Source organism: Phodopus roborovskii, unplaced genomic scaffold (assembly GCF_943737965.1).
Source record: "Phodopus roborovskii unplaced genomic scaffold, PHOROB, whole genome shotgun sequence".
In the NCBI taxonomy this organism is placed as follows: Eukaryota; Metazoa; Chordata; class Mammalia; order Rodentia; family Cricetidae; genus Phodopus; species Phodopus roborovskii.
In genome coordinates this window covers 50,714,174-50,836,793 of record NW_026126480.1, presented here as the reverse complement: position 1 = coordinate 50,836,793, position 122,620 = coordinate 50,714,174, and the positions used below count along the sequence as shown (strand labels likewise).

The 122,620-nt window shown below is 45.2% G+C and overlaps 2 protein-coding genes and 1 non-coding gene across 7 annotated transcripts; all 3 read left to right on the top strand.

The window, feature by feature from the left end:
- Positions 1 to 30,190: 30,190 nt before the first annotated feature.
- On the top strand, positions 30,191 to 76,459 carry Cars1 (cysteinyl-tRNA synthetase 1). 3 transcript variants are annotated; one of them, XM_051193466.1, is made up of 23 exons: positions 30,193 to 30,296; positions 42,234 to 42,482; positions 46,159 to 46,250; positions 47,451 to 47,539; positions 48,182 to 48,278; positions 48,851 to 48,949; positions 50,629 to 50,778; positions 59,787 to 59,927; positions 60,771 to 60,859; positions 62,128 to 62,249; positions 65,125 to 65,237; positions 65,794 to 65,922; positions 66,300 to 66,429; positions 66,512 to 66,615; positions 66,946 to 67,043; positions 67,347 to 67,536; positions 68,121 to 68,189; positions 71,006 to 71,087; positions 72,713 to 72,793; positions 73,784 to 73,851; positions 74,698 to 74,757; positions 75,133 to 75,216; positions 76,110 to 76,459. In XM_051193466.1, the coding sequence occupies exons 1-23, from the start codon at positions 30,272 to 30,274 to the stop codon at positions 76,242 to 76,244; spliced, it is 2,496 nt and encodes an 831-aa protein (XP_051049423.1). In that variant the 5' UTR covers positions 30,193 to 30,271; the 3' UTR covers positions 76,245 to 76,459. The 3 variants fall into 3 exon arrangements, with proteins under 3 accessions (XP_051049424.1, XP_051049423.1, XP_051049425.1); XM_051193467.1 differs by lacking the exon at positions 42,234 to 42,482 and having other exon boundaries at positions 30,191 to 30,296; XM_051193468.1 differs by lacking the exons at positions 42,234 to 42,482; positions 47,451 to 47,539 and having other exon boundaries at positions 30,259 to 30,296.
- A 7,544-nt stretch (positions 76,460 to 84,003) lies between these two features.
- On the top strand, positions 84,004 to 118,835 carry Nap1l4 (nucleosome assembly protein 1 like 4). 3 transcript variants are annotated; one of them, XM_051193474.1, is made up of 16 exons: positions 84,004 to 84,144; positions 93,185 to 93,215; positions 94,854 to 94,912; positions 96,548 to 96,647; positions 99,170 to 99,311; positions 99,477 to 99,563; positions 101,159 to 101,290; positions 102,561 to 102,632; positions 105,224 to 105,363; positions 107,322 to 107,467; positions 109,741 to 109,763; positions 110,205 to 110,324; positions 111,039 to 111,068; positions 111,925 to 111,981; positions 113,768 to 113,803; positions 117,769 to 118,835. In XM_051193474.1, exons 2-15 carry the CDS (start codon positions 93,202 to 93,204, stop codon positions 113,771 to 113,773), a joined length of 1,128 nt encoding a protein of 375 aa, XP_051049431.1. In that variant the 5' UTR covers positions 84,004 to 84,144; positions 93,185 to 93,201; the 3' UTR covers positions 113,774 to 113,803; positions 117,769 to 118,835. The 3 variants fall into 3 exon arrangements, with proteins under 3 accessions (XP_051049431.1, XP_051049428.1, XP_051049429.1); XM_051193471.1 differs by lacking the exon at positions 113,768 to 113,803; XM_051193472.1 differs by lacking the exons at positions 84,004 to 84,144; positions 113,768 to 113,803 and adding an exon at positions 84,364 to 84,430.
- On the top strand, positions 103,219 to 103,345 carry LOC127228970 (small nucleolar RNA SNORA54). The gene has a single exon (XR_007835068.1). It is a non-coding gene; the product is annotated as a small nucleolar RNA SNORA54 (small nucleolar RNA).
- Positions 118,836 to 122,620: the final 3,785 nt, after the last annotated feature.

Here is a 122,620-nt window from a genome sequence, read left to right as displayed (position 1 = left end):
AAAAGTTATGTTTAGACATTGAGGTCCATTTCCCATACAAATAGGAATTCCTCGTACTCCCACAGTGTAATTACTCTATCCTCCTCCATTGGCTGAGCAGGATCTTGGTTGTCCTAAGGACCAAGTAGCCAAAAAAGATTCATTAAGCACAACAGGAACATCTTTATCTCCCCAACTTACTGCTAGGTTAATTGGAGGGTTGAAAGCTTGTGTATAATAGTATTTATGATCAATACTGCAGTATTTTACCTGCAGTGCTACCATGGATTGTAGCACATACTCCCACCGCCTTGCCTGTGGGCCTCCTCCACCAGAATGTGTGATCCTGGTGGGTTAGCTCCAAGATTTTGTCAGCTAAGCTCTCGCTACATAATTCCGTAGCATTTGCCAATCATCATTAATCACCCACAATTGCATAATTTCAGTATTAGATAGGGTACCACAATATCAGCTAGATCCATACCTGAAAATTGACAAAGTCTTTATTCTTCCTTTTAAAATTAGTTCAGGAGCTGGAGAGACGGCTCAGAGGTTAAGAGCACTGTCTGCTCATCCAGAGGTCCTGAGTTCCATTCCCAGCAACCACATGGTGGCTCACAACCATCTGTCATTACATCTGGTGCCCTCTTCTGATGTGCAGGCAGAACAATGTATATACAATAAATAAAATTAGTTCAGAAGCTTTTTCTATATGTATCTTTAATTTTTTTACTCTGTTCATGAACTAGGAAAATCTATTCCAAAATATTATACTCCTTTTGTATAATGAGTCCAGTAGGAGAATGATTGGAAGGTAAATTACTAAAATACTTTCAGTTGTGAGATCCCATTGATACAAATAGAAACTGGGTATTTATTTTTTAATCTGGGCTGATTCCCCTTCATCCTCTGCTGTTAACTGTCTTGGACTGTTTAAATCTGAGTCACACTGTAAAATTTGAAACAAATTACTCAATTCTTAGGTAGACAATCCAATGGTAGGCAGCAACCAGCTAACATCATCCAGTAATTTTTGAAAATCATTGAATGTGCAACTGATCTCTTTTAATCTGTACCTTTTGTGACTGAATTTTCTGTTTATTCAATTTAAATCCTAGTTAAATAAGAGAATCCCCTCTTTTTTTTTTTTTTTTTTTTTTTTTTTAAGAAAAATTTGTAATACCCAACAGGGTAAAATTTCTGTACTACATTAAATATTTTTCCTAAGGTATCTGTATCAGAAGCACCCAAAAAAATGTCACCCATATAATGAGTTGAGGAAACTTTTATGTGCCACTTCCAATGGTTGATTTACAACATATTAACACAAAGTTGTGCTATTTAATATTCCCTGTGGGAGGACATTCCAATGGTATCCCTTTACTAGGTGAGCATTGTTATAAGTTTGATGGAAAAATTAATAACTAAAAGATATAAAATTAGGGCTTATGTCAAGAAGGGATAACTAGAGAGAACAATAATTTCTGCCAGCAGATGACTCCCTGACTACAGAGTACAGAGCCCACATGCCCAGGGTTGGATCAACCTCCATCTGAGTTAGAGTAGCTACTTGGGACCCAGGTCCCCATCTGGGTAGGAATCCTGCTGAATACTGGGTTAGCCTGCCATCTGAATTCTAAGGGGGAGTTTTGTTCCCATCTGTGAACCTGGTACTTGAAAGCCTCTGAGATGGGCCCTATCTTTGTCTACTGTGTTTCTTTGTCTGGTTGTCTTGTCTCCATGGATGCTGACTCAGGACAGAATCAAATGGGACAGACTCCTTCCTTCCCTGTGTAAAACCATAAAGTTTCCTGCCACAGAGGCTCCCAGGCCTGGAGGTTACAGCCTCCCGGAACATAACACCAAGGTGAACAGCACCCCAGCTCCTTGTGGTGCAGTGGTCCAGAGTTGTGCTGGCCCGAGACCCACCTCTGCTACCGACCTCCTAAGAGAGCTGGCCTAGTGGCCAAAAGCCGAGGCACACTGGGCCAGGCAAAAGCGCCTGCAAGCAGCTGGTGGGCACTCGGAGCAGAGAGGAATTCCGAATCCCAAGCAGCTGGTGGCCAAAGCTGCCTTTGGTGGCCAAAACTGCTCCTGTCCTTGCCCCTCCGTCCCTTGTGTCACTTGAAGGGTCCACAGCACAGGCAGCCAGGCAGCGCAGGTACAGGGGAAGGGGTTGGGGGGAGGGGGGGCTTTGGTAAAGATTTTTATGTCAACTAAAAAATAAAGCTAACAAAATAGATGGTGTGTAGATGTAATGGTTATGTGCAGACTTGGCACAGTCTGATACAAAAAAAGACCAAATATGATAAAACAATGGGTGGAGGAGACAGCCAAATGGGGGTACAAATACAACAAAGCAGCAGAGAGAACATCGGAAGGAGCTTCTCTGGACAATAAAAGATAGAACAGGAAAAAGGATTGGCCAGACCTAAAAAAAAAATTTAAACATTATAATAATAATAATACAAAAAATAAAAAAATAAAATAAACCCCACATAAACAGTAAAAGAGAGAGGAGGGTGCAGAGAGGCTCAGGGGAAAACACCATATTAAAAAGGTACACTAAGGATTTAAATAAATGATGTTCACTTCAGCCATGCACTCCTGCGTAAAATTCACTGATAAGAGAAATAAAAAAGAGAGAGAGAGAGACAAAGAAAAAAAGGAGAGATTTGTTTAGGATAGGGATGTCTGAGGAAATCAGAGAGAGATTAAAGGTAATATAAAAAGTTATAGAGGATCAAAGAAAAGTCATAAAAGGGTTTGCTGTGACCTCTCATATCTGTAATTACTAAATTTAAAATTAGTAATATGGGTTAAAATTTTTTGGCCAAACCAGGTTAATTTGGTTTAAAGGTTCTGTTTATTTCTCAAAAGAAAATTATGTGTACTTGTTAAAAAGTTATATGTGTGTTTTCTGGTATAAACATAAGTTTTGTTACAAAGCATAGAGCTAAAGCAAAAATGGTTTAAATATTTTTGCTGTCTAATACTAACAGCAGTCAGTCATTTATGGACACAGCTCAAAATTTATCTCTGAGCTGTAGTGAGATAGTCCTTCTCTGGCACTGACCACACCCATTGGGGGGTGGAGCCATGGGCGGAAGTGACCTCTGGAAGAAGGTCGGAGGGGGCCAGGAAAGGCGCTCTCTTTCTGGCGTGACTGGGACAGGAGAGGAACTGGTTGAATTTCCTGGTGTTCATCTGTCTAGGTTGTAAGTTATTTCTCCCTGAATAAACATCTATTCGGCCTATTTGTTTATCCTGATCCTTATTTACCTCGATACTGAGCTCTTGTCATTAAATTCGGGTTATCAAAAATTCAGATGACCTTTTGATGTAGATAACATTAAAACTTTTGATGGTTAAATCTGTTAAAAATTAAAACTAGTTAAAAGGTTAAAACTAGTAATATTATATTGTTAATGTTTGTACTTAAATCAAAGGGCTAAAATTTAAGATCACAGCTCCATATGCTAACCAAAAGTTGAAATGTTCATTTTTTATGATACAGTAAGGGAATGTATCCTTGTTTTTGCTAAATTTAGTAAGCTTGGATAAACTGAGTCACATAGATATTTCATGTTTCCCTAAAAGGAGCTTCAATTTAAAATCATTATTTTTAAAGCTAAACCTGACAAATGTAAAGTTTTATAAAAGCTGTTAACCTATTGTAAGATGTTAAGAAATACAAGTTACTAGCCATCCTTATAAATAAACTGTTGGTTATAGTCAAGCTCAGTACTAATGATTAACAATGGGAATAAACCTTACTCAGTCCCCTGTTTATGTTTTCAAAGGTTAAGCTTAAAACAAGTAACTGAAAACAAAGTTATCTATTCAGATCTACCTAGGCAGACTTCTAATACTACAGAGATCTGTAGAATATGACATTTTAAATGTTAACTAAGAAGCTTTTAATACCAGACAGAGAATCCCAGATCCTGACAGTGACCCAAGGTCTCTAAAGAAGATTATGGGGCACCACGGATTGTGACTACGCTGACCAGTGAGCAAGATGCTCTAATGCGATGCCTGCTGCCAGGCAGGACCCAGCTCAGACTGTGGACAGGCTGCAGGATACTGGAAAATTGATTGCACCACCTTTGCCTAGACAAAACAAGGTCAGTCTTTTCCATGTCCCTCTTCCACAGAGAGAAAGAAAACTCTCACTTTATAGACCTGGCAAAGATTTACTTCTGCCCCCAAATGCTATAGAGACTTGGGTATGGCTAACTGTATATGGACTAGTCCCTGTCATTTTTTAATAGATTGAAAAGTTACATAAAATTTATCCTTCTCAGATCTCTGATAGTACTGATGGCTGGATTAGCCATAACTTTGTCAGCTTGGCAGTGTTAGGCAGCCTTGATACAGCTCCTAAATAAGGATCTAAGGATATAAAGACATAAAAGTCTTAAAGATATAAAAACAATTTAAGATATAAAAATTCAGAGCTTAACATTTAATAAAGTTCTGATAAGCTAATAGAGCAGTAACTACCTGCTTTTCAGTCACAGTCTAAAGGTGTCATCTAACTATAAATGTAAAGGGCTTTTCAGGCCTAAGGCACCTCTGTCCAATCTATACCTGGATCTCTCTGGACAGAAGAAAAATGTACAAGCTTCTAACCCAAATCTGTAGTTTTTTGACAGGACTCGAAGGTATAAGTATATTCCTGCTGTTTTACAGATACCCAATATCTGCTTTTCCTGCAATGTGGATTTCAGTACAGATTGGTAATGATAATATATCTAAAACTTTTATGTCCTTTTATATAATAAAGTTCATATAAACTTCAGAGGATCAAAAGTCATGAAGCTTGGGTCCTCTTCTCACAGGTCAAAAGGACTCCAGATAAGAACAGCTTTTGTTATCCCACTGTCTGTTCCTGAGGATGGGATTTTCTCCCTGGTCTTGCTTGGGATTCCTGTCCTTCCTGATCACTGAAGCTATGGACCTAAGAGTTCCAATTAAGTACATACATTTTAACTTCTGTTCCCAGTTTAAATATGTCTCAACAGATTTCCACTTCTGACAGAGGAGCATCAGTTGCTGACTACAGCCTCCTAAAGACTGCTAGCCCTGGACTTGCTGTGGATGTGAACCAGCCCAGCTGATGTAAACACTTCCCATATCATCAACATAGTCTGGGAACTAGATGTCAATAATAAATGTTCCATTTCCTGAATTCCCCCTCCACCTTTTTTTTTTTTTTTTTTTTTTTTTTTTTTTTTGCTTTTGACTAGCATTTCAGCCTTCTCAAGCCCCAGACAACAGCCCAAAAGTCAGCAGGAAGTACAACAGCCCAAAAGTCAGCAGGAAGTAGCACAGGAAAGAATACACCACCACCACTGTCCCTTTTCCCTGGTTGAGGAGCTAAATCAAAACAAAACTCTCATACAATACATAGGGGACAAGATAACTAACCTGTACCCTCAAACCCACCAGAAGTCTTTTAACTACCAGAGACCCAATATTGGGCCTCTAAGGTCCATAGCAAAGCAGGTGGGGGGGATGTGATGGAAAATTAATAACTAAAAGATATAAAATTAGGGCTTATGGCAAGAAGGGAAAACTAGAGAGAACAAGAATTTCTGCCAGTAGATGACTTCTTGACTAGAGTACAGAACCCACATGCTGTTCTCAGCAGATAAAGAAAGCCAGAGCCCACCACTGGCATCCTCCCTGCCCCATTATCTTCAGAACAAGGCCAGTGAGCCTGCCCACCATGGAAAGAAACTTTGTGCTCTGTGAAATGTCTGTAACCTTGAAAACCTTGTGAACTGAGACTAGTGGTCTCAAGCCTTGCTTTCCCTTTTCCTTTTTAAAAACACTTCACACTTGTAAGCAGGCCCCCTACTCTTCCTATAGAGTGAGGTCACAGCCAATTTGGTTCTTAGCAATAAAAACCTTTTGCTTTTGCAATCAGGAGTCACTTCCTTGGAGGCTGAGGATACCCAGTAGGCACAACAATAAGTAAGAAGTGTAAAAGCAAATTTTTCTCTATCTTGTACTTGAAAAGGAATAGTAAAGAAGCAATCCTACAAATCAATAACAGGCCAATCTTTAGGTAGTAAAGAAGGTAACTGAATCCCAAGCAGTAAAGATCCCATAGGTTGAATTATCTTAATTAATAGCTCTTAGGTCAGTTAATATTCTCCATGTTCCATATTTATTTTTTTATTAAAAACACAAGAGAATTCCAAGGACTAATAGTTTCCTCAATGATCTTAGCATCTACTGTTCTTTCATTAGTTGTTTAAGTGCCTGCAATTTTTCTTTACTATCCTTGTCTGTCCTTCAGATCCTATACATTTAATCCAGTTCACACTTTGTTTTTATATCAGATAATATTCCAATTCCTGACAATTGAATAGAAACTTCTTATAAAGGCCACCTGGGATTCTATGGTTTTTGAGAGATTATAGATACATACTATAGTAAGCCTGAAATCTCAATGCCATTTATTTGCAGTTCTAGACTTGTCCTCTCAAATAACAGTTTGCCAAAATACCTTCTTTTAGTACTTCCAAAACCTCCTGTCCAACCCTACATATTGGAGCTGCTTTCTTTACCTTTAAAACATGGTAGTAATAGCCAGGCATTGGTGTCTCCCACCTTTAATCCCGCTTGGAAGGCAGAGGCAGGCACATCTCTAAGAGTTCAAGGCCAACCTGGTTTACAGAGCTAGTTCCAGGACAGCCTCCAAAGCTACAGAGAAACCCTGTCTCAAAACAAACAAACAAAAAAACCACAGTAGTAATAACAATTGAGCAACTCTATCACCATCTGTATAGTCCTTTTTATAGCAGTAAAAATAATCTATATAGGATTTTAGAGCTAACTTTATTTACTACTCATGTAATATTTTTATAAAATCTTAAAAAGAGGATTTTTTTTTATAAATCCCAAGTAATATGTTAATGCTATTACATGAAAGCTTCACCACAGACCCTGGTATCCATATACCTAAAGAGTCTGAAAGGTTATGGCAGAAGTTCCACCCAAGCCCCCTCCCCTCTCTCTCCAAACTGTACTGCATCTCAGAAAGCCCGCCAAATAATGACTCCTCCTCCAGAGATGCTCAAGACCACTCCCACAGGGAATTTAAACTGCCTCCCAGAAAATAGACTCATGGTTTTTCCGGTCTCCCTTTCCTGCCTCCTCTCTAGGGTACTGGGAAGGCCATCTGGGAGTGTTGTATCCATTAAACATGGGCTTTTTCTGATTTGGTTTGATTTGGTCTGATTTGGATTGCTGCATCGACGGAGAGACTTATTATCAGGGAGCAGGAATTTCAAATGCACCTTGCCAATTATTAACAGTGTGGAACAAAAAATTCACCTGTATTTCATTTAGTGGAAAAATAAGTTGGTATGGTCTTTAACAGTAAGAAATTATCTTTTTTTATGGGCTTTTACCTTAGTAACCATATTATCTAATAAGCTAACAACATGATTTGTTGCAGGAGTTACATTTTTATAGTATTTAACCAAGAATTTCCAGAAAGCTTAAAGAGCAGGGTTAAATTTTCAGAAAAAATAAACAGACAAGAACACACCAAATACATAGCCTAAAACTATGAGTTTTGTTTTCAATTCATTTACTATGAAGCTTAAGCATCTGTTAAGCATTAATTAGACAGTCGAGAGAAGAGAACATCCTCCATACAATGAATGACTCATATCTCTGGGAATTCAAACAGCATTGACTTAGCACTCAACTCCCCAACCACAACTGCTTTTTCACCAGAAGTTGTGACCATTCCATGAAGGGGCTACTAATAATGAGTTATTCCCACCACTAGGGGAAAAGAAAAAAAAAAACATTTAAACCAAAATTAAACAAACTAATAACAAAATTCTAAGCTCAGGGCTTGGTGTTTTGCTCAGGCTGCAGCAGGGAGGCCCCACATATTTGTTTGTCTGTCTGTTTGTTTTTGTTGTTATGTGGCTTCAGATGTTCCATGCTGGCAGATTGATCCCTGCAAAAGCTGATAGACAGAAAGAGCTCTGAGTTTTAGCTATCATAAATTTCTTATATCAGAAGAGCCTTTTTTCCCCCCCTCTATTTCTACTGGGAAGAAGCTTTCTTTTTTTCCCCTTTATTTTTCTTTTTCAGGGCCTTTTAATTTTTAGGACTTGATTCAATATTTTTCCCCTTTTTACCAGGAAAATCCTTATTCCATAGAGAAATTCCCTTTTATTTCCTTTCTTCGCCTCTTTTCCATTGGGAAGATTTCCTTTCCTTTTTTAGTCTTTGTCTCAGGAGCCATTCTGTCTTTAAAATTTGTACAGTTACCACTTTTGCTCTTGACAAGCATTTTAACAACTATACATTTTGTTGCTCCTGAGATGAGGAGTTTAAATTCCCCATGAGCCTGTCAATCCTGGAGTCCTTTTACCCTGAGAGTGAACTTCCTCCAGTCATTAAAAATGTCCAGAATCCACTGTTCTTCTTCAAGCCAGGGACCCAGAGTCCAGAGACAGGACTCCCTTGGCAATGCCCTTTCTTTCATGGAGGTAAAGAAAGGGGCTTGGAGATATCAGGGAGAGAAAAAAGTGGGAGCCTGTACCACGGCCTCTTTTAAGTTCTTAACGGCCTGTTCATATTCCTCAGTCCATTCCAAAGGAGTGTTGCCCCCAGCTGTGGCAGAGTACAAGGATTTGGCAATTTCAGCAAATCCAGGGATGCAAAGATGGCAATATCCAACAACTCCCAGAAATTCCCTAACTTGTTTCTTGATGGTTGGAATTGGGATTTGCATTATGGCTACTATGTGGGCTTGGGACAACTGTCTTTTTCTCTTCTCTCAGCTCATATCTCAAGTAGGCAATCGGGAGCTAGAAAATTTGGGCTTTCTTTTTAGAAACTCTATAGCCTAACTAACTGGGATAGAGTTTCCAAAAGGCCTCTGGTGGCTCTCAAACAGTCCTCATCTTTAGCAGCCAATAACAAATCATCTACATAGCCACATGTGAAGACAGTGTAAACTCTGTGCTCTGATGGTAATAAACTGAGCTAAGTGTAGGGATTTGCAACAGTTGGGTAAATGGATTCTATCCTCTTGTTCGCTTCCCTCAAGTCTTGTTCTGGTCTATAGTCTATAGTTCCAGGGTTTTGAACAGGCAACAAGGGGCTAGTCCAGACTGACTGACTAGGAATAAGTATGCCTGCTTCAAGGAGGCACCTGATGTGACTCTTAATCACTTCTCTAGCTTCTGAACTGATGGGTACTGATGACCGGAATGAGTGTTGCCCCAGATGTTAGGTGCACTATGATGGTGGCACATGTTTTGCCAAGCCAAGAGGATTGTCGTCTGTCCAAATTGTAGGAATTTCCTGGACCAACAACTTTTTCCAGGGAAGGGGTTAATTTTGGAGGAGCATGTATTCCTCACTTCTTGGGCAGATAATAGTTAAAGCCTTGCAGCCTAAAAGAGTCCCCTAAGAATGATATTGTTGCCTGGAGCTTCCTCAGGATGTCTTGTCCCAGTAGAGGATAGGGACATTCAAAAACAACAGTAAAAGAATGAGTCACAGTTCCTTGCAGTAAGTTAACATTCCAGTCAATGGTCGTTTTTGCATTCTTTGTTAACCCCTGTTGACCCTGTACTTCATTGTTTGGTTGTAAGGGGTCATAGGATCTCCTGTAATACTGAATGAGTAGTCTCTGTGTCCATCAGAAAATTTACAGGTTGGTCCGTGTCCTAATTAGGGTTTCTATTGCTATGAAGAGACACCATGACCACAGCGTCTCTTATAAAGGAAAACATTCAATTGAGGTGGCAGCTTACAGTTTCAGAGGTTTAGTTCATTTTCGTCATGGTGGGGAGCATGGCGGCATGCAGGCAGACAAGGGGCTGGAAAAGGAGCTGCTATGTGTTGGTATGCAGGCAACAGGAGTTGTCTCGCTCTCTGGACATGACTTAAGCATATATGAGATCTCAAAGCCTGCCTCCATAGGGGGGCAATAAGGAAATGCAGAAAAATCTCAAAAAACATTATGTAGCCACTGTGTGACTGAGGAGGGTAAAAATATTCTCAAAAACATGTCAAAGTCATGGGTTTGGACCACGTTAATCCCCAGGAAACAGACTTAAAAACAGCCACCCAGCATTTACAGTAAATGGGAACTTATTTGTAACAATACAGTGTAATGGGTCCTATCTTCAAAGTGGAGTTAGGCAAGTTCCTCATTATCTGTCCTCGGGCAAGTGGGGTTTACAGGCTAGAAAGATTATTGTTTTGTAGATCTCTTAAGCACAATAATTTAAAATTAAAACATAACTTTAGTCCCCACATTTGAACCCCTGATAAGATTGGTCTTTTTCTTTTCTTTTAACTTATTTGGTTTTTTTTTTGTTTGTTTGTTTGTTTGTTTTTGTTTTTTGAGACAGTGTTTCTCTGTAGCTTTGGAGCCTGTCCTTGAACTCGCTCTGTAGATCAGGCCGGCCTCGAACTCACAGAGATTTACCTGTCTCTGCCTTCTGAGTGCTGGGATTAAAGGTGTGCACTACCACAGCCTGGTCCTGATAGGACTGCATTTTGACCAAAACCACCTATGTCTGGGACAGATTTGATGGAGCTGAAGAGATGTCCCTGAGCTCTGTCCCTAGCTCTTTGGCCAATCATCAGGTTGAAAAGCAACTTATCTGGGATGGCTGAGGACTAGCCATTGTCACCACACATGGGATGCTCCTGTGAGGCTTTCTGGAAGTTGCTGATAATGCTGGCTGAGTTCAATTCCAGTAACTTCTTGTGACTCTGGACCATATGACTCCCTGGCAGCCGCTCTACCTAGCACTTGTGATTGTAGTCTCATGGGGTCTGCTTAATCATCCTACTGAGTTTCTGATTTACTGATTTCCTCCCCCCTCCACCCCTCATCTCACCCCCCACCCCCACCCCTCATTCCCCCACCCCACCCCCTCCACCCCTCATCTCACCCCACCCCCACCCTCCACCCCCATCCCACCCCCCACCCCATCCCCCACCCCTGCTCTCAAGTCAGGATCTATGTAGACTTTGCTGGCCTTGACTTCATGGGCATCATCCTGCCTCTGAGTGCTGGGATTAAAGGTGTGTGCCACCAGACTCAGCTTCTCTTTCATATTCTCTCTCTCTCTCTCCACACACACACACACACACACACTATGGATCTTATATTCTTACACTCTTTCCGCCATCTCTTCCACAATGATTTCTCAGCCCTGGGGGTGGGAGTATGGAATAACCTTATTTAAGACAGAATATTCTGAAGCCTCTATCAGCTGCAGGTTTCTATATTAATCACCACCTATTCTTAGGGTTTCTACTGCTGTGGTGAAACACCATGACCAAAAAGCAAGTTGTAAAGGAAAGGGTTTATTTGACTTACGCTTAGCATTGCTGTTCATCATTGAAGGAAGTCAGGACAAGAACTCAAACAGGGCAGGAACCTGGAGGCAAGAGCTGATGCAGACAGAGGCCATGGAGGAGAGCAGCTTACTGGCTTGCTTCCCATAGCTTGCTCAACCCACATTTTTTGTTTGTTTGTTTTTTTGAGACAGGGTTTCTCTGTGTAACAGCCATGGTTATCTTGGAACTCACTCTGTAGGCCAGGCTGGTTTTGAACTCACAGAGATCCACCAACTGCCTCTGCCTCCCAAGTGCCAGGATTAAAGGCGTGAACCACTATTGCCCTGCTCAACCCACCTTCTTATAGAACCCAGGTGCCTAGGGATGGGACCACCTGCCATGGCCTGGGTCCTCCCCCATTGACTCCATCAACTCCCCCATCAACCAAGGGTCCTTCCTCTCTGATGACTCACTTTAGCTTGTGTCACACAATAATCTACTTCATAAAGAAGCTTCTTTTTTGTTGTTGTTGGCTTTTGGTTTGGGTTTTGTTTTGAGACAGGCATTCTCTGAGTAGCTCTGGATGCCTTGGAACTTGCTCTCTAGGCCAGGCTGGCCTCAAACTCACAGAGATCCACCTGCCTCTACTTCCCAAGAGCTGGGATTAAAAGTGTGAGGCACCAATTTTTTAAGTTTTTGTTTCTTTTGTTTTGTTTTTGTTTGTTTGTTTTATCATGCTGACCATGTCTGAATGCCCAGCTCCAAAGCACCAATCCTATACGTAATGTTCTGCAATCCAGCCAACCCCATCCCCACCCACCTTCAGAAAGTTCCAGCTTCCTAAACTGAAGTTTTATCTCTATGAGCAGTGCACTTATTCTCAGTTCCTTCCCAGTCTTGACACTCCTTCCTGCTTTCTGCCTCGTAGACCTGAGACTCAGGCAGTGTTTGTCTGTTTAAAACAAGCCAGCTCCTTGCAACTCAGGCCTCTGAGGAGCATCCAACAAGATGTAAGGCTGACCTCCTGTCCAGTGTCTGGGTAGACTCACTGTCAGTCAATGTATGCTTCCCTTAGGCTGGCTCTGCTTTCAAACACCTTGGCTCTGCGTTGCCTTTTGCTGGCTATTGGTACTGTGGAGTGGTGAGCAGGGGTTTTTTAGGAACTTTTCTGTGAATTTCAAAAACAGTGCAAGCTCAAGTGAGCAAGGAAGTTGAGGGGCCTGGGTGTGGACCTTATGGGAAAAACTCAGTCAGGGGGTGGTTTTAAATTTGTCCTAGGCTAGGGCTGCATTTGGGCTGAAACTGGCTAGCCTGGTCCTGCTTCTGTCTCGGATGGCCAGGCAGGGACATCTGCTGCTGCTGCTGATTCTATGGGTGAGTGAAGGCACAGCAAGTGGGTGGGGACCCCAGATAGGTTCTGGCAGGCTATCGTGCCCAGAGCAGTATAAGTGATTGTGCCCAGAGACAGTAATGGGTTTCCTTTTCCAGCTCCTGGCCTGCATGATGGAGGTAGAGGATCAGACACCTAATGAGACAGTTACTTTATGTCATATCTTTTCTTGCTACAAGGAGTGGGATTTTCTTCCCCCTGCTATCTAGCCTTTCTTCTCCTCCTCCTTCTCTTGTTTTTATTTATTTCTTGAGAAGCCTCACTATGCATCTTTGGCTATACTGGAGCTCCATATGTAGACCAGCCTGGCCTCGAGTTCACAGATATCCATACACCTCTGTCTCCCGAGTGCTGAGATTGAAAGCATGAGCCAACATACCTTGCCGGAGTCCTGCTCCAGCGGGGTTCTTGTGCTGCAGGAAGGATGTGTGAAGTCGGCAGAAAAGGAGGAATCATCAGTTGTCTTTCAAACTGATGCCCCTCCCACTAGCTAAAGTGTCTCTATTTATAAAGGTTCTAAGGCATTCAAACATGAGCAGTTTCAAAGCATTTCTCTTTAATCGTTTTCTGAGAATCATTAAAATTTAGGTTTTCTTCTTTCCCACTCCCTTGATATTATTGATCTTTACTCCAAATGTTTTATATCTAGCTAGGTACATCTTATTCATACTGTGCCCCAGGCGGCAGCAAACATTCAGTTACAAAGAGGTTTGAGCCCAGTGATTAATTCTTAACAATATGAGATCAGCTGAATATATTGTGATGCCTAGAGTATCATTTTCAAGTGTGTACCAGTTTCTGAGTAACCTGTATGTCAACTTTATTCCACGAATTACAGTTATAATCCTATTCTTTATAAATTCTCAAAATAATGATCAATATCTAACTCTTTATCTATGGAGACTATGTTTCTTTATTCTTCTGGGAATTTCTAAGTGTCCTTCTTTAAGGGGAGATAGAAGTTTTAGATTTCTTTATTGATGCTTTGATATTAGAAGAGTATCTGAGTGTTCATACCCTGATGCCAGAAAAAACGTCTGACCTTTCATGTCCTACCTCTTTTTTCCTTCTGTGTTCCTATAAGTTTTCTTGGTTTTTATGTTCTTTGTAATACGTTTATCCCTTTTTAGTATTGAATAAGCAATAATCATTAACCTTAGTGAGCTCTTCCTGCTTATTCAGAAGGCTGAGGAACAACCGGAGGAACTGGTCTCTGTAACAGATCAGAGAAGTTTGGTTTTTCTGTAAAGACTTTTGTTTCCTGTAAACTCAGGCATACTCACGACACAACGCAGTGGGTGTGGCTTCCGTGAGATAAACAACCAGGTTATGTGAATCCTTCCCATGATAGCATTATCCTTTTATATTTTTTTTTTTTCTAGGATAAGCAAATGCATAGTTTCTTCTATGGAGGATAGAGAGCTTTTTGAAGTAATAATGAAAACCTCAAAGATTATGTTGATTCTTCATTTTTGCCTTTGACATAAGTGTCTCTATAACATGTATTTTTAAAATAGTTAAGTCTTTGGTAATATGTAACTAGAACTGTTAGTATTGAAAGACCTAAAAAGTAATGTTAATGATGGACTAACCTAGAAACCAATATCTGTTCCTTGGAATTTGCTAGCTTCCTCTCACAAGGCCCTAAGATAAGAAGAATTCACACTACCCCTCCTTTCCTGTGAGTCAACAGGTGGTAAATAGTGTCAAGAGATAGCTGTAACTCTGGTTTGCCCAGACAAGATTAATTAGCACACCTGAGGCCCTAAGGTCTGCTGACCCTAATAGCAAGACCATCCGGCCTCCAAGGGTCACGTACTCAATGGACAGAGGGTCCCACCCCCTCCCTAAGCTAGTGGGTTTGCCTTTAAAAACACCTGTGCCCGGGGGAGGGGGCTTCTCCCTAGCCTGAGTGCTGGAGGAGCCCGTTTGCGCAAATGTTTCCTGTTCATTAAAGCCTCTTGCATTTTGCAGCAACTGGACTGGACATTGAGTTCTTGGGGTATCGACCGAACCTGGAAGACTACTCATTCTGAGGGTCTTACAGTATTGCTTGTGATGCTTTAGTTAGGGTTAGTATATACACATACACACCTAAATATAAGCCAGGCAGACGGGGCTTAAGTGAGCTATTTTATTAGAATGGGGTGGGGAGAGGGGATAGAAGAGAAGAGGGAGACAGGAAAAGTCCTGTCTGCTCCCAAGGGAACAGTGGGAAACAGAGTGAAAGTGGGTGGGGGTCCTTTGTACCTTTGTGTAGACTACTTAGCCATGGAACCCTGGGCTGACCAGGGGCCTGAGTGCATTTTGCCAGGTGACAGGGGCAGCCCAGCATAATGCCTGAATCCTTACACAAAGTCATGTTTAGCTACATGGGGAAGTCAGTCCAGACTATAAAACACACTGTTTAAAAAAAACAACAAAAAAAATTATTATTTTGTATTGCTACAGTAGCTGGTTTGTGTGAGAAGCTGACAGAAACAGGCTATTTGGGTTAACCACCCATCAAACAAGAGTGAAAGCAGTCAACCCTCAAAAATGACACTCTCCTCCCAACAGTCTGATTCTGTCTCCTAGAAAGCAGTACTTCCCAAGTTGCTGGCCTTCAGTCAGTAGATCTTAGCAACCTCTGGGGTTCTGTGAACCCCCAGAGCATCAAGTGTCCTCAGGCCAAGTGCCTTGGGGACATGTGTGGTTCTGGGCACTTTCTCAGTGTTATAAAGTTCTTGAATCCTGGAAAAAGACCAAGGACTCAATCCAATTATAATGAAAAGATGTCTTGATTACTGATAGTACTACAGCAATCTCTAAGCCAAACTGGAGGTTGCTGTGCAAAATGGGGGTGAAAAGGGTTTTTTGGGTTCTTTCTTTTTGGTTTTTCCAGACAAGGTTTCTATGTATTGTTTTGGAGCCTGTCTTGGAACTAGATCTGTAGACCAGGCTGGCCTCTAACTCACAAAGATCCACCTGCCTCTGCCTCCCAAGTGCTGGGACTAAAAGGCATGTGACACCACCGCCCAGCTAAAGAAGGTCTTTTTTTTTTTTTTTTTTTTTTTTTTTTTTGGTTTTGTTTTGTTTTTGTTTTTTTAAGGCAAAACCCATAAGAAGCCAGCCAGGAGCTGTTTTGATCTGCTTAGCTTAGGTAGTCAAGGCAACCTGAGATTCTTCATAAGCAGGTTACAGAAGCCAAACAAAACAAGAATTAGTCAATGAGAGGGCCAGGCAAATATCATGACCCACCCTCACAACTCTGTTCACAAACAAAGGCAGTCAGCCAGTCAGTGATGGCCCAGGCCTTTAATCTCCTGCCCCGCCCCCAACCAGGAGATAACCAAATAAGGACAAAGCCTGGGACTTGTCCAGACTTGCCCAAGAATGGAAAAGCTATAGCCTTAGACCACAGTTAGCCCTAACCAATTAGAAATATACCAATATGATTGCCACTTGTGTAAGCCAATCTTAAGTAGAATGATCACACTGCTTTTAAAATTCCTGTAGCTGTGCTTAAAAGGAACTTACCCATCCCTCTCTGAGTCATTGCCATGTTGTGTAAGTGCGCAACCCCACATGCATGGCATAAGCCATCTTGCTGAGTCCATCGTGACTGGTGGTCTTTCGGGAACTTCTCTCGGACCGTAACAGTCATAACATAACAAGTAGATGGTCACTGCACATTTCCAGGAGGGGAATCAGTGGGTCAGGTGTGTGGGAATACAGTCCAAGAATGGAGTCCTGTGAGGAGAATTCTGAGTGCTTGTGAGAAAACTCCAAGAAAATAAAAGTCTTGTGACCTCAATTTCTTCAAAATCCCAAAATTGTTCTTGGAATGTGTTTTCATTGCCCTCGCAGGTGTGTCCCATAGGGGTAAGGTTACCTCAGGTTATCCATTACAACTGGCTATTGTTATCTGATAATATGCATCCATGGAAAAACTTGTTTTTGTCACTTGCATCTTCTCTTTGAGACCGGACACTTTACTCGTGTGATTTCTTCTTAACCTTCAGAGTATAAGTTATCTGATACTCTGAATAAAGTTGGCTGTTGCAAGACCCTTTAGTCTACCTCATTTTTCAGCTCCATTATCCCAGGTCCCACCAACTCTAGAGCACAGGGTTACCAAGAACTTATAACTGGAGTCAGACAAATGACTCCTAGGTGTCAAGATGGATGAAGTACAAAATAAAGGTGGCTTTTCTTGTTTTTCCTCCATCACATGAGAATGTGAAGGCTAACACTGTCACTTCCTTTGCTGGCATCTTCCTTGCAGCAAGGACGGCAGCAGCAGTGAGTCATTGTAGCAAAAGCAGCTTGAACTGTATTGTTTATGAAACCTAGCAGAAAGAAGGGGCTGTTCTTTCTAAAGTTTTGAGTTTCCAGTTGTCAGGCTGCCCAGTGAGCCACCATTGTTGGGTTTACAAGAAAGTGCCAGCATGTTCAGATTTTTACCTGGGGTCTGAGGATCCAAACTCAAGTCCATATGCTTGTGAGACAAGTGTTTTACCAACTGAGCCATCTCCCCGTATTTTGGGAATTGCAACATAATCTTCAACTAGCTGGCTTAAGAATAGCCCCAGAAAAGGTACAACAAGAATTACCCTATCAATACCTGGGTCATCAATTGTTATATTCTGATATCTGTCCTCAAAAGATTACTTTAAGGCTGGATAGACTGACCATCCTTAATGATTTTCAAAAATTATTGGGAGATATAAATTGGGTTCGATCTAGTATGCCCCTGCTTATACTAGTCAGGGTTTCAACTTCTTTTGCAAAATTTTTTTATCTCACATAAGTCGGGCATCCCTTATAATCCTCAAGGTCAGGCCATGGTGGAGCTCACACATCGCACAATTAAAGCCTATCTTCATAAAACAAAAAAGGGGGAATTTACAGGGTCTCCTCATAATCCCCTTTCTCTTGTCCTTTATATTAAAATTTTTTAACTATTGATGGTGCTGCTTGATCTGTGGCCGACAGGCATTGGCGCCCCTGGTCATCTGACTATGGCTCTGTTATGTGGAAGAATGTCACTACTAGACAATGGTGTGGCCCCAACCCAGTTCTAGTGTGGACCTGAGGGTTGTATTTTGTCTTTCCACACAATGCAGATAACCTTGTTTGGGTGCCTGAGTGTCTGGTTGGCCATATGGGAAGGGACTGTGATTGAAGCAGCCAGTGAGAAGGTCCGATGGGCCTTCATCAAGAATCCACCCATTCTGATGCCTGTGGGTCTGAATAGCCCTATGTGGCCCTTTTTCCTGAGCACTAATTATAGTTTGAGTAAAGCAGCTATAAAATTACACTTTGGTCCAAAGGATAAGAATTTCACCTTCATCTCAGGCACTTGTGTTCTGGCACCCATCTTTTTTGTTGTAACTAACGCTACTAATTTTGGAGGAAGTCTCAATTGTTCTCAGCAGGTCTGCTGACTGGTTAGCTGCTGGATGTATGAAGTAACAGCTGTTGTGGGTCACGTACCCCAGGTGGTACCTATGCTGGAAGCCTCCTCTACAGATGACCAACTTGTGCAGCAGAGAGGAAAGGAGATTTCGGGATCACGGCTTCTAGTGCAGTCTCTGCCACTCCAACAACAGTTTCTATGATAGCCTTCTCCCAATCTGTAAATACTGCAAGCACAATGGATAAACTATCAGGTGAACTGGCTGAAGCCTTAGCCACCCAAAACATATTCGATTATCTAGTACAAATTGGCATTTTAAAACCAAGTCTATAAACTAGCCTCCTATAGGAACAATTGGATTTATTGTGAGAGGCTCATATGGCTTCTTGGTCTCTATCTTTCACACATATCTGTGTTACACCCATTAAAATTAAGAATACATCAGTTGTAGTTACTTTTCTCCAGGGGTCTTTGAGTGATCAGTTTTTAAATTACATACATGATTTAGCCATGCAGATCATTAACATCAATGAAACCCGAGTACCACCTGCCAGTGAAGAAGACCCTCTACAAGGACTTCATCTTGCAGGCAGATTAATTAGAGAATGGCAAGCTCTCTCTCACTGGGGCTTATAGCCCTTGTCCTTGGAGCTATCTTCCTGATCTGCCTATGCCGCCACAGCATTAGACAGGCCCTGGCCAACTTTCAAACAAGACAGATTCTACTGTCTTTGGCTCAAGAGAAAATGCCTCTGCCCACGTATGGCTGAACTTACAGACAAACTAATCACCAGAGACGGGTAAGGCAGAAGGAGGCAAATATCCAACCTCAGACAGGAAGGTTACGGGCCTGGGTGACCTCTCCAATGATGGTTAAGGACTTGTGCTGACATCCTCTGCCACCTAAGACAGGTGTTAGTTTATATTAAAAGAAAGGAGGACCTGTAGGGCCCTGCATGGACCCCTAAGGCACCTTGAGCAAGCCTGAAGCTGTTGGCTGGAACTTCTTGCCCCAGAGCTGCTATTAGTACTCTTTCTGCCCCCTGAAGTTGTCATTGGTATTCTTCCTGTCCCCTGGAGTTGTCATTGGTATTCTTCCTGTTTTGCTAACACATACTGGAGGGGAAGAGCTAAGCCTGAAAATCCTGTTATTTTCCACTGTGCTGTAAGTCAGTATATAAGCCCACTCTATCCCCTCAATAAACGGCATTCAGCATTCCAACATTGACACTGAATGAATGACCCACTGTCTTGTCTCTTATTTCAATCTCTATGCCTTCACCCGATTTGTGGAACAGATAATACCGAGGGAGCTACATATGTCTACATAGGTTAATTAATTGATTAAAAATTTAGCCAGGCCTTTAATCCCAGCATTCATGGTGCAGAGGCAGGCAGACCCCTGTAAGTTTGAGGACAGCCTGGTCTAGGACAGCCGGGGCTGTTATGCAGAAAAGCCCTGTCTTAACCCCTACCATGACCCCCCCCCAAATATTTTTTAATGTGGACCTAACATCTTGTAGAGGGCATAAGGTCCTTGTGCTTACAGAGAAACATTATGGAAACCAGGATAGTTAAACAGACTCTATAGGGGAGATGTAAACCTGATTTTCACCCAGAAAGCTGGGAAAGCCTGGTGGTCTGTACTATCTGTAGGGCAAGGCCACACTTGAATCTCCCAGATTATTATGTTTGTTTATCCCAGACTCTTTCTCCCTAGATCCATATCTACGGATGTCTTTTGTAAAATATGTTTCTCTTATTGGTTGATGAATAAAACACTATGGCCAATAGGGCAGCAAGATAGGCAGGACTAGGAGATGTGGAGGATTATGGGAAGTATAGGTAGAGAGGAGTTATCATGTGATCCCAAAAAGAGAGAAGACAAAGAGTCAGGCATTCTCTGATAAGACCACATGGAAATAACATAGATTAGTAGTTATGGGTTAATAATTGAGACAGAGCTAGCCAGTAAGAAGTTCTGGTCATCAGTCAACAGTATTATAATTAATATAAATCTCTTAGTGTTCATTTGGGGATGATGCAGCTGTGGGACCAGGCTTGGGAAAGAATATCGGTAACAAAATGGCACCGGCAACATGGTTGTATGCATTTCCATGTAGAACCTGACAAAAACTTAGAAAGGGATTTTAAAAACAAAAGAACATAAGAGGCAAGCACAGCTTCCTGGTAGCATTTTGTGGGATGAGCTCTGTTTGCCAGGCGTTCTCCAAGACAAGCAGAGACTCCTGAACAGCTCCTTTAAGAACAGTTTACTGATTCAGTATAAAGCGGCAAACACCATTGCAAAGCCTCTTTTACCAAACAAATGGTGTTAATGAGCAGATAATAAGACACATGTGGTTGAGAAAGGTAGAGCTATACAGCAAAGACAGATTCAAATGAAGAAAAACCTCTAAAAGATTTATAGTGTGTTTAAAAATATACATAGGCATCCCAGAACTCGGAAGGCAGAGGCAGGCAGATCTGTGTGAGTTCAAGGCTAGCCTGATCTACAGAGCTAGTTCCAGGACAGGCTCCAAAGCAATACAGAGAAACCCTGTCTCGAAAAAACAAAATAAAGTAAATATATACATAGGCTTGGGAGAGAAACTAAAAAATGATAAGTGATTAAAAAAGGAATAGAGTAGCCAGTTGTAGTGGTGCACGCCAGTAGGATTTGCTGAGGGAGGCAGAGGCAAGCAAATATCTGTGATTTCAAGGCCAGCCTTGTGTACAGAGTAAATTCCAGGACAGGCAAAAGTTCACAGAGAAAACCTATCTCATAAAAAGAAAATAAATAAATAAATAAATAAATAAATAAATAAAAGAAATAGAGAAATAAATAAATAAGCCACATAAAAATGGAAAATACAGAGAGACTCTGGATACTGTATGTTACTGTGTTACCTTTGAATTATTTGATTGCTGAGGAAGGAACAGCAACTGCTAAAAGACATTTGATTATAAATGCTACTAAATTAATTCAACTTATGCATTTTGAAAATGCTTTGACTTCAAAATTTAAGTGTAAGGACATGTTACTTTGGAAAAAAGATTTTCTTTTTGTTTCCCCAAAAGATGAAAAGCTGTGGATTCCTTCCAGACTAATATAGTTTGATGAAGCAAGACCCTCCGAAGCAGCAGCCCAGCTGATCCAGCATCCAAAACAGCCTAGATGATGAAGTCTTACAAACTACTATACAGCCAGGATTTGGCAAAGTTTTTGGGGTTTCTCAGGATCCCATGTTATGGACAACACCCCCAACCAGCAGTAAGCAGTTTGGAGTGAACGATGCCCAAATTCCCAAATATTGTAAATAAATGTTAGTTTTCATTTATATGGGGTTGGTTATACATGGTTAATGATTATAACCAATTTCTTTTTAAAAAGGGGGGATATAAGATACAAATGAATACTTTGTATTAGAATGGATTTTCACTTATTGATACAAATTTTAGGTCAATTTGTTATATATATATTTCTCCTCTTGTTTAGGTATTTTGTTTATATAGATCATTAAAAATGCAAGATATATATATACATGTATATATATATATATATATATATAGTCACCTATAATAGTCAAAACTTATAGTTAGGTTAGTTAGTTAGGTTTTCTAAATATATAGAGATATATTTCAAGTGAATAGATATTCTTCAACCTTTCAGAATGTGACATTTAAAATGGTTTAGGGTTTTCATGACACAACTGCTCCTGGCAACACCATTACTTCAGAGAAGAAGATGGGCATCAGAGAAACTCGTAATGGAGTTTGCCTTTGACATGGCAAGACTAGCCATTTGGGCAAGAAAGTACTCTTGTGTGGACTGTTTGACTATATGCTGTATGAAGTGGATTTGTAGGACCCATGGGAAAGTGAGTGCTAAAACAAGATGGACATTGCTGTAGGGTTGCTGCTTCATAAAAGAGTCTGCCAGACATTCTGCAGGACATAGAGAAAAATGACTGAGAAACTGCCAATACAGGCAGAGTTTCAAATTTCCTGCTTCATTGAGAAGTCTGTCAGACACACTGTGACCTATGGGCCAAAGATGGATGCTCCAATGTTACAGAGGAACTTTGGGTGACTGACCAGGCAGTGAGATGTCTGTCAATTCTGGAGTTTATATATTATCCTTCTGAGGTCTTTGACGGAGTAGAAGACTGGTAGTTATGGTTTTCCTTAGTTATTTATGATAAAAGATGAGTTACATATAAAACTTTAGATTCACGAAGATAAAATAGAAGATAACTATAGTTCTTACTTAGTAACTGTTTTGTTATATATAATTTTACTAAGTTAAAACCTTTCTTTTTATTTAGACAGAAAAGAGGAGACGATGGGGGATGTCCTGTATATATGCTTCTCTTATTGGTTGATGAATAAAACACTGATTGGCCAATAGCCAGGCAGAAAGGCAGGGCTACAAGATCAGAGAAGGCTGGGGAGAGAAAGGCAGAGAGAGGCTGCAAAGGGACACCATGTAGCCGACAAAGGAGTAGCAGGTATGGGCATTCTCCAGTAAGCCAAGACCATGTGCGAACATGTAGATTAATACTTATGGGTTAATAGTTAAGAGAGAAGTAGCCAGTAAGAAGCCTAAGCCATCGGCCAAACAGTATATAAAATAAGACTTTGTATGTTTATTTGGGGCTAATTGGGTGAGAGATGAGGTGAAACAGAAACTTGTCTTCATAGACCCATATCATTTTTTAAAAAGATTTATTTATTTATTGTGTGTACAGTGTTCTGCCTGCATGTATGCCTGCAGGCCAGAGGAATGAACCAGATCTGATTACAGATGACCATGTGGTTGTTGGGAATTGAGCTCAGGACCTTTGGAAGGTCAGGCAGTGCTTTTAACCACTGAGCCATCTCTCCAGCCCATATATGGACCCATATCTTGAACATTGATTCTGAGTCAGCCGAACCCATCTTTTTTTTTTTTTTTTTTTTTTTTTTTTGGTTTTTCAAGACAGGGTTTCTCTGTGTAGTCCTGGCTGTCCTGGAACTCACTCTGTAGATCAAGCTGGCCTCAAACTCAAAGATTCACCTGTCTCTACCTCCCAAGTGCTGGGATTAAAAGTGTGTGCCACCATGCTAACAGAACCCATCTTTATGGAAGAGGCCATATGTACTTAGTAAAGAGTTTCGATGTAAACATGTCTTAAGCTTTGTTGTACACATAGGATTGAGTTAATTATCAAGAAACCTTTTTAGAGAAATGTGTTGTGCTTAAAAATGGCTTAACTGCCAGGGTCAAAATCTACAAGTTTGAACAAACACAGACTGTAAGAAGGAACCAAACTGAAGCCATTTTGAATAACACTTCCATCTTTGAAAAGCAGAGTGAAATATAGTTTATGTTCCCCAAATCTCCCCAGTCTTCTCTGAATAACTGACATCCTGGTTGGCAAGGTGAGACATGAACGGTAGGTGAACAGACCCACCATATTTGAGTGAACTAACCAATGACAGCAAGGTAAGTACCACAGAACAATGTTCCTAGGAAAGTCCCTGATCCCTGAATCCTGATTGGTGGGAAAATGTAACTGTAACTAGGCACAGATGTTTGTAATTTTTGTGCTTAAACTAAACATTCAGGGATGCAGTCAGCTAAGTCTGTACAGTTGTCCGTGACCAATGAGTGTTTAATGCCCAATTCAATAAAGATCTTGCTTTGTGTGGACTGCTTTAGTTGATCCAGAGCCTTGGATCCCACAATAAGGCTACTAAGTCCTGTTGAACTGGATTTCATTAATTACTTTGCCAGCTCTGGGGTTTGCAGAGAAGCCCCCAACACACAACATCTTGACAACAGATAAAAGCCTTTGGAACTTTTCAAATGATAGAACTCTATTCTCTAGTTTCAAGCTGAAGATCAGAAAAGCAAAGAAAGCATCCAGCAACTAGCTCTTATCCCTACCTTAGCTCAGACCAAAGAGGCCATCCTCAAACTGCTCCTGACTTGACTGTTCCTCAAATTCAGACTGCTATGGTCTCCTCAGTATGGTTAGAGATTAATCCTGAGACTGAATGCCTCTACTTTTTATACCTCTCAAATCCTGGAATTAAAGGCGTGACCTCTGATTCACTTCTCTGGTGTCTCAGGGTGGTTTTGGACTCAGAGATCATCTGCTTTTCTCCTGAGTCCTGGGATTAAATGTGTGTGCTACCACTGCTCAGCTTCTATAGCTTGTGGCTAATTTTGCTTTCTTAATCCTCAGGCAATCTTTAATAAATCATAAATAATATGTCACCACAATTCTTCACCAATCCAAGGGCTATGCATGCTGTCATACACCCAAAGCCATAGCTGAGATCTGCCACTGTGCTGTGACTGACACTTAAACATTTCCTAATGTGTCTGAAGGATGTCTTGATTTATAACTTTTTGTTCTGTTCCATGAAACCATGGAATTAGGGTACCTAAATCTATGTTCCTGAGGTCACACTCAGATTTGGCTCCAGAATAAACTATTTCTCATTCCCTTTGAGAGATGTGTTTTGTGTCACCCCAGGACTAGGAATGGTGACAGTCACCTAGACCTCCTAATGTGCTTTGAGTTTTTGAAATATTGATGCTAACAACATGGTACTTCTGCCCAAAGTGCAATGTGATATAGTATGTGCTTTTATCATTTAATTTCTCTTTATATAATGTGTTGGTTAATTCTTTAAATTAAAAATATATTTTTCTGGTTGGTGATGGTAGCTCAAGCCTTTAATCCCAGCACATGGGAGACAGAGGCAGGAGGTGAGTTCAAGGCCAGCCTGGTCTACAAGGTGAGTTCTAGGATAGCCAGGACTCTTACACAGAGAAACCCTGTCTCAAAATAACAATAATAACAAAAAAAATTATTGGTATGTATGGATGTGTTTTAGTTAGCTTTCTATAGCTGTGATGTACAACAAGACCAAAAGCAGCTTGGGGGAGAGTTTATTTCATCTTACCTTGTAATCCACCATGAAGTAAAATTAGGGCAGGAACTGAAGCAGAGGCCATGGAGGAAGTCAGTTTACTGGCTTGCTCCTTATGGCTTGTTCAGCCTGCTTTCTTACATATCCCAGAATCGCTCTCCCAGAGGTGATACTGACCACAGTGGGCTGGGCTTTCCCATATCAGTCATTTTTCAACAAAATGCAGCCAGGTGTGGTGGCACACACCTTTAATCCTCATGTGGAAAGCAGAAGCAGGCAAGAAAATCGCCTTGAGTTCCAGGCCATTCTGGCCTATATGTAAGTTCCAAGACAGCCAAAGCAGAACAATGTATAGTTAAAAATAAATAAATCTTAAAAAAAAAAAAAAAAAGGTTGTGGGTTTTGGGGGCTTGCTGGAGAGATGTCTCAGAGGTTAAGAGCACTGGCTGCTTGCTCTTCCAGAGGTTCTGAGTTCAATTCCCAGAAACTACATGCTGGCTCACAACCATCTATAATGAGGTCTGGTGCCCTCTTCTGGCTCATAGGTGTGTATGCAGACAAAACGCTGTATATATAATTGAAAAAAAAAAAAAAAAAGAATCAAACACTTCAAACAGAAGGTATCACAAGAAGCAGTTCAAAGCCCAGAGTTCTAAGACTCCAGAGTTCTAGCCAGCTGCAATACTCTGCTGATCTCTGGCTACAAGCAGTTGCCCTCTTTTCAGATAACTCAAGCTTTTGTCAAGTTGACAAAAAAAAAAAAAAAAAAAAAAAAAAACCTAACCAGGACAAGGGCTTTTGCCTTGCATGTATGTCTGTGTACCACATTCCAGTGTGATATAATCTAGATTCTAGACAAGTGCTGCCATTAATAGTGTGCACCACCATACTTGGCTGTTGTTTTAATATTATATTTATGAATTTATTTTTTAGTATGTGTGTGTCTGCCTGTGTGCATATGCACATGACTACAGGTGCCCTTGCAAATTGAAGCTAAATGCAATTGTGAGCTCAGAACTGAACTCTGATCCTCTGAAAGAGCAGTGTACAAGTTCTCCATCACTGGGCCATCTCTCTAGCCCCTGGTACACTTGATCTGACTCTTAGACCATGCTGGCTATATGTGCAATCCAAACCTCAAACATGTCTGTGAAAGCCAAGTTAAAACTTGGGCTGGGGCGATGGCTCAGCAATTAAGAGGACCTGAGTTCAATTCCCAGCAAGCACATGGTGGCTCACAACCATCTGTAATGAGATCTGGTGACCTCTTCTGGCCTGCAGACATACATGCAGACAGAATGCTGTATATGTCAAAAATAAATAAATCTTTAAAAAAGAAAAGTTAAAACTCTCTGGATTCTTTTTAAGAGAAAAAGAGCACTTTATTTTACAGTTTGGTATATTAAAGGGCTAAGTGAGGTTACTGGGTTACTGGGAGTGTCAGGTCTTTTCTAGAGAGATAGCATACTTACCAAGAAAAGGCGCAGCTAAAGGCATTTCCTTTCTGATATCAGATTGCCTGTTGTCAACACATGTGAACACCAAGGGAAGATTAATTGAACCACAAATTGCCCTTGAATTTAGGTTTGCCCTTGATGAAAGCTGTACAGGCTGTCTGTGTCATCCTCCTGCCTCAACCTCTAAAGTGCTGGGATTACAGGTGTGGGACACCTGCAGCTCTATTCCTTAAGCTTTTAAAATTAAATTTATTGTTACTGATAGAAATAAGTTCAGGTTTGAAAAGAAAGAGACCATCACTCAAGTGTCTTGACAAAACCAAATTTTACTTCTGTTCATAATGGCACACAAAGGCAGAACAGCAAGTATGCAGGGACTGGAAGTTTACTGGGTTTTTATCCTAACACAGGTGGTGACTGTGTTGTCTGGGGTTTTTTAAGGTGCAAAGTTGGAGCTATAGAGTAGGCTCAGTGGCTGAGAGTGCTTGTTGCTCTTGCAGAGGACCTGGATTCAATTCTCAGAACCTGTGGGAAGCCACAGCCCCAAGGTGGTGCCTGGCTGGATGCCAGGTAGTCCGAGCTTAGCTGTAAACAAGCCTTATTTGGAAGTGTTTGATGGATCTGGTGTGCTACCTCCTTCTGTGGCCTATCCGGGATCACCAGGTGGCATGAGCTGATTAGGCAGTGAGTGCATATTTAAGGGCTTACTGGGGCTGGGAGGAGCAGAAGCTGATGTACAAGGTTCCTGAATAAACTGCTTGAAGAATAGTTTGTAGACACGACAAGAACCCACATGGTGGCTCATAAACATGCCACCCAGGGGAATCTGATGCCCTCTTCTGACCTCTGTAGTACCAGATATACATATGGTACACATAAATTCAGGCAAAACATTCATACACATAAAGTCAATCTAAAATTTTTTTAGAAAGGTGCTATGGGAACAAAGGAATTTGGTAAGGAAGCAACCACTTCCCCCCCCCCCAACATTTTATTTATTTATTGTGTGTATGGGCATTTTGCCTGTATTTGTCTGTGTGCCACTGTGCGCAGGTCAGAAGAGGGGGTTCGGACCTATGGGCTTGGAATTGTAGACAGTTGTGACCTGCCATGTGGGTACTAGGAGTTGAACCCAAGTCTTCCTGAAGAGCAGCCAGGGCTCTTAACTGCCGAGCCATCTCTCCAGACTGAGGAATCAGCCACTTAATTAATTTACATTCCAAGAATGCAATGAGTGTGTGGAGGGGCATAAAACATTTGCATAAAGGTCTCTTACAAGGTAGGGGAAATAAAAAGATTGGAATTCTTTGTCCCACAAAAGTTTTAGCTTTATACTGTTTGACAGAAATGACTAATATTTCATATTTTGTACAGCATTATACACACGATAGTCTCCCACCCAAAGCTGGATAATTTAGTAATATGTGCCTTGATCATTTCAGTAATTTTTTTTTTTTTTTGAGACAGGGTCTCATGTAGTCCCAATTGACATTAAATTCAATTCGCTTTTTACTGAGGAATTCCTAAGCCTCCTGCCTATATCTCTGGGATTGTGGTGTTCAGCACTATTTTCCCTGGCAAAAGTTGAGAGTTTTTTTGTTGTGCTTTAAAAAATTTTTTAAATAATTTATTTTTATTTTATGATCATTGATTGGTATTTTGTCTGAATGTATTTTTGTATGAGGGTGTCAGGTCCCCTGGAACTGGAAAGGTTTTTTTTTTTTGTGTGTGTGTGTGTGAGCTGTCATGTGGGTGCTGGGAATTGAACTTAGGACCTCTGGAAGAGCAGCCAGTGTTCTTAACTGCTGAATCATCTCTCCAGCCCCACTTTTGAATTCGCTCCTTAGGCTATGCTTAGCCTGGAACTATGTAGCCTAGGATGCCCTCACATTTGCTTAAATCCATCTTCCTCAGTTTCCCAAGTGTTAGGATTTCAAGCATATGCCACCAGACTGCTCTGGGCTTTGCTTTTGAAAGGAATGGTGTTATAGAGCTGGAAAAATATCTCACCAGTTAAGAGCCTGGCTGTTCTTCCCAGTTGACCTGGATTTGGTTCCAACACCCTCATGGAAGCCCACAACTGCTGGTACCTCCAGTTCCAGTAATGGAGGGTCTATTGCCCTCTTCTGGCCTCCTTGGGCACTACATAGAAATATATGCTGGAAAAACATCTATTCCCATAAAATATAAACAAAATCTCAAAAATATTAAACAGAAAATAAAGTGTTGGTACTAAAGATAGGATTTTTTTGAGAAAGTTGTAGGTTAACAATATATGGTTTCATCAATTTAAGATATATAAAACCACATAATAGTTGTTCTATTTGTTTGTTTATATTGAGACAGGGTCTCATTATGTATGTAGCCATGGCTGGCCTGGAATTCGCTGAGAACTGCCTCTTCCCACCTGAGTTGCTAGGATTAAGGACATGGTTGTACACATATGGGTTTTTTTTTTTAGGATTATTATTTTTATTTTATTTGTATATTTTTGCTTTGTTTTGTGTGCACGTATGTTTTTTGTACCACGTGCATGTAAGGCCACTCACAAGACATAAAAGAGGGTGTAGGATCTCCTGGATCTAGAATTACAACCGTTTGTGAGCAGTCTTGTGAATGCTAGAAATCGAACCGTTTCTCCAACCTCAAAACAGAGCTGGGCGGTGAGGGCAAACGCTTTAACTCCCAGCACTATGTAGGCAGAGGCAGGCAGATCTCTGTGAATTCGAGGCCAGCCTGGTGTACAGAGGGAGAAACCCTGTCTCAAAAAAAAAAAAAATTGTTCTTTGAGATAGGATCTCACTATGTAGCTGGGCTGTTTTGTTTTGTTTGTTTATTGGCATGTATTCATTGTACAGGGTTTCTCTGTATTGCCTGTGCTGGAACTTGCTCTGTAAACCAGGCTGGACTCGAACTCAGAAATCTGTCTCTACCTCCCGAGTGCTGGGACTAAAGGCATGTGCCACCAATGCCCAGCCATATTTTATTTTTAATGCATTGGTGTTTTGCCTGCATATGTTTGTGTGAGGGTGTTGGGTCCTCTAGAACGGGAGTTACAGACAGGAGTGAACTGTCATGTGGGTGCTGGGAATTGAACCCTGATCCTTTGGAAGAGCAGTCAGTGCTTTTTACCACAGAGCCATCACTCCAGCCCCAGCCCCCCTGGCTGTTTTATTTTATTTATTTATTTATTATGGTTATGTTTTTTAAATAACACTTCTCATTTCTTCTTACAACCTCCCTCTGGTGGGGTGTCTTGGGAGGCGACATCATCCACACAGGAAAAGGGTTTGGGAGAGTGTGTAATAGGGAGGGGCCTGTTTCCTGGCTTGTGGCCTTTTGGGGCGCCTCCGGCTGAGGGAATGACATCTTCCTAGGCCTTCTCCTCCACTCACCGGGTTCCGTGCCCCACCCCTTCCATTGAGCCTTTCTCTCTACCCGCTTCACCCCGCCCCTCTTCCCAGCTCCCTCGCCCCTCCCAGTCCCTGGCTTCGTCCGGGCCCTCGTCCTGCCACTCTCAGCCCTCTTCCTTCAATGGCCCGGGCCAGTACTTCTCAGCCGCTTAGCCACTCAGTGTCCCTGAGACAGGAATCCCAGCATTTTGAGTCAGAGTATTTTCCCATCAAGCCTCACGTCGGCGTCAGAGCCGCGGTTGCTTAGCTACGGGACGTGCCCGGAAGACCGCTGGTGGGGCGGGACTTCCGGCGCCGCTGTTGCATCAGATTCTGGAAAAGAGTTTGTAGCGGCAGCCGCGGGTCGGGGTTCCAAGAGATGGCAGGTTCCTCCGCGGAGCAGGGTGAGTGGCGCGGGATGACTGTGGGGCTAGCATGGCCCGAGTAGGCAGTGCCAGGCTGGGGCTTCGGGGACAGCAATGACCGAAGAAACAGTGCTTAGAGTAGGGATCTGAGGATAGCGATGGCCCAAACGGGAGGTGGCAGGCCAGGGTTCTGAGAACAGTGGTGGCCCGAGTGAGCGGTGGCAGGCTAGGGATCTGGACTTCGCATGGACTGGAGTGGGCAGTGGTGAACCAGGGATCTGGGGTTGACTGGGGCTCAAGTGGGTAGTGGACAGCCCAGGGCTCTGTGATAACAAGTCCTGTGTAAGACTGTGGGAGCAGCCAGGATCCAAGTGGGCAGTGTCAGACGAATGCTCTGGGGATGGCCAGAGTCTCAGTGGGTAGAGCCAGGCCACAGGATCTGAGGGGTGGCTGCCACGGTCCCCTGAAGCTAGACTAGTACCTGCTTGATGGGGACCTGTCTCGTGTAAATCCATCCCTTCCTCAGCCTCAGTGTCTTGTTTTGATTAAGGCTAAGGTGTCCTTGGATACTCAGAGATGGTCCTGAGTCAAATAGCCTGTCTCCAGCTGGTACCTGGATGAGACCTCACCCCTCACCTTCCTGCCCTGGCTGGTCTTAGGGGGTGAGGCAAAAGCCCAAAGATTGTTTTGGTCTTCTGCCCAAGCAGGTGGGTGGAAGGGCACCCGAGGTTGGTACTTAGGGAAGTAGGGCACAGGAAGCGAGGGCACAGTGTACACATACATGAAAGAGTTTGGGGCTTTATGAAGGCTTTAATCGCCGGTGTGGCCAGCAGTCACCACAGGGGCCTGTCCAGTCAGAGCATCACTGTCTACTTTATTGCCAATTGAGAGGCTCCTTCAAGAGTCAGTCACTTATGTCACCCAAGGGGAGACCTGGCAGGTCTCTGAAGAGTAGTGTCTTTTCTCATTGTCTTTTCAGCAAGTGGTTTCTAGAAAGAACAGAGGCTGTGGCCCTGAAAGGTCCGAAGCAAGCCTTAAAAGACAGAGTACTGGGTGTAGGTTTTAGTATCTGTGATGCAAGCAGAAATTAGATGTGAGTTCTGACCCTCAGTTGCCTGCCTCCAGTGTAGGGTGTACCAAGATCTTTCTGGTGCCTTGTGGAGCTTTGTTGTTCCTGTGGTCTTGCTGAGTTCTAGGTAGGTGGCTCTGACCACCTGAGTACCCAGTGATGTGGGGCACCCAGATGACATGGCTGCTCAACCTGTGCCTAGTGACAGTGGTACCTACCTTCGTATTCCAGCATCCATGAGCTGGTGTGCCTGGATTCCAGCTGTATCCACCACCCAGAGCAGATCTTAGAAGTCTACCTAGACTTCTAAGTAACACATCAGCATGGCCAGCCATTCCACCCTGAGCTGCGCAACAGGTCTGGGATCATAACTGTGCCCATACTCACAACAACTCAGGAAATGGTTACTGCCTCAGAGGGTGGGTGTAGGCATTGAGTGGATTCATAGGAAAGACTTGGAACAATACCTGGTGTGTAAGAACCAGGTCTGTCAGAAATGAGACTCTGTGGCATTTATTTATTTGTTTATTTGAGATAGGATGTTTTATAGTTCAGGCTAGCCTTGATGTAGATTATTGATCATCCTGCCTCCATCTCTTGTTCAGGGATGACAGGTATTGTGACACCATGTCTAGCTTCCTCTTTGGATTTTAAATAAAAATTATGTATGGTGTGGTTTGAATGAGATTGGCCCCTATGGCTCATATTTTTGAATGCTTGGTCCCTAGTTGGTGGAGATGTTGGGGAAGAATTAAGCGGTAGCCTTGTTGGAGGAAGTGTGTCACTGGGGGTGGGTTTTAAAGTTATCAAAAGCCTCTGCCATTCCCAGTTAAGTGTCACTGCCTATTGCTTGTGTCTCAAGATGTGAGCTTTCAACTGCTGCTCCCACACCATGCCTGTCTGCCTGCTGCCATGCTTCCCACCATGATGGTTATGGACAAGCCCTCTGGAACCATGAGCCCCAAACTAGAAACGAGAGGCTAGAAATACGATTTCCACAGAGATCATAAAGGAGATACACAGATCCTTAGGGAAGATGACCCAAGAGTCATCACTTCCTTGACTTTCAAGGAATAGGCTGTGGTGGGTGTGGTGGCATGTGCCTGTCATTCTAGTGCTTCAGAGGCAGAAGTAAGAGGATCTCTGGAAATTCAAGACCAGCCTGGTGTACATAGCAAGCTCAGGGCCAGTCAGAGATACATAGTGAAACCTTGTGTCAAACAAATAAAAAACAATAAAGAAAGAAAAAAAGAAACTCAGGGAAGATGGCCACTTGCAACAAATCCAACAAAGCTGTGTGAGGTTGTGCTCTGGGAGATGAGGCAGAAGGATCACCAATTTGAGACCAGCCTGGACTACATGAGATCCTGTCTCCAAACAACATAATACCACTCAGGAACTGGAAACATACAGAACAGAGATGCTCTTTAGTTTCAGCTCAGGAGCATTTCAGCAACTGTTTTTTTTTTTTTTTTTTTTTTTTTTTGTGTTTTGTTTTTTCTTTTTTTCTTTCATGTATCTTCAGAGGGTGGCTCATGCTCTAGGTAACACTGGACACAAAGGGCAGGCTTATTTCAGGACCTCTGGTAGTTGGGGGCTCATCTCAGACACCTGATTTTTCCCATAGTTTAATCAGTCTTCATAATCATACAATAACACGCAGCCTGACTCAAGCACAAGTCCCAGCACAGCTGTAACAGTGCCTGTCTGTGTTCCTTGTGATCCTTTCAGCGCAGATGAACACCCCACACCCAGATGACCAGACAGTGAAGCGATTGCGTCTGCTCTTACCTCAGCCAGAGACAGGGCCAGGGATCCCTTGGTGCAGGGACTTCAGCTACCACTGCAGCAACTCCTGCAGATTCTCTTAGAGTGATCAGGTTTGGGCTCCAGTTCCCAAGTGTGGGAAAGTACAAGGGCAGAGCAAAATGGACCTGTTTGAAGGCTATAGATACTTGCTCATCTGTGCCCTCATGTTCCCAGGATGCCGTTTATGGCAGTAGCCTCTGTGTAACCCTGAACAGCAGCTCCTGGTGGCAGTAGTGGTTAGGAACCCCATGGGGAGAATATGGGATAGAGGAAGCAAGAGCAGATAGAGGAGACTGAGGGGTGCTTTTGCTGGGATGGAGTGATCTGTAGGTATGGGTATTGTTGGAACATCTGCAAGGTGAGGGCTTTGAGTAGCCTTAGCAATGGTGACAGTAAGAGGCAGAGCGGGTCAGGAGCAAGTGATGGTGTTGCCCCATCAAGTCAAGGCTTACCCCCTGGGGACTTAGGGACCTGCTCTAAGAATGCTTTCTTCTGTTTTACCAGGGAGAGTTCCCAGAGAGGAAAGGGATGAATGCTAATGGGAGGAGCCAGCTGTCCTTGCACGTGAGGACGGTGGGACGGTGGATCATTTGAAGTGAGCTGGCTTCTTCACTGTGCTGAGTGCTAGTGCCTGTGCGGTCTACATGGCTGTTTGTGTCAGTTATTGTCTGCCTTTGGGACAATCCCACCAGTGGACTCCGCTCTTCGTGTGTTCAGGGGATTAGGTGTAGATATGCTTGGTGGTGACCTGCCCTTCTGTGGAGGCAGAATAGTTTGGGCTTGGTGTGTGAGGGGTCCTGGTGAGGCGAGTTTGCAGAGTGAGCTTGAGAGGAATTTTGTTGCCAAGTAATGAACAGCTGGAGAATGGCTCAGCCTGCTCTCCTGAGAAAGCTGACCTATTCTAGATGCTTCCTCCAGGAATGTCTGCACAGCTACCATTACCAGAAGGACCACCTCTCACATTCTCAGTTACCCTGCCTACCTGACCAGGCCTTGTTCCCTCACAGTGGTCTGGGCTGCTCTACACAGAGCCCTTGGGATGCTATGGTCTGACACATTCCTCCAGGGAGCTTCTGGAGTTCTTCAGTGATTATAATCATTGTAATGCAGGAGCAATTACAGTAATGATAGCAAGCAGGGGAGCTGGCTTTTTGCCAGAGGTTTGTAAAACATTCTGTAAGTGTAATTGCACTTAGTGCTCTGAGGCTTTACAAGGTGGGTGGTGTTAAATGTGGTTCAGTCTGAAGAGGGCAGGTGCTCAGCCTGCAGGGTAGGCTCATCTTCCAGAGCTTCCTGCAGCCTGTCCCTTCCCTGTGCAGTTTCCCTTCACTCTAAAGCATTGCAGTTGTCAGGTGGTGTGGGTGCTTAGGGGACTTGGGGGCTGCCTCGAGTAGAAAACAAAGTGATGAACAGGAGAAGAGAGTAAATGCTAGGTGGTATTCCTGGGCATGGCTCGGTGATGCTCAGGGACTGCTAGGCAGGGGCTGCCTTCCTCCCTGTGTAGCCTCTTCATCTGGGAAGAGATGCCCTATTAATCTCACACCAGTGGCATGGAGGCAGAGTCACAAGAGCTCAGTTGGGGGGCCCTCCTTGTAGAGCAGTAGGCACACACACATCTTTCACCTGTGGCTGAGGGCCTGGAACAAGGAGCTGTTCTTCAAAGCCCACAGCTGGGGCCTGAGAGCCACATGTTTGAAGAAGGGAAGGAAACAGAAACTGGGCATGGGAGCTGGAAGAACTGGCCCTTGGGAGGCCCCAGCTCACCTTCGCCCTGACACCTTTGCTGGGTCAGAGTCTGTCTGCTGCTTGGCATTACTTGGCAGTTGGCAGGTCTGAGTGAAAAGTGCCTTTCTTGTTCTTGGATCCCTGTGTCTTTGGGTAGAAGTCTCCAGCCAAGCCATCCATGGGGGGTGAAGGCTAGCCATCCCCAAACGCTGGCTCTGTGTTGGGGTCCCTCCTGAGGAAGGCACAGTGAGCCCCAAAGCTATAACTAAAAGTGCCAGCCCTCTGCCAGTCATGCCCTTATAGCTTTGCTAAATGTCTGAAAAAGTCTAGACTGAGCTGCTGAAGATAGCACAGTGAGCAAAGCAACTAGAGAGCAGCAGGCAATGAGGGGAGTGGGCAGTGTGCAGGGAGAAAGGGTGAGATGCCCTGGCAGTGGGCACTGGAGGGGTGAAGGAAGGGAAGGGCTTGACCATGCCTAGGGGTGCATGGACCTCCCCAAAGAGCCTCAGGTACAATCCCTGGAGCCAGCGTGAGGCCTGGTCTAGGATCCTATAAGGCACAGTTTATGGGAGACACAGAGAGATTCTTTCTCAGTAGGAAAGGCCATTCCGGACAGCAGGCTTGGTTTGCTAGGAGACTGCAGGTGAGAGGGGAGCTGGGTCCACACTGCTATGCAGGGAACTGTGGTGAGGGATCTGGGTCCAGGTGCTGGATCCAGCATGCTCTGGAAAGGGACACAATTTGGACTGGTCTAAAGGGGATAATAAATCTGTGGGCTCCTGTGGCTGTATAGAGCCACAGATAGACCAAGCTATCACACTGCAAATTTCATGATGGCATTATTTTTTACAGCTGAGTAATACTCCATTGTGTAAATGTACCACATTTTCTTTATCCATTCTTCAGTTGAGGGGCATCTAGGTTGTTTCCGGGTTCTGGCTATTACTAACAATGCTGCTATGAACATAGCTGAACAAGTTAAGTGTCCTTGTGGTGTGACTGAGCATCCTTTGCATATATGCCCAAGATTGGTATAGCTGGGTTTTGAGGTAAATTGATTCCCACTTTTCTGAGAAACCACCATACTGATTTCTAAGTTTGCATTCCCACCAGCAGGGGAAGAGTGTTGCCTTCCTCCACATCCTCTCCAACATAAGCTGCCGTTAGTGTCTTTTGGCCATTTGAGGTTCTTCTGTTGAGAATTCTGTTTAGATCAGTACCCCATTTTCTAATTTTATTATTTGGCATTTTGATGTCTAGTTTCTTAAGCTCTTTATATATTTTGGAGATCAGCCCTTTGTCAGATGTGGGGTTGGTGAAGATCTTTTCCCATTCTGTAGGCTGCTAGTTTTGTCTTATTGAAGGCCTTTGCCTTACAGAAGCTTTTCAGTGTTGTTCTCAGTGTCTTTGCTGCTGGTGTTATATTTAAAGCATGTCTCCTGTGCCAGTGCATTGAAGGCCACTTCCCACTTTCTTTTCTATCAGGTTCAGTGTAACTGATTTATGTTGAGGTCTTTGATCTACTTGGACTTCAGTTTTGTGCATGAAGGATCTATTGTATTCTTCTACATGCTGACATCCAGTTATGCCAGCACCATTTGTTGAAGACGTTTTCTTTTTTCCATTATATAATTTTGCCTTCTTTGTCAAAAATCAGTTGTTCATAATGTGTGTGGATTTATGTCAGGGTCTTCAATTCAATTCCATTGACCAATCTGTCTGTTTTTATGCCAAAATCATGCTATTTTTTTTTTATTACTATAGTTCTATACTAGAGCTTGAAGTCAGGGATGGTGATACCTCTGGAATTTCCTTTATTGTACAGGATTGTTTAGCTATCCTGGTTTTTTGTTTTTCTATATGAAGCTGTGTATTTTTCTTTTGAGGTCTATAAAGACTTGTGTTGGAATTTTGATAGGGATTTCATTGAATCTGTAGATTGCTTTTGGTAAGATGATCATTTTTATTATGTTAGTCCTACTGATACATGAGCATGGGAGATCTTTCTGTCTGATACCTTCTCTAATTTCTTCAGATTTTTTTTTTTTTTTTTTTTTTTTTTTTTTTAAGACAGGCTTTCTCTGTAGCTTTGGACCTGTCTTGGAACTCACTCTGTAGACCAGGCTAGCCTCGAACTCACAGGGATCCACCTGCCTCTGCTTCCCAAGTGCTGGGATTAAAGAAGTGCACAACCATCACCGGCCCCCTTGAAAGACTTAAAATTCTTGTCATACAGGTGTTTCACCTGTTTGGTCAGAGTTACCCCAAGACATTTTATATCATTTGTGGCTATTGTAAAGGGCAGTGTTTCCTTGATTTCTTCCTTTCTTCCTTCCTTCTTTCTTTCCTTCCTTCCTTCCTTCCTTCCTTCCTTCCTTCCTTCTTTCCTTCCTTCCTTTCTTCCTTCTTTCCTTCCTTTCTTTTTCCAGATAAGGTTTCTCTGTATTGCTTTGGAGCCTGTCCTGGAAGTCGCTCTGTAGACCAGGCTGGCCTCGAATTCACAGAGATCCACCTGCCTCTGCTTCCTGAGTGCTGGGACTAAAGGCATGCGGCACCAACGCTCTGCTCCTTGATTTCTCTCTCAGCCAGACTACTGATTTTTTTTTTTTTTTTTTTTTTTTTTGAGTTATATCCCACCACATCGTTGAAGGTGCTTATCAGCTGTGGGAGAACTCCCTGGTAGAATTTTTGGGGTCACTTATGAATACTATTATCATCTGCAAGTAGAGGTAGTTTGACTTCTTCCTTTTCAATTTGTATCCCCTTGGTCTTCTTTTGTTGTCTTATTGCTCTAGCTAGAATTTCCAGTACTATATTGAGTAGCTATGGAGAGAGTGGACAGCTTTGTCTTGTTCCTGATTTTAGTGGAATCGCTTTGAGTTTTTCCTCATTTAATTTGATGTTGGCTGTCATCTTGCTGTATATTGCTTTTATTATGTTTAGGTATGTATCATGGTTTAATAAGGATCAGAAAAAACAGATAGGCTGAATAGATGTTTATTCAGGGAGAAATAACTTACAACAGAGACAGATGAATGCCAGCAGGTTCCTGGTCCCAAGGATGCCTCCAGATGCTCTTCTGTCCCTGTGCTACAAGCAAGAGAGCCCTCCAGGGGCCCCTTCCCAAGACCTAGTTCCCCCAGGTAATGCCTGCCCCTGTCCCCACCCCCAGTGGGCATGGTCAGTGCCACAGGTGTGGACAAAGTGAACATCTCACTACAGATATGTTCCTATATCCATGATCTCTTCAAGACCTTTATAATGAAGGGGTGTTGGATTTTGTTGAAGGCTTTTTGAGCATCTAATGAGATGATCATGTGGATTTTTCCTTTCAGTTTGTTTATATGGTGGATTACATTGACAGATTTGCATATGTTGAATCATCCTTGCATCTCTGGGATTTAGCCTACTTGGTCATGGTGGATGATATTTTTCATGTGTTCCTGGATTCAATCTGCCAATATTTTATTGAGTATTTTTGTATCAATGTTCTTGAAGGAAATGGGTCTGTAATTCTTTGTTGAACCTTTGTGTGGTATGAGTATCAGAGTAACTGTAGCTTCATAAAAAGAATTTGGTAGTGTTCCTTCTGTTTCTTTGTATGGAACAGTTTGAGGAGTATTGGAGTTTGAGGAGTATTTGAAATTCTGCTAGAATTCCGCACTGAAACAATCTGGCCCTGGGCTCTTTTTGGTTAGGAGACTTTTAGTTACTGCTTCTATTTCCTTAGGGGTTATAGGTGTATTTAAGTTGTTTATCTGGTCTTGATTTAATTTTGGTATGTGGTACCTATCAAGAAAATTGTCCATTTCTTTTAGATTTTCCAATTTTGTGGCGTACGTGTTTTTGAAGTATGACCTGATGATTCTCTGGATTTCCTATGTGACTGCTGTTATATTAATTTGGACATTCTCTGCCTTTTAATTGGATTGGATAAGGGTTTGTCTATCTTGTTGATTTTTCTTAAAGAACCAACTCTTTGTTTCATTGATTCTTTGTATTCTTTTTGTTTCTATTTTATTTACTTCAGCCCTCAGTTTCTTTCCTGCCATCTACTCCTCCTGGGTGTGTGTGCTTCTGTCTTGCATACCTGTCCAGTGGTGAGAGTAGGGTGATGAAGTCTCCCACTATTAATGTGTGAGGTTTGATATGCAATTTAAGCTTTAGTAATATTTCTTTTACAAATATGGGTGCCCTTGTACTTGGGGCATAGATGTTCAGAATTGATACTTTGTCTTGATGGATCTTTCTTTTGATGAATATGAAATGTCCTCTATCTCTTTTGATTACTTTTAGTTTGAAGTCTGTTTTGTTAGAAATTAGGATAGCTTGCTTCTTAGGTCTATTTGATTGGAAAATCTATTCTCAGTCCTTTATTCTGAAGTAATGTCTATTTTTGAAGTTGAGATGTGCTTCTTGTATGTAGCAGAAGGATGGATGACTCCTGCCTTTGTATCCATTCTATTAACCTATGTCTTTTTATTGGGGAATTGAGTTCACTGATATTAAGAGCTATTAATGACCAGTGATTGTTAATTACTGTTATTTGTGGTTTTGATGATGGTGGCAGTGTGTATGTGTGTGTGTGCGTGCACGTGTGTGTTTCCCTTTGGGTTTTGCTGGTGAGAGATTACCTATTGTCTGTGTTTTCTTGGGTGTAGCTAACTTCCTTGGGTTGGAGTTTTCCTTCTAGTACTTTCTGTGGGGTTGGTTTTATGGATAGGTGTTTAAATCTGGTTTTGTCATGAAGTTTTTTTTTTTTTTTTTTTTTTTTTTCCTCATCTATGGTGATTGAAATTTTTTGGGTGTAGTAGTTTGGACTGGCATCCATGGTCTTTTAGTGCTTGCACATTTGTCCAGACCCTTCTGGCTTTTAGGATCTCTATTGAAAAGTCACATGTAATTCTGATAGGTCTGCCTTTATATGTTACTTGGCCTTTTTCCTTTACAGCTCTTAATATTCTTTCTTCATTCTGTATGTTTAGTATTTTGATTATTATGTGGTGAGGGGACAGCCTGTTTGGTGTTTTGTAAGCATCTCATACGTTTATAGGCATGTCCTTCTTTCCGTTAGGAGAGTTTTCTTCTATGATTTTGTTGAATATTTTCTGTGCCTTTTCATGGTGTCCTGGATTTCCTGTACATTTTATGTTAGGAATTTTTTGGATTTAACATTTTCTTTGATGAGTCTGTTTCCTCCATTGTGTCTTCAGTGCCTGAGATTCTCTCTTCCATCTCTTGTATTCTGTAGGTGATGCTTGCATTTTAGTTCCTGTTCACTTCCCCAGATTTTCCATTTTCAGAATTCTCTTGGTTTTTTGTGTTTCTTTATTGCTTCAATTTCAATTTTCAAGTCTTCAGCCTCTTCCTTCACTTATTTGATTGTTTTTTTCTTGGCTTTCTTTAAGGGATATATTGATTTCTTCTGAATTTTTTTTGTTTTTTCCTTGATTCCTTTAAGGATATTTTCATCTCCTATTTAAGGGTCTCTGCCATCTTGATAAAGTCATTTTAAAAATCATTTTCTTGTGTTAAACTGCGTTGGAATGTTCAGGTCTTACTATTGTAGGATCACTGGGTTCTGGTAGTCCACATTGTCCTTTCTGTTATTGAATGTTTTTGGGTTTTTGCTTTTGTTTTTGTTTTGTACTATTTCTGTGGACTTTATTCTGCCCAACTCTTTCTATTGAATGTTTTTTTGTTTGTTTGTTTGTTTGTTTGTTTGTTTGTTTTTTGAGACAGGGTTTCTCTGTTTTGTTTTGGAGCCTGTCCTGGAACTAGCTCTGTAGACCAGGCTGGCCTCAAACTCATCGAGATCTGTCTACCTCTGCCTTCTGAATGCTGGGGACTAAAGGCATGTACCACCAACACCTGGCTCTATTGAATGTATTTTTACATTGGCATTTACTCATCTGCATTTGGGGTGATTATAGCTCTGGGTGTTAATTCTTATCTTTATTGGATGGGTGTTTTTAGTCCTTTATTTTCTGTTTCCTTTGTTGTCTTCTGGCCCAAATGGTGAAAGGTTCAGGTGACTGGCAGGTCTTCAGCTCCAGAAGGGTGTCTTGGCTGAGGTTTTTAGGGGTTTGGGTGCATAGATATAGTGTATTTTCCTGTTTTTCTGACTGTACCTTTGCCTATGGAGTCTGCTGGAGTTACGGGGAAAGGATTGGCCACAAGAAGGATGATTAGGTGTCAGAGTGGGTGTGTCTGTGGTGGTGCAGCCTGTAGCCCATCTTTTACCTGCTGGCTGCTCAGCTTGCTTCCTCACACACCCCAGGACCACCTGTCCAGAGGTGGCACAACCACTATAGGCTGGTTATCAATCACTAATTCAGAAAATGTACCACAAGCTGGGTCATAGGCTGGTCTGGTGGCAGAATGTCCCCAGCTGAGGTTCCCTTTTCCCAAATGACTAACTTACATCAAGTTGACATGAAAAGAGCCAGAGTATGGTGTAGATGTCCAGCCATGATAAGAACTTAAATTTCTGTCCTCCTGGTAGCCCATGCAGAACCTTACTTCTGGAGTCCTAACACACTCCCAGGGTTGTGGGTGGTGGGAGTCATGACTGTTGTACTCTTTGTAGCAGGTGCCTCAGTGAAGGGGTCAAATGTCCTCAGAGCAATTCCTTCTGGTGGCACTGACAACCTGGGGATGTGGTGTCTTGCTTCTGGAAGTTCTGTTTGTTCCGGTATCTGCAGGCTTATGCATGATAATTTGGCTGATAGCTCTGAAGCTGCTTCCCTCTTTATAACATAAAAGTAGCCATTTTGTTAATTAATTTTGTGGTGCTGGGCATCAAACCAAGAGCCTTATATTCACTAAGTGAGTGCTGTGTCACTGAACTACATCTGCCAGAGATTCACCTGCCTCTGTCTCTGCCTCTCTGCCTCTACCTCCATTAAAGATATACATCACCATGTGCCCCAAAGTTAGCCATTTTAAAGTACATTCCTGGCATCTAGAGCACCCACAATACTGCAGACCACCTCAGTATACATCTGAAACCTTTCTACAAGATCCAGGAGGAAATCTGACCTGGCCCACTGTCACCCTGCTTTCCTCCTGCCAGCCACTGCTCTGCATGCCCACCCTGTGGTCCTTCCTCTTCTGGATGTCTGGCATTCAGGAAAGGGCTTTGATATACACAATTCTTTAGCTCTTGTTCCTGGACAGCTTTCTGTGTGCATGCCTGACATTCTGTGACCTCTTCCTTTTCCTGCCCCATGCCCTCTGCCTGCCTGCCTGATGTTGCATCTCCCCTACCCATTTGCCTGACATCATATGTCCTTCTGCTTGCTTTCCTGCCTGCCTGATGTCATGTATTGCCTGCCCTCTGGCCTGACGTCCTATGCCCTCTGTCTTTGCAGCTACCGACTACAGGTCCATTCTGAGCATTAGTGACGAGGCAGCCAGGGTGCAGGCCCTGGACCAGCATCTCAGCACGCGTAGCTATGTCCAGGGGTACTCCCTGTCCCAGGCAGATGTGGACGTGTTCAGGCAGCTCTCAGCCCCTACTGATGACTCAAGGTTCTTCCACGTGACTCGGTGGTTCAGACACATAGAAGCGCTCCTGGGTGGCCCCCAAGGCAGAGGCGAGCCCTGCAGGCTCCAAGCAAGTGAGTAACAGCAATGAACCTCTGCTCCAAGGTCAAGGGCATGAGATGCTATAGGACAGTGGATATCTTGTTGGAGACTCACCTTCATATTTTAGTCAAGTGTTCCCATGGGGCAGATGCCATACTTGCTGGGTCTGGTAGGGCAAAGTTGTGTACCCAGAATGGCAGGGCTCAGAGCTACCATGACCAGGGACCACTTCAGGGCTACACTGCGTGGTGCTACAGGCCTTTCTGGAGGTTCTGCTTTGCTGGTAGTGACTCTTGGTTCTTGTCTTTGGTACCATAGGTTACATTTGTTCCTCTTCAGGTGCAATGTCACTAAATATTAGAGCTGTATTCATTGACATTAAACCTTTCAGAAATCAGACATAAGTCTCCTGTCTGTCTGTCGGCCATGCCTGTGGGTGCTGCTGATATCCCTGGGCACAGTTGTTAGGATGGGGAGGCTCTACTGGGGAGGCTTTGGCTTGGGACCCAGATGGTTTGTCACCTTGATCTGGCCCATATGGAAATGTTCCTTTCTATAGGTGCTCCCTTCTGAATTGCCTAAGGTCCCTGAGCCCCCATTTCTTGTGGCTGTAATACACTTCTCTCTTATGTGGAGAGGACTGAATACTGACTTATGCTAGTCCCTGCTGGTGACCTCCTTGGGGCTTTGCAGACTTGGGGTGGGTACGTTGGAACATGTGGAAGGGTCTCCTAGGGTTAGGAGGTGTCTTGAGTTTTTCCAGATTATCTCAAGTAAGCACTACTCCAGATGGCCTGTGTCCAGCACTGTGTTTCAGGTGTCATATGCAACATCAAGTGTCTTCTCCAAAAGGCTCAGGGAGTCAGATTGTCTGAACACTATGCCCCAACTCCAGTGAGATCAGGGACCTGGACCTGGCTTCAGCAGCCACCCATCCAGGCTTCCTTTATGATCCTGGGAAGAACTGAGCAGATACACCACTATCCATACTAGTGGACACAATAGAGCATTACTTCTCAGGGGCCTCATGACCATGAAGAGAGGGTCTTCCACTACAGTCAGCCACTGTCTACTGAGGCTTCTCTGAGAGATGCTTTTGAATGGAGGCTGGACCAAGGACAGCACTAACAGGATTATCCTGCTTTCTCTAGTACCACAGCCGCTTATGAGGCCATCAGGACCATGTAAGCCTGTGAAGATCATGTGTCAGGTCAGATGTCACTTAAACAAAACGTTCAGAATCTTGGCTGGAGGGGAAGGCAGGTTGGAGCTGGACTACCTGGCTTTTGGCAGGCCCAGGCCCCAGAGTCCAGTGTCCACACTATGCCTCTGGATTCACAGTAGCTCATTCTGCCTCTGTGTGGCTGAGGAGTGGAGAGTTCTCCCTATCTTAGTGTCTCTAAAGTATGGTCTCCAAGTGAGAACACCTCCCCACTCTAGGCACTGCTCCCCAGCACAGCCCACCATTCCTACTGCTTGCTGCTCTGTACATAAGACATGCCACATCTTACCTTCACCAGCCTCCCTTCCTCAAGGCTGAGGCCTTAGCAATGAAGGGCTCTCTCAGATATGGAAAATTCCTATGTCCTTAGGCTCATGGTCCCATTCCAGAGGAGCAAGTTCTCTTCCCACCGGCCTCCCCTCCTCCTTTCTCCCATCTTGTGATCTTGTCATCCTTCATGTTTCAGCAAGGAGATCGATCCACTTCATCCCAGGGCCTTGAGCTTCCTTGGGAGCTCTCACCTGGAACTGGGGCTTGACCCATTTGGCCCCCTACATCTCCCAGCTCTTCTGGAAGCAGCAGGCATACTGTCAGTGAGGAAAGGGTCTGCTGGAAGCCTAGGCACTTTCAACATGATGAATATGCCACCGTGGTGCCTAGCCTGGAGTGGGACAGTGTGTATATGTAGACTGACGCTGTTCCCAAAGAAACCCAAACAGGCTGACAGCACTTAGGAGCCTGTGGGGACACTGGCACTGCTATGGGTCCTTGGGCTGTGAAGTTTCAGGGGGAGCCTGAGAACCTCATCTGTGTGTGCCCTGTTGACCTAGGGAGCCTGTGCAAGGCTGGCTGCTGTGTATCTTGCCCTGTTGTGCCCCCTTTTCAAACCAGAATGTGTCTCTGCCAGGTGGCCTTGAAGCCTGTCACTGTCACTAGCTTTAGGGCTGTGGCTGTCCTCAGTAGAGCTGAATGTGGCCCAAATTTTACAGGGACTCATCTGACCTCAGTGTAGTAGCCCTTGGCTACTGTGAAAAAGTAGCAGCGCCTCCTTTTTTTTTTCTTTTTTTTTTTTTTTTTTGCTGTCACCTCTGGATATTATGAGGAAGGACAGAATACTTCATCACATCATACACTTTCCCATAAGGATGCCAGTGTGATCAGAGTGAGCTGAGAGTAAATTTGGTGTCTAATGAAAGGTTTGGGCTTTCCCTCCATCCCAGTCTGTGGTCACCTGTGACTGGATCCCAAACTCACCTGGAGGGAGGATCTCCTGCTTGCAGCTAGCTGCTGTCGCCTCCCTCATCTACATCCACACCATAGGCAGCCCTCCCCTTTATCCTTAGCCTGTTAGTTACCAGTATCCTCTATTCTGTTTAGTGTGATCTGGGTGAGGATTGGAGCCTGGAAATGGCCAGTGCCCAGAACAAATTTCTCCATGACTTTTGAAGTGATACCAACATGTTGGCAGGCTTAAGTGTGGTATCACCTACAGGCAGTTTCTCATAGGAGTCACAGGTGGCTGGAGGCAAGAGAAGTATCCATGGTGAGGGAAGACTAGGACCAGGACAGCTCAAGACCTTCCACCTGTGCTCAGCAGAGGTGAGGGGTGCTGATGGACTGGACCTTACAAGGATGCATTAAGGTCTGCTACATGTGGCCTAGTGAGATCCATGCACATAGACCCATATAGGGGAGCAGTACAAGGCCTGGCTCTTGGTAGAGCTAAGGAGGAAGGCAGGTATGCTCCCACAGGAGCAGGCCGTGGTTTCCTGGTGGGCTTCGGTCAGCTTTACTGGATTGAGATTGTGAGGCTTGAGGCATCACCCTTGTGACAGTTTAGAGTTCCTAGGCATGCAGATTAGGGAGAGCCTTTCTTAGGGCTAAAAGGGGAAGGAGCTGTAGGCCTCAGACACATGCCATGGAGGGGCTGTGCCATGTAGTGTCCAGAGAGCAGGCACTGTCTGAGAAGAAAGGGCTAGGCTGTGGAGCCTTTCAAGCCAGTGTGAACCAGCCTGGTTGGGGTGGAGGTACAACAGGCTTGTATCCAGAGGTTAGGATCAGTCTGGCTGTGGGGCCAAGGCAGGTTTGATGCCAAGAACAGAGATGAGGTGCTAGAGGCCATTCTCACCCTGACTTTGTTGCACCCAGTGGCTATGAGGTGGCCTGTGTGTCACAAATTGTCCAGACTCTTACCTTAACCCAGGCAAAGGATTCTGAGAGCTAGCTGCAGCCACATCTTGTTTGTTGGGTGCAGCACTATGCAGAATGTGAACTGAAAATCACAAACCTTGCCTTTAATCCTAACACCAGGGAGGCTAAGGCTGGAGGTTCCTGAGTTTAAGGCCAGCCTGAACTAAACAGAAAGTTCAAGAAAGCCCTAGGCTACAAAGTGAGAACCTGACTCAAAACACCGTTCCATTGTTGAACCCAAATTTTGAGAGCTAATGGTGAATTGCTGTGTGACCTGTCTGCTCTTCTACCTCCAGGTAAAGGCCGGCGAGTGCAGCCTCAGTGGTCCCCTCCAGCAGGGACTGAGCCCTGCAAGCTCCGCCTGTACAATAGCCTCACCAGGAACAAGGTAAGAAGGATATAGTCTGCCCTTGCAGAGCCTGTTAACCACATGACTCCATGTTCTCTCATCTTGACTCAGGGTCCTGCTGTTACTCCTGTGCTTGTGGCCTTTGCAACCCAAACAGAGCTATGCTCTGAAACTAGGGCAGGAGTACTTTGTACACAATGCTTTGGAAAGCCTGCCTGCTGGCCTCCCAGCATTGCCCAGGTGTGAGTGCTCAAGGTCCTTATCACAGCCAAGCCAAGTGCTGGCAGCTTTCAGGAGGACTCATGGCTATCTACATTGTCCCAAGCCAAGCAGATCAGGCAAAGTGGCAAACCTGCCAGGTGGTGTTGGAGCCAGTATGTGGCCAGATGCCAGCACTGGCTCTTGACCTGATAGACTCATCTTGGTTTGCTTTGCTTAGCTCATGTCCATGTGGCACAGGTTTCAGAAAGCTCTCCAGTTGTGGGCTGAGGTTGTTGTTTGTTTTAATGTTTTATTTCTAATTATGTATATAGGTGAATGTATGGGGGGGTATATGATAAATACAGTGTCCACAGAAGCTTCAGATCCCTGGGAACTGAAATTACAGCTTGTTGTGAGCCCCCCAGCTGGGTTTTTGGTCAGTGCACATGGTTAGCAAGCAGGAGATGCATCTGCAACAGGACCCATCTCCTTATGTAACTCACTGATGGTGATGCCCCCAGAGAAGTGTGAGAATGTCAGGGTACTCTGGTCTCTAAGCCAGCTTCCTGTGGAAGGATCAGACCCTGGCTAGCTGCTCTCATCCTTGTGCTCTTTGTCTGGAGAAGACAATATCAGTACCAACCCCCTGAGGTGGCTGGCTGGAGCACATAGGATTCAGGGTAGTACTTGTTAGCTGCAGCTTCTATTCAGCTAGCATTTTCACAACAGCAACTTTGTTCCCTTCCCTACTCTGAGGTGGAAGAGGAGGAAGAGGAAGGTCCCAGGGAGGAGGGGTAAGGATGCCCTTGCCAGGCTCCCACTACACAGCTTACTGACTGTGCCATGACTTTATCAGTAAAACAGGAGATAGGAGGGTTTTGCTGGTTGTAGCTCAGCTTGTCATCTAAGTATGTGGGAGGTGGAGGTAAGAAGATAGTAGTGAATTCAAAGCCAGAGCCTGGCTCACAAATGGCTCCTTTCACTGTGCCGTGGAGTTTCTGGAGTTTCTGGTGATGGCATTCCTTGTTTTTTAACAAGGATGTATTTATACCTCAAGATGGGAAGAAGGTGACGTGGTACTGCTGTGGGCCGACTGTGTATGATGCATCTCACATGGGACATGCCAGGTAGGTCTGGTGCCTGGGGATCTACACTGCTGGAGGATCAAAGAGAGCAGAAAGGGAATGTGCACAGAGCCTATGGTTGCCATCCTGGAATCTGCCCACACTATCCCTACCCTAGTGGACATGTGATGTGTCCATGGCATGTAGACTTTAGGTGTACTGGGTTGTGACCTCTTTCCTGCCACACACAGACACACATTCATGGGTGTGACTTTTCAGAGTTGATGACTGATAGATGATAGAGTAAAGGCCATGGATCCTGACTAACAAGCTAAGTTTCCTTACCTCTGGTGCCTGTTCCAGAAGTGCTGAGGGCTGCAAGGTTTTCAGATTTTGGACTATATGCATATGAACAAGAGGTCTTAGGGATGGAACCCACACTGAAACACAGCATTTATTTATTTCATGTATATCTTATATACATAGCCTAAAGATAATTTTACTTCTTAACAGTTTTGTTCATGAAACATTATTTTTCATAGCATGGAAGTTTCTATTTGTGGCATCATGTTTGTGCTCGGAAAACTTGGGATTTTGGGATATTTCTGGTTTTAGGGTACTCAGCCTGTGTGCGTGTTCTTCTTGGACTGTCTGGTTCATGGGCAGTATGTGCCAACTGGAGAATTGTACTTTCCACCGCTTTAGGTCCTACATCTCTTTCGACATCATGCGGAGGGTGCTGAGGGATTACTTCCAGTATGATGTCTTTTATTGCATGAACATCACGGACATTGATGATAAGGTAAAGAGATACCTAAGTTAACATTCAGATCTGAATAGGTGACATGAGAGGAAGCAGGACTTTCTGATAAGTGATTGAACATCGCTTAGGAGGCAGACTGTGAGTTTGAGGCCAGTCTAGACTGCATAGGGAGTTGTATGGCTGCTTGGGCAACATGGATGGAAAGATGGGCTAGAGGACAGGCAGGCTCAGGTCTGACCAAATAAACCCTGAATCCCTGCTGTGAACTGATACCATAGTTTATGCAGATTTAGGGTCATGTGCACAGGCGAGTAGATGCTGCTGGACATCTGCAAATTCGGATCATTGGCTAAGTGTCCATCATTCCTGGTGCTTTATGGAGCAGGCCCACTCTATCTCACTAGCTGAGGAAGCGGGGGCCTCAGTGACTTATTCTTAGATACCCAGAAGTTGACAGACCTCAACCCCGCTTTGCAGGTACAGGTGGAGGGTGGTAATGGTGCCCCACAGTGCCACTATGCCCCTTCACCTTCACTCAGAGTTGCAGTGTGAGAGCAGTTCTGCACATGGGAGGGAGTGGACTGATCATAACCAGTTTCCTGCCTTGGCAGATCATCAAGCGGGCGCGACAGAACTACCTGTTTGAACGGTATCGGGAACAGAAACCTCCAGCTGCCCAGCTCCTGAAGGATGTCCATGCTGCCCTGAAGGTAGGCCCTGGACACCACCCTGCCTCCTTGTGCCTCTTATGCCCTGTGCGTGCTCCTGTCTAGGGTGGTGTGTAGTTGGGTTTTTATACTCTTTACTTTTTGGGGGCCCACCTCCCAAGTTCCCAAATAAATACACAGAAACTTATTTTTACTTATGAAAACCCAGCCTTAGCTTGGTTTATTTCTAGCCAGCTTTTCTTAAATTATCCCATCCACCTTTTGCCTCTGGGCTATTACCATTCTCTATTCTGTATACCTTTCTTTATTTCTTACTCCATAGCTGGCTAGGGTAGCTGGCCTTTGGTGTCTTCCTTTCCTTTTCCTTTTCTTGTTCTCTTCTGTTTATTCTCTCTGTCTGGAAACCCGCCTATCCCTCTCCTGCCTACCTATTGTCCATTCACCTCTTTATTAGACCAGTCAGGTGTTTGGGGCAGGCAAATAAACAAGCTTCACAGAGTTAAACAAATGCAATATAAAGGAGTGTAACACATTTTTGTATCATTAAACAAATATTCCACAGCATAAATGAATGTGACACATCTTAAAGTAATATTCCACAACAATGATGCTTCATCTGGCAGTCATTCCCAAGACAGTACTCAAACCAGCTGTATTGGGGCACCAAAGTCACAGCAGGTGTCACCCCTGCCAGGCCCATGAGATAGTCACCAGGGCAAAGTTCTACAGGGTATGATGTGGGGTAGGTGGAATATTAGCTGAACTATCTGCTCTGTCTCCATCCCTCTTGGTAGTACCTGACAGAACTGCTGTCTGGTCCTCAGTGTCAGGGTCACAAGCAACCTGATGCTCACTTCTGACCACAAGGCAGGCATGTGATCTGTAAGTCCTTGTCACGTTCATGGTGCTGTAACCTCCACTGAGGAAGTATGTCCTCTCCAGTTCCACACCTTTATTTTGAATGAGCCTCCTTTTAATGTGTAGACTCTTATATTAGTGTCTTAGTTATTATCCCATTGCTGTGATAAAACACCATGACTGAGGCAACTTATAGATGTTTTTTGGCTAATGGTTCCAGAGTAATAAGCCCATCACGAAGGGAAGCGTGACAACAATAAGCAGACATGTTAGCAGGAGCAGGAAGCTGAGTGTTCACATCCTCAAACATATGCTTTAAGCTCTCAGAGCCTGCCCCCCCCCCCAGTGACATACTTTCTCCTGCAAGGGTGCACCTCCTAGGCTCCCCAGACAGCACCACTACCTTGGGACCAAGTGTTCAAATCCCAGAGCCTGTGGGACACATTTCTCTTAAACTATCATACATGGTAAGAATGGATCATACTGCTTCTTGTCATATACCACCCTTAGCAACTACAATAATAACTGCTGGGGTGCTTCATGGCATTGTCCCTGGGAAGAAAATAGGCTTGAAGTTAGAGCATAGCTATCTTTGGGCTGACAGGGCTGGGAGCTGGTGGAGCAGGGACACCTTTGACATGGATGTGTCCATCAGCTGTTGGGGCTTGCTGGATACCCTTTTGCATGGTAGGGGGGCAGTTTGCTCAATAAAGTTAAGCATCCCGTCTTGCCACATGTGAAGAAAGGCAGCAGAGCTGAAATCTGGACAGTGGGTAGCACAGTGCTCTGATGCATTGGGTCAGTTTTAGGAAGTGGGGTTCTGCACTGTGCCTGACATATTTGGTGTGTTCTTATGGTTGTAGCCATTTTCAGTCAAGTTAAGTGAGACAACAGATCCTGACAAAAGGCAGATGCTGGAGCGGATCCAGAACTCTGTGAAGCTTGCCACAGAACCACTGGAACAGGCTATGCACTCCAGCCCCTCTGAGGGGGAAGTAGACAGCCATGTGCAGGTGAGCTCTTCTGGGTCCTGGACAACCATTTGTATACAGTGTCATACTCTGCACAAGATTGGTCCACATTCAGAATCAATGTGACCCAGACCAGTGGCTCTGTTCTTAGGTGCTCAGCCAGGGTCCCAACCCACCTTGGGAAGCCTAGCCTCTGGAGTCCCATTCCCCAGGCATGGAGCTCAGCACCAGGGAGTTGTACCTGGCTTCCGGGTGTACCCATATTGCAACTCCCTTTCCCCCATGCTCCCTCCTACCTCTTCTACTTGGAATGCAGGGGAGCAGCCATTTGTTTTCACATTCTACAATTATCCGCTGGAGCTTTCCCCACATTTCTTGGTAGCAGAATGCAGAGCCAGCAATTGAAGGTGAAGTGAGCAGCAACTTGTAGTTGGCAGTGGAGCTGGGGCTGTCACACTTGCCAACTCTCCCATTCCTGAAAAAAAAGCCTCCTTGAGACCAAAGTGAGGGCATCTGCCCTGTCATTCCACCATAGCAGCCCTCTGAACACACAGGGCCCTTCCCCTTTGTGCTAGCACCCCCTGCTGGCCACTCTTTAACTCGAGGAAACCAGACCGAAGAAACATGGCTACAGGTCATCAAGTAGCACAAAGGTGTGCTCAGGAGAGACCTGGCTTCTTGTATTCAAGACTTGTGTCCACTTGGGCCCTCACCTGAACTAACCGTTCTACCTTTTGGTCACTTTTTCTGTTAGGATTCTCTTTTCTCTACATGACATATTCTGGTGTGTATGACAAGTCCATGTTGATATCCTTGATGGCCATGTGCTTTCCCCTCAGGTGGTGTTTTTGAGATGGGCCCACATGTCATTGCTATTCCTCTGGGGCAAGTTTCTCTCTCCTGCTTTTGAGTCCTGCAGTCAGGTGTCCAACAATCCCACTAAAGTCTTTCCCTGGTTCTTCCACCAGTATCCTGGAGTATCCACTATCCAGTATCAGGAGGCTGAGACAGGAGTATTGTAGCCAGCTCCAGGTCAGCCTGTGCTGATTGTATGTGTATACAAAGTTCTGATGATAAATATAACATAAAAACTGCTATCTTAGCCAAGCAGTGGTGGTGCATGCCTTTAATCCCAGCACTCAGGAGGCAGAGGCAGAGGCAGGTAGATTTCTCTATGAGTTCGAGGTCAGTCTGGTCTACAAAGTGAGTTCCAGGGCAGCCAGAACCACACAGAGAAACCCTGTCTGGACACACAAACAAGACTCCCTCCTCCCCCAAACTTAACCCTGTAAGCACGCATACCTCAGTAGCAGGATCTGCCACACTTCCATGCCATTGTACCCACCATCCACCACTGGAAGTTACCAACTTCTCAGACTGAACCTACCTATAAAGCACTGATTGCCCAGCCTCTTTCCAGACCCTGGCACCGCATCCTGCCTTCTTTGATTATTTAGGGACCTTGAGTAAGTGGAGTCTTATTTCTTGTTCCTGGCTTCTTGCAGAATGGGCAGAATGGTGTCTCCCGGGTTCATCCATGTTGCCATGTAGGCCAGCATTTTTATCCTTGTAATGTCAAATGACCTGTTGTGCCATGGACCCTAGCTATCCACTACCCTGTCTGTGTACATTATATTGTTCTACTATTTGCTGTTGTATTACTGAAAACATAGTATACAAGTGTTTGTTCAAGACCCTGCTTTTAAAAGCTTTTTGCATATGTCAGAAGTGGGACTGCAGGATCCTACTATGATTCTTTGTTCAGTGTTTTGAGGAATTCCATCCTGTTTACACAGCACATTGTACATTCTTACCAGTGGTTGTTGCCCTATGCCTTTGGTAACAGCCATTCCAGCGTATGGGAGGCAGTCCCTCTTGTGGCCTATGATTGCATTTCCCAGCTGCTAGTGGTATTGCCTATCCATGTATGAGCTGTAGTGTGTTATCTCTGTGCGAGTTACTTGGAGATCAGCCGTGTAGGAACCACAGCAGTCAGGGCTGTGGTTTCTCCACTCAGCACAGTCAACAGCTTAGACTCCAGGAAGCAAAGTGAGGGCCTCATCCCTGTGGTCTCCAGTGTTAGAGCAGAGCCACGGGGGCTGCTGCAGCAGGGCTAGGCACCACTGCTCAGCAGAGGGGGCCTGACCTCCCTCAGGGTGGCAGCCTTATTCCTTCTCATGTAGATGCTTGCGAGTTCGCCAGTGACCACACCCAGCACGTGCACCTTCACCTGCCTCACTGCTGTTCCTTTCTTTCCTTTGTGTCAGTCAAGTGAGTGTTTGGAGGTAATACCTGTGACTTGAATACCTCTCCCAAAGTCTCCTAAGACAGTTTTGCTGCCTTCTTGTGTGTGGTATTTTGGACCCCTGTCCTGCCCCTTCCTCTGGGGTTGTTGGCCCTTTTCTGCATTTAGAAGCATCCTACCATCTCACTATATATCCCAAGCTAGCCTAGGACATTCTGTGGCCTGAAACTCATGATCTCCATGAGTTCTGGGATTGCAGGCCTGTTGCACTGTTCCCAGCCCTTTCCTTTTTGGGAGTGAACATCATTTTGTCTCAAGAAATCTGCCCTACCATTCTCCTGTGTTTTCTTTCAAAGGCTGTAAAGTTTTAGAATTTCCTCAGGAAGTCATGCACATTGCTTTATGTATGGCTGAGGGAGGATTCTGCCTTCCCCTTGGTAAGGAATGTCTTCCTTTCCTGGGGGCTGTAGCCCCAGGACATTCTGCATATCTCCATGTGGACTCTGTCAGGACTCTGTTAAAGACTTTGGGTTGTTTTTTTTTTTTTTTTTTTTTTTTTTTATTGTACATTTATATATGTGTGCCTGGTGAGTTTATAAGTACCACATGCATACAGGAGTCTCTATGAAGGTCTGAAGAGGATATTAAATCTCCTGGAACTGGAGTTACAGGCTGTTGTGAGCTGCCATGTGGGTGCTTAGAACCGAACCCAGGTCCTCTGGAAGAGCAGCAAGTGCTCTTAACCACCAAGCCGTCTCTCCATCCAAGCCTTCATTCTCTGCTGTACTTTGTCTTGCTTCTTAATAGGTGCAGCTCATTTTCTATTGGGGTTTGGTTGTTTTTTGTTTTTTGTTTTCCAGATAGGGTTTCTCTGGCTTTGGAGCCTGTCTGGAACTCAAACTCACAGAGATCCACCTGTCTCTGCCTCCTGAGCGCTGAGATTAAAGGTGTGTGCCACTACCACCTGGCCTCATTTTCTGTTTTAAGTGGGGGTTTTTTGTTTGTTTGTTTTTTGGAGACAGGGTCTCACTATGTAGACCAGGCTGTCCTGAAACTCATTATGTAGACATCAGGCTGACCTCAAATTCATAGAGATCCACCTGCCTCTGCCTTCCACGTGCTGGGATTAAAGGAATGTTGGGATTAAGAGTGTGTACCCCAGGCCGTGTTTGCTGGTTCTGATAGTACGTACTTGGAGCCCTTTTGATAACCTTTCTAATATTTTGAAAAGTCTATTTCTTCTTTCCAAGTGCCTTGCACTTTTCATGTCAACTTAGTTGCTATTTGGGTGAGACTCATTCACCCAGCAGAGTGCGACCATCGTATGCACCTGAGCAGGAGTCTGGCTTCTAGTGCCAGAGAGGATTCTGTATTTGTGCTGCACCTCCTGTTCTCAGCTGTGTTGTTGGGATTCTGTGTCTTTGCTAGTTCCTTTGACAGTTCATCCTATTGACACAACAGTGTAAAGTCTACCGAAGAAGGTCCTCTGATGCTTGGTCATTTGCCTCTCCTGTCCTAACCAGACCACCTTCCTTCCCTCTCTTCCTCCCTTCCATGCTGGAGCTGAAACCCAGGACTTTCTTACATTAGGTAAACACTCTGCCACCACACCAGCCTTTCCTCTTCCCCTTTTTGGGATGGGGGTTGAGTCTCCTTGTGTTACTCAGATTAGTCTTGGATGCTGTCTTGATGCCTGAGCCTGTAGATTGGCTAGGACTGTAGGTCTGTGCTACAAGCCCTAGCTATTTGATTCTTAAAGATCTTATGTTTACCATGCCTTTAGACCTAGCAGAGGGAGCTCTGAGATTTCTAGGCCAGCCTGGTCTACAAAATGAGACCTTGTCTCAAACAAATCAACAAACAAAAAGATATGTCTTAAGAGTGGACTCTGAATCACATAGAAAATGAGAGGTATTATATGGTTCCTGCTCCCTGTACGACTCCCCTTCAGCAGCACCCCACTGGAGTCCTGCCTTTATTGCTATCTGGCAGCCTGATGTAGTAAGTGGTTGTTTGGCTTTATGGTCAGCTTCCTAAACATTGGAATTACACACGTGACCACATGTACCGTGTTTCCTGTGGGTTTGGACCCATGGGTAAGGACCCGGATCCATCATTACTGATCTAAAGCTGTATGTGCTCTACCTGCTCCTCTCTGCCGAGTTCCTGCTCACTGCTGCACTGGATGTGTCTCCGTAGGCAGGCCTTCCTCAGGTGTGACTGAGTTGCATTTGCACAGAATGTGCCTTTCCAGACTGGCTTCACACCCAAATGTGAGAGATTTCCCTCTCCAAGCCCCTATACACCACCAACCCTCCAGAGACCCCTGCTGGGCACCCTGCTGTTGACTCATTTCTGACATTCAATGAAGATGGCCTCAGCTGCCATCCTCAAGTAACAAGCTATCACCTACCTTGTGACTAGTCAGCTGTAAATCCAGAACTGTGGGGACAGTCCTCCTCAGCTTCAGTCAGTTTGCCAGGACCAGTTACAGAACTCAGGGAAACAACTGAGAGACATTCACTGGCTTATCAGTGAAGTGTACAGCCAGGGTTTTGTCTGTTTGTTGTTTTGTTCTAATTTATTGAGATGGGGTCTTTTCACAGTTCAGTCTGGCTTCAAACCTGCCTTGGCTTCCTAAATGCTGGAATTACACACGTGACCACCACAGCCCACTTCCTTTAGTTTTTTGTGAGCCTTCATGATGTAGGTATGCCTGATTAGTCTGGTGAAGACCACTGGAGATCAGCTCAGGCTTCCATCTTCTCCCTTTGTAACCTTGGCAGCTGGAACTCTCTTGACAAGCAGATGCCATTTCAAGGCTGTCCCTCAATAGAACAAAAGATGCTCCTTCACCTAGGAAATTCAAACTATGTAGAGGCTTTGTGTAAGAAATCAGAGATAGGTGTTATGTAATTATTTCACAGTTCTACTGCTTCTCTTAGAGATACATGTTCTAAGTTTCCTCCAAGTCTTTTCATGGCCTGGTAGCTCATGTCTTTTTAGCACTGACTAATATTCCATATCCCACTTTCTAGATATACCCCTGTGTTTATCTGAAGGGTGTCTTGTTTCCAGGTCTGGCAGTTATGAATAGAGCTGCTATAGAGAGCTGTGTGTGGACTTTCTGTGGACCTAAGTTTTCAGCTCTTAGGATAAATAACAGTGAATGTGTTTGCCAGATCATTCAGCAAATGAATGGTTATTTCTCTACTCCAAAAAGGTCCCTTCTCCTTCCACACAAGCTCATCTCTCTTAGTATCAGCCTTGAGAACCTGGTGGGGTTTCTGGAGGTAAAGCATGGTGACTGGCCCTCTGGGAGCTGTCCCTGATGAGTCCACCCAGTCTCTTTAGTTATTTGTCAGGTTGCTGGCTTTGCTGCCTGCACTGGCTCCATGGGCTGTCAACTCACATAGCCTCTCTGCTGAGCCCTGCTCTCCTGGCTGCTGTCACGACCTCACATTCCCTCTAGAAGCCTGTGCGCTTGTTTGTCTCATACCTGCTGTGCGGGTGGCGGGTGGCATAGCACACTCTACACTCCTTGTGTGTCCTCACTGCTGGTATTGGAACTAAAATCTAGTCTTCTTTACCAGCTCCATATTTATACATTTGGAGGCCATCTGATCGTGGGTTTCAAGTTTAAGGTTGGTTTTTGCTGTGAGGTAGTTTATCTCCTGTCATGTGGAAGGTGACCTAGTCGCTAGAAATACCCAAGCCCACTGGTCTCTACACTGGATGGGCAGCATGGATTTGAAAGCCTACCTCTGCTTTCTCTCAGCTTCATGCCACCTTTCCCAGGCTGGCCAAATTCCTGTGTTCTGAGACAGCTGCTGAAGTCCAGCCTCCTGCTTTCTAACTGCTGAGTGATCTCAGACCGTCTACCTCAAAAATCAGTGTAGCCTCTGTTCTCCTTCCTCAGCCCCAAGTGCTGGGATTACAGGTGTGAGGCCCGTGTCTTGGTTTCTTTTGGACTCTGTGTGGTTGCTGCGTTGTGGGCTTCCTTCCCTGGAAGTAGTCAGTAGTTCACACCTGCCCTTTCAGAGCTTGCTTTTGAAGCAGGGCTAATGGGTATTGTCACCCATCAGTAGTCACCTTTGAAATAATGCTGTGTGTAGTAACTGAGTGGCCTGAAGTAACCGTCCCCCACTTTTCTAAGTAGTACAGGTCGGAACACAGCACTCCCTCACAACTCCCAACCACACATTTTGGTCTCTCTGTTTGAAGCTTCTGTTAGGCGTCTCAGCCATCTGCCCTCTTGCACCTCAGTCTCTTCTCACCGCGGTCAGATTCGCTTGCATTACTTCCGTTCTCTGCCCAGCACTTCCTGAACATCATTGGTCCTGTCACCTGTAGCTGTTAAACAGGTTCCTGGGCTGGAGAGACGGACAGCCAGATTAATGGTTAAGAGTAAGTTTGGTTCCCAGTACCTTTAACTTAGTTCCAGGGGATCTGATGCCTTCTTCTGGCCCCTGTTTATACCTGCCTCACATGACAGACATATGTATGCATACATGTGAATAAAAATACATTTTTTTTTAAAGCACAGTTTTCAGGGTCCCCTGGAGGCCCTGCTGGTGGGTGCTGGCTGGGCTTGGTGGCCTGCCTTTCCAGAACTCCCAAGAAGTAGGAGGTTTCAGGCCACATACTGGCTTTGGTGCTATGACCTTTGAATGGACTAGATTTTGATGGAACCCACTTTCCTGCAGATGGGGCACCCATGGAACCATCTTTTCCCCGGACAAGACAGTTGCTATTAGTCACACTTAGATGAGGTGTGACTAGCCTCTGCGTCTTCTCTGCTTTGGCAGCTTTGAGAAACTGAGAGTTGTAGTGGGAGGCCCAGCTGTTGACTGCTTAGAATAGTGTCCATTTCAGTGTGGTCTCAGAGGTGGTTTGCAGAATATGCTGCTTGGATACTCTTCTCCAAGCCCCTGGGCCTGCCCTGCTGGCTGTGGGGACTGAGGCCAGAATGCTGCCCTATACATCATTTTCCCGTGTCTTCTGTCTAGCTCCTTCTAAAGACACTCTTGTGGCTTTCTGCTTCTTTTAATGTAACCGGGTATGAACGCATCGCCAGCCTGCAAACTGTCACCTGAGTTCTGAGAAGGCCTTAGGTGTTTCCCTGGGTTCCTATTGCTTCCTTTCCTCCCCCTGGGATTCCTGTCAGAGGCCCAGCTCTGTTCCGCCCTTCAGATTTCATTCCATTTTAGGTGACTTCATGTTATATACTCAGACTTCATTTGGGCTGCCAGCTCAGAAGTCACAACATGGAGACTTATTATTAATTATGAAAGCTTGGCCTTATCTTAGACTTTTTCCCAACTGGGGATGAGAATGCCCATGGAGCCAGCTTTCCCCTGGACAAGACAGTTCTTATTAGTCACACCTAGATGGGGTGTGACTGGCCTCAGAGTCTTATGTGTTTTGAGAACTTTGAAAAGTACTGTTATAAGTTAGCTTTTATAACTTAAGTTTTCCTGTCTTTATTAATCTATGTCTGCCACGCGGCTTGGTTATCTCTCCTCTGTGCTGTATGTCCAACTTGTTCAGTGTCTCACTGGTATCTCCGCCTCTCTTCTCAGAATCCTCTCTCTCCCCGGAAGTCCCATCTACTCTCTTCCTGCCTAGCTATTGGCCATTCAGCTCTTTATTAAACCAATCAGAAGGTACATTAACAAAGACACATCTTCACAATATAAACAAATATTCTGCAACATCAAGTCCCAGTCACCAATCCTCTCCAGCCCCCTGTCATGTCCTCTGGAATATTTAGTGGTTTTAGTAGACTTCATCTCAAAGTTTCATTTGTTTCTCTGTTCATACTTGCCTGGACTATTTCCATGTTATCTTATAGCTTGCTGTTGCTTGTCATCAGAAATTTGTATTTTTCTAGATGTGACACTTGTAGTCTAGACATAACACTTGCAGACATACACTACTTATTTGGAAATGCCCCTCTCTCCCTGCCTCTCTCCCTCCTTCCCTGTCATCTCCCATCCCATCCCATTCCCTCCCTCCTTCCTTCTGTTTTTTATTTGTTTGCTTTTTGAAACAGGGTTTGTATGTAGTTCTGGATGGCCTCAACCTCACAGAGAGCCTCCTGCCTCTACCTCCTGAGTGCTAGGATTAAAGGCGTGCCACTGCACCTGACTTCCTCATTTACTTATTTATTTGTTTGTTTATTTATGAGGCAGGATCTTGCCTCATATCCTGCACTTGTATAGTGCAGGATGGCCTCAAATTCATAGCAGTCCTCCTGCTTTAGCTTCCCTAGTGCTTCGAGAAAAGGCATGAGCCACCATGCCCAGTTTCCTTTCACTTTTTCTATGTCCCCTGCCCCTTCATGTGGAGAAAAGTACCCTGAAGAGATCTGCCTTGCTACTTCCAGGAACACTGACAGCAGTGCCAGCCTGTGTGGCACCCTGCATCCTTTCTTGCCAGTGTCCATGGCTCACTGCCCTCTCTGGTGCCCTTGCTCTGCCAGGTCATCTGTATTTTGTCTGTCTACCCTTTGCTCTTTGCCCTGTGCTTCTGTGATAAGAGTGCAGACTGCCGGTGGCTTCACAGCCCTACCCTGCTGGAGATACTGTGCTCAAGACATTCATCCTAGGAGGACAAGGGCAGACATTTTCTTACCCAGCACAATTATATTTGGAATATGTTTCATACCAACAGTGGGAGATGGCAACTCATGGATCCTGCTCTGCAAGGCTGGCTTTGACTTCAGGGTATTGGTTGGCTCCTGCCATCTTTCTGTGAGTGCTTGCATGAAACCTAGCCCATGTACAGATATCTTTTCTCTTAGGTATTGCTGGAGGAAGCGAAGGACTTGCTCTCTGACTGGCTCGATTCTACCGGTGGCAGTGAGGTGACTGACAATTCTATTTTCTCCAAACTGCCCAAGTTCTGGGAAGAAGAGTTCCACAAAGACATGGAAGCCCTGAATGTGAGTGTCTTGGATTGCCTGGTCCTTGCTTTCTCAGGCCAAGCTCTGCTTTCCAAGTTGTGATTTCTGGTAAAGCCAGAAAGCCTGCCATCCATAGTGTCTTCATTTTGCAAGCTCGGTGGCTGGGTAGATGTTGAACTTAAATAAGGGGTGAGGAATGCTTCTTGTTTTAGTGTTTGCATGTGTATTTCCATGCCTGGCACTTAGGACTGCCTAGAAAAGAAGTCAGAAATCCAGGATGGAGCCAGCTTGGCAACACTCGCCTGTGTTCTGCACTCAGGAGGCGGAGGCAGGAGGATCTCAGTTCAGTTCATGGCGAGTCCAAGCTGTGTTGTGTGATCCTGCCTCAAAAATAAACAGCCTTTAATCCCAAAGGCCGAGGCAGAGGCAGGTAGATAGATCTCTGTGAAAGGCCATGTCTCAGAAAAGAAAAAGAATAAAAAGGAAACAAATAGGGATCAACTGAGATAAAGGACTCCCAGAAAGCAGAATAAGTCCATGTCACAGTCTTCATGACTGCCTGGAGGCCGGTGCTCAGCATCCTGAGTCCCCTCCCCCTGCAGGCAGGCCCCAGACAGGGAAGGTCTTTCTGTCTACCTTGTGCCTCTTTTCTGCTAAAATAGTTTTCTGCCCCTTAACTTTAATTTTGAAACAGTTTCGATGAGCTTTCCTTGTGGGCCTTGAACTTGTGATCCTCCTGCAACAGTCGCCCAGGGAGCAGGGATGACACGCCCATGCTGTCGGTTCTGACAGTTATGTGCTCTCCAGGGAGTGTACTCAATGGAGGCTGAGGCTTTCAGACTGGTCGGGAGAAAGCCCTGAGACTCTACTCTGTCCCCACAGGTTCTTCCTCCTGATGTTCTGACCCGGGTCAGCGAGTATGTGCCAGAAATTGTGAACTTCGTCCAAAAGATTGTGGACAATGGTTATGGGTAAGCATGAGAAACCATCCCCTCCCCTGCCAGGCCACTCAGCTCTGTGGGGAGAGAGAGTCTAGGTGCCAGGGCCACACCTTCTCACTCCTCAGCCCAGCACCTGACCTAAAGCTGCACTTTATTCCAGCTCTGCTGCAGGAACTTGGATTGCTTAAAGGATGGAGCCCTTGCCTGGTTCATGACATACATGGGACACACCATTGTCACAAGCATTTAACTGGGAAAATTGAGTCATGGAGCAAACTGGAGAGGCAGTACTAGCTACAAGCTAGCTCCCAACAGCCATTCTTTTGAAGCACTGTCACAGTCTTAGACTGCCTGGAGGCCGGCGCTTAGGTGACCTAAATCTCCTCCCCCTGCAGGCCCCAGGCAGGGAAGGACCAGGTCTTTCAGTCTGTCATGTGTCTATTTTCCTGCTGAACCAGTCAGGGTGGGGAGCATCATGCTATCTGAACAGTGAGAATTCTCCTGGGTGGCCCAGTGGCCTCCTCTGGATGTTATCATGAAGACGAAGCCCCTTTTCTGCTCAGAAGCTTGACAGTGATGACCATAGGTCATTGGGGCCAGCACCACATAATAGTTAACTTGGACACCGCAGGGCCCCTGGAAACATCAGTACCATCCATACATTTCATGAGTGTGTGTTCTATTGCCTGGCTGTGATTTTAGTGTAGACACTACCCAGCTCAGGGGTACTGCTCTAGCATGTCTGACAACTGGAAATGCCCATGTCATTAGCGTTAGCCTTTTTGTGGGTTCCTCAAAGGGAGTTATGGATAGGACCCTGGTACAGCTACAGTGCTACCTCCGAAATGACTGTGCCACCTCACCCCATGTGGCAAACAGCTACAGGGCAGCAGGAGATACTGGTCCAGCCAAGTGGCAAGCCTGGGTCAGAAAGGACACTCCTCTGAGCTAGAATATGCTAGAGACACACGGAGAGCCATGACAGGATCACAAAGTAGAATGCAGACAGAGGAGAAGGTGTGTCATATGTGATTGTGCCATCAAGTGGGGATGTAATCAGATGGCTACAGTACACCAAGCAGAGGGTCTGTAAGGGACATCCCGGCCTGACACTTAAATGGGCCACCTCTGCCTCAGGAGGCATCCCTGTTGCTCCTACTCAGCCCATGAAGTTGTGGCTTCCAACCAGCAGCAGAGAGCAGAAGCTTCATGGTCTTGGCCCTTGGCACTTCCCGGTCCTTCATGCTTTCTCATCAGTGCTGTGGTGTGTGACTGAGACGCCCTTTCCTCGTTTCCAGCTATGCTTCAAATGGGTCCGTCTACTTCGACACAGCCAAGTTTGCTGCTAGTGAAAAGCACTCCTATGGGAAGCTGGTGCCCGAGGCCGTTGGGGACCAGAAAGCTCTTCAGGAAGGGGAAGGTGAGAACTCAGGGAATGTGTGTGAACAAAAGCTAAGCTGCTCTTCTTCACTCACTGCACCAGGTCTCTTCCTCTTGGTCATGGTGGGTGCCCATGTACACTCCACAGGCACATGGAGAAACAGCCTGTTTTCCTTAAAAGAGTGCCAGGAATTTTCTGCTTTAGACAACATTGCTTAAGAAACAGAACAGTTAGCACTCTACTGTCCTGGCCTTCAGCAACTGTGACAGTCACTTAGCAGAGAGGCCCTGGGCCTGGCCCTGTTCTATTCTGATGGGGCACTTGACTTGATACAGAGGACTCAGAGCCTGTCCTGCTGTGACAGTGTGTGGCTTAGATGTGGATGCAGCGGTGTGTGTTTGTTCCAAGGATTTTAAACACAGGTGTCAACGTTTTCCTGGGTCAGGAAGGACCACATGACAACACTATTCAGAAGTCTTTACCCACAATGAAGCTAAAGAGAGTCTCACAAAACCCAAGGTTGGGAAAGCATACTGTTAACATAAGGAGTAACTGCCAGGTGGTGGTGGCACATGTCTTTAATCCCAGCACTGGTGCGGGGGGAGCAAAGGTGAGTTTGAGACCAGCCTGGTCTATAAGAGCTAGTTCCAGGCAGCCTCCAAAGCCACAGAGAAATCCTATCTTGGAAAAAAAAAAAAAGATGAGGAGTAACTTGCATGACAGAGGTCAGGCTGGCCATAAAGATGTAGGCTCTGTATAGAAATATCAGCTGTGGGGCTCTATTCTAAAGAAATACCAGAATTGAAAAGCTCAACAAAAGACACAGGAACCTTGGCAAGAGAGAGAAAAACTAAGCCACCTTAGCATTGATATTAGGCCCAGGCGTGGATAGATAGGTGTAGTAGTCAATATAAAGAGGTGACTTCACAGTGAGAAAGCCAAGAGAGCTCCGGGGCCACACACTGACACATGCCTAGAGCCAGTCTTGTACACTTTGCAGAAACAGAGAGGTTGGGTTAACAGTGGAGCAAAAGTTTTGAATATGCTAGCAGACATGGTTGAAGGAATCAAATAGCAGCTTTCCCTGTTTTTGTTTTTAATGTATATAGTATTTGCTTGCATGTATGTCTGTGCACAATGTGGTGCCCAAGAAGGTCAGAACCTATGATGTCAGACCCCTTGAAGTTGGAATTACAAATGGTTTTGAGCTACCATTTCTGTCCTGAGAACCGAACCCAGGTCCTCTCAAAGAGCAGTTAGTGCTCATAACCACTGAGCCATCTCTGTGTCCTCTGGGATTTATCCCTTTAAGCCCTCAGACCACAAGCCAGGTACAGAAGGAAGTCTGAGAGCTAGTCCCAAACAGTCCTCTTATTGTCTGACCAACATGCAGATGTGTAGGCCTCCACACTACTGGGATGGGAGACTGGCAAGCTGAGGTTTCTACTCCTGAGTCCCTCAGAGGAAAAGAGACCACAGAGGCACAGGGGGGGGTGTAATGCTGACTGCCAAGCACGAGTGGCTGTGAATAAGCAAAGAGAAAGGAAATGAGCCGAGCAGTCAGGCAGAAAACTAGCAGAGAAGAACAGTGCATGGAGAGAGAGAGAGCAGAGGAGTTCAAGAAAAGGCAGGTTAGTGAATGACTTGGTAAACTAGAAACTAGCTCTCCACAAGAGCATGGAGAACCTGGCTGCTAGCCTAGATTGTGTGAAAGAGACTAGCTGAAAGAGCATGATATGGAGCCTCAAGAGCTGTGATTCTGGATGCTTCTTGCTGGCAGAGGAACAGCAGGAAAAGGAACTAGAGCCAGGCTAAGGTCTGTCCTGGGCGCCTCGTGTTTCTGCATTTGTCTTGAAAAGTTTATTTTCATTCTGCAGATGAGCACACCAGAATGTAACAGTGATTTTCTCGGGGCCAAGAGGTGATGGCGGGAGTCCTGCTCAAACATTATGCATTTAGTATGTGGCCAGCCTCTGGAGCTGGTGTTTCAGGATGCCCTAATAATGCCTCCCTCCATCACAGCTCAGGGGCATCAAGCCTGGGCACTCAGTTCCTGAAAGATGGAGCTGATTTAAATTCCAAGTTAACCTCCTAGAATAGCAGGTGTGCTTCCTGTCCCAGGGCTTTCACGGGGCTCCGTGGCTGCAAAGATCAGGTAGACCTTTGCAGCCCAGGGCCCAAGCCTGAGGTAGAAGGAAGGTGTTCATTCTGTCCATTCACCTAACATAGGCTTGATCATCAGTGTGGGGTACCAAGTCCCCATCTCCACAGCAGATCTGTCTATAGGTCCTTCATGTACTTGGTGCCAGTGTCATCCTTCCTCTTGGGTCTCCAGCCATCTTATACTTGTATGTTGCTGTCCAAGTGCCTCTGGCCAGTGGTTTCCTCCACTACCCCATGGAGTCTCAGAGGATCTGGCAGGAAATGCACCCAGCAGGCACCCTGCTCTCATGATTGAAGCTACACCTCAGCCCTTTTACCTGGTGCTTTGCGAATCAACTTGTTACCACTGACCTCAGCTTCCAGAGTAGTACACAACAGCTCGGCCACACCTTTGCACTTCAGGAAAGCAGCATGCTGGCAGCTAGCTATGTGTGTTGACCCTGGGTGCCCCCGAGAGTCACTCACCCACTTAGCTCCAGCCTATAGTACAATGACTTCTCCTACTGACATGGAATTCACAGCTGAAGAGGCAGGTGTGTCTCTAGGACTGCCCCAGTAGCTGAGAGCCTGACTCAGAGTCAGACTTAAGAGCTGATAGACAGCAGTTGCTACTCATGTCTGTCACAAGTTAATTGGTTAATGAGAAGGGCTGGCCATAGACACACAGAGTGGCCTTGAGGTAAGGTGCTGACACTCCTATAGGCACCTGTAAATGACCATGCCTGCTTCCCTTAACCATTCACAATCACAGGTGACCTGAGCATCTCCTCTGACCGCCTCAGTGAGAAACGCTCTCCCAATGACTTTGCCCTGTGGAAGGCCTCCAAGCCAGGAGAGCCATCCTGGCCTTGTCCCTGGGGAAAGGTAAGTGAGTTACTTTTATGAGCAGGGACAGTGAGAAGAGGTGATGTCACAGACTGCTAACATAACTCCCAGCTCTAGTGATGGAGTGGATGCTGGGAAAAGATGGACAGTGCTGCAGGGACCAGACCTGGTTCTGGATCAGTGAAGAGCTGCAGGCCCTCGGATGCTGGGCCTCTAAGTTAGCAGCTTCTCTTCTCAGGACTTGGTTTCCTGATCTCTTAGGGGGTACAATCCAATTGGCTGCATCAGAGGCTTCTGCTCTGGGTGTCTGTGCATGAATGTTGATGTTGTTGATGCTGGAGGTCTAGATAACTATGTGGCAGCCTTGTGGCAAGTCATGTGTGTGTGGCTATTTGCTACTTGTTGAGTGCTTGGGGATCTAGAAATAATCCCAGGCTTTGGCTAAGCCACAGCCACAGAGACTGACTTTGAACTATATAAACAGATTTGCCTTTAGTTTGTCCTGTGAAGATTTAAAGTCATTTCAGTGAAATTCAGAGTAATAAAGGCCTGTGCATGTTTGAAATGGTCAGCAGGGCCCTTTGTGTCTCTCTAGGGTCGTCCAGGATGGCACATAGAGTGCTCCGCTATGGCAGGCACACTCCTGGGAGCCTCAATGGACATTCATGGTGGAGGATTTGACCTCCGTTTCCCCCACCATGACAATGAGCTGGCACAGTCAGAGGTAGGTAAAGACAGGTTGCCTTGCTGGAAAGGGAGCATGATGTCTTCCTGGTCTGCTGGAGAGACAGCAGCAGCACCCTAAGAAAGAGCCTCCTGATTAACTTGACATCCATCTTGGGAGCTGAGGGAGAGCTGCATCCTAATCATTTTGTCTGAATTCCAGTGGTAACAGCTTTACCTTTGGGGACAGAGAAGCTTAGGTTCAAACTAGTGCTATCCCGCTGGCAGGTCACCAGGGCCTTCAAGCCCCAGGTGGCCCACTTAGGAGAGGTGGTAGCATCTACCTCATTCGTGGTACACAAAGCAAGACATGGTGCATCTAGTGTCCAGAATCTCCTGACAAGCAGCCAAGCCTTCCTCCCGTCTCTTTGTACTCAGGCTTACTTTGAAAATGACTGCTGGGTCAGGTACTTTTTGCACACGGGCCACCTGACGATAGCAGGTTGCAAGATGTCCAAGTCACTGAAAAACTTCATCACCATAAAAGATGCCTTAAAGAAGCACTCAGGTAAGCAGAGCTCCTGCAGAAACCATGACCTGGGTACCAGCAGCTGCTCAGAAATAATTGTGGCCATGTGTCTGCCCCCCAGCTCGGCAGCTGCGGCTGGCATTCCTCATGCACTCTTGGAAAGACACACTGGACTATTCTAGCAACACTATGGAGTCTGCACTTCAGTATGAAAAGTTCATGAATGTGAGTACCCAGTTCTTGCTGGAAGTGGACGGCATTGTTTGGTGGTGTGGGTCTTCTGATATAAGCCAGGGCACAGTGATGCCACTTCCTGAAACTGATAGCTGCAGAGCAAAGGTCATGTTCACATGTGGGACATTTCATTCTGACTCAGGCTTCCTGCCCAGGGAGTTGTCACGTTTCTATCCTGAGGAAGAAGTGTTCTGTGTCTTTTGGACCTGAGTGCATTGTGCTGACAGATCTCCCCTCAAGTGACATCACGTCAGTAGGACGTCAAGTCTCTCTAGGTAGAAGGTTGTCCAAATGCCATTAACCTGACTTCCATAACTTCAGGAGTTTTTCTTAAACGTGAAAGACATCCTCCGAGCCCCCGTAGACATCACTGGCCAATTTGAAAAGTGGGAAGCTGAAGAAATGGAACTCAATAAGAAGTAAGGTGGAGCCCTTTCCTTGGGGGCAAAAGAAGAGGGTGAGCGAGCTAGAGTGAGAGTGTGTGTGTGTGTGTGTGTGTGTGTGTGTGTGTGTGTGTGTGTGTGTGTGTGTAGGGGGGTGCTCTGGGTCAGATGATAGTATCTGCATTATGCCTTGTTCTGTAGCTGATGATGAGGCCAGGCCCTGTCACATGTCAGAAGTGCAATGCCTGCTGGTGGCAGTGGCTCTGATTGTTGGACTCTGGAGACTTCTGTGGTAGAGCACTGGGCTGACTTTTGCTTCTATTCCTCTTCCTTGCTCAGCTTTTATGACAAGAAGACAGCAGTTCATGAAGCCCTGTGTGATAACATCGACACCCGCACTGTCATGGAGGAGATGCGGGCTTTGGTCAGTCAGTGCAACCTCTACATGGCAGCTAGGAAGGCTGAAAGGAGGAGGCCCAACCGGGCTTTGCTGGAGAACATCGCCTTGTACCTCACCCGCATGCTGAAGGTGAGCCTGGCAACAGGTCCCTGATGGGAACTTAGCTTGAGTGCTGCCGGAAGCTGCTGATCTGGGCCTCCCTGGATTGTGGTTAAAAGCCTCAGAGCCATCTGTAGACACAGCTGTTGGTCCCTGCTAAGCAAAAGCCAGTGACAAGACCTTGACTCTGAGCATATCTTGTGCAGAGCAGTTCTGGCTCTAGGCCCCCATACCCTGAAGCAGCAATCCCTCCCAAGCCAGTGGGACTTTCCCTGCCTTATCCTTCTGTCCTTGTCATCAGTCTCTTGTGGCTTTTAGCTGGAAGAGGGTCAGAGCAACAGCTCTGAGCCAGGATGCACCTTAGGATAGCATTGTAGAGCTTGGTGCTGCTCTTTCCTGCCTCTCCCCAGCCATTTCTGGATACTCACCTGGCTGTCTGCCCCAGAGATCAGAGATGCCAGGACAGCTCTTGAGCTACTGGCTACACCGCTTCTGTGTGTGTGTGTGTGTGTATGTATATATGTATGTGTATATATGTGTGTATGTATGTATGTATATGTATATATCTTGTTCAACCTACTCATAGTTTGAGTCCTATTTGTTTCTTCCCTCAGATCTTTGGGGCCATAGAAGAGGAGAGCCCCTTGGGTTTCCCAGTTGGTGGGCCTGGAACAAACCTGAATGTAAGTAGAGTGCACCAAAAGGGTCCTCAAGTGGCTAGCTGCTGTCACCCTCTGATGCTCCTGTCTGCATGCCTTGAGGCTGCCTGTGTGTGTCTGTCTGTGTATAGAAGTGGGCCTCAGAAGCCACCTGCCTTGTTTTTGACACAAGGTCTCTCATTGACCTGGGACTCTTTGGCTACACTGGCTAGCCATCAAGCTCCAGGTATCCACCTGTCTGCATCCCCAGCAGTGGGATTAAAAGCATGTCACATTACTCTGGCTTTTTATGTTGGTTCTGGGGATCAAACTCAGGTCCTCATGCTGTCCCAGTAGCGCTTTACCAACAGCTGTCTCCTCAGGCCTCCTTTATAAATTTTAACTTAGCTCTAGGTTATTTATAATCTCTTGTTGTAAATGCTGTACAGATGGTTACATTGTGTGGTTTGGGGGATGATGGTACATGGTCAGTACAAACACGCAATTTGTTTTTCCTCCAAGTATTTCAACCTGAAAATGTGGAGTGTGGGTGCTATAATCAGTGGGCACATTCCTAAAGGTCATGTGATCACATACCACAGTGCTATCCTGGGGGATTCCCACTATCCCACTGCTCCTCAGAGCTATGCAGAACCCCATGCCAGGCCAAGTCCAGTTCTCACAACAGCCTAGAGTCCACCACATAGTCCAAGCCCCTGTTCTATCAGCCATTGCCAAGAAAATGGAAAGCTATGGTCCCAAAGAGCATCCAGTACCAGTCTAAGCATGCAAGGAAGCCTCTATTAGAACAGACCCATGTTCACAGCTGGCTTCAGCTTTTGTAGGTCTCATGGACTGACAGTCACACGTGTCAGTAATGGTCCTCTGCAACATGGGGACAGTTCATTTAAAATTCCCCGCCACCCTCCTGCAGAGAGTGCTCTTTAATTGTGAAATTAAGAGTGTATGTAAACATTTAGATGGAGCATCTGCTGTCTGATGCAAACAGTAGTGCAGTACAAATGGAAATACAAAGCTGTTTCAGAGCTGCTTCTTACCAAAGAGCAGCCCAGGCAGCTCCTCCTCCACACAGGGCTGTCAATCCTGAGCCCCGCTCCCATGAAGGAAGAGATCTTTCTGAGTCTCAGGGAGTGGTTGGTGTGGTGACTTCTAGACTTTGCCAGGTAGGGGTCACTGCTGGGGCTTTTTAGAAACTCATGCAAGTCTCCTCTGTCTTCTTAACAACAGTGCTGCCAGCTTGCTTTTTTAACATTTTTTTTTTTAGTTGTGGGGGGTGTGAATGTGAATGCAGGTGTCCTCAGAAGAGGGCATCAGAGTCCCTGCAGCTGGAATTACAGGTGGTTGTGAGTTACCCAATACATGTGCTAGGAACTGGATTCTCTACAATGCCACCAAGTGTTGGGGCCCCCGTCTTTTCTTTGAAAACAAAAGATATAGGGCTGGAGAGATGGCTCAGGTTAAGAGCACTGGCAGCTCTTCCAGAGTTTCTGAGTTCTATTCCCAGCAACCATATGGTGGCTCACAACCATCTATAATGAGATCTGGTGCCCTCTTCTAACCTGCCAGCATATGCAGAACAATGCATACATAATAAATTAAATAAATCTTAAAACAAAAAATAAGACATAACCCCTTGTGGAAGTCATTCTGCCTTTGAACTTAAAAGTAGTTTTTAGTCTTCTATGGTGCTATGTTCTTGGAGAGGCATCCCAAGATATCTCATGCATCCCCAGATGGTCTCATTATCTCCTTGAAGTTGGCTTATAGGAAATAGCAGCCACTAATGAACTTGGTAAGCCTGTGAGGCCATGCACCCTCTATCCCACAACTTCCATTGTGAAGATCAGGGGTGACTTCCAAGTTAAAACATGATGTGTGAGCCAGAGTCAGACCAGGGCCTAAACATCTTGTAGCCAGGTAGAAGCTGGCAACAGGTACCGACTTCAGGACTGTTGAAGACAGACCCTGCCTGCCCTTTACCTCTCCGGCCTCTTTGGGTACTGGGAGCCAAGTTGATGCTATGGTGACTGGCCTATTTAGCTGTTCAAGGAGGTTGGAGATAAGGTCTAATTGTACCCTAGAAGTCCAGAGCCTTTGCTGTAATGAGATAGTTTCCTTTAGTTTGTCTGGTGAAGGCTGGGCCTAGTTATCTCAGACTTCAGGTCTCTCTTGCCTCCCAGCCAATGTTTCTACCACCTCCTTATCTTGGTCCTTGAGCTGTGTGTAATTGAGACACACGGAGACCCTGCTCAGAAGTCCCAGACCTTTTTCATCCTGGAGATAGAGAAATATACTGTAAGTTGATTCTAGATTTAGACTCCTATTTGGGTCTTGCCTAGTGTAGCTCTGGGTCCCCTGTAGGTAGTGACCCTTTGTACAGCTATTAGTTAAACATTTAAGTTAATAAGATGAATAGTCCTCAACAGGCCCACAATGGTCAGTGCATCCCAGTGGGCCATCAGAGATGGTAAGGACAGGCTTCTGGCTGTCTTGAGGAAAACACATCGTGTCAGCAATGGGCAACGTCTGCCGAGTAAATCTGGCTTTAAACCCAAAGGTGCTTTTTTCTCCCTGGCCCACATCACCTTTATTAGGTATTGGGAGCCAAGGTTGACAGTATGGTTACTAGTTTCTTCAAGCTGTGTCCAAGAAGGCTAGAGGTATGGTCTATCTCCACTCCAGCACATGTAACTCTCATACCACCTGGCATGACAAGGACTTGTGAGCTTTAGGACACAGGGTACAGCAGCATGTAATCTGTGGCACATCCACTGAACTGTTAAGTATTCATTTACAAATACAGCAATGGCTCTTGTGACTCAAACTCATTTTCTCCGCAGCTGGAGTCCACCGTCATGCCCTACCTGCAGGTATTGTCAGAATTCAGAGAAGGTGTGCGGAAGATTGCCCGAGAGAAGAAAGGTGAGCCCATGCTGGGTATCTCACCCTTGCAGCTCACCCTCTGCTGTGTTCCCTGTGATAGCTGCCCATGTTCTGTAAGTGTATATAGCTCCATGCCTAACTGGACCTGCTTTATCTCACTGGCTCGTCAGGGCAGTGTTGTACTAGGTCAGAGTTTCCTTTGACTTAGAACGTCTGAGGCCGAACCTTTCCTTGGTCCTGCGGGTCACGTGTCTCTATAGTTCTTGTTCTAAACAGAGGCAGGCTAGAGGGTTCTGTGCACAGCTAGCGTACACTTGCACTTTGGCTTGCATTGGGTCTCCTTTCTGTTCCTGGTGACCCAAGAGTGGCTTATCCTGCTGCAGTCTCAGGTTGCTTGGAAAAGTTCCTGCTAGGGCCAGAGCTAGAGTCATATCTGGGCCCTGCCTGGTGTATGGTGGTGCCAGGCTGCCTATGCACACACATGCCTTCATCCTCCAAAGTTAAGTATATGGCTTGAGAGAAAAAATTACTTAGGGGGCCAAGAGCCACACCATCATTTGTACCAGGTGGTTCTAAGGGATCACCTGCTGCTAGCCCAGGTATCCTCAGGAGGCACCCAGACGTAGAACCTTGTCCAATGAAGTTTTCTTTGCCTTACTAGGCACCACACTGATTATGAAGTGGCTTGCTTCTCAGCAGGAATGCTACTGGCCATGGCAAGGGTGGCCTTCAATTCAGAAGAACCTCTCCTGCCCAGTCCTCTAGGAGACTTCCATCCTGGTCCCAGACTCAGCAGACGTCCATGGCATTGGGACCCCCAGAAGCCTGGGCTGTGTCCTCTGAGTTGTATAGGTGACAGTACCAGGCTTCTCCCAGTAGGGGACTAGGCTCAGGCAGGCATATAATTTATTAAAGTAGATAGTGTGTAAAAAAGTAATCTTCAGATCAGCTCTCACCATTCAGTGCAGGGCTTGTACAGCTCCACCTCTCATCACTCCAGCATGGGCTCCTTACTGTCACATAGTGCTGCTGCCTGCAGACCCCGTCTGAACCATGGACACCCTTCACTCCAACTACATTCTGATTTGGGAGGACATTCAGAGCTGTAGGGGGGCTCGGTCTTCTTGAGCACCCAAGGTCTTAGCCCTTGGACACATGCACAAAACTGCTGAGGTGACAATATTAGGGGAAGGAAGACTCAGGGCAGAAACCCTAAATAGATGTAGCATTGGCCTGGCGACATGCATGAAGGGACACGGCCTCAGGGCTGAGCCAGGCTGATGATGACCAGGGCTTTGAGTGTTATGGGACCTTATCATTGTGGAGGAACGTTTGGAGGTTTGGCCATACCAGGCTCAGGGTGGTCTGACTTCTCTTTGCCCAGCATCTTTGGGAACAGACAGGCCCTGGCTCCCAACACTGGGCTGCAGTACTAGAACAGCTGACTGTCCTTTTTGGACCCTGTGGGCTCACCATGAGGGTGGTTGTGGGCCTGTGCTCTAGCTTGGATTTCTTTGGCAGTGATGGTTTGGGTAGCCTCCTGGCTTCTTTAGCTTCTCTCCAACCTGGCAACCAGTACCCACTTGTCAGCACTGGAGGAAGCATAGGTTTAGGGGGGTCTAGGCCTTCTGTAGCCTTAAGGAGCTGCTCTTTCTTACCTACAGTCCTTGAGGTTCTGCAGCTCAGTGATGCTCTCCGGGATGACATCCTGCCTGAACTCGGGGTGCGGTTTGAAGACCACGAAGGTGGGTGATTCCTGCCCTGTGGACAGGGCAAGCAGCTGGGAAGGAAGCTGGAGGGCAGTGTGGCACAGCAGTAGTCTAGGGGTCCAAGGGCACTGATAGTTTCATATGTGGCTGAAGAATCCCAAGTAGAGTAGGTGTCTTCTCAGATGTGCCCTACCCCCTTACCCCCTGTCATCCAGGAGACTTAGCTCATTACTCATTATGATGTGTTCATTTCCGCCATTGCTCATTTTCTATTTGCAGCCTTCCCTCACACTTTTAGGGAGATGAGCTGCATGTACCCCAGTCTTACTGTGTGCTTTCCGACTTTGTGGAGCCTTTTGCCACACAGATTTTTTTTTCCTTCCAACTTTTTATTATTCAAAGAGTCATACAGGATAGGAATGAAGAGCTTGTCTAGGCCGCCTGTGCTGGTCTGAAGGTGACTGATGGCAATAGCTGACTTAAGCACTCAGCTCATTTCCTTCCAAGGGTTTGCTCAGCACACCAGAGCATTTTTTTTTTTTTTTTTTTTTTTTTTTTTTTTTTATTATGAAGAAGGAAAAAGATGGCAGAAATGCACTGTTAATTAGTATTTTTTTTTTTTTTTTCAGACAGTATTTTACTATGTAGTCCAGGCTAGGCTTGAATTCATGGCAGTCCTCTTGCCCCAGCCTCCCAAGTGCTGGATTGCAGGTGTGAGCCACCATACCTGCTAAAATGATGGGTTGAATTTGATGACTCCACATGGGCAAGGCCTTCCCATTTTACCATGGTTTTTGTGTTTTTGCAACACAGGTTTGGAATCCCTGGGCCAGGAACAGTGCTAGGCAGGCATTCTACCCTTTTTTCTGCAGCCCAGTCCTGTTGTGTTTTCTTTTTACCAGTTTTCTTCATCTGGCATCAATTTTGCTTGCGCGAGAATGGTGTTGGGGCCTTGAGTAATAGGTTCAGAGGTAGAGCAGGTGGGCAGGTCACAGTTCCTGTGCCTCATTGACTGTCTGCTTTCAGGACTGCCAACAGTGGTGAAGTTGGTAGACCGAGACACCTTACTGAAAGAGAAGGAAGAGAAGAAAAGGGTTAGTAGAGTCAAAGTGATGGTGCTTGAGTTTGTTGAAAATGAAAACACTGTAACACCGGTTTTTTATGTGGCTTTAAGAAGGGGTGTTTAGCCAGGTGGTGGTGGTACACATCTTTAATCCCAGCTCTCAGGAGACAGAGGCAAGAGGATCTCCTTGAGTTCGAGGCCTAGTCTGGTCTACAGAGCTAGTTCCAGGACAGGTTCCAAAGCTACACAGAGAAACCCTGTCTCAAAAAAAAAAAAAAAAAAAGGCCGGGGAAACCCCTCAGCTAAAGTGAAGCTCATCACTTAGGAAGTGTGTGTGTGTGGCTACCTGGCTTTGACCTGGTGCCAAATGTCCTGGGTGCTGCCATTTGCTCTACTCATTCTGTCTACTTATCCTCCAAGAGGCCCTCTCCCTGTCCCCACTCTCAGTGATGGAGAGGGCCCCTTCATGTAAGGACTTGAGTATCAAAAGGGAGAAAGAACAGAAATGTGTTGTCATAGTAAGTTATACATCTATAACCTCAATACCCAGGAGACTAAGCCAAGGGGATTACCATGAGTTGCAGACTAACCTGAACTATACAGCAAGACAAGCCCCACTATCATAACTATCCAGTGAATGGGAACCTTGGGGTCATTGTGATCCATGGGCCAGGCACAAGTGGGCACCATGTTGGGTGGACACCAGCTTGGAGAACAGGCTCGGGGCAGCTCTCCCAGGGACCTTTGGGAAAGGAGCAAAGGTGATAGTTGGGTGGCTGAGGGCTAACATACAGGGTCATGGACAAGCACCATGGGTAGGGCCTGGCAGGACAGCAAGGTGGGCTGCTCATGTCTCAGGAGTGTGTTGTTCCCCTAGGCTGAAGAAGAGAAGAGGAGGAAGAAAGAGGAGGCAGCCAGGAGGAGACAAGAGCAAGAAGTAACTATTTCACTTGTTTGTTTGGGGTGCAGGATCTCCTGGGCAAAAAATCACACTTTTACTCCTGCCACTCGGTTCTCTGTGCCACATTGGGCCCGGCCTCCACCCCTCAAATGGTGTCCTGGCATCAACAAAGGAAAGGTTGCCCTTGGTGGGTCCCCAGTGCCAGCAGCTTCATAGTCCTGCCATCTGAGGGTCACTGCAGCCACTCAGGCCTCTGGATGCTTAGATGGTCTTTTTGCCCCCCCCCCCAGTCCTTCTGGGTTTATGTTGAGTTTAAGAGCTTGGAAATCATATGGTGGAGGTGGTAGAGTGGGCAGCATGGTGGTGGGCAGGTCTATGTAACATGTATGTTTATGTGTGTGTGTGTTCTAGGCAGCAAAGCTGGCCAAGATGAAGATTGCACCCAGTGAGATGTTCCTGTCAGAAATCGACAAGTATTCCAAGTTTGATGAAAATGTAAGACAACACCTCACTCTTCAGACTTTGATAACCCATATCCTTCAAGCTGGAGAGTCCAGGGACTTTCAGCCTTGGGTTAGTGGGTCTCCTGTTTGGAGAAGGCTATAAGGGCAGATGGGACCATGCAGCTCCTGTCAGGGCAAAGGCTAAGGTAGGCTGTCTCTGCCCGTTACATGGTGATCTCGGGCCCCTGGCACTAGAGTATGACCCCAGGCCCAGAGAAGGTGACAGAAAAGGAATCTGCAAGTTCTGTAGGGACCCTACTAACTGCCCAAAGTAACTCTGCCTCCTCCCTGGGGGGTGTCTTGGTGTCCCTTAGGTGTCTTCCTGAAGGCTCTTGGATTTATCACTACATAACTCTCCCTGGCCACCTCTTAGCTGAGAAGTTATAGGCCTTAGTGGAACTTTGCTTCAGACTTCTGTCACTTTTCTCTAGTTTTAGCTGCTAGAACCCTACTACCAGATCAGCACACTGGACTGAGGGTGGTGACCAGATAGCCACACAGAAGTATAGTGACACACACCTATGAGCCCAGCACTTTGGGGTTGGAGGCAGGAGGATCTCAAGTTTGAAACCAGCCCTTGTCTTTTTTCATTTGTTTTTTTGTTTGTTTTTTGGGATAGGTTTCCTCTATATAGCCCTGGCTGGCTATCCTGGAACTCAACTCTGTAATCTAGGCTGGCCTTGAATTCAGAGATCCATCTGCCTCTGCCTAATGAGTACTGGGATTAGAAGTGTATACCACTGCTGCACAGCCAGCCCCAGTCTTGAGATTTGTCCCTAGAAACACACTTGATAAACAAGGGCATAGATGCTGACCCTAAGTCTAAATATGTCTGAGACAGGGATAAGAAAGGGGGAACTGATGGCATTTGTGTGGTCCTTGCAGGGTCTGCCTACCCATGACATTGAAGGCAAAGAGCTGAGCAAGGGGCAGGTCAAGAAACTGAAGAAGGTCTTTGAAGCCCAGGAGAAACTGTACAAGGAGTATCTGCAGATGTTACAGAATGGCAGCCTCCAGTGATGCCGCAGCAGCCCGAAGGGGTATACCTGCCAGCCTGGCCACCATGAACTATGGCCACACCTACTCAGGCCCTGTGCCTTGGTCATGTTTACAGCTGTTCTCACACCTGAATCAGGCAGAGTGGTAGCAGCTCTGGGACACTGATAATAAATTCTCTGAACACTGAAGCCTGCTCTGCCCTCTCAGCACTTGGAGAGCTGGTGCCTGGTCAGCAGCTTACCACTTAGGCCACCTAGTCAATTGAGCCCCTTCAGCCAGCTTGCCTGAGGAATGTCCCTCACATTGGCAAGCTGAGCTAATCTCCGCTGTGTTGGCACATTTGGTGGTATTGGAGTAGGAAAAAGGCCCAATCAGCCCGACAGATCCCCCTGAGCCTCAGACAAAGGCTGCTCAGTTGGCTTTCTGGCTCCGATGAACACACACTGCACGTTTCCCAGAGCAACTGACAGGGTGGCAGCGGGACAGTTACCCTGTGGGGTAGGGCTCTGGCAACTTGCCTGAGACTACTGTTATGACAGCAAGCCCAGATCAGCACTACTGGCTTGTGAGATAAGCGGTCTTTGGGTCCAACCTTGAGTTTGTTTCCTCCCTACCTGCTTCCATCTGGTTGTTCACCCCTGCAAAGAATCAGCACCCATGCTAAATGTGTCTGACTTTCTCCCAGAGGAAAAAAAAAAAAAGGTATGGAGGGCAGCCAGAACTTGGCTTGCCACCTGTAAAAGTCACCTCCAGAGAAACCAGGGGCAAGTGTGGATTCCAGATGCCACAGAGCCTGTGTGGCAAGTGTGCTGATGCCTGCTGTAAACATGCTGCCCTTTTGTCCTTGTGATAGAGTTCATTGAGAACTGTCCAGCCTGGGGTAGAATAGGCATGTGTTGTGGAGTGTAGTAATGAGAGACTGCAGGAAGTCATACAAGGTCTCTCAAATAGTCGTCATTAGATGGGATCATCTGAGGTATCCACTTGGGTCCTTGCATCTCTGTGGTCTCTCATGAAGCTTCAGAGTGACTACATCTCCAACCTGGAAGCTGTGGTTCTACAAGGGGCTGTCCTGCGGGAGAAAGCACTGGGTGGCTCTTTAGGATGGAGCCTCACAGATCAGCACAGTCCTTCCTTGAACTTCTGTTTAGAAGCATCTCAGGTTTATCCATATCACCATGAGGAGATAAGACAAGTTCCCAGAGAAGGTAGGGGCTGGAGAGGCCACAAAGCCATAGTCAGCTTCTAAGACAAGGTTCACTGTGGATCTCAGCTGCAGTAATACAGAGGGGTGAATGGGCTGCAGCAGCATGGCTGTTGGCATCTATAAGTATTACACACACACAGGCAGGACCCCCTGAGCTACACCCCAGCTGTAATCTGAGGCAAGACAAATGGAGTGTTGGTGACAGCAGCCAAGAGTTGTGTAATAGTAAAATCCAAGAAGGAAAGGGACAGCAATGCAGTGGGAGTTGGACAGAGCGGGATGGCAGCTCCAACACTGGGTTCCTCTAGGCAGTACAGATGGGGAAGCTGGCAGAGGGGGGCAGCAGGGCAGTGTAGACCTTAAATGTTCTCCCTCTCCTACAGCAGTGGGCAGTCAGGAGAAGTGATCTGCCCATAAAGGCACAAGGGACAACCTAGTGACACAGCCACCAGCTGGATCCCAAGGGCATTATGCTAAGGGATAACGTAGCAAATCTCCAAAAGTCCCACATGGCTGATTCCCAAGTCATATTTTCAAGTCCAAGCTGCAGAGGTGGCAATCATAGGACAGCCCTGCCTTAGAACCAACCACTCTTACTGCCAATGTCTGCCTATTGTCTGGCATTGAGATGGAGTGGGAATGGTAACTCTAATACAACTTGTATTGCTGGAAGAAAAGACCCAGACACCTATATGTTCAGAGAAAGGGACACAAGAACACAGAGGTAGGGACTTCCAGAGGGTACCAGGCCCTTCCCCAACCCTGGTTGTACAGCCAGTGGGAATGCTTCTGCCACTGCAAGCTTCTGGCTTGTGATAACTTCCTCACAGCAGCCACAGGAAGCAAACACAACCATTTGCCACCTCTGCTCTCTGTAGCAGAGAAACAGGTGTGATCTAATGTTTTATTTAACAAGCAGAGCTCAGAAGAAGTAATAACAAGGGTCCAGATAGTGTGTGGCAAAAATTCAGAACTGTAACAGTCTGGGGAAACTCTACATTTTATTTCAAAGTACCTAGTAGGACTGGAGAGATGGATCAGCAGTTAAGAGCACAGTTTGCTCCTCCAGAGGATCTGGGTCAGTACCCAGCATCCAGTTTAGATGGCTCAAAGCCCCCTCTAACTCCAGCTCCAGGGAATCCAATGCCTTTGACCTTAATGGGAATTTGCACACAGGTGCACAAACCCACATACAGATACACAAATACAGTTTAAAATAAAAAATACTCAAAATAGCTAATGTCAGTGTTTGTAACAAATGTCTGGAGAGACAGATGTGTTGATCCAATTGCTATACAGTGAACATGCATAGAAATATCACTTTCTAACCTATGTAAAATCACCATGTCCATTAAAAATGAAAACACTAAAGAATATGCTCAAAACCAGGCATGGTGTAAGTTCCAGGCCACCAAGAGCTAAAGTCTTCCTATAGGCAAGTGAATTGTCACCTAATTTTGCTAGTTTGTTCTAAGACATCCTCACCCTGTAGCTCAAGCTGGCCTGGGACTCACTGTGTAGCCTCAACTTGCCTGGAACTTGTGACAGTTCTCTAACTTGGCCTCCTGGGTTATAGAATTCAGGCATGAGCCCCATACCCAGCTTGTTACCAAATTTTATAACGGACCATTGCAGCAATGACAGACTAGTGTGAGATTCTACCTGAGTCTAGTTTGATGAACCAATGAGTTTACTGGGCATCCAGGAGCATGGGTGAAGGGTCAACTAAAGAAACGTGGGCAATCCCCAAACAGCCGCCACTAATCTCTCTGATCTCACTGATCTCACTCCAGCATGGCTTCCCCTATTCAGACGTTGATGGAGTCCTGCCTCCACCCCCAGCTTCAACTTTCTACCCTCTGTAGACTAGCATCTGCCAAGCTGTGCAGCCAAAGCAAAATTACAGACAGGGAGGGATGCAGGAGAAAGTAGTGTCCCAGGTGAGGGTCTAATGACCTTCCTCACCACATCTTGTAAGGAAACATTGACAGGCTCAATCTTGAATCTCTTGGAGGAAGATGGTAAAGACTATATATCTTGTGGGTTCAAGAAGTTTCTCTTCAGGGAGCAGGCTTTGTGGGGTTCTCACATTCCTGCTGGGAAATTCCATGCCATACACATCACAAGATGCCAGAGTATTCAGGCCCACTGGGTACCTATATGATACCTGCTAGCCAGGGTTACAGTCTGGCATCATCTTCACATCTAATCACTGGCACATCAGTGGGAAGAGGTACCTGCTCCTGAGGATGCCTCCTTAGTGGACTCCCCTGCTCTGGGTAGGGACATGGGACAACATGAGATAGCCATAGGTCCTATACTGTGCCTGGCTGCTGGCTGCTGGCTGCTGGCTGCTGGCTACTGTAGGGCCTTGGCCATCATCAGCTCCAGAATCCTTTATTCCAAAAGCCTTCACACTTCTAGTAGAGAGGTAGGGGCAGGAGACAGGTGTTAGGAGAGCTGCATAATCAAATGACAAGTGGAGGAAGCAGGCAACTGTGGTGGTGGGAGTTCTGGCTGGAAGCAAAGTCTTCTCAGAGGATTAAATGATAGGTGGGGCTAAGGTGTAAGGATGTAGACAGACGGCACTTTGACATTATTCTCCACTTTCATCCAAACTCCTAAAAGACTGAGATGGACAGCCAGGGTGTGGACAGCTCCAGATGCAGGCAGGTGGACTTCAGGTGACATCCAAACCAAAAGCAAACCTATGAAAACTGACCCTTCCAGCCACTCAAAAGGCTGTTAGAGATAGGTGTTGTGGTGCAGGCTGTGAAATCCCCAGCTACTTGGGAGGCTATGGCAGGAGAATCATGAATTCAAGGCCAATCTGAGCCAGAGTGAGTTCAAGGCCAGCTTGGGCAATTTAATGAGACCACCCAAGAATTAGCTCAGTGGTTGAATGCTTGCCTAGCATGTGCCAAGCCCGAGGTTTAATTGCTTTGGGAAAAGTTTTCAGAATTGGTCTTCAGTTCAACATATAAATCCCACAGTATGCCCTCACATGTACTTTCCTGAGCACAGGGCCTGTGTAGGACTGAGTGTGGACAGACCTTGGTGTGGGTTGAGCCACTCTGAGGGGTAGGATTAATGGGATCTGCTAGGCTGCTGGTTCTGGCTGCTAGGACCTGGGTGGTTGAATTTCTTCCCTTGTTACTATTACATGTATGGATAGGAACCAATGAGAACAGATAATGTTGGCCTCAAGGTGACAACTCACCTAATGCTACTCCAACCCACCCCAATCCTCCCCAAGTAGACACATGGGGAAACAAAGGCACAGGTACTTGCCCAGGGTCACCAGCTAGTTAGGACCTGTCTTACTTAGGAGTCCCTAGATTGTCCCTGATAGCATTTGCACAGGCAGACACCACAACTACCAAGGCCTTGCTTTAACATCAGGTGAGATGCACAGGAGTCCCCATAGTTCTGTTCAACACTCAATCCCTGGTGTCTATGCCCTAGGAGATGGCCCTAGACGTGTAATCCCATCATGATGAAATCATGAGAGTGGGCCCAGGATTGGGACCTAAGGTAAGGCCTTGTTCAGATAGCAGCTGGAAATACAGGGTTGCAAACACCAGGCAAGGAAGGCCTGGAGCCCTAGGAGCTGGAGGATACAAGGAGGGAGTCCTCAGATATCTCAAACCTTGGCTCAGGTTCGATATATGCATCTCAAATTTTAATCTCTGAAGATCGGTCTTAGTAACCGCATCCAACTTGGCGTACTTGGTTGTAGCAACTCAGGAAAGCATTCTCAAGGTCCTTACAAATAGGAAGGTTTGGGGGGAAATGTTGTCCATTCCCACCTCCATCAGATTCAGGAGCCAGCACCAGCTTCCATGGGGGCTCCACCACCTTGATGACCCCCACACTAACCCCAAGGTGGGGTAGATGACATGACAGAAAGTAGACCTGAGACTATTAAACAGACTCTCAAATTTGAAAATGCTGGCATTCCTTTCTTCTATTGTTTCTTTTTGTCTTTGCTTCTTCCCTTTCCCCCATCACTCTCACCAAAGGCAAAGTTTGGTGGTGAAGCTTGAAGAGGCAGGAGTGTCTCCATGGATAGCAGAGCTTACTGAGTGGGACACAATCCAGATATCACTGAGGTTTATAACCAGCTATCATGGTCAGCATTGCCAATGCAAGGAACTAGACTCGCCTAGGAGATTATAATCTCTGATTCCAGGGATCATATTCATTAGGATAATTGATGTAGGAAGACTTTCTTAGTTATGGGCAGGACCATCCCCAGAACGATGGGGAGGGGATCCTGGACTGTATGAAAAGGAGAAAGTAGGCTGAGCACCAGCACTGCTGCTTGGGACTATAGATTTAATGTGACCAGCTGGTCCTGTCATCTTGACATCCCCACCATGATGGATAGAATGTACCTTGTACTATGAGTTACAATAAACCCTTTCTCCTTTAGGTTGTGTTTGACAGGTGGAAAAACAATTAAAACAGCCACCCCTGTTGTTAATTCCTCCATCCGGAGCCCTCGGGTGGTTTTAAACTTTTTCCTGTTATAAACACTACAGAGCAGGAATCGTTTGGTAAAAATATCAGAATGAAATTGTTTCCAAAGCAATCTTCACCTGATGAAAGAAAGAGCTAATTTCTAAGACATGAAGGCCATTTGTCCATCCCTGCATTTTTTGCTAGCCAAATTGGATGTTTTTCTATAAACTGACATGGGGAGGCTGAGGTTCCCAATTTCCCGCTCCAGTTCCAGGCTATATAGAGGAAATACCTCCCTGGTACCCTTGTCAGCAGCAGTGGAGAAACGGCCCGGCAGCATGATGCATTTCCTTCCTCCTTAGGGATCTCCACTTAGATAAAACCGGATCCTTGACTATGCTGCAGAAAAGAATTTCAAGACAAGTCATAGGAAAGCAAAGTTGGCAAGAATATTAAACAGAGATTAGAAATAGTTCATGCTTTAGATTTCAGTGCAGGCATTGAGCAAGAGAGACAGTCTTGGATAAAAGACAGTTCATCTTTAAGACATGAGGGCAGGCTACTGAAAGCCAGGCTTACTTACCTAAAGAACAGTTGTCACTGTAACCCCATGGCTCTCTAAATCCAATTGCTCAATGGATGCAATTGGTAGCAACAGTTAAAGATTAAGTTTAAACTGGGAAGGTGGTGGCACACACCTATAACCCCATCATTCCTGAGACAGAGGCAGGTGGACTTCTGAATTTGAGACCAGCCTGGTCTACAAAGGAAGTTCCAGGACAGCTAGGACTACACAGAGAAACCCTGTCTCCACAAAACAACACAAAGCAAAAAAAAAAAAAAAAAAAAAAAAAAAAAAAAAAATTAGCAGAGCCAGGCAGATCTCTGTGAGTTCAAAAAACCAGCCTGGTCTACAAAGAGCTAGTTCCAGGATAGCCTCCGAAGCCACACAGAAACCCTGTCTCAAAAAACAAAAACAAATCTAAAAATTTATTAAAGCTCTGTGCTGTGTTTTCTTCTGAGCACCTCTCTTAACCCCAATGCTTCAGTCTATATTCATGTAGCTTTATTAATCCAGGTTATGGTTTTGATTGTCTTTAATCCCAGTACCCAGGAGGCAGAAGCAGGCAGATCTTTGTGAGTTCAAGGACAGCCAGGGCTACATATTAAGCCCTTGCCTCAAAATAATAATGAAATATCTTTATTCAATTTGTTACCAATTGTTGGGGCCTGAGCATTTTATTCAAGGAATTGAAATAAAGCTATGCACGGATTGCAAAGTACTAAGGAAACTTTATACAAAAGTGAAGTAAAATTAAAGATCAGAAATACTATTTGTCCAAGAAAGTGCCCAAGGATATTGTCTTTTCTCATTTTTAAGATTTAAAAAATTGTGTATGTGAGGGCCTTTTAGACTGCCAAGTGCAGTATTAGAAAAGGGGTGGTATGCACAGCCCAAACCAAAGGGAGTATCTGGCTGCCAAACTCTTTTCTGTTTGTCTGCTTTAACCACTTCCTACTCATCCCACTTCCCAAATAAAAATTAAATAAAAACATATGAGCTTATTTGCATTTTTTTAATTTTGTAAGTGGAACTTTATATAGTACATAGTTCCAATTTAAGGATGGGAGAGAAGTAAATACAGTAAAACTCAGCGCCGTAAACCTTCTGGACTACAGCAAACATCATTTTGAGTTTTAGGAAAACACGCATCTCCATGCAGTTTTATTTTTTAAAATCAGGTATGTTGAAGTTTTCTATCAGCAGGGTAGCCCCAGGCCAGGCACACATCGTAGACTGAGGGCCGCAAGCCCTTGGGAAGTAGACCCCAGACCAGGGGCGGGAGGTAATCTGGAGAGGGACTTGCCGACAGGCCCAAGACGCAAATCTTAAAAGTTGCGAAACATTCAGGAGACAAGAAAGCCCGAAGTCCTCCACGCGTTCCAGCTGCCCCTTTAAAAAGGCGCGGCACTGCGCGTGCGCCGGAATACACGTCACGACTCTATTTACATATAGCTCGCGGGCTTGAGCGCGGCGCCGTGCCTCCTTAACGGCTTTTGATTGGATGCCGCCTCTACCATCGGCTAGGCGCAGTTGACAGACAGCTCTATTGCCAATTCACAGACCGTTTTGTTCGCAGAGGGCGGATCCTGGCGACGCGGCCAGTGGCAGGTGGTTTTGTTGGCGGCCACGGCGGCGCAGCCCCGGAGCGAGCTTTACACGGGCGCCAGTGCCGCAGGAGGCGCGAGGTGCGGTCCCGACGGGTAACGGCGTGGCGGGCGGCTGGACAGGGGCCAGGGAGGCGGAGGCGGGGGATGGGTGGCGCGGGCGAGGCGACTCGCCATGGCGGCTAGCAGAGGCGGGAGGTGGCCCCATCAGCTGTCCTGGTGGCGGGTGGCGGCGGATGGCGGGCCCGTCCCTCCTCCGCGCCGCCCCGCCCCCGGCTGAAGGTCAGCGCGCTTTGTTCCCGCCGCCTGAGAGCGCACGCGAAGCCGCGCAGGCGGTTCCCTAAGGGGACAAGGCCTCCCCAACGAGGTGGGCCCGGGCACGCCTCGCCTGAAACAGCGCTTGGGAAGGAAGGGGTCCACGGTGTTAGCGCGGTCGGGCCGCCGCCTCGCCCTTCCGGGCTTTGCATAGTCTCCGCACAGTGCTCTGGTCCGACTCCACGAGCCTGCGGTGAGGCGGAGCCAATTTAGTGACACCCACTGAACCTTCCGACCCGTGCGTGAGCCCCTGACGAGTGCAGGGTCGGCAGCCGTACCCCTTCTCCCCAGGGGTATCCTTGGGGCACTCGGCCTGCCCTTCCTCCAGCTATGTTTGGCTTTGCTGCCTCTCGGAGGAATCCCTGCGGTAGCTGGCAACTTGTACGCCGCTGTAACAGGCGTATGCGAATTCCCCAGCAAAAAGGCCCAAGTTGAGTTCTTGGTCCTAAAAGTTAGATACTTTTTAGTTACTGCCGCCTTCCTGTCATAGTAGCTGCCTCCTCTCGGTGACTAATGTCTGCTTACTACACACCAAGGCCTCCTTGAAGCGCCTGACGTGTTTTAACTCCATTCACAATAATCTGTGACACAGGTGCAACAGGCTGAGTTTTCCTTAACACGAAACGCCTGGTTTCAGAAGCCGTTTAGTTTATGAAATATGTGTAGGTTTGGGAGATTAACGTTCCTAATCTAGAAGTCCAAAATCTAGCATAAAGCTCTAAAAGGAAGAGGCTTTGGAGTGTTCTGAGATTTTACCATAGGAGTGTTCAGCTGGTACTGCAAATTAAAGCCCTGTTAAATAAGTGTGATGGTTTGACTGTGATGGTCGCTTGAATTTCAACTCAGTTAACCTGGCTCGGTTGCTATTGAAATAAACACTGTGCAGATGAACAGTGAGACTCAAAAAAAGGATTGGGATGCAGTCCAGAAATAAAGAAGAATGGTTCAACTGGGGCTGTTGGCAATGCCTTTGTCTAAACTAGCTGCTGTCAAACGATGTCGTGGACCTTTTGTTTGTTTGTTTGTGTTTTGTTTTTCGAGATAGGGTTTCTCTGTGTAGCTGGCTGGTCTGGTAATCACATAGATCTCCCTGTCTCTGCCTCCCAAATGCTGGGATTAAAGGTGTGGCCCACCACACTGGCTAAGTTGACCAGTATTATTGGTTCAAAACATCAGAACGATTAAATTTTGATGTATTAGCTGTATTTTAGTTTTTGCTTTTCAAGACAGGGTCTCTGTATTACAGCCCTAACTGTCCTGGAACTCGATCTGTAGACCAGGCTGGCCTGGAAATCACAGAGATGTGCCTGCTTCTGCTTCCTCAGCACTGGGAATGCAAGCATGTGCCACTACTGGATAGCTTTAAATCTTGAACTGTTTTTCAGATATGTAGAATAACTGGTGAAAAATAATAGTTGATTTTATTGTTTTCTGGATTAGTAACTTTAACCATCAAAATTCTGGAAAAGGTGTTTATTTTGAGATATCAGAAAGCATGGCTGTTATGGCTTGTGAGTTGGCTTTTGGATTTGTGTAGTTGAGAATGTAGAGTTTACCAGTGTGTAGTTGAGATTATAGAGTGTACAAGTTAATACTTCTGCAGATACAGTCTGACTTTGTGCTTGAATCTTAAAATATCCCAACTAAGGTAGGTGAGGCAGTACACATTCTAAAGTCCAACTGTTCTGGGTCTCAGTCTTGGCAACACAACAAGATCCTAGCTCAGTCCCCCCCCCCCCTTTACCTCTTTGTTAAAAGTGAGAGCTAACTAAGAGAGTACTAACTCCCTGCTAGTTATCTTCATGCTGTGTAGTTTAAGGCCTGTGCAAAAGTTGGTGCTTGTTTAAAAAAAAAATTGTCAGAGTACCTAAATTTTTTTTTGGTAGGAAAAAAAGATCTGGACAGGAGAGTAATTTAGGGGCTGGAGAGATGACTCAGCAGTTAAGAACATGGGGTGGTCTTGCAAGTTTGAGTCCCAGCACTCATAGGGTGGTTCTTAATGGTCTATAACTCTAGTTCCAGGGATCCAGTGCCCTCTTCTGGCCTTGGCAAGTGGTGCACAGACAAGCAGAAAAAACACCCATACACATAAAATTTTAAGAAAGAGTAGTTTAAATCCCTGAAGGTCTAAGGCCCAGGATCTTAGATCTTGGCCCAGGTGACTTCTGAAAGGAGGCAGTGGTCATGAGTTGTTGGGGACCACTCCTAATGAGTACAAGCTTTATTTACTTAAAAGGAAGTCTAAGTGGATGTGCTGGCTTATGTCTGTATCCCAGCACTTGGGAGGTAGCTCATGCTGGAAGCTCGAGGTTAGCCAGCACTACCGCAAGAAAGTGGTAGTATATTCAGGCATTTAGAATTGAAGCTGATGCCAGTGTGCTGCTTCTGTATATAGGCAGAGGAAGCTACTAGGGGAACTACAGGAACTTCCTCTTCTTACCACCCGCACCCCAACCTTTTCATGGGACTACTGATCAGTGGTAGCATGTGGAGGCTTCCTGAACCACACTTGAGAGACCTGTTATTGGTCACAGTTGGGAGGCCTGTTTTGATGGGTAACAGTGGAGTCTGGGCTGGATTTTTAGGCATTTTGAAGACAATTGATGGCATTGATATGCTTTCATTTCCAGTGGGTTTTCCCTGCCTTTGGTAAACTAGGAAGCTCAGCTACTTTACTTTGATCTGCTATTTAATTTTAGTTTGGGTGGATTTGGAATAACAGGAAGCACATTGTTATTGTTGTTTTGTTTGTTTTTAAAGATTTATTTATTATTACACATTCAGTGTTCTGTCTGCATGCCAGAAGAGGGCACCAGACCTCATTACAGATGGTTGTGAGCCACCCTGTGGTTGCTGGGAATTGAACACAGTGCCTCTGGAAGAGCAGCCAGTGCTCTTAACCTCCAAGCCATCTCTCCAGCCCCAGTACATTGTATTTTTGTAGTGTGAAGACTACAGAAGACAGCTTTGCAAACTTTACATTTTGGTCCTGACTGTTTGTTGTATGGTCTTAAATTCCTTCTTCTGTGTTATCTACTGTGCCTGTTGTTGTAACTGAGTGTGCTTCCATCCTGTGTCTAGGAAACTCATGAGGTGAGATTGGCTCTGAGCTTTATGTACAAAGACTAGTATATAATTTAAGCCACACTCAAGTTACTTCAAAGTAGTAGGTATTGATTATAAGCAAGTGTGAATAAAGAATTGTCTTCATCCTGTATCTTCCAAAATTGCCTAGGATAGGCCAATATATGCAAAGGGACCTATTTAGTACCGTGGTACTTACAGGTAACAACAGGGATTAATTGGGCAGAGATTTCTGGCTACCTGTTTCTTGCCAAGTTGTTTGCTGAGTCCTGAACTCTGCATTGAGTAAGTGGACATTCTCTGCCTTCCTGGAATTTTCTCTTCATTGGTCATTGGTGCTAAACACTCATGAGAAGTTTCAAAAGCAAACAAAACCATTGATTTTCTAACACTGCCTAGCACTTTCAATTGCTTAAATCCAATTGCTTAAACATATTATGAACTAACAGGATGGCTCAGCCAGGAAAGATGCCTGATGACCTGAATGTGTTCCCTGGCCCCACATAGTAAAAGGAGAGAGCCTACTCATGAAAGTTGTCCTCTAACCAACATGTGCATGGCATAAACACCCCACCTCCACATACTCAATAAATAAAAATGTAATGAAGAATTGTAAAATATTTTATTATTAGGGCTGGGGAGGTGTTTCAGTGGGTGAGAGCAATTTCTACACAAACATGAGAACTTCAGTCTGGACCTGAGCACCAAATGTGGAAAGCCAGGTGAGACCTAGCTTAAGGCTGTCTTTTAAGTTCATTGAGACTCTGGTCTTGAGGAAATTGGTAGTGCAGGACACCTCATGTGCTTTGACTTCCACATGTGTGTGCACAAGGATACACAGTATCACACACACCTCCCCAAAATAAAGCACTGTCAAATAATACTGTTTTTCAGTTGTGTTTTCAGATAGCACATTTATTTTGTCATGGTTTAGAGGTTAGAAGTATAAGTTTGAAGGTATCACCAGGGCCGTGTTATCTTTCAAAACCTGTAGCAAGGGTTGATGCTGTGGATCCTTTTCTGCAGCTATATTATTTCAACATCTGCCTCTGTCAACAACTCTTGGGGGATTCCTTCAGTTTTGTTATTGTTTTAAAGGCAAGGCCCTAGCTGGCCTGGAATTTGCTATGTAGCTGATGATATCAAACCCAGGCCTCCTGCATGTCTTCTGTTTTTGTTTGTTTTTCAAGACAGGGTTTCTTAGTGTAGCTTTGGAACCAGTCCTGGAACTAGCTCTGTAGATCAGGCTGGTCTCAAACTCACAGAGATCTGCTTGCCTCTGCTTCCCCAATGCTGAGACTAAAGGTGTGCACCACCAATGCCCTCCATGTCTTTGGTTTTTTTGAGACAGCTTGACCTCAGTCACACTACATCTGACTTCCTGTGGTTTGTTTTCTGACTTCCTGTGGTTTGTATTTTTTTGAGAGAGTGTCTCCTGTCTCAGTTAAGGCTGGCCTTAATATTCTGACTCTATGATAGTTTCAGCCTCCAGTGTGCCAAGATTGTAGAGATAAGCCACCACACCTGGTTCAGTTAAATTTTGTGATAAAGGCTAAGATAAAGGAAGGTTTTATGTGTGTGTGTGTATTAATATTAGATAATGGACATTAGGTATAGTTTACATTAGTTTAAATATAAAATAAAGACTACTGGTGTGTGTTTAGCATCAGATATACTCTATCCCTTTTAGTTAGGGGCAGGAAATTACAACAGTGTTTGAGACAAGGTTTTGTGTATCCCAGGCTGGCCTTGAAACCAGAGCAATCTTCCTGGCTCCCTTTTATTTTTAACAACTCAGAAATTAAGAGGATAAATTAATCTTGGTTAGTAGCGTTTTCTTTTTTTGGGAATAGACCCAGGCACTCTGCTTGCTGGGCAGTGATTTACTACCGAGCTGCATCTCTAGCCCAGTTAGCAACACATTGTGTGCATCTGGGAATCTTGAGTCAGTTCCCAGGGGCTTTAAGTGTACTTAGCATAATAGGAGTGGTGATGATCTGTGTCCAGTATCTGGGCCTTACTCACTGGCCAGGGGAAATTGGGATGTTCTAGGATCCGTTTCTGATTCCTTCTTAGAATAGGTCATTCCTTTGACATGGTCGTAAATTGTTGTGAATCAGTACTCATATAGGACCTGAGTACACATCCTCAGCTTTGCTAGGTCATCTTGCCATCTTTTTGACTGAACCAAGTTACTGTGCTTTATGGTTCCTTCATGTGCATGCACATAACACACATATGTTCCAGATCAGAAGTCAGAGGACAACTTCTGGGATTCTGTTATCTTCTACCTTGTGGGACCCAGTAGTCAAACTCAGATCATCAGGCTTGATGTCAAAGCACCTTCATCCACTAACCTCTCTCTTCAGGCCAGTTTAGGTTAATAGTAATCATTCAATTTCTTGTTTTTTTTTTTTTTTTTTTTTGTGCAATAGTCTTAGCTGTCCTGGAACTTGCTTTGTAGATAAGACTGGCCTCGAACTCAAAAGATCATCTGCCTCTGCCTCCCAAATGCTGGGATTAAAGGTGTGAGCCATCACTGACTGGCTCATTTGCTTATCTTGTGTTAAGACTTTGAGGACCAGTTGTTTGACTTTATGAAGACAGGTAACTTTGTGAAATGTGTTGACACTCCACAGTTTATGCCTTCTTTGACTTTCAGGAGTGACTTTTAGGTGCTTAACAGTTGGTTAAGAGCACTGGCTGCTCTTGCAGAGGTCATGGGTTTGGTTCTCAAAGCCACCTGGAATCCAATTGCAGGAGGATCTGGTGTCCTCTTCTAACCTCTTTGAGTATTATGCACACATGCTACACATGCATGAAAAAGGTTTTTTGTTTGTTTGTTTAAGAAGTGGCCAGTTTAAAGTTTGCTGTAAAAGTTTAAAAAGGTTTTCCTTTGAAAACTTTTTGATGTTTGGAATAAAAAAGAACATCTATAATTGGGCTGTTGTGGTGTCTTGCTGAAAATTAACTTCTTGGTTCCCTGGAAGGGAACCTAAACCTCTGTAGTCTGTTCTAATCTAACTTGATTGCAAGGTTTTTGGTTTTGTTTTAAAACAGATAGTTTCTGTAGCCCAGGCTGGCCTCTAACTTAACCATATAGCCACCATAACTGTACCTTCCAAGTCCTGGAGTTACAAGCATGCTTCATGATTTCTGGCTCTTGGTGCCTTTTAAAAGTAGTTTTCCTGACAAGGCTTAGTAATATGGTTTCATTAAACCTATCATTCCAACTTTTAAAATAAAATGGATGAGTTTCTCTCACACCTGCAAATTGACAGCTCTTTATGACTTTCAGTGTTCGGTAAACACAATAATGGATGGTGCTGAAGCATGGCTAAGTGAGCTCTAGCATGTGCAAGCACTTTGCTTTTGTCTCAGAGTGTAGGGGATAGAATGACAGGGCAAGATAGTCTGTGTGCATGTGTTATAGAGGTGGGGAGGCCTGTGGTGCCACTATGGTGAGGCAGTTGACCTTCATAATTGCTTCAGGTGGTGGGTATGACCTTTAGGTTGTGGATGGTGAGACCCAGGCATACAGGAAGGCTGTGTAGCTAGAGAAAAGGGTGGTAGGCTAAGGTTGTGGTTTAGAGAAGGTCATAGGCAGGTAATGAATGGGGTACTGTAGTTACATAGCGAAAGTGGAGGGAGTACCAGTGTGTTACCAACTCAGCAGTATTTATTGGGATCTGCTCATCCTTTGACTGAGAAATCTTACATGAAAATCTTTCCATCTAAGTTAAAAGGATATCTAAGGGTGTGAAACCACATTTGATTAAGGTGTTCATGGAGATCATGAACCAAAAGTATATGGTAGAAAAAGCCTCACTCTTGGCCATCTGGTGGTAGTGTTTCCTGGCACTGAGAATGGTGGACTTTGTAGGATGGATATAGGAATGTAGATCATGTGGTGGGTAAGTCTGGACTCCAAAGAAGATGCTAAGGTCTGTGGAATGTTCTTTGGAGGTGATGAAAGTAAAGCTGGGGTGAGAAACTGCTGTAGTGCTGTGGGCTTGGTCATCTGCAGTACTGTCGCGTTGCCTTGCTCTTTTTTTCTTTTTTAGCTGGGTGGTGATGGTGAAAGCCTTTAATCCCAGCACTTGGGAGGTAGAGGCAAAGGCAGGTGAATTTCCGGTTTACAGAGCAAGTTCCAGGATAGCCAGGGCTATACAGGGATACCCTGTCTTGAAAAAAACAAACAAAAAGACAGTTGAGTTAGTTGTAGGGCTGTGGTGATTCCAGCATCCAGCATTTATTGAGTTTGAGGTCAGCCTGGTCTACAGAGTGTTCCCAGAAAAGCAAAAACCCTGTCTTGAAATAAAACAAAGACAATAGTCATGTTTTTGTGCATTTAATTTTGAGTTTGTTTTGAGACAGGGTTTCACTGGCCTGAACCTCAATATGTAGACCAGGATGTCAGTTCTTGAATACTTGCCTATGCCTACCAAACCCTGGGGTTAAAGGCATGGGTCATTTGCACACATTTTATTTTGAAACAATAAAAAACGTAATAGAAGATAGAACTGAGTTAACTGTGAAACAGTTGTGTATCACTCTTGCAGAACTGTTTTTCCTAAGTCTCCTGTTTTCCTGGCAACAGCACAGCTTTCAGAAAGTCTTGCTTGTATGCACTGGGCAAGTGTGAGGGGCTTTGTATGGTGCCTCAGTTCATTATACCTTTAAGGAGGCCACCTTGAAATCAAGCATTCTTACACAGTAGTCATGTATGTTTTATGTACACATGACATAAAAGATATGGACAAATAGAATTAACATCACTGTATTTGGGAGATAGTTTAAATAACGGTGAATGCTTTTAAATTGTTTGGGTTAGAGTTGCTATGTGGATTTATTGTATAAAGAAGGCAGATTAGGGTTCTGTTTTCTTACCGTGAAGTCTGGTCAATTCAGTGTCAGTAAGAATTCAGTGACTCTAGCTTAGTTTGTAAAGCATGTGTGAAGCCCTGGGTTTGATACCCAGTACTGCATAAGCTCAGCATAATGGTGCACACTTTTAATCCTGGTGCTGGGGAGGTGGAATCAGAGGGTCAGAAATTGGGTCATCAGCTGCATGGCAAATGGGGGGGCCAGTCTGGGATGTATGAGATCCTGTCTCAGAAAAATAAAAGGTTGTAAAGTGAACCAAGCAGGACGTGAAACCCAGATTTATTTCGTTTTATTTTTTGACTTGGTCTTACTATTGTAACCTTGTCTGACCAAGAACTGTCTATGTAAATCACACTGGCCTCAGATTTTTAGAGATCTGCTTGCACCTACCTCACAGTTGTAAGCACCTACCTCACAGTTGTTGAGATTAAAGATATACACCACCTGCTGGGCAGTGGTGATACATGCCTTTAATCCCAGCACTAGGGAGGCAGAGGCAGGCGGATCTCTGTGAGTTGGAGGACAGCTTGGTCTATAAGGGCTAGTTCTAGGACAACCTCCAAAACCACAGAGAAACCCTGTTTCAAGGGGAAAAAAAAAATATATATATATATATATATACACCACTATGTTCAGCGAAACCTAGATCTTAAGGGTACCTGTCTATGACATTAGACATGTGTGCGCTCAAATAACTTTAGGTCATGTCTGGGATATTTCCTTTTCTTCACCTGCAAAAAGGTTTCAACTGCTATATTTGGTAGATTGCCATCCTTAGAGTTGGAAGAGGAACACATTTTTTTGTGAATGTAACTGTTAACTTTCTCATTTTTAGGGGATAAAGACGTTCAGATGGCAGAAAACAGGTAAGCCAAAATGTTCTTTGTTTATTGAACTAAGTTTAAGGAGGGAGCAAGTGTCTACTCTATTTCAGAAACTAGAATTTAAAGTTAGATAATTTAAATTTCAAGTAGTAATGGCTTTTTTTCCCTCCCTTTTGCTGGCAAAGAAATTGATGTCAGATACCAACTGTCTCAGACACTGATATTTGAAGACCTTATGTAGATATAGTTTCTGTGCTTTCTGACATTTAACCCCTGCTTCCCCACCCTTGTTGAAGTCCATTAACCTGATGTACCTATCAGGGATGGACGAAGGATTTGGGGGAACGATGGTCCTGGTCAGTGTTGGGTGAGTGCATTTGTTTTGTCTTTTCAAGACAGGGTTTCTCTGTGTAGCTGTAGCTGTCCTGGAGCTCACTCTGTAGACCAGGCTAGCCTTGAATTCACATATCCACCTGCCTCTGCCTCCTGAGTGCTAGAATTAAAGGTGTGTGCCACCACCACCCAGCCAGTGCCTGTTATTAATTTTTTTTAGTTGGCATATAAAATAATTTCATCATGGCATTTTCATAGATATGTGTCATTATATTTTGCTTGTATTTGCCTTTCATTTCCTCATAGCTCTGTGCTTTCATGCCACAGAGGTGTCTGGGGTGGGCTTGTAGAATTTTGTCTTCAGGAAGGTGTACGTGGTTCTCTGGTAGTTGTGAGGCCTGTGTCTGTGAAACCCCTTATTTTCAGTGATGCTTCATGGTTGGCATTCAGAGCACTGTAACCATTGTGTCTACTGTACGAGGTCACTTGTGTGCACTGCTGACCAAATGGTAGCATGTTATTTGAGTGGTGTGGTTTACACAGTCAAGTGGTTAAGTGTCAAAAATAAAAATTAAGAGGGCTGGAGAAATGGCTCAGTAGTTAAGATTGTGTGCCACTCTTGCAAAGACCTAAGTTTGGTTCCCAGCTCTCAACATTAGGCAGCTTACAAGCTCTAGTTCTGGAGATCTGATGTCCTCCTCTGGCCAGCCTCCACTGGCATTACACTTGTCTACATACCCACAAAAGGACATATGCATAAATATAATTTTTGTTCTTGGGTTTTGTTTCGTTTTTAGGACAGGGTCTCAATGTGTAGCCTTGGGTGGCCTAGAACTCTGGACTTCTGTGCAAAAGTTACAGAGATCAGCTTGTCTCTGTTCCCAATTGCTGGGATTAAAGGTGTATATTACCACACATGGCATGTTGTTTTTGTTCTGTTTTTTTAATCTTGGAGGTGAAGCTGGGCCTACCGAATTAGACCTTGTCTCAAAACAAAAGGGAAATTAAGACACTTTGGCAAGGGTTGCAGATTAGTGCAGAGTAGCCTGTGTGTTGGAAGAGGAGCTGGGTGGGTATGATCTTTTCAGATGTTATTGTGCCCTGCCCCTCATGATGTAGCTCTTGCTGTGTTGGAACTAGCTGAGAGGGCTAGCCTTGAACTCAGAAATACACCTGCCTCTTCCAAGTATTGGGACTAAAGGCATGTACCACCATACCCAGCCATTATTATCTTCACCTGACCAGTTTTTTGTTGCACAGATCCCTAATACATTGGAAATACACTGAAAATGCTGAATGGTGCTGTCTTTAGGGCTCTGTTTATAATACTTTGTAAACCTGTTTTAGTCTTTCAGATGGAAGCCCTGCAGATTCTGTGGAAGCTGCTAAAAATGCCAGTAATACAGGTCAGTGCAACAGATGAAGCAGTGATTGAGGGTTTCCATGTGTGTCTGGGAGTCTATCTTCCAGAACCGCTTGTTACAGTAATTATTGTAGCAATAAAGGGTATCTTTCTAAGGGAACTATCAGCACTTCATTTAGTGATTAAAAATTCAGACTCTATGAAAAGAGAACAATACAATTCTGCTCCTCTATTGGTCTCTGCATGACCTGGGCACCCTGAACTTCACTCCCCTGATTATTTTGAAAGGAAACCTAGATGTGTTGTTGTGTCCATAAATTCCCATGCATTGTCTTTCCCCATGAAAAAATCTGCATGTGATGGGTTAGCAAGGTGTTTCAGCTTATAGCTTAGCTTGCCATGCAAACCTGGCACCTGAGTTTGTCCCCAGAACCCACTGGGATGCAAGAACCAACTCCCGAAAATGATCCCCTGACCTCCACATGCAGGGTGTGGAGCATGTACACCTGTTCCCATGCACATTGCATTTCTGATTGAACATATACACATAATAATGATGATAAAATGAAAAAAAATTAATCTGTATCTGAGCTCAGTGAGGAGACTGATAAAATCCCTGCTTGGGAGTCCAAGCAGAAGGGTCTCAGGTTCCAAGCCGGCTTGGGTTATATGAAAGGGAATCAATTCCATCACCAAGTGAAGAACAATTACTCTCTTGTTGGTGTCTCCTGGTTAATTTGGGGAATGGTTTCTGAATAACAGGTCAGTGTTACAGGTTCAGAACAAAGGGATGTGAGCTGTCAGAAGTAAGGTGGTCAGAGTACTTTTTGTAGGAGGTAGGTTTGGGGGCAAAAGCCTTTCCAGGAAGAGGGCAAGGTGGAGAGAACCATCTCTTTGACTGAGAAATGGGTGGATGCAGTTTCACTTTAGGAGCTGATCTTGTCCCTGTCCCTGACTTCAAAACACCAGTGGGACTAGGGAGCAATGTGTAACTAGAAGTAGACCCCTGAAGTTGGTAGGTAGTGATCTCAGAGTTTAGGGTTTAGCTGGCTACAGACAGAAGCCTCTTACTATCAGGAACTACTCACTTGGTGATTAAGGAAGATACTTTTAAGGTATAAGTTTCTAAACAAGTACTTTACTTTTTCTAGAAATTAGTAGCTAAGCAAAGATAAGTAGACATTTGTTGGGACTTATTTATTTATTTATTTATTTATTTTTCTTCCTTCCTTACCCAGTCCTAACACAAGCCTTTTCTTTGTAGTCACTATTGGCCTATGGAATGTGTATCTCTTTGTTTATTTGTTTTTGAGGCAGAGTTTCTCTGTGTAGTTCTAGCTATCCTGGTACTCATTTTGTAGAGCAGGCTGGCCTCAAATTCAGAGATCCACCTGCCTCTGCCTCCCAAGTGCTGGGATTAAAGATGTGGGCCACCACAGCCCAGTAGGAACGTGTACTTCTAAAACACATTTGTGTGGTAAGGATTGGGTCCCAGGGCTTCATGTGCTAGGCATTCTACTATTGAGTTATAGCCCCGGTTATAGAGGTTTTTTATTTTGAGATTAAACTCTTGGCATGACCTTTCCTTGCTTAGCCTTTTGAGTAGCTGGAGTGAAAAGCCCAAGATGGTGTTTGGGTTCTTAGCTGTAAAATAATTGGTCTCATTTCCAACTTACAGAAAAGCTCACAGACCAGGTGATGCAGAACCCACAAGTGCTGGCAGCTTTGCAGGAACGTCTTGACAATGTCTCTCACACTCCTTCTAGCTACATAGAAACGTGAGTACATTGTTGCCAATGAGATGTCAAGTGGTAGAACAAACATCTTCATGCCTCATAGTAAAAACAAGTGTGGTTTTCATTTCTCAGTATCAACCAGTTCATCTTGTCTGCTTGGTGGTGCAGTGCCACCTTGTGGCTTGGAGAGAATTCAGCTAATAGAGTACTGGTAGAGTGCTTGGCTGGCTGCTGGAAATCCACACCTTTACCCATATTAGGAGGCCTGTGTTGTACAGTAGAAATGAGATGCCCACTCGGCAGCACTTTCTCAGGGTCTCTGCCTTCTGGAAGAGGTCAGCCATCATGTACATTTGGGCAAGGCTTAGCTGTTACAACTGGAGGAAACACTGCACATTTTCTTGTGTCCATTTAGAGGCCATTCTGGGTTTACATAGTAGGTACAGTTTGTCTTTGTCCTACTTTGCTTTTATTGTTTGGGTTGAGTCAAGCCTCTAATGCACAGATACCTAAAATGCAGTTTTGTTTAGTAGAGTAGGTGGTAGGGTGTAGTGAGGGAGTTGAGAATGGTGTCTGGTTTTTCTGGCTTTTGTAAACATGCATATAGAGTGGCATTTGCTCACTAGGATGGAGCAGAGGGTGATTACAGCTTGTGAGCACACAGCCTTACATATTTGTTGCCCTTGAATGTTGAATGGTGCTTGTGCCAGCCTTCAGATTTGCTATGAGCAAGTTTTCACCTGGGGGCACAATTTTTGGGGTTTTAAATGGTTTTATAGGTTAAATTTTCTCTCTCTCTCTCTCTCTTTTCCTGGTTTTTAAGACATGATTTCTCTGTGTAGCCCTGGCTGTTTTGGAGCTTAACCTAGACCAGGTTGGCCTTACAACTTGATACCTGCCTGTCTCTGCCTCCTGAGTGCTGGGATTAAGCATGTGCCACCACTGCCTATCATGTTTTTTCTTTTAATTTAGGAGTGTTCATACAAACAAAACAATTGAACTCTGGAACAGAGTCAAAGAAACTCTCAGCTGGTATGATTAGAGGAAAATTATATGTGGGTGTCTACGTGTGTCCATAATTTTCAAATAGCCAACATTAGGGCCCATGTGCCTATCAGCTTACCTGTGTCTGGCCCTTGTCTGGGGATTATGATTTTGCTATTATTTCATCTATTGTGCACATGTAGAGGTCAGAGGACAGCTTGAAGGAGTTGATTTTCTCCTTCAACCTTGTGATTCTCAGGGACCTAACTCAGGTCATTAGGCTTGACAACAAGTGCTTTCACCCACTTTGGTGGGTTTTTGTTTGTTTTAAATTATGAGTGTGTGTGTGCATACACACATTTGAGGGCAGATGCCCATGGAGGCTGGAGGCATCAGATCATCCTAGTGCTGGAGTTCTAGATGGTTCTAAGCCACTCAACATTAATTTTAGGAATTGAGCTTGGGTCTTCTGTAAGAGCAGCAAGTATTCATAACTGTTGAGAGAGTAATCTCCAATCCCGGTTTTTGGTTTTTTTTTTTTTTTTTTTGTTTGGTTTTTTGTTTTGTTCTGTTTTTTGAGAGACAAAAATCTCATGTAGCTCAGACTGGCATTGAGGTCACTAGTAGCCAAAGATAACCTTAAATACCTGATATTTGATCTTCTACATTGACTTCCTCAAGTGTTAAGATTAAAGGTGCATAACTCCATGCCTCATCTCCCCCCCCCCCCCCCCCACACACACACTTGAACAAAGGACTATCTATCTGCATGTTAGGTTAGTGCTCTGTCTGGGACCTACACTATTCCTCTCAGGTCTCTGTGTAGCCCAGATTAGCCTTTTACTCTTGCTATTTTTAACGCTGTGGCCTAACATGTGGTGGGTATTGCAGGTGTGCCCAGCTTCCTTTGGTCTATTTTCATCACCAGTTTGGTTGGGACTAAAAAGCAGTTTTACAAACTGATACCCCATTTCCGATTTTTGTTTTGTTTTTTGGTTTGTTTGTTTGATTGATTGAGACAGGGTTTCTCTGTGTAGCCATGGCTGTCCTGGAACTAACTCTCTTTGTAGACCAGGCTAACCTTTAACTCAGAGCTGTGCCTACCTCTGCCTCCTGATTGCTGGGATTAAAGGTGTGCACTACCACCTGGCCCATTTCTGCTTTTGATATGAGATTGAGCCTGTTTTTCCATCTGTTTTTTGTTTTGTTTTGTTTTGGTTTTTCAAGACAGGGTTTCTCTGTGTAGCTTTGGAGCCTGTGCTGATACTCTGTAGACCAGGTTGGCCTGGAACTCACAGAGATCTGCCTGCCTCTGCCTCCCAAATGCTGGAATTAAAGGGTGCGCCACCACCACCCAGCTGTCCTGTAATAGTAGATCAAGTAGATCAAGCTGGCCTTAGGCTCACAGAGATCCACCTGCTTTTGATGGAATTAAAGGCAGGCACCACCTGGCTTAACAAGCAGTCTGTTCTTTTGGCTTGTGTGCATGTGGGGTTTTAGCAGCTCTTTATATAGTTAGGGTGTTGTGTGTGGTGGTTGTTTGCTGGCACTAGGTGTTTTATTTCCCCGTTCCCTTGTAGTTTACCCAAAGCTGTCAAAAGGAGAATTAATGCTCTGAAGCAGCTCCAGGTGAGGTGTGCGCACATAGAAGCCAAGTTCTACGAGGAAGTTCACGACCTGGAGAGGAAGTATGCAGCCTTGTACCAGCCTCTGTTTGACAAGGTGTGTGCTGTTGATGTGCTTACCTCATTTGGTCGATGCTGTGGGTTGAGACATGGTACCACTCAGGGACTTTATGACTGTCTTTTCAGAGGCCTGTGTAAACATCTTAGCTTTTGAGTTTGCAGAGAGCCTAAAGTGCTGATGGACTCTTGGCTTTTAATGCAGAGAAGAGAATTCATCACTGGTGATGTGGAGCCCACAGATGCGGAGTCAGCGTGGCACAGTGAGAATGAGGAAGAAGACAAGTTGGCTGTGAGTTTCTGTTGTGTAGTGTTGTTTAATCCTAGTTACTTTATGTATTGGATGGTGAACTCAAGGCCTTGTTCTGCTTGCTACTCATGGTTTCTGTCAGCAAAGCTTTGTAGAACAGGCCTGCAGTAGTTCCCTTCTCTTTCACTGGGTGCATGGGTCCATGGTGACATTCCGGCTTCTGAGGCAGTGCTGTTGGCTTATCATAAGTGAGTTGTGGCCCCTTCTCAGTGCTCAGGATTGAAATACAGGTCAGGTAGGCAAAAATTGATTGTAGTGTGCCAAACTTGGTGGAATATGTTTCTTACCCAGCACTATAGAGACAGACCAGCCCGGTCTACATACATCCTGAGAATTTGTCTCCAGAACAAAACTATCTGTAACTAACACCAATGAAAGTCTTGAGCCCAGAGGAGGTTGAGGTTAGCATGGGTGAGTACTGCACATACATGTTCCTCCTCAGTGGGGAGTAAGCACATGTGGAGAGGGGCCATCTGGAGACCTTAGGCTGCTCAGCCTTACTCTGTCTCTAGCCAAGCAGGTAAGCGAATGACTAACATCATGATGTCCTATCCGTTTTCTATGACAGTCTCATTAAAATGCCATGGAAAGTTCTAGCATGGTACAGAGTTAATTCTATCCTGGTATGTTTCTGGTATGTTTGCCTTTTTTTTTTTTTTCCCCTTAAAATTTATTTATTTGGTTTTTTTGAGACTGTAGCTTTGGAGTTTGTCCTAGATCTCACTCTGTAGACCAGACTGGCTTCGAACTTGCAGAGATCTACCTGTCTGTCTCCTGAGTGCTGGGATCAAAGGTGTGTGCCACCAATGCCTGGCTTTTGTTTGCTTTCTTAAAGGTACTAGGGATGTAACCCAGAGGCTCAGAAGCAAAAGACAGGTTTTCCACAACTGGGTCACACCTAAACCCCTTTAATTACCTTCTCCTGAGGCTGTGTTACATGTCTCCTTCATGGTGCCTGTGTGATCTTTCTGGTCATAATGCTAGTGTCTGCTCAGTATGTTTGCCCTTGTGTGCTCTTGTCACCTGGGAACCAATGCTCAAGTTTGCTGATTATAATATTGCTGCAACAAACAGGGTTTTCTTGGATTTTGTTTCTTTTTTCCTCCCTCCTGACAGGATCCCATGATAGCCTTGGCTGAACTGAAACTTGCTATGTAGACAAGGCTGCCCTCAAATTTCCAGTAGTCCTCATGCCTCTGCCTCTCAAGTGCTGGGATAACAGGTGTGTACTACCACACCTGGCCTGGACTGGGGTTTTCTCCACCTTGGTGGTAATGGATGGCTTCCAGTGTCTGCTGGAAGCTATTGCAGTATTTATTGTACCATAATGGGAAGCTCACTAAGACAGACGAGCTATTCTTTCACAAGTTTGATGGCAGTTTGCCACCTTTTCAGTTTTCTCCCCTAGATGGGACATTTAGACATAGTGCCATGAATGCCTTTTCCAACTCCATGGTTTGGAGACACACAGAAGGAAAAGGAAATGTGTGATAGAACCTGAAATAATGTCTTTCAATAAGACGAGCTGTGTATAAATTCGTGTTTTCAATGACTTGTGTTTTGAATCTGTTTTGTAGGGAGATATGAAGAATAAAGTAGTTATAGCTGAGAAAGAAGCAGCAACAGCAGAAGAGCTGAATCCCAAAGGCATTCCTGAGTTCTGGTTCACCATCTTCAGAAACGTAGATATGCTTAGCGAGCTGGTGCAGGTGAGGGGCTTCTGCCCAGGGGGTGTAAGTGGGGAAAGATTGGGGTGATGTCCAGCTTCTGCGCATGTTGAGGAACTTGCCTTAATTACTCAATGCACTGCTTACCTGGATGCTGGGAGGTGCTTGTAGGAAGATAAAAAGTCTCCTTCTGGGAGCTAGCACTTGGACAGCAACCCTGATCCCTAGGTAGGGTGATCTTTGTTGGAGGGGCCACATTCTCTTTTGTAGTTCTTGGCAATGCTGACAGTTCTATTCATGTCAGAGTTTGAGAGGCAGTCTCCTGTACCTCCTGCAGAGTCCAGCACTGAACCCTTAAGACATTGTTTATAGTTCTTTCTGTATGAAAGCAGAAAGCCTGGGGAGAGTCTCACAGTTCAATGTGGTTCTTATTTGATGTTCCAACAGATGCATGATAGGCTGCTAGACATTCACAGGTACATAGCATGTGAGACATATCAGTGGAGAACTCTATGCTTCCTCCGTCATCATCAGAGTTGTGACTGTGATAGCTTTTGGCATAGCCTGTTTCCAGAACTGTCTTTGGGATTTGTGGGTTTTGGGTTTTTTTTTTTTTTTGCTGTTTTTCCTTTGAAATATCTACTAGGTGTCCTCTTCCTGGTTTTATTCTGTCATTTCCAAAGAACTTAAAATTGGGAAGGTAGCTTAAGTTGTGGGATTGCCAATCTCAGGGTGAAGAAATTAACAATCTATGCCTGTCATTAGTGTACCATTTTTAAAAATCCAAGTCTTTTCATTCCTTTAGCTTTTCAGTACAAGTCTAAGCAATAGTCATTGTGAAAGCATAGAGCCACACAAGTTGTTGGCTCCTGTATGTTATGACATATTCTGTGATCTAATAGAAGTGGCCATATGCAGATTTGAGATATTTATTGTCCCTAGTGGATACTGTGCAGGAAGACATGCAACTAACGAGCCATCTCTTCTGACACCAAGCCTTTTGCTTTGCCATCTCAGATGCCCATAGCCAGAATTCTTGGTAGCACTGTGCCAACTGCGGTGTCAAGTAGTGGTAGGAGAGCATGGGGCTTCCCTGCTGCAGCCAGCATTGGTGCTGCTGTAGAGACAGGTGACAGCTGGTTCTTAGCATGTTGTTGCTGCCACTAGAGATACATAATGAACAGATCTTCATTGCTTTCCAGAAGTTAATACTGTACAAAAACAGAATTATTCCAGTAGGGACAAATGCCCAGCATCTGGGACACATGCAGCTGAGGCTGCCATGATTTGTGGTTCTCTCTCTCTCTGTTAGGAATATGATGAACCAATCTTGAAACACCTGCAAGATATTAAAGTGAAGTTTTCAGACCCTGGACAGCCTATGGTGAGTACTGACCAAGCTTCTTCCTGATTGGCTAAGGTGTAAAATGGTCTGAGTCTTGTCACTCAAAGTTGGGCACTCCTGAGTGTGCCCGCTCAACAGAAGTCAGACTTCTCCTGGTGCTGTAGTTGGCAATGTGAGCTGGACATTTGGCTGATAACAGACCATATTCTTTCCCAATGCTGGCTACAGGCTAGTGATTTCTGGGCTGTGGTTATCACCTGGACAGCTTCTAATTTAGTTGCTGGATTTTCTTGTTTGGTGGTGATGATCAGCATACTTTTCCCAAGTGTCACATGGAGGTAGCAGGATATGGTGTCTTGAGTTTGTAATCGCAGGAGGTAGGTGGATTACTTGAATATAGGCAGTCAGGACTAGCCTGAATCATAGCACAGTGAGACTCTATCTTAAAAGAATTGGAAGCACATATACAAACATGAGCAACAATGGTACAGAAATCTAGATACTAAGGAGAGTAACCCAAAATAACCATTGTAGGTGTGACTAAAAAATACCCTGAAACAGCTTCAAACATGGGAGGTGGTCTGGCCTCTGGGAAGATGGGCTTAACCTAGGATGTTCAGGGCTGGTGCACTGTTCGTAATCTGTCAGCCTTGCTGTGGTTGGTGGGTTCCATTCCAGTGCTACAGGATTTCCGGTGACACATGACTGACTGGCTGGCTAGTGGCTTTCAGTTTCAGGTCTTGGAGACATACATGTTATGAGGGGCTAGGCAAGGGATCTTAAGAGAGGAACCTAGAGGCTTCTGTCTTCTCATCTCTACTCCAGACCCTGGTTAATAGATGGAGATAGGCCAGTGTAGGTAAGATTTCTTTATCAGCAATTTTTGGGGGCAGCTGTACACATCTGTCTTTGCTTTGTGAGAGGTAACATTTGGCTGTAGCTCTGAAAATGGGGTCATGGATAGTGGGAGCTCAGCATGCTTGCTGCCTCTCTTGGTCAGGGGCTTCCCTCTTACTTGTGGCCACAGAAGCTCCTTTCTCAACCAAGGTTCTGGCTGTGCTACCTGATCTCTGCTTTCCTGAACAGGCAGTTTAGAAGTTCTCTGTGGTTTTTTACTTTCAGTTCATCCAAATTCAGTTGTTATACTTTTGTCTTTATTGAATCCTTTTATTGTGAGATAGGGTCTTGCTGTGTAGCCTGTACTAACCCAGAATATAGACTAAGCTGGCTTCAAATTTGTGGCCCCCTCTTGCCTCTGTTGCCTATGTCCTGAGATTACAGGCATATGTCACCTTGGCTGGCTGGTTTTTGTTTTTTGAGATAGCTTATTCACACTGTATGTCAGTCAGGACTAAAATCATCCATGACAGACCCTCTGCCTCAGCCTTCCAGGTGCTGAGAATATAAAAGTGTGCCCATACTCTCAATTGGATTAGATTTTTTTTCCCCTCTTTTCCTAGAAACCTGTTTGATTTCTGAGGCCCATTCTCAGCCGATCTTGTCTTTATCTGCTTGTTAGTCAGGGCTGTGCTCCCTGTTGAGGCAAGAGGGTTGCTGTGAGCATGAGATCAACCAAGCTAGAGTGGACCTCCCCCCACCTCCCCAAAACAAGAAAATCACAGGTTCTTATTATGCAGAATGTTCAAAACATAAAATAGACCAGTGTAGAGCCAGCATGGCACAGACCTCTCCCCTTCTGTTAGTTTCTTCTTGTTTGAATTCTGGGTAAAGCAAAACTGCCTCTTCCAGGGGCTCTTCCCTCCAGAGTCTGGGCATGTCACATGGTTTTTTCAGCTGGAATAGTGTCTGTGTGCTTCACTTCAGGAGCAAGCACTCAGGAACCCACTGTGTCTTGATAACTGGCTTGGGGTTAGAGAAGGTGGGTCTGTTTCTCTTTATGACTAGGTTGAGGGTAAATGCACACTACATCACCTTGCTTCCTCCAGTAAGCTGAATTGCCAAAATCAAGCTATGAGAGGTCAGGCATATTAATTTTTTGGTATGTGAATAGGCATATATCTAGAGCATTAGTCAGTTCTGTGTAGTTTTGTTGTGGTGTGTTTTTTTTTTTTTTTTTTTTTTTTTTTGTACATTTTGCTCCAGAAAAGCACACCTTGCCTGCTTGTTTCTTTTTTATTTGTTTTGGTGTTTCTGTTTTGTTTTGTGTTTTTTTTTTTTTGAGACAGGGTATCTCTGTGTAGTCTAGCCATCCTGGCTAGCCTTGAACTCAGAGATCTGCCCTCTGTCTCCCGACTGGTAGAATTAAGGCATATGCCATCACACCCAGCTTTGCTTGTTTATTTTTGTTTTCATATTTGAATTGTATTTTTTCTTGCTGCCATATGGCCTTGGTATGCCTATTTTTCTACAAGTATTGTCTCCCTGTGTGCTCTCTGGGTATTGTATACTTTCAAGGGAGCAGCTGACTCTGCCCTTTCCATCCACCTCATGAAAGATCCAGTTTTCAAGGCACAGAATATGATCCCGGTTTCATACAGAGGGGGAAGGGTGGGGCTATCAATGCTGATTTCAGTGGGAAGGTCTGTAGCCCATGAGATTGGCTCTGAGGTGTTCCCTTAAGCTCTTTTTTGCAGATGTTAGGTAGTTCTTACTCTGCATCTTTGCTTCAGTCTTTTGTGCTAGAATTTCACTTTGAACCCAACGACTACTTCACCAATCCTGTCCTGACGAAAACATACAAGATGAAATCAGAACCAGACAAGGCTGACCCGTTTTCTTTTGAAGGTCCTGAAATTGTGGACTGTGATGGGTAAGAACGTGTCTTTCTGAAACAAAAGCAGTAATGCTTGTGGAATTTTAAAACAGAGTCAGGTAAAGAGGTTCATGTGTTCAAGGCCAGTCTAGGCTGTACAGCAAGATATGTGTACAACAAAGAAAAAAGAAAGTGAGAATGATATTAAAAAAAAAAAAGTCTTAGAGGGGCTGGAGAGATGGCTGTACAATCAGGAAGATCAGAGTGCAGACCCCAGCACTCATTTTTAAAAAAATGTCTGCACTTAAAAGCCCTGGAGGGTTTATGTGCAGTAGCTTTTAGTTGGGAAGCTGTAATGTGGACATGGCCAAAGCTGGAAGACATGTCATGTCTTGAAGTTCAGATATACTTGCAAGCTTTTACTCAGTTGCTGTTTGAATGGGGCCAGGTCTTGAATTCTCTAGACATAATTGAAGGGGTTTTGTTTGTTTATTTTTTATTTTTGTGAGACAGTTTTTTCTGTATAGCCTTCATTGGCTGTCTAAAACTCCCATTTTGTAGATCAGGCTGACTTCAAACTCTCAAACACACAGAGACCTACCTGCCTCTGCTTCCTAAGCGCTGGGATTAAAGGTGGGCACCACCACTGCCTGGCTTATTTTTTGTGGCACAGTTGCACGGGAGATTTAGCTAAGAAACTTGTACACATAAAACCAAGTGCTCTACAACTGGATTGTGTCCTCAACCCCAACTTTTTTTTTTTTTAAGATTTATTTTTATTTCTATTTGTGTGTATGGTTGTTGTGTCTGCATGTGTATCTGTGTACTTTGTGCATGCAGTCCCCGTGGAGGTTGGAAGAGGGCATCAGATGGTCTGAAATTGGAGTTAAAGATGGTTGTGAACTGCCATGCTATATACTGGGGAGATATTTCTCTCTCTCTCTCTCTCTCTTTTTTTTTTGGGGGGGGGGTTGTCTCAATATGTAGCTCTGGCTGGCCTAAAACTTGCTGTATAGACTAGGCCTAACTTAGAGCTCCACATGCCTCTGCTTCTCAAGTGCTGGGATTAAAGACTGTGCCACCATCATGCCCAGCAAAGCCCCAAAGTCTTTGTTTGTTTGATTTGTTTTTTGAGACAGGGTTTCTCTTTTAATAGCTCTGGCTGTCCTGGACCTACCTCTGTAGACCAGGCTGTCCTCGAACTCACAGGGATCTGCCTGCCTCTGCCTCCTGAGTGCTGAGATTAAAGGTGTGTGCCATCACCACCTGGTGAGCCCCAAACCCTTAAGAGCAAAAATATGTGTTGAATGGTGAAGTTCAGTGCAGGTCATAGTCCAGTGACAGGTTTGGAATTTGGCACTGCATTTGCCACCCGATACTTATCAGACCACTCAGTAGAGATTTAGTTTAGAGTTGACTCCTTGTCTCACTGTTTGGGAAACTGACTATTGAAATAAAACACTTATAAAAACCAGCACAGTGTTGTTACTGTCACTAAGTGACTTGGACTTCATTAAAATTCCGCTTGATGTAATTAGGGTTAGAGTTAGAGAAGATTTTTTCTTGAGGACAGTTTGTCATTTGTCATGTGGGAGAGGGCTTGGCTCTTCCTGAGCAGACAGTGGCCTTTCATGTCCTGTTCACTTAGTTGACTTAGGGGTTTGGGTACATGAGTGTGGTAGGTAGTCCTCAATTTGCTCAGAGACAGCAGATGATGTACTCTTGAGCATTATGCACACTTGACAGGGTCCTGTGCAGAAGACACGTTTCAGAATCCCTATGGACTATTGTGGGAAAGTGCTGTCATTTCAGAGCTGTAAGGTTTTTGAGCATTGGTTACTTCAGGATGATGGGACCAGGCTAGCTTTGGTAAGCTGCCATATAGATGCACTTTGGGTTCTTCTTGGTTTGCAGATTAGTGGTGTCAGAAGTTCTATAGGGCTATGGTTCTTTCCTGAATAGTAATGGGATTTCTCTTGGAGAAAGTATCTGTAACAGCTGCCTTGTCCCTGCAGGTGTACAATTGACTGGAAGAAGGGAAAAAATGTCACAGTCAAAACCATCAAGAAAAAGCAGAAGCACAAGGGCCGGGGTACTGTGCGAACCATCACCAAGCAAGTGCCCAATGAGTCCTTCTTCAACTTCTTCAGCCCCCTGAAAGGTGGGCAGGGCAACTCAGTGTGTTGTGTGAAGTTGTTTCTTCCCCATGTGTTGGCTTAGCTTTCAGAAGCTGTGTGTGCACCTCAGGAGAGGATGGTCCCTTTCCTGTGTGTGTGGAAGGGAACAACCAGTTTCCCAGGCAGGAGGCAAGTAGTCTCTAGGATCCTTCCTGGTTCAAACTAGTCACAGTTTTGAAGCTTCAGAATCATCTGTCCAGCTTCTTATAAGTTCAGTTTTTCTTAGTTTTACACAATTTGATAGAGCACAGGTATTTGGGATTTCTATGTGATAAACGTAAGTACGTAGATTTATATTTTTTAAAGGGTGGGAGCAAAACTATAATATTGAAGCTTTTTGTTAGTTTTCTGAACTATACAATGAAGTTGTGATCATGAGCCTTGCAATAATTACTGCAGTCTATTTTTTGGGAGTTCTGTATTGGTCCTACAGTAATTCTGTAGTACTAAGGAGGTGTTTGGCTGTAATCTATCAGTATTAAAGCATGGGTGTGAGGGACAGTATTTTTTTTTTTTTAATATTTTCTTTTTGTCATTTTCTGAGAAGGGACCATCATTGGACATAAATGTCCATCCCTGCAGCCAAGGTCAGCACATGCAGAGTTGTGTGTGTGGCCTTGGGTGGGTACTGGATCTGGGCACTTGGCTTTGTTTTGTCCCAGACTTCATTGCTATTGTCCGTCACGGTGCCCCTTGTGGAACATTTGGGTGTTGCTATTGTTTTGTTTGTTTTTTGTTTTTCTGTATAGGGTTTCTCTGTGTAACATCTCTGGCTGTCCTGGAACTTACTTTGTAGACCAGGTTGGCCCTGAACTCAGTCACCTGCCTTCCTCTACCTCCCAAGTGGTGGGATTAAAGATGTGTGCCACTACTGCCCAGCCAGGTATTACTATTGTAATGGCCATTTTCTATGATTTCTTTGAACCCAGAAAATACAAAGTATGTTGTTTTAGTGAATAAGAATACCCAAAAGCTTAATAGTCCTCAAGTTTCCTGTGTGAGGAAATCCCTTTTGAGAACACTGACATGTTGAACCAAGCTGGCTATGTGGAGGCCAAGTGGAGGGTCCTTGCCTTTAATAGCTCACTTGCCATAGTGGCATTTGGGAGACAGAGACAGGAGAATCTCTGTGAGTTCAAGGCCAGCCTGATCTACATAGTGATTTCCAGAACAGCCAGGACTACATACTCTCTTATCTTGAAGAAAAATAAGAGAGAAAGAGAAAAAAAAATCAGCTTCTCTGGAAATTTTTTTGAAATTGTTCTTAAACAGCAAAAGTGGGATTGATAAGCAGATGTGATGTTAGGGGTGGTGATTGACAGTAGCACAATTCTGAAATTATCTCGTTCTGTTTCCAGCCTGCATTGTAGTCAGGCAGCACATAAAACAGAATGAGTGCTGTGAACAAGAAAGGAGGATGATGGTAGAGGGTGGGTTATAGATTTGGGGATGAAGGGAACACTACATAATATAGCCCCCACTAACCTTTAACCTACAGGATTGGTTTAGAAGACAAGTGCTAGGGTGCTTGTCCCTTGGAAGATGGATTCTAGCACTCAGACTCTGTATGCTGCCTACATGGCAGCAGTCTCTTGTGGGTGGTGCTCATATAACCAATACCATCTTTTTGCCAGTGTTGTGCTATGACACCAAATGACTTGAGCCTTGAGAAATGCTGGCACCATAGGTTGAGCAGAAAAGATTAGATTAACTCTAGCACATTGCTATCGGGGTCCAAATCATCCATCAGGTGATGGTTGGTTTAGTTTCATGGCGTGTGTTAAGAGAAGCCCACATAATCTCTTTGGCCTGGTGAATATCAGCACCACTGTGATTGTCTTGTGTGTATGCCCTCACTCATGGATGCATCAGCCTTGGGTGACAAGCTATAACCCCTCTGCAGGGTCATCAGCAGATTTGGAATTCTTGCCTTCATAACAGATAGGCATGTGTAATTCAGCATTTGTACAGCATTTGTACAGCATAGGGTCAATCTATATGGCACCAGTTTACTGACTGCCAGCCCTAGGGTAGCTGATTTACTGACCTCCTGCTCATCCTTCAAATTCTCAGGGTTTTTTTTTGACCCACAGCCTTCTCTAGTTGAAGTAGTATATGGAGCTTATGAAAATATTCACAAGGTGCTATGGTGCCTCATTGGGGTCTGACAGAACTATCCACTAGCTAACCCTTCAGTGTGGATGTTAAGACATTGGTTGTCATTGTAATGTAAGTATGTTGTCTTTTCTTCTTCTAGCCTCTGGAGATGGAGAATCTCTGGTAAGATGTATTGTCTAATGCCCTGGTTTCCTGTCAAGTGTTTTCTGAATAGGCACCTGTTCGTTCTGGTCCATTCCTGCTCCTTTAGTTTCTGTAGTTAAAATACCTTGGGCCTGGGAAGAAAGTTTTTTTTGTTTTTTTTTTTTGTTTGTTTGTTTGTTTGTTTTGTTTTATGCCTGTCTTAGTTCCTGCTAGAGATTACAGTGCCCCTATGCTGAAAACCTAGACAAGTGGCAAAGCTACAGCTCATCTGCTCTATTGTTTTGCTTTCACGTTATATCATAGTGTCATTTGCATTGACTTTAAGGTCATTTTTAGTGGATTTCATTGTGATTACCCAGCAGTGTAGATGATTCAGAGTAAGGGCTGAGGGTAGGGTGAGGGTGCTAAACATATCTTTAACCCACTGAAATGAGTTAATGTATTGGTTTTCTCTCTCAGGATGAAGATTCCGAGTTTACCTTAGCCTCTGACTTTGAAATTGGGCACTTTTTCCGTGAGCGAATCGTGCCACGGGCTGTCCTCTACTTCACTGGGGAGGCCATAGAGGACGATGACAATGTATGTGGGCCAGGGGCGGGATGTAAAATGCATAAATTCCTGTATGCAACTGGGCAGCTGATTAACTTAGTTTACCCTTAGTCTTAGTTGGTGTATTTGTTGCTGTGATGAAACATCATGACCAAAAACATTATCCAGGGAAGTAAGATTAGGAGCCTGGAGGCAGAAACTGATGCAGAGACCATAGAGGGTGGCTGCTTGTTGGCTAGCTCAGCCTTATAACAGCCAGAACCACCAGCCCAGGGGTGGTTCCACATTCAGTGAGCTGCGCCTTTGTGATCATTAATCAAGAAAATGTACCACGGGCTTGCCTCTAGGCACATCTCATGGAAGCATTTTCTCAGTTGAGAGTCCCTCTTCCCAAATGACTAGTTGCCCCTGTTTTAGTTAGAAAACAGAAAGGGAGCAGCTTATCTATCATGCTCCAGCCGGCAGTTCTTTGTCACTCTTTCCCATTCTTAACTCTTGTTTTGAGCAACTTTAAGTACTGGAAAGTCCCTCATCATACAGCACAGTGCTGCCCTGCTGGGCTGAGCTGGGCCTGCAACAACAGCATGTACCTCTTGGACACCTGCATGGAGTGATCCACCACTGCTGCTGTAACAGTGGCACCAAGCTTCGTGTTGCCGTTAGCATAGCAGGGTGCTTATCAGCTTGGCATTTGGGCTATATCATGTTTCTAGAAATTTAAGTTGTTTTCTGTCTCCCCTGCAGTTTGAAGAAGGAGAGGAGGGAGAAGAGGAGGTAAGGATAAAGGTGTATGCAGTGTTCTCACCCCAACCTTGTGTTGCTTTGAGTTCTTTGCTCTGGTTTTGGTTGCCATTTTGAAACCTTTGGGGGGGGGTGTTGCTCATAGATTTTTTGACCCTGGAATTGCTTATAAAAATGTATCTTAGCTGGGTGGTGGTGGTTACACCTTTAATCCAGCACTTGGGAGGCAGAGGGTCTTTGTGAGTTTGAGGTAGGCCTTGTCTACAGACCAAGTTCAAGGATACCTAAGGCTACACAGAGAAACCCTGTATTGAAAAACCAAAAAAAGAAGTACCTTAGTAACCATTTTAATAAGCAATGTCTACGTTTTCAGAAGTGTTTCCAAATTAACCTGTGAAAGCAAAAAGATATGCAGAGTAATTGTTAGTGACTGGCCCAAAAGCAGATCTTTGATGTGATTTGCTTGTGGAAAGTAGAGACCACAGGAAATTCAGCATCTGGATCAGTCTATTCAGCTGAAATCTGTATTTTTTCCCTTCATTTTTAAAGAAATACTTTTCTAAGATGTAAAGAAAGAACTTATGCTCGTGCATCTGTACATATATGTGCACTTGGGTGCTGGTTCCTAGAGTGCAGAAGTTGTCTGACCTCCTGAAGCAGATGTTTCCAGGGGTTTGAGCATAGATCCTAGGACCTAAATTCAGTCTCTCTACAAGGGCAGTGTGTGCTCTTAACCACTGAGTGTCCCTCTAGCCCTGGTTTCTTTTGTAAGAATTAGCTTGAGTTAGTTGTGCAGAATAAGCTTTGTGTCACTTTCCACCTGTTCAGGTGATGCCCTTTGGTCATGTCCCTAGTCATCGCCCTTTACCTTTGTCTCCTTTTATTATAGGAATTGGAAGGTGACGAGGAGGGAGAAGATGAGGATGATGCTGATGTTAACCCCAAGGTTGGTTCTTTGGGCACTTCCTGAGTCTACCAATATTGCACAGAGGGGCTTTTGAAGCAGCTCCCCATTTTGAGGCAGTGATGCTAGGAATACATATGTCAAAAAAAAAAAAAAAAAAGATAGAAAGAAAGAAAGAAAAGAAAAAAACTGCAATTGAGGACTAGAGAGACAGCTCAGTGGTTTAGAGCACTGATTGTTTTTCCAGGGTCCTGAGTTCAATTCCCAGCAGCCATATGGTGCCTCACAACCACCTGTAATGAGATCTTCTGGCCTGCAGGGACCCATGCAGATAGAATACTGCATACATAATAGATAAACAAACAAACAAAATTAATTAGAAAAATCTGTAGTCAAGGAAAGACACCTCATGTACCTGGAGCATTAGGGGTTGGATTCAACTAGGTGTTCAGCTCTGTAGACTTGAGCGTGCACCTGTGGCTTCCAGCTCTTCCTTAGAGGAATGCTATAACAGGAAGCACCTGTTTTTTGTTTGCATAGGACCTGGTGGGGATTGTATTGTATGTTGTAATAAAGAGAACACTCAATTGTGATCAGAACTTCACATTCATACTTGTGGAGAAAATTCAGAAAAGGTGTCCTAGGCATCTACAAACATGCTACATACATACGGCTAAAGGAAAAATGGACAGGCTACTCTACCAATTTTATATGTTTGGGATTTTTCTCTGTGGCCTCAAGAAAGAGACTCTTGTTTGGGGACTGTGGGTACCTAAAGGCAGGATACCCTGAGCTGCTCTAGCACAGCCATACTGCCTTGTGTTTGACAGTGTGTGGGGTCTGTTGGAATGCACCCCTGCCTGGTGTCTGTGTGTGCTGTGTCTCTTGACTGGCTAGTGTCTGTCTGTTGTCCTGTTTTCCCTGCGTGAAGTGTGTGTTAAAAGCTGCCATTGCAATGACTTGGTGTTGTGGCTGCGGTGCTGCCGGTAATGCATGCACACATTACGAAGTTCCTGAAGGAAAAATGAGAGATGGGCTGCTGCCACTGTCACAAATGCTACTCTCCTCTAAGAATCACCCTTGGGTCACAGAGACTGTACTGGTGAGCTTCAGGGGGTGGGGGTGGGGTTTGTGCCCTGTGGGCACTGGATTGACACCTGGTCACAGTGCAGTTGGTAGGGACCAGGGTAGCTTATCACGTGCACACTTCAGCTTGGTGCACCTTGGCCTCTGTGCTGTGTTTGTCTTACTTAGCCTCCGGTGTATCCCCTCTCCTCCCTTTTCTTTTTCCTGTTGTTTCTCCTTTGTCATCCTGCAGAGCCTTCTGTCTCCTCTCATGTCCCTGTTTCCTTCCTTCCTTCCTTCCTTCCTTCCTTCCTTCCTTCCTTCCTTCCTTCCTTCCTTCCTTCCGTAAAAAGCCCTTTTGGGCACCTGGCCTCTTTCATTGTCTGGGTGTGGAGAGAAGCTACAGAAGTCATGTAGGCAATGGGGCACCATGGCAAGCTGTTGTTGCAGGTAGTTCACGGGGTGTCCTGTTGTCCTTGGGTCAAGATGTGGTTCTGTGGCTTCATGTGTGCCTTTCAAAGTGAAGGGTTGCTGGACTCTAAAAACACAAGTTGCACAGAGAGTGTTGTCCGGGAGTTGTTTGTTGTAAGAGGGAATGAGGTTGTAACCTTGGGAAGGAGAGCAGCTCTACTATGCTAAAGCTGCTCCTACCCCTACTGGAAGCCTTTGTATCATGAGAATGTGGCTGCTGCCTCCTGTATAATTTTGTGCATTTCATTTCTTTCATGCTGACAGTTCCTTTCAATTTTTTTCCCCCGTTTAGGTGTAATTTTTGTGTTAATCATTCATGCATTTCTAGGTAAGGTGGAATCTGTTCATACCTAACTTCCAAACTGCTGTCTGTACTTGATTCCTTGCATTGCTTTGACTTCTGGGACACAGAAAGGTAGAGTTCACATTTTTCAGGAGCTAGGGTTCATCCAGGCCTTGTGAGCAGTACATGTATGGAGCTTCCACAGCTAAATGCCTTTGTAAAACCAGCAGAACAGTGAGACTTAGCTCCTGCTTTCAGGCCTGGTGTTTTTGTTAACTAGACAATGAGCTGTACTCGGGAGGGGTGGGGCATTGTCACTTGTGATAGAACAAGAGACTCTGGGCATAGCAACTGGCAAGATGGCCACAGGAACCAACTTGGGCACACAGGTTGGCTACACTGTGACAGGTTCAAACACTTTGGCTATAGATACCCTGGATTTGTGTAGGTGTTGGGCATTGTGCAGACAAATGAGTGAACGGAAGATCAAGTCAGATTGGCTGAAGTCCCTGCCAGTATGGGGACCATAAAGCCCCACCTCAAGATTGGTTAGAGAATGACGGAGCCAGTTGTGGGCATGTTGTGAGGCAACTTTTCTTCCCTGTGGAGTTACCTTAGGCAACTAGCAGGGAGGAGAGACCCTTGTCAGTGACAAGCCTTCCCTGTGGAATACTCACAGCTTTGATTATGTATGCTGCAGTAGGAGAAGAAGGAAGGAAGGCCAGAAGAGTGGGAGGCACCACAAGGAACTCACAGTCCCATCCATCCCAAGGAGGCCCCTGACTTGTGAAGACAACAGTTAATAAAGAATTGCTCAGAACGACAGCACAGTCCTACAGAGCCTTGGCTTGTTGCCTTGGTGGCTCATTCTGGAGCCATCTTCAGCTAGCAGTTAGGTGCAGTTGATAGTCAGTGTTAAAGATCTCCTGTTTATGAAGGCAGCGGACTGTGGAAGGTGTCCACCTGCAGATAGCTTTGGCATGGGCTACCTAGTGTATGTAGCTGGCATGGTGGAAGTAAGTGGCCTCAGCTCCACCTCTCTCAGGTCCACTGTGCACTTGACAACCACATCTTTTGTAATCCTGTGGTGGGCAAGGTTTTGGCTTACTTGTGTGTTTTTTTTTTAAGTACTGGCTCCCATTCTTTGACAGGCAGGTTGGCATTAAGTGGCCAAATTGTCATTAAGATGTGATGACTGATGTTACAGTTCAGTTGCAATTTAGTTTCTGACTATGTTGCAAGGCAAAGCCAGTAAGTGTCCCATTTGCAAAATCCCCTTCAAAAGCTTGTTACCACAGCAAGAGCACCTGTGGACACTGCTATCTACTACCTGGCTGTGGTGGGGTCTGGAGCTATAGTATCCCTGTGTAAACCTGCTGTCTGACTGCTCTTGCCTTGCTGACAGCTTCTTCTGCCACCCTAGTAGGGATTGTGCTCTCTAGTATCTTTATCACCTGCATTGCTAGGGTCTCTGTTTTGAATTTTACACCCTCAGTTTTGGTTTTATTGAAGACAAAAATGGTAGGTTCTTGTGGTCAGAAATGCTGCTTCATTTGAGTAAGAAGAGCTAGTGTAGGGTGCCTATGTTCTGAGGCAGTGGTGGGAAGGTACCCACTCCTCACCTGCTGGTTTTTCACCTGCAGTGCCTCTTGTTCTATTTGCCTTTTTTATTTACCTCTCTGCCGGACCCCAGTTGTACCCCAGCCCATGGAGCTCACATTCCTTCCCGTGTGTGCATTGCTTGCCTTCCTCTCCTGTCCCTGTTGTACTTGCCTGGGACATCCTGCTGCTGACACTCTCTAGATCAGTGGGTCAGTGACCCTGGCTACTGTGTTGACTGCCTCTGACTAGCTTTGGCTGTCTTCTGACAGCTCTTGCTTGATTTGCATCTGTATTGGGCTTTTCTAGAAAAACAGCTGATAGAATGGCTTACAGTCTGATCCAGCTAATTCAACAATGGCTCTCTCCCAATGGAAAGTTAAAAAGTCTGATCCTTGCTTGGTCCACATAGCTGGATGTCTCAGCTGATCTTGTGTATATGTCAGAATCACAAAGAAGTAGTTTCTAATAGAGCCAGTGAAGGAATGGACTTGCCAGAGAGTGAGGACAAACGGGCAAAAGCATCTTTCTACCATGTCCTTTGCATTAAACGTGGCCTAGATTTAAGGTGGGATTTTCCACCTGAAATGATCCAATCAAGAAAAATCCTTCACAGGAGCACACAGCAACTTGGGTTTCAGTTAATTCCAGATGTTATCAAGTTGACAACTGAGAATAGCATAGCATCTTTGGGCTTAGATTCCTTGTTGACTTACAAGACCCTCTTAGACACAGGCAGGGATGACAGCCCCAACCTAGAGGCCTGTGTTCTTCTCATCACAGTTCAGAGGCTGGGGAGATGTCTCACCGTTAAGAGCATTGGCTGCTCTTGCAGAGGACCTGGGTTCAATTCCCAGTTCCTGCACAATAGCTTACAACCATCTGTGATTCCACTTATAGGGGAATCATACAGACAGGCACATATAAGAGTTATTTTTTTATTTTTTATGTTTTTGTTGTTGTTGTTGAAAAACAGAAAAGGTCAGACTAGGCCAGGGTTCCCCCTTGCACACTATATGTGTGTTTTTTTCCCTGCAGTGCAGTGTCTCAAGGTAGATTGTTGGGGTTCTCATCTTACACCATAGACACTTCTGGTGTTACCTTAAATATTCACTCAATGCAGGCTTTTCCTATTAGAACCTCATAACCATGTCAAGTAATAGAATCACTTTAAAATAAGTTTCTTCTAATGGGGCTAGAAAGATAGCTCAGCAGTTATAAGCACAGGCTACTTTTTCCAAAGATTGAGTTTCCAGCATCCACATATCAGATCACAATGATCTATAACTCTAGTCCAGGGAATATGATAACCCCCCTCTTCTGAATTCTGTTGGCACTCTGTTGGCACTATGAGCATAGATAGTGCATATACATACATGCAGCCCAAACAACCATGCACATAATAAAATAAGAGTAAGGGCATAGTGATGCATGCCTTAATCTTAGCACTCAACAGCAGAGGCAGGCAGATAATCTGAGTTCAAGGGCAACCAGGGCTATGTACATAGTCCTTGTCTAAAAACAATTGAATTTTGATGGGGTGCTGAGGATAAAGCCCGGGCTTAGGCATGCCAGACAAGTGCTCCACTACTGGACTGCATCACTAATTCTAATTACTTGGAGACATGGTGGGTCAGGCTGGCCTTTAATTGAGCATGGCATTTCCCTGCGTTATCCTGGAATAGCAGGATTTTACCACCATGCTCCACAGTCACTGAGTTTAAGTTGTAGCTCCCAGGGATTCTGGGCAGCAGATGAGTATTTGTCTTAGCTCTAAGTTAGCATTGAGGTCCTTGGCTGTCCTTAGGCTTTCACTGGCCTCCATACAAAATTCCCTGGATCCTGAATGTGGTTTAAAGGCACCAGATTTGTGCATTAGGTTAGAGTGAAGTAAGTTGTTTTGCTCCTCAGACAGGCATGATCTTGGATTCCTGTCTTGTGAGACTGGTAGACATGGCTCTTCACAGGAGCTGGCCCTGGCCATGAATTACTAGAATCGAATCTGTTACAGTGTTCTCTGTAAGTGGAAAGAACTAGCTTACTGGGAAGGACAGCCTTCTCTGCATGAATACCCAAGGACAGAGCTGCCCTCTGGAGAGGAGGTTGCTGGTAGATGCAGATGTAGTCTGTCACAGCAGCAAAGTCTCTCGGGGTGTAGTTCGTTTCTGTGGCTCCCAACAGATCTCTGCCTAGCATATTATGATTTCGACTTTGTGTTAGAACAGATGAGCAAACTCCAGTGAATTTCCCTGGGGAGCTGACTTGTTTCCGTGTTAGCTCTTAAAAGCTTTGTGGGAGCCATCTTTTTGGTAAGAAGGGATGAACTCCTTGACTCTTGGTTCTTGTGGGATGGGGAGACTTGTTGAGTGGTGCTGGTTTTATTCTCTTCAAATCTTATATTCTTCTTGCAGAAAGAACCCAGCCAGCCAGCGGAGTGCAAGCAGCAATGAGAAGCAGCGACCCTGAGGGGCTGCCTTGTGGACGGCTGTCAGGACCCCAGGCCGCAGGCAGGGGCCTCAGTCCCTGCCAAAGCAGAATTTTGTTGACAGTGCTGTGACATCTAACCATTTCTAAGTGCATGATTCCTCTCCCCCCATCCCTTCTTACTTTGCTTAACTTGTACAGTGGAGGCTGGGCTACCGTTCAGAATAGGAGATTTAGTTAGCACCTGTTGCCTTGGTGCCTGAAGACCATGTAGGGTGGGCTGGGTTTGTGTCTGGCATTGGCAGAGCCTGGTGATTCTGTGCACAGTCCTCCCCTACTGAAGAGGCTCCATGGTTTCCAGCCACTGATCTTCATGGGACGCTGCTCCAGCTGCTGTACCCTAGTCATCTCCCAAGCACTATAGAGGAGGCTGTGCTCGCCTTAGAGCAGTTCCCCCACTCCCTTTTTTTTCCTTGAGTTTTGCTTTCAGGGCTGGGTGAGTGGTGGCACACACCTCTGAGGCCAGAGCTGTCTGGTTCACCCTTGTGCTTATTTATTCACTTGTGCTTGGGGGCTTTGAACTTCACTGTCCCTCCTCTCACTTATGAGACCATGTTGCTGACTTGACAGGAGGATGCGATATCAAGTAGAGTGAGGCCCATGGAGGAAGCCCTGCTGCCACCTGCCACTAGCTAGCTATTGTGTGCCATGCAGACCACTTGTTATTGTCTCCTCTGGAGGGTGTCAGGCTATAGCCAGGGGGCCAGAGTCCTCCCTCAGGAGAGATTGCTGGCCTGTAGAGCAGAGCTTCAGCTTGCACTGTGCATACCAGGGCCACACCTGGGTTTGGTGACCAGTTGGTGGTTGGTGTGTATGGAGTCTCTGAGTGTGTATGGTTGTGGTCTTTGGCAACCAGGACAGCCATGTCCACAGTGACCAGCCATGTAGAGTGTGCTCAGCCTTACCCGATAACACATTTGTAACTGAATACAGTGTTTTCAATTTGTACAGAATAGTTAGAATATTCTATTAAAGTTGTGAAACATGAAGCAAACACTTTTCCTGACGACCCACCTGCCCCTCCTGACTGCCCACAGCTGGCCACACCCTGATGGGCTGAGTGTCTGGATCAAGGACTAAATGGCAGCAGACTTCACACTTGGCTGATGTGGCTGTGACAGCTCATTCTTGGAAGGGAGCTGTTTGGTTGAGAGTGTTTTGCTACTGTGGGAAGAGCCTAAAAAAATGACCTAGAGTGGGGGTTAGGGGATCTTGAGAGGGCTCTACACTGGCTTCCAGAGGAACAGAATTCAAATCATAGACAACTCCAATTCTAGGGTATCCGATGCCTTTTTCTACCCTCCCCGGTGCTGGTATTAATGGCCCAGTTAAGATAAAACTTTTAAGAAACATCTGGATCTGGGGCTTTGCGTTGTGGATCAGGATCCAGGAGAATGTATATACCTCACAAGGATTGTGTAATGTCTTTGTTTTTTTAGAAGTTTGTGGGGATGGGTGTCCGTGTGATGCTGTTGCTGTAGACCTACTTGCCTCTGACCTCCAGCACCTCTCCTGCCTTAGCCACTAGGTGCTAGAAGGTCAGTTTATCCCTGGATTACCTGCCTTAACATACTCAATTACAGAAGGGGTACATACCTTTAATCCCAGCACTCTGGAGGCAGCGGTAAGCAGGTTTTTGATGCATACCTGATCTTCAAAGGGAGTTCAGGACAGCAAGGGCTATTACACAGAGAAGCCCTGTCTTGGAAAAGCAAAATGGTCTGCTCTCCCTGTAAGTCCAGTGTCTCTGGCCTGCCTGCATGGCTGCCTTGACCTTTGCTGCTTCAAAGCCACAGAAGAACATAGTAGGAGAATCAGGCATGGAGGTGGGCATACATTAGTTGCTTTGACAGTGGTGTACCCTTTCTTCACCACCCTGAGTCATTTCCCTAGGGAATCCTCTTCATCTGTGATGGTAATAACTGAACAAAGGCCACCTACTCTCCACCATATAAACGTGCATCTCACACACCATTAAAAGATCAGGTAACTGCACAAAATGATGTGCTTGAGTAATTCCAGGCATGTTAGCCTGGCAATGCAGCTTGTGCCACAGCTACACATAAGGGTTGCTTTCTAAAGCTGTCCTTGCCTTATGACAGTGCCACCTTTGGTCTGGGAACACAGCAGGAGGGCAGCTTGTGGGTGACCTAGAATAAAGTGTTTGACTTTCTGAGCATGGAAGTGTTCAAGCACCCACCTGCATGGGACTGGGTCTTGGAGCTGGGCTACTTGTGATCAGTGGTTATATGCTGTTGCCTGTCCTCTGGAGTTATAGGATATGGCAGGCGGCTCCTCAGCATGGAGCCCAAATCTTTGGCTGGCCACTGCTAGGTGCTCAGAGACCCTTAAGAAACTTGTCCTTGCTAACCCATCCTGTAGACCTGGGCCAGTAGGCCCATGGCTGTCACTGGGGTATTCTAATAAGGCCTCTATGCCTCTGGCCAAGGGCTGTGCCTTCTAGCTTCCTCCTGCACGGCCTCAACTCCACCTAGGCTGCTGGGGTCGGGCAGAGCCAGCACCCTGACAGCTCTTCTGCCAGCTGCCAGGGCAGTGGCAGCATCTGTGTGGTGGAGCCTTTGCCATGGAAGAGTGGGGTGGCATTGAACCACAGATGGCCACTGAGATCCCAGGCTAAAGAATCTTGTTGCCTAGATGGTGCTACCCTGGCAGGGTTTGCACTTGCTTCTGGTGGTGAGGATTAGGTGGGAATGCCATGGGGGACCCAGCTCTGGCCTCCTTGGTTGGGTCAACCTGCTACCACCTCTAGTTGCAGCCTGCTGAGGAGACCTTGGCTTACAGTGGGTCCAGGCTGTCAGGGCAGTCTCCAGCATTCATTCCCCCAGGCTTCCTGCCAGCCACCTACACAACATGAATGAGGATCTTGGCTCAGGCCTTCCTCTGCAGACTGGCCCTGACCCCGCCCACTAGCTGACACTAGCCTGGCAAGTATTCCAGAACCCTAGAGTTCATCAGACCTGCTTTCTCATGTATGTGGAATTATTTTTCAAACGTGGACCTTGAAGTCCTGACAGGAAGTCACTGCCCAGGGCATACAAACCACAAATAGAGACAGTTCTTGGTCACCAATGGCTGAAGAACGAGGCTTGGAAATACCTGCCAAGTCTAAGTCACCTTCATGTGCCTGGGTGAAGCCTCTGTGCCAGCCAGCTGCCTGGCTATGCTGACTCATCTCTCAGGTGGAGACCAGATATTGTCCATGACAAGCTAGTATGTGGTGCATGGGGCACATCACATTCTCCCTATCTAGTACCTCAACAACTACAGTGTCAGTTAACTCCCCAGGGCCCCAGTGTGTCTAGCCCTGCCCCTGCCCACAACAGCCATCTTAACCTGTCCTCCAGCACTGGAGGACAGACAGCTGCCACCTTCAGCGGGGTGCCTGAGGATGCCTATGAGTCTCAACTTGCTCAAGTTCTGACTGGACTGGTATCCCCAAGGCCCATCCATGTTCACCTGGGGAGTGGAGAGCTGGTGGCTCCTGTGGCTATTACATGCTGAGACTTGAACAAACCCCACCCCACTGGCCAGCCATTCCCAGTTCTGTTGTGGTGTGAGGGAAGGGCCTGGTCCCTCGGCATCACCTCAGAGGGTGAAGCTTGGGGTAGTGAGGAGCTTGAGCTCACTGGCCAGGCCCATTCTGTATAGGATGGGATACAAGATGTGCTCTCAAGATAGCCCCCAGGTATGCACAGCTGGCAAGAGGGTCTTTGCATATGTAATCAGGCAGGTGGACCTTCAGCCTGCCTTTGCTGAAGCCCAGTGGCCTGCTGTGCTAACTGCCCCTCCAGTGTCCCCCCCCCCCCCCCCGCACATCTCAGGACAGAGTCAACTATGAGCTGGATGCCAGGGACATTGGACACCTCAATATCCTGCTTCACTGTGTCTGCAGTTTTATGTGTGTGAGGCCAGGAAAGCCTGCCTCAGGCTTGGCCCTGGCCGATCTTCTGTCACACTCTACACCAGTATCTGAGGGGCACCAGTGAGCCTCCTCCCTTGCCCCAGAGTGTAAATGTCCACTAATGTCACTTAAGTATATAGCTCCCCAGTCCTGAAAACAGCATCTCTGGGAAACACTTCTAGCTGCTTCATCTGTGCATGCTCCTGGGGATGGTCACCCAGACTCCCCTTAGACCTGCTGGTCACATGACTCCTCAGTGTGGGAGCTTAAAATACAGTTCCACAAATGTGGTGGGGCTTTGCTCCCTGCAGATTTCAGAGGGTTCTGGTTCCAACCCCAAGGGTCCCCAATGGCCCTAGCCCTAGCCTGCAGCTATCACTGCTGTCTACCCACAGTCTTCACCTGGACTATTCTTCTGTCTTTGAGAACACTAGGAATGGCGTTTCCGGCCACCTGAGAAACGTCTCTAGCCAATAAGGTCATGTTCTCAGGTTCTGGAGATTAGGAAGTGGGCATGTCTTCGGGAGCCACCACTCAGCCAGGGAGCACCCCATAAATATCAAGTGAGATGGGGACAGAAGTGCCCACAAAGACTCCAGTTTGGGGACATTTGAATAGCTAAGGTGAGATGGTGTCTGCTGTGATAGGAATGCCCCCAGACCCCTCTCAGTTCTGTTTCCATAATGAGCTCATAGTTGCCTTCTCAGCTCTTTGACTGGAACCTGGGGAAGGCAGGACTCAGATTCTGCCTCCCTCTTCTGTCAGGAAAGTGGGTCCCCTCAGCTCTTCAGGCCTGGCCAGCATGGACTCATCTTACCAGCCCTCGAAAGTACCATGTCCACAGGTGAACTTGGAGA

Bases quoted from the DNA above. Each gene is read 5' to 3' on its own strand.
- Cars1 (XM_051193466.1), top strand. From the start codon at position 30,272: ATGGCAGGTTCCTCCGCGGAGCAGG. The intron at 48,279-48,850 runs GTAAAGAGATAC...CTGCCTTGGCAG, and splicing joins TCACGGACATTGATGATAAG to ATCATCAAGCGGGCGCGACA. The intron at 65,923-66,299 runs GTAGGTAAAGAC...CTTTGTACTCAG, and splicing joins ATGAGCTGGCACAGTCAGAG to GCTTACTTTGAAAATGACTG.
- Nap1l4 (XM_051193471.1), top strand. The intron at 111,069-111,924 runs GTAAGGATAAAG...CTTTTATTATAG, and splicing joins GAGAGGAGGGAGAAGAGGAG to GAATTGGAAGGTGACGAGGA. The intron at 111,982-117,768 runs GTTGGTTCTTTG...TTCTTCTTGCAG, and splicing joins ATGCTGATGTTAACCCCAAG to AAAGAACCCAGCCAGCCAGC.